At 40.6% G+C, this 115,111-nt stretch overlaps 6 protein-coding genes, 3 long non-coding RNA genes and 3 other non-coding genes across 27 annotated transcripts in view; 9 read left to right on the top strand and 3 right to left on the bottom strand.

Moving 5' to 3' along the window:
* LOC144215318 (uncharacterized) overlaps positions 1–435 on the bottom strand; it is an 18,709-nt gene extending 18,274 nt beyond the window's left edge. Inside the window, exon 1 of the long non-coding RNA XR_013330398.1 lies at positions 370–435. This is a non-coding gene — a long non-coding RNA (uncharacterized LOC144215318). The remainder of the gene's footprint in view (positions 1–369) is intronic.
* A 10,646-nt stretch (positions 436–11,081) lies between these two features.
* On the top strand, positions 11,082–12,633 carry LOC144215684 (snRNA-activating protein complex subunit 5-like). The gene is made up of 4 exons (XM_077744766.1): positions 11,082–11,229; positions 11,767–11,879; positions 11,954–12,034; positions 12,150–12,633. Exons 2-4 carry the CDS (start codon positions 11,790–11,792, stop codon positions 12,324–12,326), a joined length of 348 nt encoding a protein of 115 aa, XP_077600892.1. The 5' UTR covers positions 11,082–11,229; positions 11,767–11,789; the 3' UTR covers positions 12,327–12,633.
* A 211-nt stretch (positions 12,634–12,844) lies between these two features.
* LOC144215506 (lactase-like protein) lies at positions 12,845–18,154 on the top strand. Of its 7 annotated transcripts, none has more exons than XR_013330444.1 (16): positions 12,845–13,042; positions 13,765–13,939; positions 14,147–14,307; positions 14,383–14,470; positions 14,625–14,734; positions 14,814–14,942; positions 15,022–15,117; positions 15,638–15,692; positions 15,768–15,929; positions 16,035–16,312; positions 16,376–16,502; positions 16,567–16,766; positions 16,910–16,973; positions 17,340–17,417; positions 17,637–17,681; positions 17,856–17,941. XR_013330444.1 is itself a non-coding variant. In XM_077744483.1 (16 exons), exons 2-16 carry the CDS (start codon positions 13,813–13,815, stop codon positions 17,969–17,971), a joined length of 1,680 nt encoding a protein of 559 aa, XP_077600609.1. In that variant the 5' UTR covers positions 12,845–13,042; positions 13,765–13,812; the 3' UTR covers positions 17,972–18,154. The 7 variants fall into 7 exon arrangements, 6 of the variants coding, with proteins under 6 accessions (XP_077600609.1, XP_077600611.1, XP_077600612.1 ...); XM_077744483.1 differs by lacking the exon at positions 17,340–17,417 and adding an exon at positions 17,960–18,154 and having other exon boundaries at positions 17,856–17,881; XM_077744485.1 differs by lacking the exon at positions 17,637–17,681 and adding an exon at positions 17,960–18,154 and having other exon boundaries at positions 17,856–17,881.
* LOC144180894 (protein zwilch homolog) lies at positions 17,998–22,086 on the bottom strand. The gene is made up of 19 exons (XM_077709047.1): positions 22,072–22,086; positions 21,930–22,024; positions 21,794–21,836; positions 21,629–21,721; positions 21,400–21,533; positions 20,877–21,064; positions 20,711–20,790; positions 20,480–20,635; positions 20,326–20,397; positions 20,166–20,259; positions 20,042–20,094; positions 19,695–19,788; positions 19,544–19,623; positions 19,298–19,454; positions 19,115–19,143; positions 18,913–19,049; positions 18,739–18,834; positions 18,361–18,476; positions 17,998–18,291 (listed from the first exon to the last, which is right to left on the bottom strand). Exons 1-19 carry the CDS (start codon positions 22,084–22,086, stop codon positions 18,203–18,205), a joined length of 1,821 nt encoding a protein of 606 aa, XP_077565173.1. The 3' UTR covers positions 17,998–18,202.
* Positions 22,087–22,376: 290 nt separating this feature from the next.
* Positions 22,377–25,613, top strand: LOC144215818 (large ribosomal subunit protein uL4B-like). The gene is made up of 10 exons (XM_077744974.1): positions 22,377–22,544; positions 23,077–23,248; positions 23,312–23,418; positions 23,638–23,776; positions 24,212–24,336; positions 24,416–24,545; positions 24,798–24,954; positions 25,066–25,149; positions 25,294–25,414; positions 25,486–25,613. The coding sequence occupies exons 1-10, from the start codon at positions 22,542–22,544 to the stop codon at positions 25,561–25,563; spliced, it is 1,116 nt and encodes a 371-aa protein (XP_077601100.1). The 5' UTR covers positions 22,377–22,541; the 3' UTR covers positions 25,564–25,613.
* On the top strand, positions 23,470–23,568 carry LOC144180933 (small nucleolar RNA SNORD16). Its single transcript, XR_013324570.1, has one exon. It is a non-coding gene; the product is annotated as a small nucleolar RNA SNORD16 (small nucleolar RNA).
* On the top strand, positions 24,047–24,146 carry LOC144180931 (small nucleolar RNA SNORD16). The gene has a single exon (XR_013324568.1). It is a non-coding gene; the product is annotated as a small nucleolar RNA SNORD16 (small nucleolar RNA).
* Positions 25,614–25,760: 147 nt separating the features above from the next.
* On the top strand, positions 25,761–26,479 carry LOC144215969 (uncharacterized). Its single transcript, XR_013330535.1, has 3 exons — positions 25,761–25,889; positions 26,075–26,187; positions 26,373–26,479. It is a non-coding gene; the product is annotated as an uncharacterized LOC144215969 (long non-coding RNA).
* An 8,443-nt stretch (positions 26,480–34,922) lies between these two features.
* LOC144215775 (uncharacterized) lies at positions 34,923–35,933 on the top strand. 2 transcript variants are annotated; one of them, XR_013330499.1, is made up of 3 exons: positions 34,923–35,127; positions 35,469–35,575; positions 35,795–35,933. It is a non-coding gene; the product is annotated as an uncharacterized LOC144215775 (long non-coding RNA). The 2 variants fall into 2 exon arrangements; XR_013330500.1 differs by lacking the exon at positions 35,795–35,933 and adding an exon at positions 35,313–35,405 and having other exon boundaries at positions 35,453–35,575.
* On the top strand, positions 35,627–35,725 carry LOC144180932 (small nucleolar RNA SNORD16). Its single transcript, XR_013324569.1, has one exon. It is a non-coding gene; the product is annotated as a small nucleolar RNA SNORD16 (small nucleolar RNA).
* Positions 35,934–36,509: 576 nt separating the features above from the next.
* On the bottom strand, positions 36,510–41,418 carry LOC144215774 (dual specificity mitogen-activated protein kinase kinase 1-like). Of its 2 annotated transcripts, XM_077744910.1 has the most exons (11): positions 41,159–41,417; positions 38,717–38,927; positions 38,339–38,485; positions 38,184–38,261; positions 37,938–37,989; positions 37,692–37,816; positions 37,364–37,541; positions 37,200–37,264; positions 37,079–37,140; positions 36,953–36,998; positions 36,510–36,884 (listed from the first exon to the last, which is right to left on the bottom strand). In XM_077744910.1, exons 1-11 carry the CDS (start codon positions 41,239–41,241, stop codon positions 36,771–36,773), a joined length of 1,161 nt encoding a protein of 386 aa, XP_077601036.1. In that variant the 5' UTR covers positions 41,242–41,417; the 3' UTR covers positions 36,510–36,770. The 2 variants fall into 2 exon arrangements, with proteins under 2 accessions (XP_077601036.1, XP_077601035.1); XM_077744909.1 differs by having other exon boundaries at positions 37,200–37,541; positions 41,159–41,418.
* A 5,163-nt stretch (positions 41,419–46,581) lies between these two features.
* LOC144215517 (multiple epidermal growth factor-like domains protein 11) lies at positions 46,582–113,722 on the top strand. Of its 8 annotated transcripts, XM_077744506.1 has the most exons (27): positions 46,582–46,793; positions 60,746–60,865; positions 63,486–63,600; positions 64,320–64,421; positions 65,242–65,342; positions 71,605–71,697; positions 87,095–87,341; positions 87,423–87,543; positions 88,133–88,269; positions 89,910–90,122; positions 90,937–91,111; positions 94,859–94,979; positions 98,823–98,986; positions 99,094–99,196; positions 103,043–103,189; positions 104,894–105,028; positions 106,362–106,490; positions 107,359–107,487; positions 107,985–108,113; positions 108,243–108,371; positions 108,860–109,096; positions 109,378–109,550; positions 109,634–109,697; positions 110,600–110,647; positions 111,190–111,396; positions 111,807–111,996; positions 112,163–113,722. In XM_077744506.1, exons 3-26 carry the CDS (start codon positions 63,494–63,496, stop codon positions 111,992–111,994), a joined length of 3,399 nt encoding a protein of 1,132 aa, XP_077600632.1. In that variant the 5' UTR covers positions 46,582–46,793; positions 60,746–60,865; positions 63,486–63,493; the 3' UTR covers positions 111,995–111,996; positions 112,163–113,722. The 8 variants fall into 8 exon arrangements, with proteins under 8 accessions (XP_077600632.1, XP_077600633.1, XP_077600634.1 ...); XM_077744507.1 differs by having other exon boundaries at positions 110,603–110,647; positions 111,807–113,722; XM_077744508.1 differs by lacking the exon at positions 111,807–111,996.
* The last annotated feature ends 1,389 nt before the right edge of the window (positions 113,723–115,111 follow it).

Below are 115,111 nucleotides of genomic sequence, written 5' to 3'. Positions count from 1 at the left end.
GAATATCAAACTTGAAGTGCCCCATCATCAGACCAATAATGACAGTGTGTAGAAATGCCTAAACACTAAGGGCTGTGACCTACTCGCATGCTGTAAAAAAATACACACACACATAAATAAGGAGACCCACGAGTGTGTGCATTGCAGAGACGCTGAATAAAGTAACAAAATTACAAGCCCAAGGTTTTACCCCGAGTCAAAGTAACCCCTAAAAAATGAATTCATCTCCAAAGAAAATTATTCATGGCATCGTACTGTATATCCTATAATCATCCACACGCACACAGTGCATTCATATTAAACCTATATATGTATATCTTTTCTTTTGTATATTTGTACATAGTCGTTTGCTTTCTACATTGGCCTTACCTTCTCTTTCAACTTTCTTGAACTCAGAGATTTTCCATCAGTTGTCCAAGTTCTCCACCCTCCAGTGATCCGAACCTTCTCCCACAATGCACCTGGAACAAGGCCAGTGTTGCTGTTAATTTAGCTTCATTATTGGCTTAAATACAGCACAGGGCCCGGTGCTGGAGCTAATGAGCAGTGCACAAGCTGTCTGAGCTACTCCCAGCCTCGTTGCCCCAGCTATTACATAAATTACAGAATGGAAAATGACTCAAGGGTTGTGATGGCATTAATTGAAGACATGAATGAAGCTGTATCTGATCAGTGTAAACCCAAAGACTGTCCACTCTTCCTAACAGGATGGCCCAATTTAGGGATAAGACGTCCTTTCTGTTTAGCAACAACCACATGCCAAGGACAGAATGTTGTATTTAGGTACTTAACCACAGAAAACAAAATGTCTTGTTTGCATATGATGAGTAACTGTTGAAATGTATCCAAAGTATTGTACTTGAATTTGTGTTTATACAAAGTAGTGTGTTTTAAGAGATTTCATTCTGCCCTTGTTTATTCATGAATTGGTAGCCCACATCTTTGTGGGCGGTAGGATTTCTGTGCGGCCTTGTATAAAGAAGCATGAAAGCAACACTTTAGTACAATTACACATGCCTGAATGGGGGAAAAAACACTTTGGTACAATTTACTTCGTAGACTATTGCCCGAATAAAAATGTAAAGCTCTAATTAAAATGATTCAATTTTGAGCATGTGTGCTTACTTGTAACTTGATAATGGGGCAAACCATGGAGGGAGTTCTTTCAGAAGTTTGGCAAACAGTCAAAACTATTTAGAAATATAATTCTTCAAACCTGATACAACAGCAGCAGTTTTCAGAAAAGCCAAATATCTGCTCCAAGGTGCAGAAATGACATTGAAAGTTTAAAAAAAATACATTTTGATTTGTAATTAACATTTTTTCCTGTTGCCTATTTCCTGAGTTTTTGTTCATTTAATTAAACTGAAATTTTGACATCTTGATGCTATAAACCCTTGAATTTGTAAATGGAGTAACCTTGTACTTTGTTTCATTGCCAGAAAACATGTAGGAGGATTGCAGCAGAGCACTGGCACAAAATCAGCATGAGGAACTAACAACGCATTCTAAACAACAGGACAAATTAAATCATTTCAAACTGGAAAAATATTTATGGTAATGCCATAAGGTCTTCAAAGGTGTCTCCGACTGTGGACAGCTTCCCTCCGTAGTTACGACAGGGACTTTCTGACATCTTCCAACTCCCTCAAGATCGTGAGAGCCTAGAAGCTTTAAGAGTTCCTATGTTTAGATGACTTTGAGGGTTTTTCCTCTCTAGCCGTCTCTAAATTGTCCAAACATGACCACACTGGCATTCATTTACACTCTCTCCCAACACAGCTTATCCTGACCACACAGTGACAGTGTTTTTTTTCTTCTTGAAGATACTGAGGAGATAGCTGGCCAAACATCTTTGAAACAAAATCAGCAGCTTACGGAGCTCAACGACAAGCTCCATTTTGATATTAAAAGAGAGGAAAGCTCAGCTTGACGTTTAGTTTAGGACTGAACAGGGCTCTGAGAAGATATTGGCCTGAGGTTGGTAGAACTCGGGCAGCAGATGAAGACGAAGATGATAACGGGGGTAGTGATATGTTTCATAAAAACTCAAATGGACACTAATGGGCTTAGTTTTTTTACACTTTGTACGCAGCTGTAACTACTCCACACTTTGTTGCTGTGGTTTGAGTATCTATTTCCCTACAAAGACGCATTGATAAATTAGCATGTCAACAAAGAAATAGTGGTATGTTCAGTTGACAGAAATGTTGCAATGTCTGTTTCAAATCAGAGGCTGTATTTAAGTGAGCTTTGTTCCATTGCACCACTGAGACCAATCTACTCTAGCTGCGCAAGTTTAATTAAGCGTGTGTCTGGCGACAGTGTACAGCAAATTCCTGTCACAGTATTGTCCTCTTGCAGGCCCGCTTCTGCAGGAGAGCACTTAGCCATGTTTATAGCTACACAGGTTCAAAGAAAGGCCAGCAGCACAATAGAGCTGGCCAAGTTGGCTGCAGCACCACTGTGACGAAAACAGCGAGGACTCAAAACAAAAATATTGAAGGAAAACCTTTGCAAAGGATATTACTAAAGTTCAGGCCTTCACTCTACATAATTGAATTCAACTCTGACAAAAACATTTCCGACACAACAGGATTCTTTACACAAATGGTCCGGTTACATGTTTTACATGCACCGTAATTAGTGAAAAACACTCTGCGTCCAGTCAAAAATATTTTTCAGTGAATTTGCGATAGGATACAGGAGGATATACCTGTCAGTGTCAGCTATTGGCTCAATGAAGGGGTGGATGGGAGTCATAAGAGGAGCGTTGTGACAGTGGTTGCATGAATATGCACTGACGCTTTTAAAACAGGTCTCGTTTCATGTTGGCTTCCCGTTATTAGGAGAAAAAGCTAAGCGCATTTGGCGCCAATGTTGGTAAAGTGCAGACACGGAGGCCACATTAAAAGAGATGAAAGTGGAGTTTGGGTACCGAGTAAATATTAGGATAGCGCTGCTTCATCACCTGCTCAGCGTTTAACTAAATAGTGGGCTAACGCTGACCGTCAAATAAAAGTCAGAGCTGCCAGTCTTCTCCCGGTGGCCTTCTCACAGGCCCTGTGACCTGTCCTTCAGACCCCGGCCCAGCTCACACCAATGCTTTAATCCAGCTAACCTTGTCAAAACCACCAGACCTCATTCAGAACAGGCAGATGACTCTGTACACGCCAGCAACCTCTATAAATAGAAATTTCATTGAGAAGCAGTGGGCTGAATGGGAGGTATTGTAAACAGCAGGGCAGCCTAAAGCCTCTCAGGGGCTAACCTGGGAAAGTGATGGAAAGTGACGTGCTGCAGCCGTCAGGCATGCAGTACAATAACAAACTGACACCACGAGGCCACTGTGCTTCACTTCATATCTAAAGGTTTTCATTGACCTTCAAACGGTATAATAGCCATTGAACATTCCTTTATTGAAGCAACAAATCTATTTGACGGATCGTAACAGAAGAAGCTCAAGGCTATCTGTTTGGAATGATTGTTGCTGATGATAGTTGTTGATTCCCGGAACTTTTAGCAAGTTCACAGTACTACCATACTTTAAAGGAAATTATTTTTGAAACAGCTGAATGGCAAACGATTTTAGGAAAGATAAAGAAGCGCTTGAGGAAATAAAGTGGTTTTATTTCTTTTTTTTATGGACTGAAATTCTAGCAACAATAAGGTAGACCAACACAGTAAAGTGCCTTTTGGTCATGAGATGCACTCTTTTTACTGATCTCCTTGTAATTGTAAGTGTGTGCTCATTCCAGCAAAAACGAGAAAAAAAAGGATGTGCATGACAACAGAGTATTATTCTAAATGCAGATACCCGATGCATGAAAATATATGCAGTTATGGATCACTTGGTTGCTGGACTTCAGTGAGAGACCCAATAAACCACTTGGAGAGGGAGGGAAAGTGGGGACAAGAATGGTAGAGAAGATGAGCCACGTTTAAGCCACTCATTTGATTCACAATTCACACTTAGATCCCAGCCAGGGGCAGGGATTTTGAGGAGGAGAGATCAGTAGCTAGGCTTAACTTAAAATGTCAAACGCTTTACTTTGACTTCATGGAAAAAAAAAAAAAGAATGAAAAAAAATCTATCATGACACAGACTAACTCTTTCACAAAGATCCAGCCCTGAAGACAAGTGATACCCAACCATCGGTGTTGGACCAATAACTTTTCCAAAGTTACTGTAACAAAAAAAATAAACATTCCATCACTCAACTTAATAGCATAAAATCATCGTCCACAGAAAAGGAAAAAATGTGCAAAAATCTAATCATGGAGGCACTACCAATACACAGAAGTGGTGACGGACACCCTCCCCTTTATTAGCCTATGACCTAATGCAGGCAAAGGGGAAGGTGGTTAAATGTGGGACTGCTCTCCTCTTTTCAAGCTCCACACCCATGCCTCCCCTTGTACTGCATGAATTTGCTGAACCTCCTGCTCTAAAAAAACTGCTAGGTCATGAAAAGATTGGGTGTTGGGAAATCCACAAGTTTCCATGCACGGCAAGCAATGAAAGCCGCCCTCACTAAGCCAATACAGCCTACTTAAAATAAAAAAAATAAGTGAGAAAATTGCTCTATTGCTTACTTTTTGTATGTACGCATATAAAGGGTGCACATTATACACTTGTGATAAACGACACCATCTGCTGCTCAATCTATGAATCATCACACAATTAACAATCCAAAACATGCATTGGATAAAACAGAGCTATAAAATCACAGCAAGCGTTGAATGCATAGAAAATGAGGGGTCAACGGTTTGCCTGTAAAATACAGACTAAAATGCAAAATAAGCATTAATCTCAACAAATAATTTTATACAAAATGAATACTTTAGTCAAAGGAGGGCTTACAACATGTGCTGCTGTTTCATAAGTTTAAAAAAACTTGAATAATTGCAGGGAAGACATGGAAAACTGAAAGATGAAAATACATGTTTCCTTTTTTTTGTAAACCAGACCAGACACCCTCAAAGCTGGGGTGAAGAAAAATGCAAAAGCAAATACATTCTCTAATAACACGGATATTAGCTCTGCTCATATTTGTCACGGCATGATCCGACCACCGATCGGGTGTTTGTTTGAATTTGTCGAGACACATGATTAGACATAATTCCAGTGGCAGTGGTGAATCTGGGTTTAAGACATTTCATGGTGTTCGCTTGCTCTTTATTCCGCTCTCCAACAATAACACCTCCCCAATGAAAGGAAATTCCACCGCCTTCTCTGCCCTTGTCTGAAACACACTTAATCCTGCTCTGGTTAATGAGGTCACTTCGCAAGCTACATTTCACCCCGATGTTATGATTTGATGGAAATTCGAAAGAATCATTGAGTAGAAGCTACTTAAAATTCCCGTTTTTTTGTTCTTCATCCAAATAATATACAATACGAATAGTCTACTGTTGGTTGGACTGCTTCAAACTTTGCTCACCGAGTCCAAGCAGTCAGATCAATCAACGTCGCCTCGAGTGGAAGTGACAGTGTGTCTGCAAGACACGTTAGCAGTGAGAGGCAATTGGAGACAAACAGATACAAAAATCCAATCGCTGCTGGAAGCAGCGAGGCACAAGGGGCAGGAAATAAACCGGTATTTAAGATGATTACCCGAGCGGAGGCCGGGCCTCTTCGGCAGCCCGGCTGCACCACAACCAATGTTGTTAATTAGAGATTGTTCGGGGGAGAAAAGGCAGCCTTGTCAGACTCGCTGTAGTGTTCGTGATGGCTGGCTGGAGGGGGACATGCAGAGCTCTTAATTGGGGCTGTATGCTGTATCGGTGGCTAGCCAGAACGCTAGTGATGATTGCTGTGAGCAGGTGGCCATGGTGGCAGCTCCACGCAGGCCGTCTCGGGCCAGCCTGTCTGTTCTTGTCAGGGCCTGGAACACTGAGCAGACAGCTCCTGAGCCCTGCGCTCATTACGCCAAGTTGCCCACCCTGTTGCCAGGCAACGCCCCTACAGCCCCTGCATAACACTTCCTGCCTAGTCCAACAATGTACCCAGAGTCATGACAGACCACTTCAACTTTGTCTAGTAATGGGCAAAAGGTGAATGCAACACATTTGAGGAAATTGCACATATCCATTTTTGTTTTATACTTTGGGATAGTCAAGCACAAGATGAGAACACTTTCTCAGAGAAAATTGTATATATGTCATATTTTTGGGAGGGCAATTGTTTTTATTTTCTCAGAAAACTACAGAAAACATAAGTTAAAGTAACAATAGTAAAATAGAGAATGACAGGCTAAATGGGCATCTGTTAATATAACATCTGTCGGTGGTCAGAGGCAAAAAAAATGATGAATTCTAAGAAGTGTGAACAAATCTTTCATGTAAAGACTCACCTGTCACATGCAGTCAGGAAATATTGAACTGACATCAGAAACAGCCCAAAAGAAAATCCACTGAGATTCCTTGAAGATCTTCTAAAACATAGAGGAACACGATAGATTCAAAATATGAAATAAAAGGACACATATGATCCAACCACAAAAAAAAAAATACTTGCTGAAATACTATATACTTTTATCTGATATGCACTCATTAATCTGGCAGAAATAGATGGTATTTTTATGTGAAGACATTACAGCTTGGATAAACACTTTTATTATGACGCGTCCATGATCTCTAATTAAGTTAAATTTAATCCAATCAGCAATAAACTGATGACACAGCATCCCCAGAGTCATGCCGGCGTTCCGAGGGCAAAAAGTCAACATGAAATATATATCTTAGCCGCAACCCAGAGTGTCCCGAACATTAGGTAATCCAATCCAAAGCAGTCTAAAACCCAAACCATTCTGTGGTATTGACCTAGTTGCTCTTGTTGGACGACAAGAGGAAAACTTAATTTATCACGCCAAGAGGCCCAGAGGACTGGAAATGTTGAAAACGGGTTATCATTAGTCACGGGGAGCTCGCATGCCTGGAATGTCTCACTTGGTACACTCAGGATATCGGACGAGATGGGTGGTGTTCAAGCAGATCGGATCGGGGGCAAAACTCTGGCATCGGTGTAATCAAAGCGAGCGGCGTTAGCACTACTGCGTTCACACGCAGCTGTGCTTTCTCTACGTTTGCACCTCGGTTGCTGGTGCGAGACCTCACAGTGGAAGTGCTGGTAAATAAATGGTTTTGTCACCGTGTCCACACATTCCTCCAACCAGTGAGTTCTCTCAGCCTTGAACTGCCATTAGCACAGGTTGCCATCTTCACAGTTGTCTGCTGAAATCAACTCTTAACACTTTTACCAAATGGACCACAGGATGTCCCATTTACTGAGCACTAGTATGCCTAACGTACAAGTGTAAACCAAAAGTTTAATGATAAAAAAAAACTATAACAAAGAATTAGCATTTGTAATCCAATTCATTTTGTAAACAAACGAAAAAACTATCGATGAGGACATCACATGGCAATAAAATAAAATTGAATTTTACATTATTTTATTAGAATTCCCCAATGATCACTATGGCAGTGGACGTCAGTGGTAATGCGTTTCGAACCCGGGAAGCGTCTTAGAAAAAAAGAACTATTCAATAAAATTCTAATATAATGCCGTCAATGAATCAATGACATTTTCATGGTTTGAATCATCTTTTGCTATCTAACAAATACTTTCATGACACCTTAGCAGTATTAAAATATCACCCTGCAAGTCAACACCTTTAGTAGTACGTGATCTTTCACTGTAAAAAGGATTACTATATATAATTTAGCTCATTCCAAGATATCTTTCATCACATTATATAGCAAGGAATTGGTTGTTTCTAACTGAATAATAGACACAATGACTGATTCATTTTAGAAAGCCAACACCAGAAGGACTCATAATTTTCTCCTGGCTTGTCTGAAATGACACGTCTATTTAATTTGGGGTATCAAGGGATGAGAAGGGTCCGTTAAAGAATCAGCCTGATGAGGCCTACCAAATGAGGAACAGGACAGCGAGCAAGAGAGAGGAAAGGAACGTCATTAATCACGCTACAGTCGTGTTCTCGTGAAGGTATTCTCTCTCACTTCATGCAAAAAGGCCAGCGGAACAAGAACGCTCTGTACGGGTGGTCAATTAGTTGACAAATTTCAGTTGTGATTGAGAGCTTCATGGCAGCTCTGGTTCCAAACTACCGCCCACTCTGCCTGAGCAAAAAAACATCATATCAGCGCCAAATCCTTATGCCGTGACCCGTGGCATTCCCTTGCTTCCAGCGTGAAGCTGCACATTCCGTCGCAGCCCACCTTCAATCTTTTAACTGCGGTTACATTGGATCTACTTACGTCCTGGATCTGCCAACATGTTTGGCCTCGGTTCACTTTTCCAGGCATCTGTCTTTTTCTCAAAACATGCAGACAAACTTTCCGGCTTCCACTAGATCAAAACATTATGCGAACTTTTCCACTTTGCACAGTTCAGTCTGCCTTTGCAGAAAGACAGATTTAACCAATAAATGCAACAAGACAAAACTGAACAGAGGACACAACTCTATTCGACATGTGTATTCTATTTTTTTTTAGATGATCAAATAAGAATAAGAATAAGGTTTTCCAGTCAGCTCTAGAGTCATGCTCGGCTTCAACTACTAATGCGCTTGATAAACGAGCATAACATTTTTGCATAATGGGCACCTAGCTACACACAAGTGCTGAAAGACACAAACACACTGAAAAGTGCTTCAGTTCAGCATTGAATAACACTGTTATCAATCATCCTCCAATCTAGTGACAACGTGTCAAATGAGCTGCGGTGGACAGTCGCTGGAGAATATGCTCACATGTCTTAAAAGTACTTCTTACTCAATGAGTCATAACTGAACATTAAAATAGAAGGGCAATTGATAGAGCAAAGATTTCTCCTAGAGCCATATATTCATAATTAAATAAGCATCAAATTGTAATAATAATTCACATTTCGAGTAACTGACCATAGTTTGAGAAAACTATACATTGAGAAAATGCTATACCTATGTAAAACACTTCTGGTCGTAGATTCACAAACACACCAATCATGATAGAAAATGTTACAAATGTGCACATCTATATTGAATGTATGCGGCAGAATTATTCATCAGTTCACCAGTGTGAGCAACAATGTAGTTTTATGCATGGTATGCAGTGGTGAAATGCATTATTGTTCTAAATGGATCAATTACAGGCAATACAGGGAACAGGACTACCACCACACCTCACCGAGCTTTAAGAATCTTGCTCATGACTTGCAGCAGCAAAGTATACACAAAGGATACTCCCAGTAAAGAGTGCATCTATGTCAATGCTGTCTGGCCCAGGGACAAACAAGGGTGGTTGCGCCTGTCATCCAATTACAGGTCCAGCACCTTATGGGCTAAGCAGTAGCAGGTGCGGCTCATCACAGTCACGGAGGTAATTAAGCCACCCAGAGCTGGGCCAGTGCACTGGATTGTCTTTAACAGTTTATACTGTAAAGTACCCTCTCACGCTACGTCCTTGTTTTTGCCTTCGCTCTGTCGGAGTGAATTGCAACAAAGAGACATCACCACCAGAAAAGCTGTCTTTATGCCTGCTTTGGGGCCCTTTGCCTAAAACCATAACAAATGCCTCTTATATATGATGATGAAAGTGAACACAACCTTAATATAAACTGGTCACAAGCGTGTGCGTGCAGATCCGCACGACTATAGTGTATGTGTGTGGGAGTTCGGAAACGGATATGTATGGGCTGAGGTAGTTCCTTGGAAACAAAGGCTCCAGAATCACATGAGTCTTTCCTTTCACAGGCGCCCAAGGCTCCCCGTCCACATCACTGGAACGCTTAAGAGAGAACATCCTGGAGCTGCCACCCCCTCGTTTCCCTTCACCTGACCTAAAGCACATCACAGCTATCAATAACGCGCATGTTCGTGGAACAGCAGCAATTTTCACGACACAAAAAATGGTCTCAAAATTCTAAAAATGAAACTTAAACAAAAAAATGGAAGACCCTTCATTACTCTAGTATTCCAGCACACATTCTCAAGGTATCATCTTTTCCTCAGAATGATCTCCTTTCTCTTTTTATCCCTTCACTTTTACAATAATCTTACGGTTGGTTTTACTGGCCCGGCTGCACTGTTCAAAGGTCACCCCCACCCTGGTCTTTTATGTTCCCCCACCTCTTTTCCTATTCCTCTCCTTTTGGGAGGCCCCTCTTCCAACACGCCCAGCACGGCCGGCATTCCACAGACTGTGGGAGCACCTTCAAACATTCCACAAGCATAGCGGACAGCCGCTTCCAGCCACATGCAGGGCGACTGAGCCGTGCCCTCGGTGGCCGCTAAGCCTCGCTCGCGTCTTTGATCGTCGAAGGAACTGTAGGAGAGGCAGAGTAGCATGAGGGATGACAAGGAGAAAGCAACTATGTCAGGGTGATAACTACATCGTATTAGCCACTTCCAAGCTACCACACGGAAACCTAGGTGCCATGGCGGGGTCTGGCTGGCAGCTGCAGCGACCGTGCTCTGACCTCCCCTAATCCTTCAGGCCGCTACTACGCTGACACAGCTCCAGTTTCAGGCTCTCGAGTAAGGCCAAGAACAATCATGACACTTTTACTCACTGGTGCCACGTCAACCTTTATAAACCATTAATAAATTCATCATGCTGAACAATTGGAAGGTTTGGCAAAACCATTTCTTCCAGCACTTCTGGTGGAGGGACAAGTCCATTGTAATTCAGGGCTGGTCTTGTGCACACACACCCATACACAGACACAAGTACACACACACATACACGCACATGCACACATTCCCACTTACAAACATACACACTTGCACATATACACACGTATACAATAAGAGACGAGAAATGTATCAACGTGCGACTGCCTTTCAGAACCAGGTTAAAGTTGCCACAGTTGACCATGAGATGTCGCCAAACACTAAGCATTTTCATTTCATTCACTGCCTCAAACAATTTCACTCGCCGATATTTTTTTTAATGAATGCATTTTTGTTTCATAAAATGACATATTTATCATAGTGAATAGGAGGAAAGAGTGAGTAGAATTTAAAAACATGTTTTGCTTGGAAAGAATAAACCCGGAGGTGACGCCTGAACGGAGGAAATAAACAGGAAGTAGTAATGGTTTTTGCTCTCAAAGCTTTGTTAAAACTGGAATTTTCCAATTAAAATCTCTCGACTACAGAAATTATTCACACAAGCATATTTGTAAATATGCAGCTGTAAAGCCGACTGTCAGTAGAGGTAACGCGAACATTCGGATTTTGCAAATGCATGTTAAATCTGCCGTTACTTTGTGAGTTGCCTGCACTCGGTAGTAATAGGAACAGAATGTTTTTGTTCGATTCATAATTTGATTATCGTTAAAATTATTACACACGTCATACTTAATTGGTTGCACACTATTGAATCACGTTAAAATAAATACTATTACCTTAATCGTGTGAGAGTTGAAATGACCTCCTATATATTCGTATCCTATAAATATTGTAAATTGCAGTACTGTGTACGTATTTTGTGAAATCATCATAATAAATTACATTTTGCGCTTTCGAGTATGTACCAATTATTCTTGACACCTTAACATTAACTATTAACAATGTAAACATGCCAATTGAAATTCATCGACTTTGGACAACTATGAGTTTGGGTTGAAATTATGTTATTTAAAATACCGGTTGTTACACAGATACTGAAATGTCTGAAACATGAACCATCTTATAAAACTGGTATGTGCTTTGACAATAAGCTGAATCCAATCTCATTTAAATTCCATTTCAGTTTGTGGAATGCAGGTGTAGAAGATGCACAGTCGTCTACAAGAGTTGAAAAAGGAAGAGGAGACTCTCCTCAAAATCAAAGTTATGCTACAAGACCAGCTGAACAGGCTAAAGGTGAGTGAGAGGTGTAGACAACATTTTTTATCTGTACTTGTACTAATGTTTTGTGTGTTCAATTTGTGTCTCAGTTTGAAGAAGGTGCCTTGCAATCAATCATTAGAGCTCAGAATGAGGAAGGAGCCCTTGAATGTCCATCTCCAGAAATTGAGGTATCACAATAGAGACAAGTGTGTCCTATTTGCCAGTTGCCAAACAAAATCTTATGACATACAAAAGCTTTTGCCTCGACAATGATGGTAAAACCCTCCCTTCTTACTCATTCAGAATGTCAATCTCGACGATGAGAACAAGATCAACTGCACCAAGCTTCTGCTAAGTAATGCGGATGAATGTGATATGGAAGAGGAAGAAGATGAAGATGAGGAAGAGGAAGAAAATGAATATGTCAATCAGTACGGTTTTGCGCCTGATAGGGATGATGAAGATGACGATGAATACTGAGCTGCTTATTACTGATTGAATCCTCCGTATTTTAACATCAACAAAGTTCACTATGTATATTTTTTGTTGCGCACTATTGTAGCATTTTCATTTGAACAGTTTAATTTACTATGACTGAGTTTGTAGCTTGTTGGTTTGTGTCTTATGCTCATAACGTCCTCCAATACATGGTTATAGATATAAAATTTCAGTACATTGTGCGATTCTTGTTGTTAACTTAGTGAGAAATGTGTCTATTAGCATGAAAAAGTATGGCTGGGCCATATGCAAAATCCTACAAGCACAAAATAAAGATTTTTGTACATGGTTTTATGTTCTATTTCTTATCTGCATTATTCATTGATTACACTTATGATCCTATAAACCTCAGTTTTTGTTCTATGCATGAATCCAATACACACTCTGCTGTAGTCTAGCCCAATGGATTATGCAGTGTAAACACTTTGTGCCAACAAACCATTCAGCATTTTCTAACACCGTGCAACAATGCAGTGAGCCTCACAATAGGACCAGCTTTGACCATCATAGTCGGCACCAAGCTCTGCACACGCCTGCACTGTAACAGGAGGCAGGCCACAATAGAGGAGCTTTTCCCTATACATCTGTACACAGCTTTACATTTGGTGGGCTACTGTCCCCGAGGGGAAAAAACACTTGCATTAGGGCTGAACAGAGCACACATCTTCTACAAATGAACTCCTCATAAAGCGAAACAGGTACGGTAATTGAATTTGTCATATTCACAGAAGCTAAGAAGTGCATTTGATAATGTAAGCATAGATGTAAATTTACTTTGTATAACTTAAAATGTGATTTGTCCGAGTTATCCAGTTTTAGTTTTTAAGTACTGATGAAAGATGGAAAATATGTCAGAAAAAAATATTGTATTGACATGAAAACAGTACAGAAGTCATATTTTAAAATGTCAAAGTTTTTAATTGACTTTAAAAAAAATAGTTTCATTTGACTTATTTGTCTGAAGCCAGGGCGGGATTACAAAAGAGATTCTGTTCTATGTTCCCATACTTGATTAAATAGACAATGTATTTATCAAAATGTGGACTCAAATTTAATAAAATTTAATCGGCACTAAATGAGCATGTACACGAGCATCACTGTCTGCTGTGTGTGTACATTTAAACAAGTGTGTGACATTATATTACATTTGTACAGTATATAATGATATTTTTGCTTACAGACGTGAAATAATAGTTGTGTGAATTCTGTCAACCTCAGCAAGATGAGCTCACAGCCCATCGAGTTTCAAAAGGGGTCATGTAGTTGTGCATTTGTTATGAGGGACCCCTCACTGTCCGAAATGTGTTTGTGTGCCATTGGAAACCCATTTAATTTGATTCTGTTGTGCAATTGAGTATGAATTTTCTTTGAAATGCAGTCAGAATTACAATACATTCCAATATATGCACCATATATACAGAAGTGGTAGAGAACCAGATCCCAAGTGTACCGAAGGCTGGAGAAGACCATGTGGTCTGGCTGTACACTCTGTATGCACCATGTGCTTGTGTTGGTGCTGTGTGTGTCTGCATCTGAGGACTTCGACTGGACAAAGAACGACCACGGCTCCTTCTATTATGGCACTTTTCCAGCTGGTATGATGACCCTTACGTACCTATCATATTTCTATTCATCTACAATACTACCTATTAAGTGTGCCCTTTATTAGAAAGCAGGCCACCATTTCTGGAACAAGTACAATATGCATGACAGCTTCTTCAGTAGGACTGTAAAGCTGTTGTCATTATTATGACACTAGATGTCCTTTTAAAAAAAATGATAGCTACTCTTTTGTCTTTTAGGGTTTTCGTGGGGTGCCGGCAGTTCAGCTTATCAAACGGAAGGAGCTTGGAATAAAGATGGAAAAGGACTGAGCATCTGGGATGTGTTCAGTCACAAAAGAGGCAGAATTCTACAAAACGACACTGGGGACTCCTCTTGTGAGGGCTACTCCAAAATCAAGGTAGATGTATATAATAAGGCATGTTTCTCAAGAGATTTGAGTGTTTGATTATTTATTCATGATTATTTTTAACAGGATGACGTGTCACTGATGAAGGAGCTTAAACTCAACCACTATCGCTTCTCCATTTCTTGGCCTCGACTCATTCCCACAGGCATTAAAAGTGAGCAACTCAACTGAAACATATAATCTTTCTAATGTGTTGGTGACCTGATCAAACTACCAATGTTATAGTATTTCAAACAAGTTTCATTAAACACATACACCTCCAGTACAGCAAAAACATGAAGGGCATGTGATTAATGTATTTTCCACAGCTGATCATATCAATGAAAGAGGGATTCAGTACTATAATGATCTGATTGATCACCTGTTGGGGAGCAAGATCACCCCAATTGTGACTTTGTATCACTGGGATCTCCCTCAGGTCTGTACACACTGAATTCTAAGTTCACAGTTCTTTTCAGTCATTTCAGTCTTTGAGTTCCTTCATTGTTTTTTTATAGGTCTTGCAAGAGCGATATGGCGGATGGCAGAACGTTAGCATGGTCAATCATTTTAACGATTTTGCCAATTTGTGCTTTGAAAGATTTGGCAACCGGGTCAAATATTGGATTACATTCAGCAATCCGTGGGTATGCTTGATTTGCCTTCAGTTGGTTCATTATTTCCTTCTGTAAGGAGTCATATGGAAATAAAGTATATTCTGTATAGTCTGTAGCAGTGGAGGGCTACGAAACAGGTGAGCACGCTCCTGGACTGAGGACGAGAGGAACTGGAGCATACAGGGCTGCCCATCACATCATCAAGGTAGGATGATCAGGTGATATGCAGTGCATAAGGGGACATTATTTTATACGGACGAAATCTGAATTACTGTAAATGCTGACAATAATAAATGTCAATATTGTGGAGCAAATTGTAATTTATAGGTCATAAACGTCATACACTGGGCGGCCCAGCAGCCGAGTGGGGGACCTGGGTTCAAATCCAGGTCGGTCCACCTGTGTGGAGATGGCATGATCTCCCCGTGCTTGTGTGGGTTTTCTCTGGGTACTCTGGTTTCCTCCCACATTTCAAATACAAGCATGGTAGGGTGTTGGACCCTCTAAATTGCCCCCAGGTATGAGTGTGAGTGGTTGTTTGTCTCCACTTACCCTGTGATTGGCTGGCCACCAATTCAGTGTTCCCTGCCTCTGGCCCGAATTCCGGTGGGGTTAGGCTCCAGCACCCTTTGCGACCCTAGTGAGGATAAAGCGGTTCAGAAAATGAGATGAGAGGTCATACACTAGTGAAACCTAGGAAACATAAAAATCTGTTTTTCCTTCAGGCTCACGCTAAAGTTTGGCACACGTATGATACACAATGGAGGCCGAAACAAAACGGTAGACGATCACGCTACTCAACATACTGTGTATTTTTCCAAAACTTGTGCTTAGAGTTGCTATCTGCATCTGCAGGTCTTGTAGGTATCTCTCTGACAGCAGACTGGGGCGAGCCCGTCGACATTACCAATCAGAAGGACATTGAAGCAGCCGAGCGATACGTCCAGTTCTCTCTCGGGTGGTTTGCGACACCCGTCTTTCATGGGGACTACCCTCAAGTGATGAAAGACTTTATTGGCAAGTGACAAAACTGTTTTTCAAGCAGAAATCACGATTCCCATAGAGATAATCACTTATTGCAATTCTTCACAAGAGATCATCACTAATTCCAATTCCTCGCAGGTAGGAAAAGTGCCCAGCAGGGTCTTGGGGTGTCACGCCTGCCCACATTTTCTCCCCAGGAGAAGAGCTACATCAAGGGTACAAGTGACTTCCTGGGCATCAGTCACTTCACTACACGCTACATCACCCAGAAAAACAACCCACCCGGCCGAAGCACCAGCAGCTTCTTTATGGATCGCGACGTAGCCGAGCTGGTTGACCCCCGGTGGCCGGACCCAGGCTCCGAATGGCTCTACTCTGTGCCGTGGGGCTTCAGGCGCATGCTTAATTTCGTTAAGGTGCTGTAACTGTTGGCTTATGTGAAAACAAAAACGAAAGTTTGATATCATTCCCTTTTCCAGACTCAGTATGGAAACCCAATGATTTATGTGACTGAGAATGGAGTCTCAGAGAAGATGCAGTGCACAGAGCTTTGTGATGAATGGAGGATAAAGTATTATAAAGATTACATTAACGAGATGCTAAAAGGTGAACGCTATAAAGCTCCTCTGCATTTCCATTGAAGGGGTATGTTAATAAATTGCGTTTGCAGCTCTCAGAGATGGCGTGAATCTCAAAGGTTATACCGCATGGTCCCTGCTTGACAAGTTTGAATGGGACGAAGGCTTCACTGAGAGATTTGGCTTATATTACGTGGATTTCAGGAACAAGAACAAGCCTCGCTATCCCAAAGCTTCTGTTCAGTTTTATAAGCGCATCATCAGCTCCAATGGATTTCCCAATCAGAGAGAGGTAAGAGCTACTCGCTTTAATGACATATGTTTATACAATACAAACTCACTTTATGGTCATTTAGTTAAAAATTAAATGTTGCCTATCTACAACCAAATTTGTAAGACTTCTTATTATACAGCGTGTATTGAATAACTCTACAGGTTGAGAACTGGAGGAGAAAAGCTGTGGAGACATGCTCATCAAGTAACCAGCTCTTAGCTGCAGGTCAGTTTTGCATTTTGAAAAACACTCCCCATAACAACTAGCTGGGGTAAACAAATAAAGATTCTGGCCTAAAATCCAAAAGACAAGCAGTGAACCCAAAAACAAAAAAAAAAAAAAACATCCTAAAACCAATAAACCCAACAAAATTTGCAATGATACCTCTGACAAGGCCAAACAAAATAATTGGTACATGTGCCAAACTACACATTTAAAATGCACTTACATATTAGTGAATAAGTCAGGAAAATCCATTTTTGCCTGATTAGTGTGGTGCTTTATCAAACTATTAACCTTAGCAGAGGTCAAGCAAATTTGATCAAACCTAGCAAAGGAAATCTGAGACATCTTCTTTGTTTGCCCCTCCAGCTAGAAGAAAAGCAACGGAACATGCAGAAAAGCCAAGGGTTTGGCCTGTGCATGATGAAGTTTAGAATTTGATTGCGGGTACAAGTCTTCACTTCATATGTGTTGGTTTTTTTTTTTGTGGTCTTGCGCGATGCCATTGAACTAACCAAAACAGAAACTTGAAGCCTGAAGTTGATGGCTATACAAGTGTTGTCATTTTGAATTGTGTGTTTCAATACTAGTTTCTAGTGTGTGCAGTTCTCAAAGGGTTAACAATTATTATCAATCAACTCTGAGCTATTTCTCTTTCTTTAATAGAGGATCAGCGGAGTACTGCTGCCAATATTCTAAGACTTATACATGGTAAGATACCACCTGTGCTCAAAAGTAACCAAATAGGGATAATAAATATTCAACCTTTTTTCTTTTTTTTTTTTAAATTACAAACCCTTTGAGTGCTGCAACATGCTTTATTGGCAGTTTACAATAAAAAGGAAAGGTTTATTGATTTGTAAAATGTGTTTTTATTTTTTACAGACCCACTGACCAGCCACATGGAGATGGTAACTGAGATTGTTGTTCCTACTGTGTGCACTCTCTCCATTTTACTGAGTGCCGTCTTCCTCATGTTCCTGCTACAGAGGCGGAACTAAAAGCTGCAAAAATCACAACTACTAAGAAGAAGTGAATCAAATATTTATAGAATTGTGTGTTTACAAAAAATAGCTTATGTGGATTGGATTTCAATTTGAGGTGAAAACTGTTTGCTATAACAAAAAAATGCTTAACAATTACAATTTGTTATCCTCCCATTAAAATATTGCTGTGAAATTGCCCCCACTGTCTTGTTTTTGCTTCTTGTTTGAAAAGTTGATGTTTTGAATTCAGACAAGTTTGACAAAACTGCAGCTGAACAAGGTGGAAAACCAGGCAGGCTCTGAATTGTCAGCATCTACATTTTTATCTGGATGACCTAAAAAAAAAAGGGGGTTTAAATTTTTTTATACTAGCAGTACCTGTAGTTAGTTAAGACAAAACCCACCTGCTTCAAATGTGACATGATCAATGAGTGGTCTGTCGCTGACCTGCAAGGATGTTCTGACTCTGTGAGGCCCTTGGCCACTAGACACTTCTACTCCCCACAGAGCGGGGTATTCTCTGTAATAAAGAGTACAACACAGGGCACACAAATTAATTTACATTAAATACTAGTGTGGCTTTGTTTATTTGTGCCGGATATGAACTATATGTTGACAAACAAAACCATGACATGCTCTTCTATTAGAAAACACATGTGATTTAAAACGTTCTGATATAAGCGACACAATGCATTTCAAGCCAATGTCAATTCAAAGGCGTTCTATTTTATCATTTCTGGACAAAATATGGCAGCTTTTGTGCAAACTGAGCTGTTCCTTACTTCTGGTAAAAATGAGTGATCGACGACGGTTGGATTTGCAGTTTGAACTCAAGTTCCTCATCATATGTAGATGTTTTGTTGTGCTGTAAACACATCCTATGGGAAAAGAATTGAGTATAGAGTTCAATTTTAGCAACGCGTTTGAAGGGAAAAACTCACAACGAAGGAACTTACTGTGTAAGAAGTAAACATTTTTCGTAGGGTAAATTTAGGAATGTTTTACCAGTCATAACAACTTCCAGCAGATGGTGCAGTTTTTTTAGTCGGACAACCTGCTCCTGCAGATCCACCTCTGTGTTCTCATAATAACTCTACACAAAGCCAAATATACTCAATAGTTACTCTGCCGCTCGTGTTAAAATGTCCCCAAACTCACCAAGCTGTTTCGAGTTGTCAATTCTTCTCCTGAAAAGAAAAAAGACACACCATCGTATGTGAGTTCAAGCATGACAATCTTTCAAAACACATTGAACCAACTGGGACAGGAGTTTTGTTTACTAATTTCCACTCAAAGGGCTGACACAAAATACCCATTTGGGATGTTTTCGGACGTTTTTACCAAGGAGATGGTTGAAGTAATCTTTCCTCATCTTGTCAAGGCCCATTTCTAAAAACATTTGGACGGGAACGAGGCCTTCAAGCGACACGCGTTCGATCTTCTGGTCGTAGGACTGTCGGATGAGCTTGCTGAGAAAGCTGCTACTGTCGCTGTGAATCTGGCGGAAAGACACAATTCAAACCATGAACACGGCAATCATTGATGAAGAATGTCATTCTTCACCATTACATTTAGGAAAAGGCTTACCCAGGGCTTGATCTCGTCACAAGTCAAAGCTCTGATGACCAATTTCAGGCTATCTACAATGTCTTGATGGCATACCACACCTGAAAAATGTTGGTTTATTTCTGTTACAACCACATGAATTCTGGTTCCTCTAATGACAGAATTGACTCACTCTTTTTCATGCGAACCCAGAGCTCCTCCACAAAATCCAAATCGCCCCGTGGCAGTAAAGTGTTAAAGAGTGGAGTGGTGAATTCTTTGTCAGCCTTTTGAAACAACAACAACAAAAAATCAGTGAGTGGGAAAGGCATACTACTCTTAGCTGGAAATCAACTGCACACTTGGCTGTCAAGCTGACATGTTTACAACTACAACACCATGTTGTGTGTACAATGTGCATAATTACTGTTAGACTCTATGCAAATTACTTTACAAAGACAAGTACATTAATTATTTGCAAAGTGTAAAAAAATAGATATATTATATATATTTCCTGAACTTGGTATATTTTCACTGTACCACTGTTGGTTCGGAGATCTGTTCTTGTCCCAATGTTATCGGGTTCTGAAGCGCTTTAAAGAAATTGAAAACAGGATAGTTATTATATATATAACATATGAAATATTTTTTTTAAATTGATTACCTTCAAGGTATTCCTTGATCAGATCTACTGCAGACTTGCTTTCCAAAGAACGCATCCATTCAATGTCACCAGTTCTCAGACCATCAGCGAGAAACTAATAAAACCAAAGCAAGAACAACCAATAGACTAGACAACCCTTTTCAATAAATAAATCCATTACCTGAACAAATTGAAGCTCCCTGAACATTGCAAACATGGGGCTTTTCTTGTCTCCACTGGCAACCTTGATGTTCTACAATATTCGATGGTTGCAACAGTTGGTTAATGTGCCGACAGTTTGAGAACAATGTGACGATCAAGTTAATTCATCTTACCAATGTGGCGGTAGAAGACAGCGGAGGGGTTTCGAGGACCTTCTCGACACGGTTCCACTTGAAATCTATGGTCACGTTACTTTTTGACTCAATTGTAGTGTTTTCAACCAAAGTGGAGCCTAACATGATGAAGCGGGCACTTCCTTTAATTGCCATCTATGGGAAATCCCGTAAATAGTCATATGCTGTGACATAAAACTTAAAAAGGATAACGAGGCACGGTAAATTTACTGTGGAGGGCTGATGCCTTCTCTTATGCTCTTCTTTTAGCTCATCTAATGTTATCAACGAACTTTTGTTCACCACAGGGCCTAATATTCATGTTAGAATACTTTTGAAAAAGTCACACAGTAATTCATTTGTCTCAGGATTAAATAAGAAATTTAACTATACATACCTTTGCATGTGACAGAGTATAAATTGATGCCATTGACTTTACTGGAGACATAAACACCTTCTGCTCCTACCCAGACGGTACGAGCTGGATCTGACATGTCACATCGTACCCAAAGTGGTCGCAAGGATGGATCATCCACAGAATGAAAGTTGGGATTTTGTGACAATGTATACCAAGATATCAGATTCCTTTAAGAGTCAAACCACAACAAAATCTGTTTTGGTCGTTGTTGTTTTTTCAAATGAACACTTCAGGGGATCACTCGTAAAAATAAAGACTTTTATGTACACAATTATATAGCAATAAAGTCCTTTGTTATAGTTTGTATCTTGTTAGACCATTAATGATAAAAATTGTGAGAATTATTTAAGCGGGCTCAATGTCTTACAGTATGTCTTATTAGTATTATGATAAAGGGGAAATGTGAGCCACGTTCAGAATTGGGAAATGAAATAGGGACCTGGAGTTAATTATTTGGCAGGATGAGATGTGATCCCTTGTTTAACTTGAAAACATTAATCACCTTGCTTTTTTTAGGGTGAGAGGTTGAGGTCTTGTTTCAGTTTCAAGGACAGCCAACAAATCCCCTTCATCCCCTTCGGTGGAGGTTGATGTCTCAAGCGTCGACTCATCATTCGAGTCGTTTACTTTTGTGAGCTTGGATGGGAAAAGAAAGTACATCAGCCAAAAAAGATTGCAGTTGCACGTATTATTGGCAAAGCGGGCAATTGCAAAAAATGGCAATGACTCACAAGTTTTTCACAAATGAAGACTTCATGATCTTCGTAGTCAAAATTCAAGACATTAATTGTGTCTGCTTGCTTCTTCAATAGTTGAAACTCATCCTGAAAACAAGATAGACTCACGGCTTAAGTTTAATAAGGATGAACAATAATGCTGACAGAAAGTGTAATTACCGCATAAGTGATCGAATGGTTGTTCTTATCTTCTTGAAGAGCTCTATTCCATAAAAAGGAACAAAACTGCTCATTGGAGCTAACATCTACTAAAGTAAGACCGCTCTTACGGATGGGATCGAAACGTAAGACTCACCGGAGTGTGTGAAAAATGTCTTTCACACTTGATAAGAGATTTTTTGAAGCTATGGTTGATGGACGCTGTTTATTAGAACTGCAACTTTGCTTCTCCTGTTTTCATTTTGACTGTCGCGCGCTATCGAAAGTGACGTCATTACGTCAAAGTTTGCCATTCGTTAAAATTGGTTTAAATTAATTGGGTTGGAGTAAATTGAATCTAGATACATGCACTTGGTAAAGCCTAAAGGTTTGTATGTTTATTATTGAATAGAAGAAATTACAATAAATAAAGCTGTCTTATTCAGATAGTAACTTCCGTTCCTACGCCCACGTTTGACAAGATGGCGTAAAGAAATAGTTCCCCCTTAATAACTTAGTTTAAAGGAACACATTATAATGTATACTATTTGAAATTATATATCTATTTCAAAGAGAACATATATAAAAATAAAACATGATTTTTCCGGTTGGTAGTGTGCCCATGTCATTATAATGTTTTTCGACGGAAGTGATGTTTTTTTCGGCGGAGGCATAAAGCATTGAGAGTAACACTCTTTCCTCCTTTTTTCTGTGGCCGCCATAACGTGAGGAGCGTTGTTCCTGGCGAGCCGAAACTAAAATCGCTAATATGGTGAGGAAACAATTGCTGTTGTTAAATAACATATCGGTGTCGGTAAATATGTATACATGTACCCATTACAAAGTCGAAGTGTTATTTCTTAAGTATATGTAATGTATCAAATTGCATTGCTACCGCCGAGAGTCACTAGCACGAAGAAGCCATTTTGAGTTAATCGTGTGCGTGTCTGCGTGTGACACGTGTTTCGGCCTTCGTGACAAAACTACGACATTTAGATAAATCTTACATGTAATTTCGCCGCGTTATATTCTTGGTTGTCCTATTTTTTAGTTCTACGTCGGTCTATTTTTCGTCTAATATTTATCGTAAATGCCGTAAAGGTTTAAGGCCTACTTAGGCTAACGAATTTAAGCTAATAGCCACCTCGTTCGTCCCCTCCGAGGTAGATGCCTAATAAAATATTTCATTCACCCGTCAATTAAGTAAACACGGTTAAGATGCGTACGTGAAGTAGGTCAAATTGAATCAATTATGTACTCGTTTCATCCAATAGTCAAAAGTAAATTGCATTTTTCCCTTGCAGGCCTGTGCCCGACCCCTCGTCTCGGTTTACTCCGATAAGGGAGATTCCTCGGGCAAAAATGTTCTTTTGCCTGCAGTGTTCAAGGCTCCTATTCGCCCCGATGTTGTGAATTTTGTGCACACCAACATGCGCAAAAATAGTCGCCAGCCCTATGCTGTCAGCAAACTGGCAGGTGAGTGGAAGAAACAGAGTACTGATTTCAACTATTTTTTTAAACAGAGAATTTGAATTTCAGGTCACCAGACCAGTGCTGAATCCTGGGGTACTGGACGAGCCGTCGCCCGTATCCCTCGTGTGAGGGGTGGCGGTACTCACCGTTCTGGTCAGGGTGCCTTTGGAAATGTATCCTTTCTTTATTAGACATTGTGCTGCTTCGTGGTTATTGTCGTTATGTGCGATGATGGTGTAATTTGCGTCCGACACTGTGTTCAGTGACACAATGCCTGCTGTCAAATACTGGCTCAGTTGACTGATGAATATTTTTTCTGAGCACAAATGTGTAGTCTTTAAAAAAAATATATATTGACAGTTATTGTTAAACAATCTTAACTTTGTCTTAAGATGTGTCGTGGAGGGCGCATGTTTGCTCCCACCAAAACCTGGCGCCGTTGGCACCGCAAGATCAACATCACCCAGAAGCGTTATGCTATGTGCTCAGTTCTGGCCGCTACTGCCATTCCTTCACTTGTCATGTCCAAGGGTGAGATAGTTTCTAGGATCAGAATTTAAGAACTTGTTACTCTTTTAACTCATTGGCTTCCATAGGCTACGTTTAACATTGTTTCCATTTCGGGGGGCTCGGTTAAACTTTAAAAAGGGGGGGCTCAAAATTGGGTAAGTTGACAGGAATTTCGAAATTATTACTTCTGTGTTCTTGCCATTTGTTTACAGTACTTGACGACCTTACCTAGTGTTTTGTAGCACTGGGGATTAAATTATGTTTTAGCCAATGAGTTATATTCTGACCGCTTGCCATGATGGTGTAATTTGCGTCTGACTCTGTCTACAGTGACGGTTGCCTGCCGTCTCAAAACTGTTACAGGGTGGTGATGTGTGTAGAATTCTGAGCAGCTTCCACCAAAGCCGCCATAAACTGGGTTTTGTGTGCCTATTTTTGACCCGATGTCTTTTACAGGACACCGCATTGAGGAAATCCCAGAGGTTCCTTTGGTGGTTGAAGATAAAGTTGAGGGCTACAAGAAGACCAAGGAGGCAGTGCTTCTGTTGAAGAAACTTAAAGCCTGGAATGACATCAAGAAGGTAATAGTTGTTTACGAGCAAATGAATGGACGGATGCTTTGCTTCCCCCGCTAAATAACATTTCGCACACAATTACCAGGTCTACGCCTCTCAGCGAATGCGTGCCGGTAAGGGTAAAATGAGGAATCGTCGACGTATTCAGCGCAAGGGCCCTTGTATTATATACAACCGTGATTGTGGGGTCACCAAGGCATTCAGAAATATTCCTGGTAAGTTTTTCCTTTGGAAATTAGTTTGATTTGATCAAAGCCTAATGAAAAAAGTACCGTGTAACTTTTTTTTACGATACAAATGAGGCATTGAATTTTTTGTTTTGATCACTTTTACAAGACCAAGCCCCAAAAATGTGCTAGGTGTAGTTACTCATGATCTTTTGGCAATACATTTAGAAAAAAATGTTTCCAATTTCTCAATTGTTATTTTAATTTAATGTCTCATGCAAGTTGTACTTACTTTTGTAGGCATCACTCTGCAAAACGTGAACCGCCTGAATCTTCTGAAACTGGCCCCAGGTGGTCATGTTGGTCGCTTCTGCATTTGGACCGAAAGCGCTTTCCGCAAGCTGGATGAATTGTACGGTACCTGGCGTAAAGTTTCCACCCGCAAGACTGACTACAAGTGAGTATTGGTAGCAATATGGTCTAGGCAGTTGCAATATGACTGAAGTACTGTATTGAAGAAGTAAAAAGACATTGATTTTGAACACTAACTGTAGTCCTTCTATTTCAGCTTGCCAATGCACAAGATGACCAATACAGACCTGGGTAGACTTCTGAAGAGCGAAGAGATCATGAAAGCACTTCGTGCACCCAGGCAAGTCAATGTTGAAAATCAATTTATGCTCCCACTTTGGCCTGCATTTCTGAATGCTGACAAGATAGATGTCTTGGGGACATCACTGGCCCAAACAAATTTAAGGGCAAGGACATGCGTTTTTAAGTGGTTGTCTTCTCACAGGAGGAAGATCGTACGCAGAGTCCTGAAGAAGAATCCTCTGAAGAACCTACAAATAATGTTCAAGCTGAACCCATATGCCAAGACGGTCAAACGTCACGCCATTCTCCAGCATGACCCTAAGGTCAGAAATGAAATAACTAGTTGGCCATTGTTCATACTTTGTAACCAAATTAAATTCTTTGCTTTCAACAGATTAAGGCTAAGATGCTGAAACCCAAGAAAAAGCCTTTAAGGAAGACAATGTCCAAGAAGCAATTTGATGCTTATTAAACATTATTCCATCGGAGTTCAGTGGACAATAAATGTTTTGGTAAAATCAATACCTTGCTCCTGTCAACTTTATTTTTCTGCATTTTCATTTTTACATCTAGCAAATCCATCTTTTTTGGTTAAAACAACTTCTTTCACTGTATGATATGGGGTGGGGGGGGGGGGTTACAATTTGGAGACAAAGGTAAGAATGGAGACTGGCAAATGAATGCATTTGGAAGAGTATTGCTCGTACTAATTCTCAATTTTTCTCAGGAAAATGCAGAACCATGGAACCTTGGAGGCCACCAGGAGGAGCTGTCCAACATCTGCATCAAGGATGACAAGTGAGTTTCTACATTAGCTGATGGATGGATAACTGATCCAATTTGCCGTGACGAGAATTCCTGCTTCGGTCCGTGTTTATGACTACTGTGAAAACAAAAGAAGTTCTGAGCCTATAGGATGCGACACATTTTGATGACCCGTGGTGACATGAGCTGCACTAAACTATCTATCCCTCCCATTTCAGACCTTGGAAGAACACCTGCCCGATGCTCACCTGGCCTATGGCTGCATACAGGTGGTCTGAGGGCTTCTCTATCATCAGGGGGAGCTGTCCAACATCTGCATCAAGGATGACAAGTGAGTTTCTACATTAGCTGATGGATGGATAACTGATCCAATTTGCCGTGACGAGAATTCCTGCTTCGGTCCGTGTTTATGACTACTGTGAAAACAAAAGAAGTTCTGAGCCTATAGGATGCGACACATTTTGATGACCCGTGGTGACATGAGCTGCACTAAACTATCTATCCCTTCCATTTCAGACCTTGGAAGAACACCTGCCCAATGCTCACCTGGCCTATGGCTGCATACAGGTGGTCTGAGGGCTTCTCTATCATCAGGGGGAGCTGTCCAACATCTGCATCAAGGATGACAAGTGAGTTTCTACATTAGCTGATGGATGGATAACTGATCCAATTTGCCGTGACGAGAATTCCTGCTTCGGTCCGTGTTTATGACTACTGTGAAAACAAAAGAAGTTCTGAGCCTATAGGATGCGACACATTTTGATGACCCGTGGTGACATGAGCTGCACTAAACTATCTATCCCTTCCATTTCAGACCTTGGAAGAACACCTGCCCGATGCTCACCTGGCCTATGGCTGCATACAGGTGGTCTGAGGGCTTCTCTATCATCAGGGGGAGCTGTCCAACATCTGCATCAAGGATGACAAGTGAGTTTCTACATTAGCTGATGGATGGATAACTGATCCAATTTGCCGTGACGAGAATTCCTGCTTCGGTCCGTGTTTATGACTACTGTGAAAACAAAAGAAGTTCTGAGCCTATAGGATGCGACACATTTTGATGACCCGTGGTGACATGAGCTGCACTAAACTATCTATCCCTTCCATTTCAGACCTTGGAAGAACACCTGCCCGATGCTCACCTGGCCTATGGCTGCATACAGGTGGTCTGAGGGCTTCTCTATCATCAGGGGGAGCTGTCCAACATCTGCATCAAGGATGACAAGTGAGTTTCTACATTAGCTGATGGATGGATAACTGATCCAATTTGCCGTGACGAGAATTCCTGCTTCGGTCCGTGTTTATGACTACTGTGAAAACAAAAGAAGTTCTGAGCCTATAGGATGCGACACATTTTGATGACCCGTGGTGACATGAGCTGCACTAAACTATCTATCCCTCCCATTTCAGACCTTGGAAGAACACCTGCCCGATGCTCACCTGGCCTATGGCTGCATACAGGTGGTCTGAGGGCTTCTCTATCATCAGGGGGAGCTGTCCAACATCTGCATCAAGGATGACAAGTGAGTTTCTACATTAGCTGATGGATGGATAACTGATCCAATTTGCCGTGACGAGAATTCCTGCTTCGGTCCGTGTTTATGACTACTGTGAAAACAAAAGAAGTTCTGAGCCTATAGGATGCGACACATTTTGATGACCCGTGGTGACATGAGCTGCACTAAACTATCTATCCCTCCCATTTCAGACCTTGGAAGAACACCTGCCCGATGCTCACCTGGCCTATGGCTGCATACAGGTGGTCTGAGGGCTTCTCTATCATCAGGGGGAGCTGTCCAACATCTGCATCAAGGATGACAAGTGAGTTTCTACATTAGCTGATGGATGGATAACTGATCCAATTTGCCGTGACGAGAATTCCTGCTTCGGTCCGTGTTTATGACTACTGTGAAAACAAAAGAAGTTCTGAGCCTATAGGATGCGACACATTTTGATGACCCGTGGTGACATGAGCTGCACTAAACTATCTATCCCTCCCATTTCAGACCTTGGAAGAACACCTGCCCGATGCTCACCTGGCCTATGGCTGCATACAGGTGGTCTGAGGGCTTCTCTATCATCAGGGGGAGCTGTCCAACATCTGCATCAAGGATGACAAGTGAGTTTCTACATTAGCTGATGGATGGATAACTGATCCAATTTGCCGTGACGAGAATTCCTGCTTCGGTCCGTGTTTATGACTACTGTGAAAACAAAAGAAGTTCTGAGCCTATAGGATGCGACACATTTTGATGACCCGTGGTGACATGAGCTGCACTAAACTATCTATCCCTTCCATTTCAGACCTTGGAAGAACACCTGCCCAATGCTCACCTGGCCTATGGCTGCATACAGGTGGTCTGAGGGCTTCTCTATCATCAGGGGGAGCTGTCCAACATCTGCATCAAGGATGACAAGTGAGTTTCTACATTAGCTGATGGATGGATAACTGATCCAATTTGCCGTGACGAGAATTCCTGCTTCGGTCCGTGTTTATGACTACTGTGAAAACAAAAGAAGTTCTGAGCCTATAGGATGCGACACATTTTGATGACCCGTGGTGACATGAGCTGCACTAAACTATCTATCCCTCCCATTTCAGACCTTGGAAGAACACCTGCCCGATGCTCACCTGGCCTATGGCTGCATACAGGTGGTCTGAGGGCTTCTCTATCATCAGGGGGAGCTGTCCAACATCTGCATCAAGGATGACAAGTGAGTTTCTACATTAGCTGATGGATGGATAACTGATCCAATTTGCCGTGACGAGAATTCCTGCTTCGGTCCGTGTTTATGACTACTGTGAAAACAAAAGAAGTTCTGAGCCTATAGGATGCGACACATTTTGATGACCCGTGGTGACATGAGCTGCACTAAACTATCTATCCCTCCCATTTCAGACCTTGGAAGAACACCTGCCCGATGCTCACCTGGCCTATGGCTGCATACAGGTGGTCTGAGGGCTTCTCTATCATCAGGGGGAGCTGTCCAACATCTGCATCAAGGATGACAAGTGAGTTTCTACATTAGCTGATGGATGGATAACTGATCCAATTTGCCGTGACGAGAATTCCTGCTTCGGTCCGTGTTTATGACTACTGTGAAAACAAAAGAAGTTCTGAGCCTATAGGATGCGACACATTTTGATGACCCGTGGTGACATGAGCTGCACTAAACTATCTATCCCTTCCATTTCAGACCTTGGAAGAACACCTGCCCGATGCTCACCTGGCCTATGGCTGCATACAGGTGGTCTGAGGGCTTCTCTATCATCAGGGGGAGCTGTCCAACATCTGCATCAAGGATGACAAGTGAGTTTCTACATTAGCTGATGGATGGATAACTGATCCAATTTGCCGTGACGAGAATTCCTGCTTCGGTCCGTGTTTATGACTACTGTGAAAACAAAAGAAGTTCTGAGCCTATAGGATGCGACACATTTTGATGACCCGTGGTGACATGAGCTGCACTAAACTATCTATCCCTCCCATTTCAGACCTTGGAAGAACACCTGCCCGATGCTCACCTGGCCTATGGCTGCATACAGGTGGTCTGAGGGCTTCTCTATCATCAGGGGGAGCTGTCCAACATCTGCATCAAGGATGACAAGTGAGTTTCTACATTAGCTGATGGATGGATAACTGATCCAATTTGCCGTGACGAGAATTCCTGCTTCGGTCCGTGTTTATGACTACTGTGAAAACAAAAGAAGTTCTGAGCCTATAGGATGCGACACATTTTGATGACCCGTGGTGACATGAGCTGCACTAAACTATCTATCCCTCCCATTTCAGACCTTGGAAGAACACCTGCCCGATGCTCACCTGGCCTATGGCTGCATACAGGTGGTCTGAGGGCTTCTCTATCATCAGGGGGAGCTGTCCAACATCTGCATCAAGGATGACAAGTGAGTTTCTACATTAGCTGATGGATGGATAACTGATCCAATTTGCCGTGACGAGAATTCCTGCTTCGGTCCGTGTTTATGACTACTGTGAAAACAAAAGAAGTTCTGAGCCTATAGGATGCGACACATTTTGATGACCCGTGGTGACATGAGCTGCACTAAACTATCTATCCCTTCCATTTCAGACCTTGGAAGAACACCTGCCCGATGCTCACCTGGCCTATGGCTGCATACAGGTGGTCTGAGGGCTTCTCTATCATCAGGGGGAGCTGTCCAACATCTGCATCAAGGATGACAAGTGAGTTTCTACATTAGCTGATGGATGGATAACTGATCCAATTTGCCGTGACGAGAATTCCTGCTTCGGTCCGTGTTTATGACTACTGTGAAAACAAAAGAAGTTCTGAGCCTATAGGATGCGACACATTTTGATGACCCGTGGTGACATGAGCTGCACTAAACTATCTATCCCTCCCATTTCAGACCTTGGAAGAACACCTGCCCGATGCTCACCTGGCCTATGGCTGCATACAGGTGGTCTGAGGGCTTCTCTATCATCAGGGGGAGCTGTCCAACATCTGCATCAAGGATGACAAGTGAGTTTCTACATTAGCTGATGGATGGATAACTGATCCAATTTGCCGTGACGAGAATTCCTGCTTCGGTCCGTGTTTATGACTACTGTGAAAACAAAAGAAGTTCTGAGCCTATAGGATGCGACACATTTTGATGACCCGTGGTGACATGAGCTGCACTAAACTATCTATCCCTTCCATTTCAGACCTTGGAAGAACACCTGCCCAATGCTCACCTGGCCTATGGCTGCATACAGGTGGTCTGAGGGCTTCTCTATCATCAGGGGGAGCTGTCCAACATCTGCATCAAGGATGACAAGTGAGTTTCTACATTAGCTGATGGATGGATAACTGATCCAATTTGCCGTGACGAGAATTCCTGCTTCGGTCCGTGTTTATGACTACTGTGAAAACAAAAGAAGTTCTGAGCCTATAGGATGCGACACATTTTGATGACCCGTGGTGACATGAGCTGCACTAAACTATCTATCCCTTCCATTTCAGACCTTGGAAGAACACCTGCCCGATGCTCACCTGGCCTATGGCTGCATACAGGTGGTCTGAGGGCTTCTCTATCATCAGGGGGAGCTGTCCAACATCTGCATCAAGGATGACAAGTGAGTTTCTACATTAGCTGATGGATGGATAACTGATCCAATTTGCCGTGACGAGAATTCCTGCTTCGGTCCGTGTTTATGACTACTGTGAAAACAAAAGAAGTTCTGAGCCTATAGGATGCGACACATTTTGATGACCCGTGGTGACATGAGCTGCACTAAACTATCTATCCCTTCCATTTCAGACCTTGGAAGAACACCTGCCCGATGCTCACCTGGCCTATGGCTGCATACAGGTGGTCTGAGGGCTTCTCTATCATCAGGGGGAGCTGTCCAACATCTGCATCAAGGATGACAAGTGAGTTTCTACATTAGCTGATGGATGGATAACTGATCCAATTTGCCGTGACGAGAATTCCTGCTTCGGTCCGTGTTTATGACTACTGTGAAAACAAAAGAAGTTCTGAGCCTATAGGATGCGACACATTTTGATGACCCGTGGTGACATGAGCTGCACTAAACTATCTATCCCTCCCATTTCAGACCTTGGAAGAACACCTGCCCGATGCTCACCTGGCCTATGGCTGCATACAGGTGGTCTGAGGGCTTCTCTATCATCAGGGGGAGCTGTCCAACATCTGCATCAAGGATGACAAGTGAGTTTCTACATTAGCTGATGGATGGATAACTGATCCAATTTGCCGTGACGAGAATTCCTGCTTCGGTCCGTGTTTATGACTACTGTGAAAACAAAAGAAGTTCTGAGCCTATAGGATGCGACACATTTTGATGACCCGTGGTGACATGAGCTGCACTAAACTATCTATCCCTTCCATTTCAGACCTTGGAAGAACACCTGCCCGATGCTCACCTGGCCTATGGCTGCATACAGGTGGTCTGAGGGCTTCTCTATCATCAGGGGGAGCTGTCCAACATCTGCATCAAGGATGACAAGTGAGTTTCTACATTAGCTGATGGATGGATAACTGATCCAATTTGCCGTGACGAGAATTCCTGCTTCGGTCCGTGTTTATGACTACTGTGAAAACAAAAGAAGTTCTGAGCCTATAGGATGCGACACATTTTGATGACCCGTGGTGACATGAGCTGCACTAAACTATCTATCCCTCCCATTTCAGACCTTGGAAGAACACCTGCCCGATGCTCACCTGGCCTATGGCTGCATACAGGTGGTCTGAGGGCTTCTCTATCATCAGGGGGAGCTGTCCAACATCTGCATCAAGGATGACAAGTGAGTTTCTACATTAGCTGATGGATGGATAACTGATCCAATTTGCCGTGACGAGAATTCCTGCTTCGGTCCGTGTTTATGACTACTGTGAAAACAAAAGAAGTTCTGAGCCTATAGGATGCGACACATTTTGATGACCCGTGGTGACATGAGCTGCACTAAACTATCTATCCCTTCCATTTCAGACCTTGGAAGAACACCTGCCCGATGCTCACCTGGCCTATGGCTGCATACAGGTGGTCTGAGGGCTTCTCTATCATCAGGGGGAGCTGTCCAACATCTGCATCAAGGATGACAAGTGAGTTTCTACATTAGCTGATGGATGGATAACTGATCCAATTTGCCGTGACGAGAATTCCTGCTTCGGTCCGTGTTTATGACTACTGTGAAAACAAAAGAAGTTCTGAGCCTATAGGATGCGACACATTTTGATGACCCGTGGTGACATGAGCTGCACTAAACTATCTATCCCTCCCATTTCAGACCTTGGAAGAACACCTGCCCGATGCTCACCTGGCCTATGGCTGCATACAGGTGGTCTGAGGGCTTCTCTATCATCAGGGGGAGCTGTCCAACATCTGCATCAAGGATGACAAGTGAGTTTCTACATTAGCTGATGGATGGATAACTGATCCAATTTGCCGTGACGAGAATTCCTGCTTCGGTCCGTGTTTATGACTACTGTGAAAACAAAAGAAGTTCTGAGCCTATAGGATGCGACACATTTTGATGACCCGTGGTGACATGAGCTGCACTAAACTATCTATCCCTCCCATTTCAGACCTTGGAAGAACACCTGCCCGATGCTCACCTGGCCTATGGCTGCATACAGGTGGTCTGAGGGCTTCTCTATCATCAGGGGGAGCTGTCCAACATCTGCATCAAGGATGACAAGTGAGTTTCTACATTAGCTGATGGATGGATAACTGATCCAATTTGCCGTGACGAGAATTCCTGCTTCGGTCCGTGTTTATGACTACTGTGAAAACAAAAGAAGTTCTGAGCCTATAGGATGCGACACATTTTGATGACCCGTGGTGACATGAGCTGCACTAAACTATCTATCCCTCCCATTTCAGACCTTGGAAGAACACCTGCCCGATGCTCACCTGGCCTATGGCTGCATACAGGTGGTCTGAGGGCTTCTCTATCATCAGGGGGAGCTGTCCAACATCTGCATCAAGGATGACAAGTGAGTTTCTACATTAGCTGATGGATGGATAACTGATCCAATTTGCCGTGACGAGAATTCCTGCTTCGGTCCGTGTTTATGACTACTGTGAAAACAAAAGAAGTTCTGAGCCTATAGGATGCGACACATTTTGATGACCCGTGGTGACATGAGCTGCACTAAACTATCTATCCCTTCCATTTCAGACCTTGGAAGAACACCTGCCCGATGCTCACCTGGCCTATGGCTGCATACAGGTGGTCTGAGGGCTTCTCTATCATCAGGGGGAGCTGTCCAACATCTGCATCAAGGATGACAAGTGAGTTTCTACATTAGCTGATGGATGGATAACTGATCCAATTTGCCGTGACGAGAATTCCTGCTTCGGTCCGTGTTTATGACTACTGTGAAAACAAAAGAAGTTCTGAGCCTATAGGATGCGACACATTTTGATGACCCGTGGTGACATGAGCTGCACTAAACTATCTATCCCTTCCATTTCAGACCTTGGAAGAACACCTGCCCGATGCTCACCTGGCCTATGGCTGCATACAGGTGGTCTGAGGGCTTCTCTATCATCAGGGGGAGCTGTCCAACATCTGCATCAAGGATGACAAGTGAGTTTCTACATTAGCTGATGGATGGATAACTGATCCAATTTGCCGTGACGAGAATTCCTGCTTCGGTCCGTGTTTATGACTACTGTGAAAACAAAAGAAGTTCTGAGCCTATAGGATGCGACACATTTTGATGACCCGTGGTGACATGAGCTGCACTAAACTATCTATCCCTTCCATTTCAGACCTTGGAAGAACACCTGCCCGATGCTCACCTGGCCTATGGCTGCATACAGGTGGTCTGAGGGCTTCTCTATCATCAGGGGGAGCTGTCCAACATCTGCATCAAGGATGACAAGTGAGTTTCTACATTAGCTGATGGATGGATAACTGATCCAATTTGCCGTGACGAGAATTCCTGCTTCGGTCCGTGTTTATGACTACTGTGAAAACAAAAGAAGTTCTGAGCCTATAGGATGCGACACATTTTGATGACCCGTGGTGACATGAGCTGCACTAAACTATCTATCCCTTCCATTTCAGACCTTGGAAGAACACCTGCCCGATGCTCACCTGGCCTATGGCTGCATACAGGTGGTCTGAGGGCTTCTCTATCATCAGGGGGAGCTGTCCAACATCTGCATCAAGGATGACAAGTGAGTTTCTACATTAGCTGATGGATGGATAACTGATCCAATTTGCCGTGACGAGAATTCCTGCTTCGGTCCGTGTTTATGACTACTGTGAAAACAAAAGAAGTTCTGAGCCTATAGGATGCGACACATTTTGATGACCCGTGGTGACATGAGCTGCACTAAACTATCTATCCCTTCCATTTCAGACCTTGGAAGAACACCTGCCCGATGCTCACCTGGCCTATGGCTGCATACAGGTGGTCTGAGGGCTTCTCTATCATCAGGGGGAGCTGTCCAACATCTGCATCAAGGATGACAAGTGAGTTTCTACATTAGCTGATGGATGGATAACTGATCCAATTTGCCGTGACGAGAATTCCTGCTTCGGTCCGTGTTTATGACTACTGTGAAAACAAAAGAAGTTCTGAGCCTATAGGATGCGACACATTTTGATGACCCGTGGTGACATGAGCTGCACTAAACTATCTATCCCTTCCATTTCAGACCTTGGAAGAACACCTGCCCGATGCTCACCTGGCCTATGGCTGCATACAGGTGGTCTGAGGGCTTCTCTATCATCAGGGGGAGCTGTCCAACATCTGCATCAAGGATGACAAGTGAGTTTCTACATTAGCTGATGGATGGATAACTGATCCAATTTGCCGTGACGAGAATTCCTGCTTCGGTCCGTGTTTATGACTACTGTGAAAACAAAAGAAGTTCTGAGCCTATAGGATGCGACACATTTTGATGACCCGTGGTGACATGAGCTGCACTAAACTATCTATCCCTTCCATTTCAGACCTTGGAAGAACACCTGCCCGATGCTCACCTGGCCTATGGCTGCATACAGGTGGTCTGAGGGCTTCTCTATCATCAGTCAGCAAACTGGCAGGTGAGTGGAAGAAACAGAGTACTGATTTCAACTATTTTTTTAAACAGAGAATTTGAATTTCAGGTCACCAGACCAGTGCTGAATCCTGGGGTACTGGACGCGCCGTCGCCCGTATCCCTCGTGTGAGGGGTGGCGGTACTCACCGTTCTGGTCGGGGTGCCTTTGGAAATGTATCCTTTCTTTATTAGATATTGTGCTGCTTCGTGGTTATTGTCGTTATGTGCAATGATGGTGTAATTTGCGTCCGACACTGTGTACAGTGACACAATGCCTGCTGTCAAATACTGGCTCAGTTGACTGATGAATATTTTTTCTGAGCACAAATGTGTAGTCTTTAAAAAATATATATATTGACAGTTATTGTTAAACAATCTTAACTTTGTCTTAAGATGTGTCGTGGAGGGCGCATGTTTGCTCCCACCAAAACCTGGCGCCGTTGGCACCGCAAGATCAACATCACCCAGAAGCGTTATGCTATGTGCTCAGTTCTGGCCGCTACTGCCATTCCTTCACTTGTCATGTCCAAGGGTGAGATGGTTTCTAGGATCAGAACTTAAGAACTTGTTACTCTTAACTCATTGGCTACCATGTTATGTTAAACATTGTTTCCATTTCGGGTGGCTCGGTTAAACTTTAAAAAAGGGGGGCTCTAAATTGGGTCAGTTGACAGGAATTTTGAAAATATTACTTCTGTGTACATGCCATTTGTTTACAGTACTTGACGACCTCACCTACTGTTTTGTAGCACTTCTCCCACCTGGAGGAGCTGTGCTACATCTGCAAAAAAATCCCTTTTTTGCAATTCAGGAGAGAGAATGCCTTTAATTGAAAACAAGAACTAGGCCCTAAAATGACACATTTCAGAGTTTCTCAATAAGGCCTTTGCAAAATGATTAAATTCCCACTTCATGTCGGTGTATCTGAACCCTGATTTTATGGAAGTCTTGACCAATTTAAAACTGCTGTGCTTGCTATTAAGTTGGATTAATACATTGTTGCTAATTGTTATTTATTTATTCTTACAGAAAAACCTGAAGACCATTTGGAGACTGGGAACATGTGCCAGTTAAAACCAAGGGAGCCAGCCTTCAGAAAGCAAACAAGCCATGTTCACATTTTAATTTAATAAACGTTTCACCACAACAACTTTGGGCTTCAAGCATACTTATTATGGTATTAGAAAAAGATGGCTTTTTAGTCAGACTTGCGTCACAGCCCAAATTACATTTCACTTGTGTAATTCTCTGCATTTGGGTTTACAATGAAAATATAACATTTGATTGCACTTTTTGGCATAATACCACATACAAATTGTAGAAACTACCCCTGTTAGAGGATTTAAAGGGTGTATTTTATTGGCGGAGGTTACATTGCTGAGCCGTGAGTGGGTGTCCCGGGCTGGTTGAGTCCAATTGTGGTGCACAGCCAGCCAGCGAAATCAACGTGCTCTGCCTCTGACTTCCTGATAAAAGGATGTACCTGTTGAAGCATGAAATTTTGCATTGGCTTAAATGAACAAGATGGGGACAATGTTGAATAGGACTAACCATCAACTGTTTCAGGTCAGCTCTTTCAGCAGGGTTCTTTATCAAGCTAAAATGGAACACAAACAAGTAGCAAATAGTATGAAGTAAATATGTATAGGAAACAAAACTCGAGACATTTCACCTTACCATTTATTGACAAACTGGTGGAATTCTATGCTGAATAACATCTCTGGCAGTTTTGGTGGAGGCTATTCATTAGATAGTATTAGTGATGCTGTCATTTGAAACACATTGTGGAAATACTCACCTCATTGACGATATAATCAAGTAATTCAAAGATGGCCATTGGAGGTCTACAGTCTGACCCATGTGCTGGGGGAAAAGTTAAAACCATTGCGCACGTCAGTGTGAATGCTTGATTGCTAGATGGGAACTTTAGATTCTTAATCTTATAGCTGTCAGGAAGCTTACCCTTTGGTGAGTACTCTGCAGAGTTCCCATCCCCTGCTTGACTTCCAAAAATGTCTTCCAGCTCTTTTGGGTCAGGTGGGGGGATAGGAAAGCGTCCGATGGCCATTTCAACCAGGGAGAGCCCCATACTCCAAATGTCAGACTGGACGGAGTAATGGGTGCCTTGTAAACGCTCGGGCTGTGTGAAAGATTAAACATGGTGATGAAATGACGAATTTTTTGAACTGCTAAAGAAATTTGCTGCAGAAGTATAAAAATAGCCACAGGATTTGACATCTGTCCTCATCAATGGCATGTAAAGATGAAGTAGATTTCAAAATCAACTTACAGACATGTAGGAGCGTGTGCCCACAAAGGAGTTGGCCATGGAGTCTATAAGCTGCCCACTAACTCCAAAGTCGCAGAGCTTGATCTCACCACGGGAATTCACCAGGATGTTAGAAGGCTTGACATCTGAGAAAAACAATGTTTGATATGAGGGAGAAATTACATGATTGGAAACATGTTCTCGAAGAATAATTTTGTGTGCTTAATTATTGGGTATATGTTGGATTAGTCGAGTAGAGTGATTGACCTCTGTGCATGATCTTGTGTTTCTCCCTCAGGTAGGAGAGCCCTTTGATGACCTGTGAAAATATATAATGGTATTTAATGATTTTTTTTCAGCTATATATTGCTATAAAAAGTTGGCATGCAGCATAGTTGCATTTGTGTTTTGGGGTGCTTGTTTTACGGTGATTATTCATTTCTCATTTCAAGCTTGTGTGAGCAAATAATGCCATACATTTGTGAAATGAAATGACCAAAATGTTCTACATACAGCAATACTGATTTTTCCCAGAATTTGCTCTGGGATCTTTCCAGCTTTCTTGAGTGACTGATCCAGGGATCCACCATCCTAAAGCAGCAAATGAGGAAATAAGGTGGGAGACCTTTTGTAGAGCCAAAATAAAAATAGCCTGTTAAATAGTCTACCATATTTTCCATGCAGATGCTGATTTCACCATCACTGTAGAAGGCTCCATAGAAGCCCACGATGTACGGGGAGTTGCATTCATGGAGTACTTGAAGTTCCCTTATGATCTGGTTCCGGATGGCGGGTTTGATTTCCAGGTGAATAAGCTGCAATACATAAAGCTCCTCCTCACAATCACCAGAAGTTTAGACATTTTTGTTTATGACAATGGCCATTATTTTCAGGGGTGGACAAAATATTGAATTTGAATTCATGAAGGATAGCCCCTCATAGTTTATATGAGATTTCCCCTTAAATTTCTCTCCTAAGACCGATATGCCTGATGAACTAAAGTCATGATTTGATCTGTCACGGGGATTCCCAATGGATAGCTTTACCTTCCTGGCCATGATCAACCCAGAAGGTCTATGGGAAACCTTGAAGACAACTCCTCCATTGCCTGCTCCAAGTTCACATATCTTTTCAAAGTCGTCATCCTTTAGCTCTCCCACTTTCTGTTTCTGCGTCAGGAAGGCTTCCAAACGTTTGCGTTGCTGCTCGTCCAATTCCAGCTCTTCGAGTTTCTTCTGCAGGGCTTCCAAGTTTGTCCTTTGGGGGACAGAAAAGAAAAAAAAACACGTTCTTCCTATGTTCTACACATTTTCTAAAGTCCACTTTGACAGAACTTTGGCAGGTGCTGCTTCTTTTGTAGCATCTGCTACCCCAGAGACTCAAGAAGCAGTTCAGTAGTGCGTTCAACCGAGTAGGCCAAATAGAAGAGACGGCTTTTAGGGACAATGATGTCAAGCGAGTGGACAGAAATAGTGAGAGCTACTGCTTTTGCCTCACGCTCTCTTGTAGAGCTTATCAATTTTATTCAGGGGCCTCTAGTTCCTTTTGTGCTGCCATGGCAACCAATTACCTTGAGAACCTAACGGGATGAAGTGACAAAGAGCTCTTTCGACAGGCTCCATCTTTGATTTATTGTCAGTGAGGATTTATGGAATTATATTGTGTGGTATTTCAATCATTGAGTCTTTTGATCGATGGCATTGCACGGAAGATTTCTTTTTATTTCGGATGTCGGGCCTTGTATAACCATGGCGACGACGTGCCTACATGCCGAGGTTGAGTTAGTCCTGGGTGGTGTGGGTGTTATGTCAACAAGAGCACACTCCACGCGCCAATACGGCATGTGGGAAGGACTAAGAGTGGAAGGGAAGTGTGCACGATGCAGGCCTCTTGAACTTTATGCGCATAACAACCAAGGACATCTGCCAGAGTGGAAATAAAGAGAGGCTTGCTTGTGTAATCTACTTTCAAAAGCAACTTTTTGCAAGGCCTCTTGTCAGAATAATGGATTTTAGCAATCATTTTCATGATATGCCTACCTATGAAGGGACGTTTAAATCTGTAATTAGGTATTCCTGAGTGAGCTTTGGATGAATCCATATCTGTTTGTGTGGGTTCAAGTCTTGGTACTTCATCCCACCTTCTTTGACACACATGTTAGCTTTGAGTATGTGATCATGACTGAACTCTTAAATGGAAGAGGTATAATTTGAAGAGTATTCAAATTCTTGAATGCCTTTTTAGACAGGGTGTGGTATTAATGGACGAGTCACCACTTGCCTTACACAAGCAGGAATGCGTTAACGGATGTCGTCATGACTAAAAAAGCCAAGATGACTTTAGGCACACAGTAATTATCAACTGACGTGTATAAGCCATGTTGAAAACGTATATGTTTTATTCATTTAACTCATTGGCTGCCACTGAATCATCACGTTTCGGTTTCATTGACGGTTCTAGGAGTCCAATCCATTTGGACTGGGAGTTAAAAATTTCCACTCAAAACGGATTGGACACCTAAAGCGCCATCAATTGAACTGAAAGATGAGCATTCACAGCCAGTCCTCCTGGTTTAAATGAGTTGGACATCTATCACTATCAGTGGAATGCAATGGGTTAAATACATTCAAAAATGTATCGCTGAACATATTATTCGTTTTTAACTTTAACCACTTTGTTTTGATTAACAATGCACACCAAAATACAATAATGATGTTTTTTTTTTCATTCATTCATATTCTGAACCGCGTTATCCTCCTTAGGTTCGCGGGAGGTGCTGGAGCCTATCCTGACTTTGGGCCAGAGGCAAGGTACGGATAATGAATATTTAAAAATATATAATAATTTCCAATATTACGTCATTTTAATGATCCAGTATGGTCATTTCAAATTTTCAATAGCTGTCCACTGTAGTGACAACTACTATATGCAACAGTTACATTAAAAAATGTTATAGTCACTTCCACGGTCCCTTTTATGAACTGTATATACTAATCAGAAAGCAAAAAAGGGAAAGCTTTAAATATAAATTCATAACTTTGCACCATTTGCTTGTCCTTGGGAAAGCGTGAAGGCAATTTCTCAAGCCAAGGTAGCCATAGTTACTGCACATTCCCGCATTATGCAAAAAAAAAAACATCTTCACGCGTAGGATGCTGCATTATCAATAGAGGCAACACAATAAAATAACTCCTCGTTTGAGGACTGATAAATGATGTAATTCCCATTCTTTTTTATTTACCTGGAATGGCTGGGAACTAATAACTCCAGCACAATGCTACTTCTCACTATCACAGTTAGTGGTGATAAACTTGCAAGGTCAATTCATAAATATTCATATCCCAATGATGTGGTTATATAAGGTAAACCCTCATGAAATGGAACTTAAAATCATCATGACTGGTTCATCTGCTCAGACGTTAAATCACGCAGCTCGAAAATCAAAGGGTACGCTAGGTGTTGGATTCGAACCCGCGACCGAGACTCACTCTGTGGCTCCATTGCCGTTGATGACGTTCCCATCGGGAATCGGTTTGAGTTGGATGGGCTCAGGCTTCCTTCGCTTCTGCATCTTCTCCCCAAATGACTCGCAAACCTGCCGTCGTGTGGGTGACGATGATGGGTTTTTTTCTCTTCTGATGAGGCCGACTAAAGGAGAAAGTGTTTAAAAAAAGAGCGGCTGTGGAGCTGTGGCGAGCAGCACAGAGTTAGTTATTAATGGCTGAATGGGAATAATCCGGAAGATGTGACGTCATGAAAATATTTACACTGCTCTTCCGCACGACCGTGTGTGTGTGTGTGGTTTAGCGCTCCCCCTAGTGGCCACAAATCACTTTCCCCCAACTTTTCCATAGAAGGGGACCTCTTTGACTTGAGAAAATTCTGCAAATCTTCAATATGTCTACTTAAAATATTGACTACTAGTGCTATGGTCTCGGCTTATCTTCTCGTTTACCCATTTTCTATACCACACATTCAGAAATTCTCACAAGGGTCGCGGGGGTGCTGGAGCCTATCTCAGCCAACCGCAGGGCACAATTAGCCGCACAATCATTCAACCTCATACTTATGGGTAATTTAGAGTGTACAACCAGCCTACTTCCAAGTTTGTGGGATGTGGCAGGAAGCCGTAGCACCCGGAGAAAACCCACGCAAGCGTAGGGAGAACATGCAAACTCCGATGTGTAAATATGTGTACATATTGTGGTTCTACTTTTGTCTATGTACCTTCAATCTGGTTTCTTGAGCACTTGAGCAGACCTCCACTTCTTTAAATTCTCTACATTCCTTCCTCTTTGGCTGCTCTGTATAAATTTGCTTTCCTATGTAACGTTTCAGTGCCTTAATCTTAAACCAGGCACAAATCCGGCGCAACCATTTGAACAGCCTGGCCATGTAGCATGAAGATGGCACGTCAAGCGAAACTTGAAAAAGCACCAAAATGTGCTGTGACGTCCCGATGGCAGACACATGAGGGCTGCCTGACCAAGAGACATCATAAATCCAGGAGCCCCCCCCCCCCCAGAATTGATAAACAGTGTGGAAAAAAAAATTCCGGCATGTCTCAGGACAGAAGTTGTATAAATTCAAAGTTGCTTTTGACAAATTGGCATATGTCCACCCAAGCAAAACTGGCCTCTAATAGCATCCTCTCTCACACGGACCGTAAAACATCCACACTCGCCGAGAAATCTATTCTCATTGCATTTAACCTCTGAGAGCCAAATGTGTTTTTTAGAGCCTTGTGATAAAACATATATTATCATTCCGTGGGGTTGTTTATCAAGTTTTTCAGACACCGTGCTTTAGATTTATGCCTTGGATGAAATCTAATTTGTGATGTTCAGCTCAAAAATAGTTTGAAAAAAAAACAGTGTCTTTCCCATTGATGCTTCCTTGAATTTTTTTAACCTTAACTGTGGAGGAGGATTTATGTGGCCAGACTCTTGAGGATTAATCTACTAAGGGACTTAAGTTCTGTACTTTATATATTTTTTAATGATCATAAAATAGTTTTATTTGAGTGGAGGGGGGGGGGGGTGTTCTTTTACCAGGAGAATTCTTTTTTACATTGTCATCATGGCCACGCCTAACATTCTTTAGTGCCCAATAATCTTAGTAAACCAGCTTGGTCACCTTGTTTCAAACTTAAATCACAGTAAAGTCAATTAGTTGTATATTGACACTCCATTGAAACCCCCTTTTTTACCGTAAAAATAAAACTGGCTAGTATTTTGAAATTGGACTTTTTGTAAACATAAATGCTTCATGGCAACATTACACAAGCAAATATTTTTGTACCGCATTAATTAAGTTGGTGGGCTAGTGGTTTTCGTGTTGGCTTGGCAGTTTTGGGGCCGAGGTTCGATTCCAGGTGTGTCCTCACAGTGTTGAAAGTGAGTGGGTTTTCTCACATCCCAAGCACATGCAGGATGGGTTGGTTGAACACTCTAAACAGCCTTCCCAGTCCTAATTAATCAGGCGCCTATTGCTGTCAATGGCAGCAGATGATTTCAAATAAAAGACACCTCCTAAAACTTCTCCTATTGTGCTTTTGAAAGTAATCATCCCATGTAATTTTTAAGTCTAGAGCACGTGTGTCAAAGTGGCGGCCCGGGGGCCAAATCTGGCCCACCGCATCATTTTGTGTGGCCCGAGAAAGTAAATCATGAGTGCCGAATTTCAGTTTTAGGATCAAATTAAAATAGCGTGTATAGAAGTTTATTAGATTTCCTTATTTTTCCCCCTTTTAAATCAACAATTGTCATTTTTAATAGATTTTTTTCTGTGTTTTTAGTTCAAAAATGATTTAGTAAAATCTGAATCCAGTTCTTTTAATCCATTTATAAAAAAAAAAAATCTAAATATTCTATCTAAAATGGTCCGGCCCACATGAAATCAAGTTGACGTTAAAGTGCCCCGCGAACCAACCCGAATTTGACACCCTCGTTTTTAGAGCAAAGAAAGAAACACATGCGAGCGGCTCTGAGTGGGCAATGGGAATTGCCACTATCGTCCATTTCCAAACTTCAGACCAGCACACGACAAAAAAACAATTTTGGGTCTGGCAGTGACAGCAGGCGAGACATAAAAGAGGTGTGGGCTGAAGAAGATGAACACACTATGTTGTTTGATGCTGAGGATTTGTTGCCTCATCTGCCACTACTCTGCGAGGGGACTTGGGGATTTGCGGTCAGGGATTACAGCCGTCCACAACGGCCACTTCTGAAGCCGACGATAACAGCGGTCGCCCTCTTACAGCCTCAAACGTAGCGATGCAAGAACTGAGGCTGGCGCAGGATGGGGCAACTTTAAGTGCATGCCCCTCCAAGATGACTGCCATCTCGGTGGTGCCTTTGTTTCTTCTTTCTGCATATTTAAAGTGCCTTCTGGCCTGCGCGTGACTGTGACTGCTATTTGTGTCTATCCTGTAGAAGACGTGATTTTGGGATGGCAGGGAATGATCATCTTTCAGTGCCTTTTGAAAAGGGAGACTGCAGTCAAAATGGAGGAGAAGCCCAAGAGCAGATTTACAATGACACTACTAGAGCATAACCATATGGTAAAAGAAAACATTTTAAATCATAGCCATCAAATGTATAAATCCTTGCAAACACGTAACCAAAGGCCCGCCAGCGCTTCATCAAGCGTTAACCGAGGAGAGCCCGCACTGCTCAAATCTGTTATGATGATAAACTACGCTCTGGTTAAGATGTCAGCCTGGCTGAAAAATGCTTAGCTGAGTTCACAATGTGAAGCTTAGATGTTAGTGCCTAATAAAGGTGGTACTCTGACAAGAAAAAAAAGTAGACATGGGCCTTTAAATGGGTCCCTTGTCAGTTTTTTTGTTTTATGGCTCGGCCGATTGTCAGAGTAAAAAAGCTGTAAACTGTTGTATTACATCTCAAACAAGCATACATTTTTTTTTTTTATAGTTTATGTGCCATTCTTATGGCGTTTTGAGCCAAAGTGGATTTTTTTAGAGCAGCATTTTGTGATGATAAACCCATTCTGATCTCCAAAACACATTGACCAATCTAATTGGAGACTTTCTTATGAAAATGTGGCCCAGCCGTTGCGTTAAATACAATAAAGACATCCTGCTAAGTGAAATCAGACGTGAAATCGGCTATCGACCTATTCTGGACACGCTTGTCAGTTAACGTTGTGCCAGATATTGACATGATGGAAATGTTCAGTCACTTCACTTAGCAGAGAAACACTTTTAAAGATACACTTTGATGTGTCAGAAACTAGCTGTGTGTGAAACATTCTCTAAAAAAGTGCCCACTTGAGGAGCTCAAAGGCTCTAATAAGACAGCAAAAATGCGAGGAAAAAATAGGCATCATTTTTTCTTTAGATAAAATATGAGAATTTGATTTCAAGCACAATCAATAAGCGCCTTGGAGGGTTTGTTTTGGAGGAAGCTTCATAAGAATGCAACAAGCACAGAGCTTCTTTGTATTATGATGTCAAATGTCACTGTTCTGGGTTCAAATATTTGTCAGAAAAATCTGAAGAGCCCTTTAAACGATAATGTGCGTGGTGAAAGAAAGACTCATTCCACCTGATTCGCTTCTTTTCCTGCTTCAGCAGGAATCTAAAGGATTCATTCTTGCAGAAAAAACACTTGCTCTGATTGTGATAATTAAATCTTTCCAGACAATTTAGTCTGTCATATTGACTGTTGCCACCATGTGGTCAGTAGGCAAAGAAATGGAGAATAAAAAAATGATAATGAAAGATAATGTGTCTTGTGAATTGATGATTTATCATAGCAGAGCAGTCAATCATCACAAATGTACCATAATATTTCATTTGATGTGATTTCTTTTATCAGTGAAGGTAAAATGGCCTCCTACACAGCTGTAGACCTTTAAAAAAAACCTTTTAACTTGCAGTTGTCTTTTATAAACCTCAATTCAAATGAAGTAGAGACATGGAGTTAAACATAAATAACAATGCAAATGGTTTTATGGTTTTAAGGGAATACACTAGAAAGACAAGCTATTTATTGTTCAAACTCGTAAACTTTGTTTTTCACGAATCATTAACATAACATTTTATGGCTTCCACCCATTTCATGAGAGCTGAGATAGGTTCCCATTTACCAGCGTTTTACATGACTTTTTCCTTTTAACTCCATTCAATGAATGTTTGGTACAACTGAATATGTTAATTTTTAATACTTTGTACTCTTATTTCTGCATATACACCTTCATCTATCCAACAATTCTGATTGGAAAATTATAAAGTTCCAAGTTAATCATTATTCACACACAAAAATAGCTAGTTCTCTATTATCTGTCAGTGAGTTACTAGAGTGGAATTTAGTCAATGTATTCTCTACATGTTTACGTATCGATTGAAAATAATCCTCATGGATTTATTTTTTTGCAGATTTATTGTTACCTATAGGTTTTGATTTTGCCACTAGAGGGCACTTAAAATGGGATTATCATGTCTCATTGCTGATGAGAAGTTGCTTGCTTGTAGTTTCAGAAATTGTTGGCTTTAGTACTCATGCAGTGTGTTTTTAATTGTTCTTGGCTGATGAGACATCTAGAGTGCAAGCCAGGCTGTCGTAGTTCATTTGAATTTACTAGGGCCACTGTCAATGGCAACCGATGTACTTTGTATGCATTAAAATGATTGCATCACTGATGTTAATTCCGATTGATGTTGCAATACGACACACATGACTGAGCACTGAAAACTACTCAAACACATCAACAACATTTCTACTGTTGTCATTTATTATCGAATTTGTAAACTTGCCAGCTGCCATTGATGGTAATTAATGACCGATCCATTTTGACTCTCAAAATGCTTCGGACAACCATGAGAGAGAAAGGTAAGAAAGAAGTGCTTGGACTACTGTGGCTTGGTGGGCGTGGCTAGTGGCTCGGCGCATGGACGTCACCATAGTTTAAAGTGGGCCGCGCTTCAGCCTCAGATAAGCATCCGCGGAGGAGAGAAGAGGAGAATCCAGCGGCTGCATCCTTTGCCTCAGGTCCGAGCCTTTTGCATCCTTCCGGCCACGCAATTCATTATGGGAGATCGTGTCACCCGGAAATATCTGTTTCCTTCAGGGCGTTAACTTTGCATTCCAGGCGCCAGGGGTGAGTTTTCATTTATTTCCCCTTATATTGAAAAACAAATATGTCTGTTTAATTGGTGTGGTTGTGAAAAAGCTGAGATGCGTTGCTTTTGTTCCTTGTATTTGCTCAATTGTTGTTGTTGTTATTTTTGCAAGTTTTTGAAGCTCGTTTGGGGCTTTTGGAGAAGATGTCGATGTGGTTGGTGGCTGTGATACATTGAGCTTTCTATTTAATTGGGCTGTTGGCGAATCTATCCTCTGGAAAGAGGCGTTTGGTGCCAAAAGAAAAATGGCTGGATCAGCCAGGAGAGCTTTTCAATTTATTGCCAGCCCATTGTGTCTGTCCTACAGCTGCCGTAGTCCGGCCACATTGTCAGTTTAAGGAGAAATTCAGGCAAATGACAAATCGGAGTGGCGAATTTGGATTCCTAATCCAAAGCCTATGAACGCCTCAATTGAAGACTTGAAATTGAATTGTTATTTCTTGCTGCACATTCGATTTAAAGGTTGACTTTTCATATCATTCTTACGAGTGCTCGACATGAAAGTTGCAAAGAGGGTGACTGATGAAGATCCTGCTTCAGATCAAAAGAGCGCACGCGCGCATGTTGTTGCTAAATTAAACCGATAGATGGCAGTAGATCGCAGGAGAAGCAAGCTGATTAAACTGCCATTAGTCTCTTTATCAACGTCTGCATTGTTTAATAATGGAGCTGTTCCCGCAATGGTGGGAGAATGAACAAGAACACACACACACACACACACACACACACACACACACACACACACACACACACACACACACACACACACACACACACACACACACACACACACACACACACACACACACACACACACACACACACACACACACACAAAGGCCAAGTGTTGTGCAGTGCGCCGGTTTTTCACTATTAGAGCTGCATATTAATTATATTGTAGTCACAGCTTTGCATGGATTCCCATAGACAATTGAAATAACCAAATCATCGTTACATGACTGCATATTTAGATTTGTTTATATGCATCAGTGCTTGGGAAAATGAAGAGAAATCACATTGTTGATGAATTCTCTGAAGTTGACGCCTATCAAACAAATGACGATGAAACCCATTTGCTCGATTAAAAAAATGACGCATGCCAAAATTATTATTCACCTTTTTAAAATTAAAAAACGGTTACTTGCTTTTTTTTTTTGCTGTAGTGTTTTGGTTCCTCTACTGAGCCTCCAATTGCTCGACAAACTACTATTAAATAAAATCCTTCAAGGGTGCAAAGTTTGTTGTGTTTGTCACAAGCCACTAAAATTGCATCCAATGAAAATGGTGCCTTCATCAATATGTGACGGTATGGAAGCTTGACATTTTATTAAGGCTGAAGTGCAGCTTCTCGTCATCATTTCATCTCATCTCAGGCGTGATTCTAAATAATAAAAAGTATTTGTGTTAATGTGACATTTGAGCAGCTGTTGGATTTGGAAGAAGAAGAAAAAAACAACATCAACACACGGCCACTGCACTTTTAATGGATTTGGATTCATGCACACTCACTATCTATTAATTAAAAACAACACCAGAGTTGCCTTTTATTAGTGTATAATGAGGATGTCTGTGTCTGCTGTGCTATGCGCTAACGATCGATAGAGTGAAGTTCACCAGGTCAACTCATTATACCGAGCTCAGCACTGTGAAGCGTACGTTTGAAATGACATGTGAGTGAGTATATACCTCAACATATATTGTTGTAATTCAAGACAGATTTGAACCTGGGTATTTTTCACTCAGTTTTGTTCTCTTCTGTCAAAACAGCTCAAAAGCAACAGCTCCAATGACCTTTATTCCGCCACTGAAGCTGTTTTTCCTCAGTGCTGACGGATAGCTCTTATTATTTCAGCAAAAAAAGCACAACATTGAACACTGTGCAAACACCCTGAAGCCATAACAAGTACATTAAGAAAAGTTAATGAAATACATGTCATCCGCTTGCCTTTTGAAAGCTCTGGCATTTACATGTTGCTACAGAAGGGTTGAAAACAATCAAACATGGGCCATAGCTTCTCTTTTGTTTTTAATATAGTAAAAAAAAAACAGCCTTATATTCAGAGTATTTTCATATCTTTATGCACCTAAAGGCACATACGTTTATTTCATTGGGAAATATTCAAAGTAAACCAATTAAATATATACTATATAAATGAGTCGGAATAATGCCTAGCATTTAACATCCACATTAATTTTAGTAAGGCCTAAATAGTAGAATACCATCTTCATTTGAGCATTCTTACTATGAATAGGTAATCATCTGCTTTGTGCATTTGTCTAATTTCTGAAACACATGTTTAGATAATTAAAACAATAATGGATACACTTATTTGATTTGTAAGGATTGTTGTTAAAAGTGGCAATACAATAGGCTCCCAACAGTGTGTTAGTATACTGCAGTTCAATCACAAAAATGACAATGTCTGACTAAACCAATCTTTGCACCTTTTGTCATGGCAGAATCCTGGGAGTTATCATATTGTGCAAGTGTTCACAATACCGTGGCTTACCTGTGTGTTGATACTACAGCTTAAAAAAAAAAGATCAGATTTTAAATAGCACTCAAAGTGCAAAATGATGATAGATTGTCCAAATGCCACACCATTGAACTCGGGCATCAGCAATTTAAATTCGGCTTCGTTAGTCGTCTCTCAGGTCTGACCGTGTCTGCATCTGATTAGGTTTACGTGAATTTAATTAGTAATTGGACAATTGCCGACGGTCATGTTGGTCAGCCGGCACACTGCGGAGAAACAGATTGCCCGTTTTGATTTGCGCCTGGGAAGAAAAATGGTGGACAGGGACCGATTTTGGAGATACGGGTGCTCCGGTGTGGCGCCGTGTTATCTAATTTTCATCAGGTGCAGCACCTCCTGGAGGGGATTGCGTCCACATTGATGCTTCAATCTACACTGGTAGATGAACTCATTAGATTCGGCTCTAGTTTAAAACGGTATGTATGGAAGGATTCACCTTATAAGTAGAGCTTTTCCTCTGTCACTTTCAGTCAAAAGATGCACACTACATCTAATTTACAGCTAGATGTGTAGAAATTATTAGCATAAAGAGCCCTCTTGTGCGGGTTTGTGATATGATACACTTTGTCAACAGGGTTAACATTCATTAAAGGTCTTTAGATGACAGAAATCATCAGCATTTCCATGCCCATTGACCTTCTGCTGAACATCTGCAAATGAGATACACAGCCTTTTTATCACTAATAATTAGAGTTTGAAAACAGAATCTGCTTGAGTAATTTAATCATTTTGAACGGGGTGTGTCAAGTCTGGATCATTTGGTAGCCAGCTGAGTCATACTGTTTTGACATCTCCTTTTATTAGGTTAAATTGTTGTCTGTTTCAAATGTTGAGGTTCATGTTTCTATACATTTTGAAAAAAAATGCACGCTAGTAAGTATTCTTAAGATAATGACTGTGTCCAAACTGAACTATTATCTTTGCTTAGTCAATTTTTCTTCTCTGTACGGACTCTAGTTAAATGTAGTCATGATGCTCTATAGTGTAAGCAAGACATACTGACTGCTTAATGCTATTTGACAACATAAATAGTTTAGCGAGAGGCTTAACAATGAACTCAGAAGTAAAAGAGAGGAGGACAAAAAACACTTCCTAAACAAAATCTCCTCCCATCATCCGACAACGAGGGAAATTCGTCGAAGTCATAAATTAGCGTTAACGTCTTGCCCCTGTTCCCTTTTCATCAAACATTATTTAATGAATATTGAATAATTTATCAGGCACGCTGACAAAAGAAAGAGGCATGAAAGGTGAAGATGAACTATAGGAACAGACTTGATTAAGTTTTAAGGCTTATCTAATCAAACATTTTTTAAGATGCAAAAGCTGGCTTAACCACTCCAGCCAGGTAATTTTGACATCTGCTATTGTGCATGATGTTCTAATTATATTTCCGTTTTTCCTAGCCAAAACAATCAGTAACGTGGCAAGAATAAGATTAGTCCCGTTGCTAAGGCCACATTTGGATTTCAATTACTCTGCAGAGGGTTATTAGCCCATTTTTTTTGTCTGTACAGCTTGTTTATCGACCTTCAGGAAAAAAAAGTGTTATGAGCAGCATGAATAATCACATGGCTGTCGTATGGCTCTTTTTATATATAACGTTATAGAACTGTACACCCTTCCATCTAAACTTTTAGGATAAATACCTCTGAAAGTTTTTCCTCATAATCGACTCGACAAGCCGAGTCTTAAAACTCAATAAACTTGTCTATAAACTTGAATTTCACACATTTCTGTTGAGAAAGCTTTTCTTCAGGTCCTCAAATATGTCTGTATACGTATCTATACTGACCAAAAACATGTACGGTAGGCAGTTTGAACACTTTAAATTTTCCCTAGATGGGAATGTGAGCGTGTTTAAAAAAATAGAAAATACAGTTTGTCATTACCACTTAAAAAAAATTCTTCACACAAGAAATTTTGACCATGCGCTTCTTTCATCTTCCCGTAAGAGTGTCCAATCTCAGTCTACTGACAAGATTTCCATGGGTTTGACTAAAAGATAAATTTCCTACTTCCTCACATGCAGGCAGCATACCGCATCATAATTAGCTTGTGGTATCATATCAGACCAATTCAGCCACACGCCTCGCCTCTTCAATCAGTGCCTGCAAGTGAACTCTGGCGTATGTCCAACATCTATTGATGGATCTCCATGCTGTCATCCAGGCAATTTTAGCCAAATAACACTAAGCTCCCGCACATGCTTATTCAGCACCCGCCTACCTTGCACGGGATCAATGGGCAGCTGTCAGGACGGGGAAAGGAGCATGCGTTAAACCACGTCTGGGATTTGGATGTTGGATAACTGCCCACCCGACAGGGGTGCGTCTTGAATAATACAGCAGCACAACCCCGCCATGCATCACTTTTTGGCCCTACACTGCCAACGATTGGGTCAGGGCACTCGGCACATGGCTGAGGTAGCCCTGGTTAATATCTGAGCCACCTAATACAGTTATGGATGAAACTGTGATGGAATATGTCTTGGGTGGTCAGAAATACACCGTCGTGTCCAATTTTTGGGATTCTATTGAATCTGGGTCTTAGATTCGATTAGGTTAGATATAGAATATAGGTTATTCATCCCGTATTCGGGAAATTTCAGTGTCACAGTAGCAAGAGGGTGAGAATATAGACACAGTAAAATACATTTTAGACAAATAAATAGTTAATTAATAAATAAATGAATAAGCATATATACATGTACATGTATGCACATGTATGCATACAGTTGGTTTAAAAAAATCTCTTCAGATCCTGCTGTATCTTTCTATTATTGACATATACCATATTAATATATTAATATATTAAGTCTATCCACCTCAGTTCAAATGTCACTTTTTTGTAGAGAAGGTAAAGTTAGTGCAAACATCCGGAAAGAGGAAGTAAAAATAATTGATATGATGCGTTTGCACAAGTGTGCACAATCTTTGTCACTGGGAATATGGCTAAGAAAAGAATGAATCTGTCACACTAGGCACATGACAAATTGGAATATGCTCAATCCTGCTACCCTTTCAAGTGCTTATCATCACCCAAATAAATGTCACATTTTCCAGTAGGTTTTTTTTATCAATATGATCCACTGTTTTTATGGTTTTCATTTTATGACAAGCAGTGTTGTTCCAAATTGGCACAAGTGCATCTTTTCATTTTAACTGATTGAGTATACATTCTTTTTTTTTTTTTTTGTACCAATCAGCTATTTTAAATGTGTAATCACTTGATCACAGTCAGGTGCCGCTTGTGACTGAGGAAAACTCATTGGTGAAACTGTCCATGCTGAATCAGTTTGAACAAAACCTTGCTTTTAGTGTGCCATTTTGTGGAGTAGTTTGCAGAGAGAGCACCTCAGTAAGTCTGGCATTATTTTACCTCCTGTAAAAGATTGACTATTTCTAACATTATACCTCTCTAAAGTAGTGAAGCTGAAAAAAAACTAAACACTTTTTGTATTTCTTGCATTTTTTTTCCATGAGCTGAGCTGTACTTACAAAAAAAATGGCTGGTGTTTTGAAATCAGTGTATGGAGTGTGTTTTGTGTACTGAGGTAATCCATCTACTTCATGGTTGTGGCATCATACTGATTACATACCATGATTTACAAAAGTGTGCCTAACCTGAGCTTTCCCCACAATAAAAGATACATCTATTTCTTAAGGTAGCATTTTTGGGGGTTTGACCATGGATTTGGCATAAAATCTTATCCTATTGGGGTCACATACTTGCTAGTTGTAAGAGATGTATGTACATTTTTACATAGATTTGTGTCCATGGCAAAATTGTTTAGGTTTACCATTTCTTCAGTATGAGTAAGTAAGAGTAAGAAAAAAAGCTCTCAGCATGATTAGTGATTGCTGCAAATATGCTCCAATGATATGTAGGCATATATCTGAATGAATACAGTCAATCAAAATGGTGTAAAGCTATATTTGTCAAGTCAAAGGTTTTGGACATAATGATATTTTTAATTCGGTGAAGTTTTGTTGAAAGACTGCAAGTGATGCTTTAATGTTGGTTTTATTCGGCCAATAACTGGCCATGCGTGCAGTCTGAAAGGAGCTCAATTGAGCTCTTATCTGGCTCATGTTTTAAAAATATTCTGAATAAGTAGGCGAATTTTGTTCAAGTGAACTGAAGGACACTGAAGTCACAGCGTCCAAATTGGATCCACAACTTTCATTCTAAAACGTTTAATTCAACTTTCATGTCAGCACACGGGCGATGTGATATGTTCTAAAGGAGAATGCCAAGCCATTCTTCGTTCACTTATTGATCTCTCCTCTAAAAAAGGTCAACGTGCTACTACATGAGCTTTGAAATCGAGTGTGATGTTTTGGAAGCTAGTCCAGCACACACCTGACGACAAAGTATATATTTTTTAGATGATTTGCAGTCACACTCACCTGAAAAAGGGGGCTTTTGAGCCTGGATTTGTTGACTTCTTATGCCTTTTTGACAGTTTTGTCTGGAAAATTAATAATTTGGTAGGGTTGCCTGAAAAACCTTTTCTTCTACATGCAGATATTTTCACTAGTCAAAACAAACGTGGTTTTTCCCTTTTGAGAACTGAAAGCTTTTCATGCGCAGCTAAAGCAGTGACGCGTGCCCCCGCCGAGTTTTTTTCTCTCTGTTCCGCTCACTGTCTTCTTCACACACCGCTTACCCGGCGACATTTGGCTGGGGTTTTCTCGCTGCGCCGCGTCTCACATCTTGGACACTGACACAAAATAAATGAAGATGCTCAGAAGACGACTCAGGGTTGAGAGTTTGAAGGCTGCGTGGCTGAGGTGTGAAAGCATTGGTGTGTAAAATTGCACTGACAGCCTGCACTGTTGTTTGAGCATCTCATTGTGAGACGGCGTCACTATATTCTGCTGTCTTTTTCGTCCTCCACCTTTTTTCTATTTCATATAGCAGATGAAAGCAGTTCAAGTGTTATGTAGAAGTCACATGTTTGTAGCTTTTTGTCTGTGGCAGCTGTTTGACCCAGTCAGAAGTAGATATTGTGGTATTTTGTCTGCTTCAAAAGTTTTTGGATATATATATATATTTTTTTTTTGCACATGTGGGGAAGAAGAAGAAGAAAGGTACGCTGTTGTTTTGGCAAGCACAGCAAAACACAATTTGTTGTGACTTGCAAGTCAACTTTGTCTACAAACTTGAAATTCATGTAAGAGAAGCTTTCGACATTGCAAGTGAAAAGAAATGGTTTGGTTTAAAGGTAGAAGATGACAGACAGCTGTGCTTCACTGAGCATAAAAAAGGGAGCAGTTGATATAAAAGGGAAGAAATACAAACAATTAAAATATATTCAGAAATGTTCAACATGAAGTGTGTAAATTTATTTTAGATGAGATGTAGGTGACAAAATGGAGGCACAACTGCCACTTTGATGTACTTACTCTTATTTCGGAATGCAGTACCCCCCATTAAATTCAGAAAATAAGAAACCTTTAAAGAGTTGTAGCTATCCATTACAAATGATGAATTTGGCAGGATTTGTTAAATTATCAAGTATAAATAAATGATAATCCAAAATATTTTTTTGATTAATAATGAGATTTATATGAATTTGTACTGCATTTTAGCAATAAAATGATAAAGACCGTGACTTTGTTTATTAGCACAACTGTGAGAATTCAAAGTCACGCAGCATGAATTCAGTTCTCTCTTCACAATAAAAGTTCAATAATATGAGGTTCAGACCTCAACCTAATCAAATGTTCTAAAACCAAATCTCTTTCAATTTTAGTTGAATAAAATTAATTGCTGTAAAATGTAATAGTGGTGCCAGTCAAGTAAAACACAACTATAATTTTCCAGTGAATTTGACATGATTCTGAATGCATGACATAGGAAAATTCAAGTTAAGAGTGGAATGTTTTAGCAGGCAATGTAATCGTTGGCTTTTAATTACCGATGGCTTGTTAATTAGTGGGGGAAGTCGAGTTTGTGGTGCCTGACATTGGAGGAACTATTCATTTTCTCTCCATTCGATTTTAATTCTGCTCTCCATTGATGGTGATCCTTCCCATCAGCTAATGATAGTAAAAAAAATGGACTGATATATTGAACCACTACTGATCAAATATCTTGACGATCATGCGGCCACACCAGCAAGGAATTTCACAACACGGTGGAGAGTTGAAGCACTCCTGGCTGCTGGAGAGTGAACAGACTGGTGTTTGCCTCCTCAAGAAGCCTTTGCGGAGAAAGAAATACAATGAATGAGGAGCGACTGCCTCCAAAGGGTTGTATCTAGTGTTGGCCTGCCCTGCAGTGAGGCAAGGTTATTCACATGAAAGATGGTGTTGAGATTAGCGAGCCCTGCCTCGGCTCGCACGGATGTCCAGCAATGCCTCGCTGCGTGATTTATGAGAGTCGTGATATCAGCGCTCACCGCATGAATAAACCATGTGGCCGGAATTTAGCTCCCGTTAAACGACGCCCAGCACTTTCCCGAGAGTCTCGGCCTCCGAGCGGGACTTCCCGTCAGGAAAGTTGTGCTGTTGTCTTATGGCACCGTCATTAGTCCGCTTATTGATGGCGGGCGGTGGAATCTTCTCTCAGCGCCCTCCAAATTGCACATAATGAATGACTTTGAAGTTGAAGTTGGATTATATTAAGTCTGGTAATGATTAGAAGGCAGTCTGAGCAAAAGAGTTGAACAAGTATTGGGGAGGGGGGGGTGTAATGTTCCCTAGTTAAATGCAATGTCAAAATCCGTCTTGGCTCCAAATCCACCCTTGACTGAAACGACTAATGATGGGCTTCGATTATTGGATCCTTAATTGGGAGTTGTACGACGGATTGTTTTTAATCTATTGAGTTGCATTTATAATGGGTTGCATTGCTTAATCGTGACCAGCGGAGACACTATTGAGTCCACCACAACTTGTTTCAACTATAAGAAGAAAAGAAGCTATCGATAAAAAGTTGGGCCCAATCCAGTCAGGCAAAGGTTTATAATGTGGCACCACTCTTCCATGCAGCATTGTTCTGCTCAATGACACTGGCATGGGTACAAGACTCTAGAAACTTGACGAGCAATTATCCTAAACCAATAAAAATAAATTAATGTTCTCTCTGGTGAATCAAGGACATTAAGTCAAATAAGCGTCCTTCGCGAGTTATCATTCATCAAGTGTCACCTCTTTTACCTTGTATACTAATTCTAATCACTTTCTCTACCTAAAGTACATTTAAATGAGGAGAAATGCATTTATTATTTTAATCACAGTTCAAAGGCATTTGATGTACTGTGGCACTCAAACCTAATCACTCACTACCGGCCCACTCCCAGTTAAAAGGGAGTGGATAACTACTCACACTCAATGGGAGCCAATGAGCTAAAATACTTTTCAGCTCCAGGGATAACTTTTTTTTTTTTATTTTTTTTAAATTGCAATCTTTTCTTAGCAAAGTGACTGTACAGATCAAAAACAGATTAGTTTCAATATCACTCAGAACGCAAATAGAGATGTGGATTATAGTAGTGCATCCATTAAATGACCATTTTGATAAACAGCGTTTTTCGCAGCTTGGAGCAGGAACTATACTTCAGTTTGTGGCTTTAGTTGTAACGTAGCTGCGAGGGCACATCCCATACACGTACAGGTACGCCGCTGATGCAAGGGGAAGCTCCACATCTCAGTTAATGAGACCTGCATCTTAATAAAATCCTTACTTCATCAATATATGCACAACAGTGCTTGCTTTATCATAGTGATGCACGCTGCTGCCTGCTTACACCTGAAACCTTTGGATCAGGCCAAATTTGGCTGGAGGGGAATCCTTCAGTAATCATTAACTCTTCCATGGACAGTGGTTACTACAGTGGCGACTATTCAAGAGCAAGTGACTATTTAACATGAACATTAGCATTTATGATTCATTTTCCATTTCACTTTTCCTCACATGGATGCAGGGGTTGCTTAAGCCAATCCCAGCCAACATTGGGCAGTAGGGGGGTTACCTTGAATTGATACCCAGCCAATCGCAAGGTCACAATCAGATGAACAATCATACATGCTAACTCAGTCTTAGTTTTCAAGCAGTCTAACGTGGATGTTTTTGGGATGTAAGAGGAAAGGCTGGGCCCTCCACATTTATAAATTACTAATATGTACAATGTTAATTTACAACTTCATGAATAGAAACAGAAATTCACTGATAACATTGTAAAGTTTTTTTTTTATAGTGTGAAACTTCTTGCATACCAAAGATGGTGACAGGCATTCAATTAATTTAAAATGGAAAAAGGCTGTGAACACTCATCGATCAATGCCATTGGTGGCACTAGACATCCTATCCTCCTTTCTTCGCCCATCCAAGTCTAGCAAATAGATTGGACATCTAGCCCTGTCAATGGCAACAGATTGAGCAGTGAAAATGTATGTTTGGGCTCAGCTCGCATTTAAACGATTAGACAGAGGATGAGGGAGAATTGCACCTCGCTGATCAGGCATTCTCTCTGTCGCTCACTACCCGATTGTAATGCCAGATGATTTCCCAACCTCAAGTCACGTCTGGATAATCACGTTTGCAATAAACGAGCAGCATTGAGATGAACCTTGGACATGTAACGGGATCTTGTGATAGGATGTGTGGACCTCTTACAACAATGTGCTGAGTAGAATTCATGCAGGATTGCAGGAGCTGGTCAGCCAGGGGACACACTGCTTAATTGCATTGCACTTCAATAAGTCACAGGCTCAAGACACCCAGCTTTAATCACGCTGATGTCACTACCGATAGGCCCTGCAAGGGGGACCAGGGGGTGCGGTCTTTTCATTTTAAGCGTCCGGCTACACTTTGCATGTGACAAAACACCATTGAAGTTCAGCAATCTGTTTTTTTTAGTAGTTCAAACTAGTTTTGCTGTAAATTCTAAATGCAAACTTGGAGTTATATGGTGCGAGACCCCCTAAATGATCCTCCAAGATTCTATGTATCACCCAGTGGGAATGCAAATTTAACAAGAACCACCAAAGTCCAGCACTTCAGCATTTCAGTACATTTTGCTTAACTTGCTGTTCCCTAACAGGAAGCTCAAAGCCAGAAAAAAAAGAAAATCATGACATTTTTTGATCCATGCATTTTTGTAGTGCTTCAAAATGGGGGGAAAAAATGCCAGGGGTCGTCATTTTTTTTTTTTTTTTGCTGCACCGAGCGGGTATGAAAGAGTCGGACTGCGCTTTTAATTTGTTTGTTTTATTGTTGTTCTTTTTAGCCGCATCGCATGGCTTGTGGCGTGCTTTTCAATAGTCTAAAAAGTGTTTCTATTTAACCGTTTTGTTGATCAAATGCAGAAACATTTCGAAGGTTTCATTCCCTGAAATAAAAGCAGTGAGGAATACCATCTTTATCAGGATAATAAACTCTCTGGAGCAGATTTACTTTGATGTGAATGTGAATGTTTGAAGTGTAAACACAAGCAAAATGTCTTTATAAATGTTGACAGGGGGAAACGGATTTATCCTTACAATGATGAAAAGCAGCATTTAATAAATAAACACAATATTTAGGGTCAATTGGAATAGTTTACCATGCTTCCTTCACTGGTTTGGGTCATTTCTTCACTACATTGCCTGGTGACTGGTCTGCTATGTACAAAATACATCGATGAATAGATGCATTTAAACTTTCAGCACTTGACTACTAAAATACCTCATGCTTTTCTGCTTTCCATTTAATTGCTCACATACTACAGTAGTGTTTTTTCTTCTTCTTTTTTTTTTTTTTATTCAGGAAAAAGACATTTATGTTCATGGTCACCAGGCTGTTCAAGTGCAAACATACTATATAGCTTGTTATTTCATGTCATCATAGCAACTGCTTTCACAGATGCTTGGCGCCATCTGTATCCAAGCCCTTCTTATTTTCTCTCTCTCTCTCATTAAGGCACCTAGCGAACTACAATAGACTAAACTCTCGATAAACTCATTTAAATTGATCACTGTCAGCGTCTCTGATTTGAAATGAATTGGACGTCTATCGCCTTCAATGGAACTGATTGAGTTCATGAATTAGGCTAACTTTGGACCTTTTGTATTTTGGCTCTATCTAATGGACTCCATCCACTAGCAATTGAGCACGTTTTAACACATGATAACGACATGGCAAATTCAAAACGGGGTTGACTGAAGGAGTCATTTCATCGTCTTTGAAAAGTACAACTTTTATTACAATTCCGACCTCAGAAAGTACCATTTGGTGAACGATTGATCGTACCTGTTACACAAGCCCACAATATTACACATTTAATCACGGTCTTATGCTCAGTCTGAGATGCTTTGTTTCTTGCTGACAATTGGACATCAGTTGTTTGGCTGAAGGATTTACTCTAATGCCAGTAATTTCACATACCCTTCCATCACCCTGAGCCATAGTTTTCTCATTTTTGCTTTTTTTGTGGCCCTTCTGTTTACTTTTTTTTTTAAAAACTAGATTTGGTAGTTTTTTTCTGTATTGTTACTTTTTGACAAAAAAAATGGATCTACTTAACACAAAGTCTTTCAAAATAAAACAATCAATCTAATTTCTGCCTGTATTTATGTTCTGTTTTGACTAAAAAGAAAAGCATCTTTCATTTTGTAGCAAAAGTGCATTTTCACATTCACTCTTTCACATTCACTGCAATATGTTCATTTTTTTATCCTCTAAACTCCAACTCTTTATTTTCCTCCAGGAATAAAAATGTGAATTGATGATTCAAATATACTGCATAGCGTATTCAAAGGGAGTAGTTTCCTTTGGAGGCAGGTCGTCAGTGAGACAAAGATATGTTAAATGAGCTTATTAGCGAGGGCAATGGAGTGTCCCGTCCTGGCAAAAGAAAGAAGCTGAATTATTCATTGGAGCAAAAGACAAAGCAGGCATATTGTGTGTGTTTTTGATCCCCCATCCCATCAATGCCCTCTGACCTCACGGAGGAATCATTAGGAGTGCATTTAAGGTTGATGACAAACATATACGGATGCCGGGTGTGCATTCTGCGCTGTGCTTCTAGTGTGGGCTTTGTTAATGAGAGCAGATCATTTGGTCGCACGGCGGACGAGCTCCTTGCAAGCGTTTGAAGTGTGAGCTGAGTTCATTGTGACTGCCCCTCTTGATTTAATACGGCCTTTTATTCCTTTAGCAAAGCAGCGAAAATCAGGTAGGAGGCACGCACGTAGTATAATGAAATGAAAACTGTGCAATTGGATGTGGAGGCCGCAGCGAATAAATTGGCCTTTCAAGAGCAGCTTACGTGAATGCTACCCCCGCCGAGAGCATCACTTCCGTAACAAATGTATGAGTCTTTGTTTGCAAGTGTGGCGCAAATGTGTGTCTTGTGTGTGTGTGTGTCATCATAAGCTCATTAGTTTTCTTCTTGCCAACAGATTTGTGACCTGTCATCATTCCTCCCAGAGAGGGTGTGTCTGAACACACAGAAGCTTTTTCACAAGCCCACCAAAACCCCTGTCTGTGCTCTTCGGCATCCATATAGGCATTACTATTAGGTGAGTGTTAGTTCACGTGTCCCGTAATATTAGCTGAAGTCTTACTAAATCTGTCTTTTAAGAGCTGCACTCACTTTTTTTTATGTCGCTACCACTACTAACAAGCTTACTCAAAGAGCATGGCTCTCCGTCATGGTCTAAAAATGTTTTAACTGCCGGATCCACTAAGATCCTAATAGCTGAGGGAGGGGACTTTTATTCATGTCTTTCCAAGTGAACCAAACATGATTAGAGGATCTGCAATGCTAAATTGGAATCTATTGTTTTAACACAATGTACTTGATAGTACGCTGCAGTTTCATTCAAACCTGATTTAAAGATGACAGCTTTTTATTTATTTATTTTTACCTATAGTGCTTTTTTCCCCCTGTAAGGATTTGTGGGTGATCTGGTGTCTTTCCCTAATAACTTTTTACAAACTATTGGGGAACATTTTGGACTGGTCGCTATTGCTTGGTACATTTAATTGGTGGCCATATATTTGAACGTGAAAAGTACATGGTAGGATAGTTTAAGAATGAATAAAAGCTGCTCTTAACAGTGGAAAATACAATGTCTGAGACACAATAAGATTATGTATGCACTGGCTCAGTGTTCGTGTTATCTCCACACAGAGAACCTTTGTTTGTGTCATTGTGAGACTTGTGTTCCTGTCACTTTTCTGAACTTTCATGTTGTCCTTGCGTGTAAGACAATCCCTAGTGTTATTTCCTTGCTGATTTTTTCCCCCCGACTAGTGTCCCACTGTCAAATAACATTTTAACAAGCTTACAAAGCATGTTTTGCTTTTAAACTTTTAACACGTAACCTCAAATGACAGTTTCAAATACATTTACTTTATAAAATGACATTTTTCCAAATAGCTTTGACTTTGACTTGCGAGCTGTAAAACCATAGAATCGTCGCCATTTGTCAACATTGTCACTAGCAGAGACGCAAAAGAACATTTAAACCTAATATGATTTCTGAAGAAGTGTTATTATAAAATAGTGGAATAGTGTTTAGCGAGACTGCCTCACAGTTCCGAGATCGAGGGGTTCATTCCCAGGTTGTCTTTTGTAGACTTTGCATGTTCTCCTAGTGCCTGTGTGGGTTTTCTTTGGTTACTCCGCGACACCCCACAACCCCAACACGTCTAAGCGTGAACGATTGTTGACTCATTGTTGCAATTGTTCGCAAAGTTGGCTGGGATATATTCCAGCTCCCCCTAAAGCTCTGTGAGGATAAGCGGAATAGAAAATGAATAAATGTAATCATTTACTTTAACCAGAAAGCCCCTAGCAAAGAAAACATTCCATAATCCTGTGCAAAACACCATCATTTTTTTTTTTTAGCCCGAACACTTTGTCACCAAATGTGAAAATGAGAGGTAATGTGCCACTCCAATCAGCCAAAACAGATGACGGTGAGTGGTGTCATCACAAGAGCAGTCAAATCCTTTTTGTCAATTACATAACGCCCCTCCGCTGTTTAAGCACATTCTCCTGAGGATGGCCCAGAAAATCATAGCGGTCATCTCCTGTAACAAGCGTACACCTTGATTAATCATCCTGTTAAGAAAATGAACATGACAGTAACCTCTGCCTGCTCGGATGGACTCCTACTTAGAGCGAGTGAAGCTTTGATTGATTTTCCCTCACTTGGAAGTGAACTACAGGCAGCAATCAATGCGGAAGATTAGCAGAACATGTGAACGCTGCTGTTAAAGGATACAGTCACTCTGATGTTGAGCTCAATTCATAGGAGGCGCATGTGGGATGCATTAAAAGTCTGCAAAAACTCAAGCCAGCAGATTTGATCTTCTTTTCTATCCCTAGCTTGTTGTTTTCGATCAATGTAGTCTTTCATTCTGAGGCTGATGTCACTTTTTAGTGCCACTACCGTTAATAGCATGCTGCTATTAACCTATGCCATGCAGTGCATGCTCATTCTTTATGTTTGTGTCCTCATTTGCTTGAAGAAGGCCTGCAGATGAGGGAAATTTGTCATTGTCACCCCCTTACCGCCCGCCATCGTGTGTTATCTCCCTGTGTGTTTATGTCTAATGAAATAAGCTGCAGGTCTCAACAAATCATCGTCTCCGTCAGTGTCGATGTTGAAGGTTGAACGTCTCCCAAAAGGAGATGAAACGTAGTAACTTTGGAGTGAGAGATTGTTTTGGGAATTCAAACTACTTTAATGTTTTTTCTGTCTTTTCTGATTCTATATTGTTGCAACATTACAAGCTTATATTGTTCCCTCAGTACTTCCTCTTAGGTTAAATGATCCCAGATTGTACACATTCATCACCCATATCTCTGAAGAAAATAATTTCAAGCTTTGGAAAAGGTCTATTGTATCTGGGATTTATGTCAACACACACCTTTGAGTTGTATTCCAGGGTATTATTGGATCATTTTTCTTTGTTAGTCAAGGAAAAGCAGTAGTTTACTACTTTCTTGTTAATAACCCGCTTTTTTGAATGGTGTGCATTTACATTTCTGAGAGCTATTTTGTAAAAATATTTCATTTTGTTCACGAATTGTTCAAATTTTAAACAGTAAGATTCTATGTTTTCTCAAATATTGACATACCAATGAAAAAATAAAATTCAATAAAGATGTGTCTTTTATTGTTTCAGGTTGAGTGATGAGGTCACTTGGCCGTCTATCCACCCTGCTCCTCATTTTGGGCTTTACCGCCCACGTGCGGACCCTTAACCCCGATGACCCCAACGTCTGCAGCCACTGGGAAAGGTCAGCACGTTTGCTCTTTTTTTTCTGCTCCTTCCAGAATAAATGAATACAAACCAGCACGAGGGTCCAGGAGAACGAGGCCATCTTTAGGCAGGCAGGCGGCATCTTTAGTGAAACAGGCTCTCTCTCTCTCTCTCTCTCTCTCTCTCTCTCTCTAGCCAAGTCTTAGATCCATTCTCAACCATTACAGCCGTATCGATTTGGCACAGCCTGAGTCGAGGCACTGTGAGGGATGGGGAGGAGTTGCTGCTTCAAATGAAATACACAGGAAAATTGATCAGGCTACTCTCATTCCCAATCAATCACAACAGCCAGAGAGCCGGAATAATTATTAGCCGGGCCGGGTTGTGTCACTTATGAGAAATAAGACGGAATAATTTCTGGCCTGGCGAAGGGGGGTGGAAAGAAAACCCAGGTGATATATTACAGAGATTATTGCCTGACCAAGGTGAGGCTACTTAGGAATGCGCTTCCGCTTTGTTGGCATTGATAGCTTTCCCATAAGTGGGCTTTGCTGGTGGCTTTTGCTCACCAATATCCAGCTGCTTCCTACGCTGCGCACATCAATAAAATGAATCACCAATAAGGTCCTTTAATGCCTTTTATTACAATGCTTTTGTTGAATCTGTACACTCATGGGATCTTTTCATTCTATGTTGGGGCTATGGCGCTACATGAGATAGTAATTACAATTTGAAATTTTTTTTCTCTCTTTTTAGTTACGCCGTCACTGTTCAGGAATCTTATGCTCATCCCTTTGACCAGATTTATTACACAAGATGTACTGATATTCTTAACTGGTTCAAGTGCACAAGACACCGGTAAGCTTGAATAACAACAGTTTGGTTGCTTTTAGGTATTTTTTTTCAAGATTTGTGAATGTCTTGGACTTTCCTGATCAATAGAGTTGGATAACTGAGCTTTTGTCTTATAACCATGTTATGTTAGATATGTCTATCAGCTGATTGGCTGCCGATGATGCTGACCGTCTAATCCATTTGAACTAGGTGGAGTGGCAGTGATAATTCAAATAGATTGGGAAACCTTTGCAGTCAATATTTGATTAAATATTGTCTTTTATTTGGGATGTAAATTCCCATTTATGGCTAAATTTGATAGGTGGGTAACGACACTATACTAGACATAAATTCTCATTTTTTTCCTTGGAAATGTTTTGACATGTAAGATGGAAATTTGAAATGGGGTTTTCCTTTGGGATGTATAGTTGCTATAAAACATCTATTGGCAAAACTGAGGTTTTAAAAACTCTTGTAGGCTATTTCATGAAAATGTGCATCTTAACATTTTGAATTGCACTGTCCATATAAAAAAAGTCATCAGTACAATGTAAATAAATTGCTGAGGTTGACATGAAATACACCATACTTATAGTTGGTGTATTTTTGTGTTGTTTTTTAAAATTTTTATCCCACGTTGCTTTGCTACTTTGCTTGTGAGAAGAATGTGCAATCGATAGCTATAGGGAGGCTTTATACCTCAATGACTTTGACTACTTACCACTCCTTTCTACTTCAACAATAAATCAAAGCAAAACATCTCTTTGTTTGTCTTTCTTCCCCTCTGCAGTGGTCCCACATATTGGACATCTCATATCTATCTCGCTGTGTCTTGTTTCCTCAGGATCAGCTATAAGACAGCTTATCGGCGGGGAGTTAGGACCATGTATAGGCGCCGCTCACAATGTTGTCCTGGATACTTTGAGAGTGGAGACTTATGTGTCCGTGAGTATCACTTTTCAACCCTAATCCTAATTTCCATAAAAGTTTCCAGTGGTGTATTCTAAACCAGTGAGTTCCAACTGTTCTCTCGTGTCTCCTGTCCTGCGATCAGCAATTTTTAATCAATAAAACAGTCACCCTATATCATATAGTTTTAATAGGCACAAGCATAAAACTCATGAGGAATGAGGACCATGTCAAAAAATGGAAATCACTGCAGCAATGTCATTTTACATGGAGAAAACAAATTTGGCACTCCAATCTCGCCATCTTTTTAATCTCTCATTGCTATTCCATCCAAAACGATGCATTAGGGGATTCCCCGGCCTTATTTTTTTCCCCACATTTAGGATCTACTTATGCTCTGAAGCAAATATTTTCACTTTTTATCGTTTTGTGTTAAAGGAAAAAAAAGGCTGCTATGAATTCCAAGTGACTGATTATAGAATTTCATAGCACCATGTTTAAAGCACATAGTGAAAAAATCTGGGTAATTTTGTCATCCTTTGCTTGTTCTGAATGAACCAATTGGACTATTTTGCCATTTTTCTCAACTTGATAATCCATTATGTTTCATGATTTATTAAATTATTTGTATCTTTCTACTGAGTGACATCTTTGAATTGTAACAATCATGCATTGCTTTGGGTTAGTCAAAGAAAGGCACAACAAATGCCATCAACCAGGACAACCAAAAGAGGCACAACTATTGTTGTAAATATTGAGCGAGTCCGCCACACAGTTTTGAAATGTTAGTTTTGCATGTTTTCCGCATCCGTATTGGGTCTTTCCCGGGTACTCTGGCAATTGATCACTTCACATTTTGTGCATGAATGTGTGTTTCTCTCATTGAGGCCTACGATTGGCTGGCAAGCAAGTCAGGGCTTACCCTGACTACTGATATTAGATAGCTTGGATAGACTCCAGCACCCCCGCAACCTAAATTGAGGATAAACGGCTTGGCAGATGGATGAATCTTGAACACACAAGCCAATTTGGAGACCTGACTCACAGTTGCGAAATGCTGTTCCAAGCATTGTAAGTAAAGAATCAAATAGAGGATGACTTGCAGACAATCAGCCTCCTAGGCAAGCACGTCCGTCCGCCCACATTTTTCTTTTACTATACACAACCAATAACACTTAATCAGCACCTCCTCTGTTAGCGAGCCACCATCCATGTGGCTTTGATCGGATTTAGATGAGTGCGCCTGATTTAAAACGCAGGCATGCCGTTTTCCACCACAGACCGCTCTCTGTAAGCTCTTCCGGCTAAATTAATTTAATCGAAGCTGTATAACAATGAGAAAAGTTAACGAGCCAACTAGGTCCTGGTGGCACAGAGAGGAGGGGCCATTAAAAAGCAATCAGTTTTTAAAAAAGCAGAAGCTGTGGAAATTAGCCTGAAGCAAGATGCTGAAAATAATCCTTAACTGATTATTTTTCGATTAAACAGATATATATGTAACCTAAACTCTATTTTTTCCCCCTCAACCATAAATTGACTCTTAAGTCTGTTTCGACAATGTTATTTTCATTTTAAATAATCACTACTGCATTGGTTCTCAAACTGGAGTCTAACTACTTTAGCAACATCGGAATGGACACAGGCTTATTAAAATAAGAGAATTAATATCAGATATTTTAGATGATACTTTGTTGTAAAAGAAACACATAGAAGTTTATTTAAGGTTTGAATAGTGAAAATAAATGATACGGAAAAGTTTGTAATGTAACCTGCTGCTGTTCTTACTTTGATACTTTCAATATCACTAAAACACTAAACATTTTTTTATTAAAAAAACTTTTTGGGTTAAAACCTCACAACCAAAATACAATTGTAGCCTTTCCCCATTAAATCAATGCGACCCTCTCCCTACCCCATTCATCTAAATTTCCATTCACCAATGTTGTGAATAAAGCCGCCTGATGTTGTAGTGGTTTACTTGCCTGACTTCAGCGCAGGCTCAATTCCTGCTGGTGGCGATATGATTGTGATCGCGAATAGTCGTCTGTCTCTCTGTGTGCCCAACGGTTTACGGGCGACCGGTTTGGGGCGTAGACTGCCTTGTGGCCGGAGTCAGCTGGGATAGGCTCCAGAACCCCCCGTAAACCTTGCGAGGAAGTGCGGTATGAAAGCTGAATGAATGAATATTGTGTATTTTCCTACCAGACAATGTTTTTATTCTCTTGGAAAGAAATTGAAATGACACTGTAATATTTACTTGACCTTTTGCACTCGGTGCAAGACATTTTTGTTTGTCCTTGTCTTAGCTTTACGGTTCCCAGGGTGTCTCAGCTCTGGGAAGCAAGCCAGCAAAAGGTTGTATGATCATCTGGGGGGTCTTAAGAAGTGAGTTGCGCTTTGATCAATAATGTATTCATTAAACATTTGACCGACGATAAAGTTATGTATTCATCGGCGACTTTTTCAGGGTGTTAACTGCAGGTTTCACATGTAGTTAGGTTTTATTTTGATTTCATGTCAAGCGTAGGAGAAAGAAAAATGTGCCCCTGACTTCCACTGTGGGACTTGAGGCACTGAGGGGCCGATAGGGCAGTTTTGCTTTCTGCTGTCTTTGCAAACTGTTTCAGCCCTTTTAATCCTAACACTTTCACTTCCAGGATTAAGAGATTTGTCCTCCCCAAGCTGTTTTGCATGCAGCGACAAAAGCGGGCATTATAGCATAGATCGACCCAAAATGAACTCGGTGTGTTTGTTTCAGTACATTTTGTCAGGTGTATGTTAAAGTAGCTCTTTTTAAAAATAATATCATCACAATTTAATGTTCCCTCTCTTTGCCTCTATTTAAAAAAGGAATCTTTGTGTAAATAGTACTAAATGTTTGCTTCAGTAGGACTTTATCAATTAGTGATATGAGTTTGTATATCTCAGAATTCCTTCAGTACATCTTAGTAAGTCATTTCCTTTGGAGGCTGATGTGAGGAAGTCACTAGCTAATAAGCTCTTTATTACACGGCTTCCGCATGTTCACTGAAGCATGATCATCTTTCGGTTCCAAGATTTACTCGATTTCATTTGAAGGTTTTAGGCAGTAACACGTGTTTCACATCTTCTGAGTTTTTTCTTCTTCTTGTTTTTCACAAGAAAGGCTTTCTGTGCCTTTCATATCTATATCATCCTGACGTTGTTACTGTTTTTCATGCCCCAAAGATTTAAAAAAAAAAAATCACCTTCCCAGATAGAAAGTTTGGATGGAGTGTTCAACAAATGCTCCCTACGAAATTGATTCCAGCATAGGTGACCTCATAGTACCTCATATTTGCCGGCACAAAGAAGAAAGCTTGAAGATTGGCCAGGAGATTATTATTATTATATTGCATATTTTTCAGGAGCGGGTGGAAAGGCAAATAGGCAACAGTAAAGAGAGAATAAGAGTAGGGGTTCTCCTATAGGAAGAATTAGGTAGGATTAGGAATGTGCCCTGTTTTCGTTCAAACCGATCAAGCACAAATTCTTTAACCAATCAGTTTTTTGGTAAAACAAGTAGCGTCTGACTGCAATCAACTGGTTACCTTCCTAAGGCAACTGCTTGGTGAAAAGGTGCCATTTTGTTCAGAGAAAGAAGGACAGAGTCCTCCGTGCTGATGATTTTGATGGATTAATTTGATCTGATCTTGAAGCGAGAGCTGGTGGCCACTGACAGCCTCAGTTTCACGTCTAGAACACTGTTCAGTCTGTCTTCTGGATGGATGGAGTGGAAAGTGTTAACTAACAAAAGATGACATGAATACATGAAGATGCAATTTGTAGCTAAAAGTTATACAGCAGGGATATGACTAATGGGAAAGAGCCATTTGGATCAAAAAAAAAAAGAACACAACACAGAAATTGTAATATCTTTTTTGTCATTAATTTGGAGACAGATTGCAGTTAGGACATGGAATACTATAACTCCTATTAACGGCGCCGCACATTTACCAATTAGCTCCATTGTTAAGCGCTCTGATAACACCTCCTGCATAATGAGCTAGATTAGCCTTTTATCGAGATGAAAGACTCCGTTTTCAGATTCCTCAGAAATGAGTTTGCCCGTGTGATTCATGAATTTCAATTAAAATGAAAAGACCTACTCCTGTTTGATTAGGATTTGCCTTTTTAGGGGGGAGTTCTATTCAGATCTCTGGTTGAAGTGCACACTTCATCTTTTTCTCCTTGGCCAAAACTTCATTTCCATGTTTCTTGTGTGGACACGTTTGCATTCCCCCTCCTTTTGGGCTCTGATCAGAATTTGCTGATTAACACAAAAATCAAATCAGCTCGTGGTGGTGACATTGAATTGGTCTCCTCCTTTCCAACACTCTGCATATTGCGGCCACATTGATTACAGGTAGTCGATCTGGTGCCTTCGTCAGCACAAATGTTAGACAGACTCCCTTCTTTTCTTTCTTTTCCCATCCCTGCTTGCTTTTAATTAGACACCTACCTGGCCAGAATACTGATGTGCTGAAATCTGCCTCGTATTATCTCTCAATCTCTGGTTTACCCATTTTTGCCTTAGGAGCATTTCCGTGATTCGCAAAGGCTCGCGGCTGTTTGGGATTCCCCCCATTCCTCCTCTTTCCGGCCTCACCCCCCACCCCCCTGCTGGCAGTGGACCCTAATCGAAGGCTGATTGAGTGATAATCCATAGTTGTACAGTTCAGGCATGCTGCCAGCTCTCGCTGACCTCTCTGCCTCCAAAATGAGATGCATGGTATCGCACATAAAACTAGGGAGGAAAAAAACAACTCCAAGCTAATCTTGCTTTCCCAATGTACTATTCCAAACCGTAATATGAGGACAATAAACAAAAAGGCAGAATTTGGCTGCGATCCCAACCGGATCAGGCATCTGTTTGTTTTGCTGCCCTTGGTTGTGTGATTTCACCACAGGCTAAGTGCGTGAACTGCTGATTCCCATCATGCTTGCTTCCTTTCCTCAGGATAAGGGAATGCCTGTCTTAACCTAGTGAGCCTGATGACCTTGTCTTCCAACTCAACTTTTTTTTTAATGCCAATCCCTCATCTTTATGATGGATTTGATATAGTTTCATAAAACAACAAGAAATGGCAAACCCCCTACCCAGCGGATTGTTTTTAAACTCCCCCAGCACGCTCACAGGAATACAAATAAGATCCCAACGGTCTGGTGCCGTGTTGCTCAATAAGAATGATCGGGACAACACACACACACATACTTGGTAAATACCGCAATGCGCGGTCCTCGCTATATTCAAGAATGAGTACATGACAAAGCACTGGCTGATCAAATTAGTAGGGATTTACGACTCACTTTGTCATGGCTCTGCCTGCTGATAACAGCTCGATTTGGAACGTAAAACCATGTGATAAACTGAGATGTTGATTAAGTCCCCACTTTCTGGAGAATTTTTTTTTAGTCTGCTGTCAAATCATGTAGATGGATGCTGAATAGAAGTGTTTAACGACACAGCATTTTCTCGCCGTCCTACCTAGTGTGTGTCTTTTTAGAATTCTCAACATTTTAAATCTAACTTAATATTAATCCCCAATACGGACAATACACATTGCTGCTTGATATGTTACCCTTCATAGGGCACTCGTTTAACTTATTGTCTGCCCTCGATAGGGGTTTAACGTCTAGTGGTATGAAAACAAACAGGCCTACAAGTTTATATGAATTTGACATCTATCCTTGTCAATGATGGGCTAAAAGTTAATTTTTTTGAATGTGTACATATTACATTTGGAGTATTTTATATTGGGTACTGTCACTCTAAATATAAATATGTGAGTTAAGGTGTCCCACACTATTGTAAAGCATAATTAAGGAAGCACTGCTTTAAAAATGTTCTTTACACCTTAGTAAAAAGGAAAATAAAGAAATGAATACATAAATTTATATAATCTGTTGCTTGTGTGTTCTAGCTTTTTATCTAGCTTTAGTCCACATTCCAAAACATGACTTTTCCAATCATTCTTTGCAACCGCTATTCTCATAAGAGTTGCGGGTGCAATGGATAATTAATGATATGCAAAGTTGTTTCGTTCAGAAATTCTTACCAGATGACTTGCTTTGGAAAATGAATGAATATATCTCAGCAGACTGAGACAAACAACGTAACCTTTCTGTTGTGCTGAAAGTAGATGTCTATATGAGAATTGTGCAAGGTGATATCGCAATATATCACAGATTTTCTTTTTAAAAACACATGTAGTCATTAAGTATTAATAGTCTTTTGTATTGCTTGTGTTTTTAACACATTTGCATATGTGTGTTGCAGCTCTATGCACAGAAGAATGTGTCCACGGCCGCTGTGTGTCCCCGGATACCTGCCAGTGTGAGCCAGGATGGGGTGGGCTGGACTGCTCTAGTGGTGAGTGCACCATCCTTCCTTACTCCCTCAGTCCCTATTAGTTACTAAGTTACTCATTTAAGCCAAAATGGCTTTACACCCTGCTAGTTTAGTACAATTTACGCCAGTGTACACCTATTGCAAAGCTACTTAGCTTTGTATCCTTTCTTCTTTGCAAACACAGCCAATGGAAAAGGTAAGTTCCTATGAATTCATATTCCTTTGCTGAAAGTGGAAGTGATCTGCTTGGTGAATCTAACATGGATGGATGAATGGCTTTGTTGATACATTGTTTAGAAATAATAGAGCTTTTGGAAAATGAATAATAATTAAATGTAGTCCTTTAAATCTAAAATCAGCTAGGATGGGCTTCAGCATGCCCTTCTACTTTTTGATTTTATAGCAGTTTATTTTGAAGGTAACACGAGTAGATCTTAAATGAAATTTGCTGTACAATCAGCTGAGTATAGAATGATTTACAGGATTGGCTTGATAACAGAGTTCAGTGCTGTATATCAGACATCCACCTATACTACATCAATGGAACAAACCATAACTTCTCAACCTAGCCTATGAAAACGTCCAATCCACCTCTCCCCAAACGTGGCTTCACGTGAACATTCAGTGATATGTTTTGTTTTATTAAAAAAACAAACCTAAATAAATAATCAGCAGGCTACAGTGCCAACTAGTGTACCGATGGCGTTTCTGCAAAAAAACTCTACCATCGTAGAGCTAAAGTATAAACCCACACAACACGTTCTCAATATACACAACAATAAATCAAGTTGTCAGAGTAAAGAATGGGAAATTGTATCACTACTGTTAGTGTATGGATCTATGAATTTTCATTAGCAAGAAAGCCATTCCCTGATTAGCAGATGTGTGTAAATCACCTGCTCCTGCGTCATTGCAGCAGACACACAGTTCACCACCAGCACACACACACACACACGGGTGAGGCTGCAACAAGGTAGTGCATGAGGCTTTAGTCGCCTCTCGCCGCCCCCTCCGGAGACTATTGGTCCACTCTTGGTTGGTTAGATGTGCAGTGCAGTGTGGCGGCGCTGGGCTAATACAACTTATTAAAAGACTTGAGCATTGAGACAGGCATTATTCATAACTGTGAATTTCCATCGCAGGCGCCATTCCAGACTTTTCATTTAGAAGCTTTCATCTGTCGAAAATACCGAATGTCTGCCAAATTTCAAATTAAATTTGCCCTCTTTTTTGTAGTGTAAATGGCCTCTCTTGCTTTTTCTGCATACTTTTCCCTTTTCTATATAAAGCATATGAACATTAACAGCCTTCAAGTACAAGTGAACGGCTCTAAGAGGCAACAAAGAACACATTGACATCTGTATGTGCCGGCTATACACCTCCGTTGTGTTTATTTTGTTGTTGCATTATATGTCAAGAGAGGCATTTGACCTGGTATAAAAGCCTGCGCCGTGATTTGATTCCTGGAAATAGGGCACAATGTGTGGTGGTCACATAATGTGTGAATGTGATTATAACGCATGTCACCCAAGCTTGGAGAGAAAGGGAGATGCTTAGCGGCTCAAAGCCAAAGTGAGAGCCTTCCAGCCGGTAACTTGGCTGCCACTTAAAGGCTTGGGACTGGTTTGTGGAGCAGCACCTGGCAGGAAGCTGTTGCGTGTGTTTTTCAGGTAGAGAGAGGAACGTCTCTGACTGTTTTCAGGGCGAGCAAAGGGAAGGCGATAAACTTTGAGAGATTCGCAAAGTCGTCTTGTGGCTGTTTTTTTTCTTTCCCGCCTACTGGGATCCTCCTGCCGATGCCGGAAAATATTTATCCTCTCCCTGGTCTTGAAGCAAAAGTCCCACTGGGACCAGAGATGCACTGTGACCTGTATGGAGTCATAGGAGGGCTCATGTTCAAGGACACTGTGGCTAAGATAAAAGCTGTGTGGATGGGGAAAACAGAGTTTTCTTGTCGCCTGTCAAAATTTTTTAGTGAGTTTAGTTTGGAATTCTCTTGAGGAATGAATGAATGTTTAATTGTTGTTGCTGCTTTGCGTGTTGTGTTTGTGCTCTTGTACATCTTTTTTTTTAATGCGTTCCACCTCTCCGTTTCCCAGTGCAGAACATTAATATTCATTTTTGTGTTTTGATATATAAATTGATAAGTTTTATACTTTTCATGGCTTTGCTCTCTTCTATTTTTATGCTAAAATGTTGTTTTATCTTGTGTTGCTCATCGACAGTGTTCCATTTAAAATTTTAACTGTTGAGGTGGAAAAATGCTTCCAAACAACATTGGAATGAATACTAGACATGACAACAGTTCAGAAATGCTAATTGATTTTTATTTTTACAGCTATAGTTATCTGAAAAACTTATTCTAACAGATGCAAATTTAGCCTGTTGTCCATTTTTCCATGTTTAGTTTGAGGTATGGTCGTTATTGGTTTCTATAAAAATAATGCCCTCCCAAAAGTGTGACTTATATTCCACTTTTTTTCTTCGTTGTATGCCGTTTGGCTGGTGCGACTTATACTGCGGTGCGACCTATGGTCTGAAAAATACACTAGATGTGAATAGCAGAAAGGTTGTGCCTCATTGTGTAGTACATTACAAATAATAGCATCAACTTGTTGACCTATTACTACAAAGACAGACTGAATCCATCCAGCGAGTATGTATTTCAAAAAGACTCCTGCGAGGATTCCCTCCGGCCGCCGTCAACAATATTTACACATTATTCTCAGAAGTGCATGTAAGCCAGATGGTTCTCCTCCTCTCCCACAGCAGCAGGACATTGACATGCATCAGCGTCAAAGACCTCCGCAATGCAAATAGCTTCATCCATGCGTGACATGCGTGCACCCAAAGACACTTGTCAAATCGCTTTCTTTTAGCACACATACACACTCTATCTAAAAAGGCTTGTACCAAGGAAAAGGTACATAAGTTCTGCAATATATTTTAATACAAAAATCTGGATTTCCGGAGGTGATAATATACCCCTCGTTGTTAAATAATATGTTAGAAAAACCACTTTTCTCCATACCCATTACTGCTATATTAAACCATTGTTGAATCCACATTTCTCAAACCATATGTTTAAGTCGTTTATCTACCCTGTAATTCATTGACGACCAAACCAGGTTGTATTCACATGTATCTAATGTTGTTTTATTAATACCTATTGATCAGTTATATATCCAGGCGTCTCCAGCATATTTTAAAAGCCCTATATGTGATGGGTTTAATTAGAAATAACACTGACAAATCATTTATAATTAAACTAACCATTTCATCAAATTTCTGATATTCTCTGTGATTTAGCCATCTTTTTAATTTGTTATTAGTGTCTGAATTTCATACTTGGGTCTTTTTATGTTTTAAAAGTAATGGCCAGTGAAAGTGTATTTAATGATGATTGCCACAAATAAAAATCTATTACATTTCTCATCAGACAAGCATGTAGAAGAGCCTTTTAATGACAACTATAACTATTTTATTTTCTGCCAGCTTGTTTGCCTTCTTCCTTTTCACATTAATTCCGTGGGAATAGTCATGAATCCACAGCACTTTGTTGTATAAATTATGATTGTGTTTAACTATAGCTAGTTATATAACTTGCGGGGGTGATGTATCTGTGTGATGCATGTCCTTGTATCAATGCAACATACTAGTATATTCAAACATTAACCTTTTAAAGTGATCAGTGAGATTTTGCATGCATTTTCCTGGTGAGTTAAAGCTGTTGTTACCGTAAATAGTTTTTTTTGGCCCGGCACGCACATTGACTTGCTTCTCTGCTCCGGAGAGTCTTGTGCCGTCCCATTAAACAGGATTTACAGCACCCACGAGCTCACTACTCCATTACCTTTGGGAGAAAGTCTAAACCGTGCGCATTTTCATACATGGGAGGGCGAGCGTAGCATTTACGCTGTGGCCATGGTCATTGGGATCAAATAATTTAGAGGCAACCCATTGTGATTGCTGTTATCTCACTGATGTTTGTCATTATCCAGTAAGAGTGCGTCTGAGAGTCCGTCCGCATAGATGGTCTGATTTAAGGACATTAAAAAGCCTTATCTGTTGTCCTTAAGAGAAGGTCAGTGCGGTTAAAATAGCAGAAATGCCATGATAACAGTTTAGAGAGACAGAATGTCTCCGGAATACTAATGCAGAACAAAGCTCATTTTGCAGGCTCCATGTCATGCTGGGTTTCAGTCTCTTGCCATTTTTCGGTCTCAACAGACACTATGTATTGTTTTGGATGAGCCGTTTACACTAAGTTATTTGTGTGTGTGTGTGTGTGTGTGCACGTGCGGTAACTTGCAATGTTGTTTATATGCTTGTCAGTCTTGTCTTGCTCCTGCATCAACTCCTCTTCTGAGTCCTCAATGTCCTCGTGTCTTTACCTTCAGACTCTTTACATTAGAATGTCGTCTTCTCTTAATTCGGCAGTGTATAACCTTTCCCACAGATGGGCAGAGTGTAACGAATGAGGTTTCTTTCTGAGGGTTTAAGTACTGTGACAAACATACACAAGGATGATGGCAGAAATGTTTAAAATGAGGTCCATAATTGCTAAAGGAGGAAATGTAATTTTCTTTCACTGTTTGGATTTGTCAAAGTGCTCTCAGGCACTCAATTTTAAATTGTGACCAATGTGGTCCATATTCCCGTGTAAACAATGAACCGGAAAAGTTGCGTGCCCTCTCGGTTCCCATTTCTATTATTCTTCTGTTTTTTGCTTCATAGTAAAACAGGAAAATCTCATAATACTGTCAATTTTCATGGTGATGATTTAGGTTTTACAATGGATATCTCATTCAATGCCACTGGCAGTGATAGTCCACAAATCAAAATGAACTGTGATACTTAGGATTGAATGGTCATGCTTTAGCACTACTAACGGCAATAGACGTCAAATTAGATTGGACTTTTAATTTAGGAAATAATGTTAAAGCCCAATAGAACACTAGAGAAATTGTTGAGCTGTTTTATTTTGTTATTTCCAAGTGGTAATATGTCAGTCACAGTTTTTTTTATTAACTTTATTCACTACATAGGGGTGAGCAAAAATCTAAAAATGTATAAGTGTGTTCTTTTATCATTTTCAACTAGACTGCGCAAAGCAATGTAGATTTTTTTATTTATATTTTGCAATAGCATAGGATACAATTAAGGCCATTCAAAATATAGTTGAACTCTGTGGCAGTATTTTCAGTAAAAATATGCACAATGCACAAAAGCCTTCAGAAGAGTTTGGCTTGTTGATTCAATTCTGTTCTACACAGAGCAAAGCACACATATACGAATAGGTCAAACCCAGGGAAAGCAGAAAGAAAGTATTTGGTTTTGTACATTTGTTTGCCTTTATGTGCCCAAGATGACTCAAGAACGAAAGATTTTTTTTTAATCAAATTTGCAGCATATGTTTGAAAAACGGAATAAAAGTGCTGATTAAATTTTGGGGTCTGTAGGCCAAAGGTCACAGGTCTGAAAAGTCATTTTGCAATAACTTGATAACGGATTAGCCTATTTAACTCAAATATGCAGGTTAAACGATATAATGACAGCGAGGATCAAGGGTCTTAGAGGTCATGAATAGGTTTGCATTGCTTTGAATTTGGTTGCCGAGTCAGAAGTCTGCTCTCTTAGTGCTCCTATATAGTGAGTTTTGGTTGTTTTGTGTGTGTGTGTGTGTTCTGCAATTGGCTGGCGTTCAGCTCAGGGTGTGACCTGTTTTCAACTCTAAAGGCTCCAATTCACTTGTGACGCCATTGAGAGTGACTGGATTAGAATTTGAATGGATGGTCCTCTTTCCTAAGGTCTTGTATTTAAAAAAAAATCAGATAGCAGTATCTCCATTGATGTCACTGAAAGAGTTTCCTTGAAATATAGTAAGAAACAGGATGATTTTTGATTTTTCCAGATTTTGCGTTTCTCAACATGGAATTTCTGAGACAACATTTTTCCCTTTGAGGGCTTTAGTAACTTGAATATTTTCTATATTAAGACATTTGTAAGTAGAGGTACCACAGATTTCCCATCTAACGACAAAAACATTCACAAAGGACATCCTATGTATTCAATCTATTGATGAATTTTGAATGCAGCTTGAGGTGTAATGTCAAAATGAATGCTATCTGGATGAGAACAAATACCTTGCAACGTCTGGTGCAATGTATTATTTATGTAAAATCTCTGTCAGGTTATGAGAGGCTTAGAAACCCCTCACCACCCCCATTTTTTTTTTTTAGCTTTTTGGCATCTTCTCCTCTTGTGTGCACATCAGGGTGACCTTGCTTTATTCTAGGTTTGGGGGAGTATTAGCAGTCCCTCTGGAATCCTGTGGTGCCCCTGCAATCTCCTGATGTTTAACCCTGCACTTCATCGCAGTGGTGCAGTGATTACAGGCCATCCTGAGGAACATCGATTGTCCCACTCCTCCTAGGCAAGCCCCACACAATGCTGACGAATGAACTCGTGGCCCTGCCAAGTCCAATTAACTGTCAGTGCTGCATCGACGGGCCCCTCCGTTTGTTGAGAGTGAAGAAAAACAAACTTTTAATCAAATTTTCCTCCAGCCCCCCCAGGGTATTTGGGCTGGTATTTTGCATTCTGCGGCGCTCTCACGCCGCCTGCATCCCTGCCGCCCTCTCCAGAGGTTTCCTTGCATGTTGTGGGCCCGAGATAGCGCACCACGCTGCACTTTTTCCTCCCTCGGTTGTCCCCGACTGGTAAATCAGCCGCCGTTTAAATGGTATACTGCCTTGGAGTAGGCTAACAAAAGACTGAATGTATTAATTTGCATTTGCATTACTTAACATATGATACAGTGCTTGGCTCTGCAACACAAATTGCTTTGCGCATTGTTTAACTTGGGTGGGAGTTTACAGCATTTCCCATTGAGCACAGAGTGCGTGTCATTGTTTTGAATAGCAATAAGACAGTTGACTGATCAATGAAAGCCAGGCTACAACCCTGCAAAAAATGTTCCAAAGTATCAACCTAACTGCAAATCTCCTCTGTTAATTCTTCCAAGGTCGAGATAAACAACTGTGCTCTGCTGGCCCTTGATTAGAGTAATGCGGACATTACAAGTCCCCCAATTCAATTAAATTGTTTGTTTTTGCTACACGGGGACAATTACAAAGACAATCTACAATCTACTTCGGCCATTCCCATTCTAGTTAGCAAATATTGACAAAGGATAGACTTAGTAAAGAGGTTTAAATAGACAAAAGTATTGGACCAACATCCCATTACTCTCAAAATAATTTAGTATGGTCCTCAACTTCAGCAGGTTCCATCCTATGAGAAGATTTTGAATTCTATGAGAATTTTATGAACGTTTGTAATGATTTGAGGCAGTCTGGCTCTTACTCCAAAAACATTGAGATCATTATTTTCTTGCTGCCATTGACTCCAATAGATGTCCCTTCCATTTTCCCTTCCCTGTCGTCACTCATACTGAAAATGATCGTTTCCCCCTGCCATCCTTCACGGTAATTCAGGTGGTTGTACATGGATGGTGGCCAAAGTTAGAAAACAGCAAGGCGACTGTGCTGATTTGCCATGTGCTTTGTGAGCAAATGCAATCAAGGGAAACTTTTCATGGTGTGACATTGTCCATGTGCTGACATTGCAGTTCAGCTCAAAAGAACAATTCCCCGTCTGAGGTGTTTAAATTGAAATGGCCGTACCTTGTAATTCGCTTGCTTTTGTCCCGAGCAAATTGTTTAAAAGATCGAATGACAAAATTACACCCCAGCCAGACACGGCACAAATAGAGGTTTTAGGTCTATGGAGCAATATCAACAGCACTCGCAACAGGACTCCCCAACAAGATTTCACGTGCATTGGGCTTCTTACATCGCCTCCTTGTTGAGTTTAATCAAAAGTGAGCAGTGATTACACGTATTGGTGGTTTTTTTTTAGTATTTTATACACTCTTCCTTCAATGCTAGTAATCAATCACAGTTGAAAGCTCACGCTGACAGAAGCTAGAGGAACCTTACGCCTTTTTCCCAGACGACTCCATTCATTTGTTTGAGGCCTCTTTAATGTAACTACAGCATGTTTTCAATCTCTCTCTCTCCTGCGTACACACACTCACACACACACACGTAGCTCTCCATGGGTTTACTTGGCTTTGCCTGTGAGCCTGGAAGAAGAATTATTCATGTGCCGCATGAGTTTCAGAAATGAGGAAGAACAGCGAGACTTTCAGAGGCAGCAGTTCATTCGACACAAACGCCAGAATTTCCTTAGCGTGTTCTTTTTTTTTTTTTTGGTGAAGCGTATTCTCAAAAGAATCAATTTTTATCATCGAGAGAAGATTGTTTAAAAAAAGGGGCAACAATCTGATATTTTCCCCTTTCTGTTCTTTTTGTACCTGCTACTATCTATCCATATTTTTGTCACATTAACTATTCTTTGTATTTTATGGGTGCTTGTTAGAACAAATTGGACGATCACAGGTTGTTATTATTATTATTACCATTATTTATTTATTTTTACGGACAGCGTGTGCCTTAAAATGTTCTAGAACAATTTATACTTTTTTGTACAGCCGACAATATCAGTTTATGGATGCCAGCTAATCATACTTATGGTATCACTTTTCTCACACAATGTACTGATATACTATAATTTGGCACTGGAGGTGCCTGGGCATGAAGAACTCTAGCCCAAAATGGATGGCTTTATAATGATCATTTGCACAATGTGATATCATTAAAAAGCAATTATGCAGTAATTTCTGTGAACCCGTGTTTCTGTGTTGCTTAGTTCATTTAGTCGCTATCGGGGCACTCCAGCAAATAAGAGGGCACATTGCATATATACGTTTATTGGTTTGGGTGCAAACAACATAAAACATACAGCTTGCTTACATAATGCCACTGACCTGAATGTGCCTTACAACAATAATTGCAATAGCATTTTCTATTAAAGAGAAATTGATGTTTAGGGTGCTGCAGCTATTATATCATTAATTTCTTTTAATTGTGTGTCTTGAACAGAAAACAGAGATTTTTTCTTTTTGCTATGGAGTAATTAATATCATATTTGAACCAAAGTTATTATAGGAATCCTTCATTTGTAATCTGGACATATGCAAATACTCCAAAAATGTGAGGCAAAAACTATTGAGGATAATTTTAACGCTTTATAGGTCAAGTGATTATTTCTTTAGTATATTTTGAATGTATAAATACAATTTATATAACAATAAAATGTTGAAAAAATTCAAAATAGATACAAATTATGGCTTTCGGTGATTAGAAAACAACAGATGTGCAATTTGTCTGAAGAGAGAGAACTAGCTTTCAATGCCATTGACGGGGCTAGACGTCAAATCCATTTTGAGTGGCAAAGGTTGGCAGTAAATGAACATTGCCAGCCCTCCCAGTCAAAACAGCACCATCAATGTGTGGCTGTACAAATGAAAAAAATTGAAGAAAAGGATGATGAATGACATATGTTTAGGAATGAAGTAGGCCACATGGATTCATAAAACTCAAATTAGACCATCTGTGGTGGACAATTAGACTTTTTTTTCTTTTTATCATCTAAATTGTTAATAACGATTCTTTGTTTCAAATTTATGTCGACGATGCGTTTTCAATTTCACTCAACAAACACTTAAATGAAAGATATGAAGAGCAGTTTGGATCATTTTAAGTGCTTTCTAGGGAAATTGGCCAAAAACAGGACTGAAATAAAAGTGGTTTAACCATTACATACCCACATTTTCAGCAGATAATTTGTAATAGCTGTTTTACTACTATTATCCATGTGGGTATAAAATAATAGCACAAAAAAACACTATAATTTGCTGCACATTCTTTGACTTTCTCTGATGGAGACCGTCTATTTGTGAGGTTTGACCGAGCCCCTTCTCATTGACCGCCTATGCCCCGTGGTACAATTGGTTCCGTGCTAATTAGAATTGATAATTGAAAAAAGGAAATCAATATTTGTAAATTGGGAGTGCTACGAGTTGGTTTTATCAGGTTGACATTGTTTTTTTTCTTTTTGAATGGTGTGCTGTCTAGCAAAAATGTGACATTGTATTTGAGTAGAACTGAAGATAAAAGAGAAGATCCAAAATGTTGTCTCAAATATTCCACAAAGGGCCACACTGGGTGAAGGTTTTTGTTCCAACTGATCCAGCACTGATTAAACAAGGTTAGAGAGACTAGACTTGGATTGTTTGGCCATTTTGAACTGGCTGGAACTGGCAGGGAACAGGGCCAGAAGTTGACCTAGGGGAAGATACATGGATGGCGTGGGGGAAAGAGAACATGAAAGTGGCTGGTGTAAGGAAGGATGATGCAACGGAAAACCTGATTGGCTTTGGTGACCACCCACGAACAAGCCAAAAGTCTAGTAGAAGTAGTACAAGATGTATTGCAGGAACTGGAAAGTTTTTAATAAGGCACTAATAGAAAGTGTGATGGTCATTTTAACAATATGATGACCCACCAGCTTTTATGGGTTATGTGAGGTTGTTTAGAATATGGGCTTACTTTAATATAGGGGAGTGTCTTTTTTACACTCTGCTTGTGGTGCAACAAAAACAACATGAATGTTTTTATTTGAAATACCATAAAGTTGTTTGGAATTAAGTCTGCAAAGATGCTGTCTGCTCATAATCAGCAGTCCTATTGACCTGGCTTCGGATGTAGCGCGGAGACGCCAGTAAGCCTTGCATCGATTCGCACCTCGCATACTGAATAGAACTCGGTACAATTGATCAGTTCCACTTTGCGAGACTGGCAAGCTCAAATGTTTCTTTTTTTTTCCCCCTAGACTTTTTAAATAAGTTGAGTTATTTGGTCATCACTTTTAACAATCCAGGTAACAAAATGTCACGTCTCGCTTCAACACGACCACCTGCAAGTAGCTATCAAGGCGGTAAAACGCGCGCTCGGACTAAACCGTGGCCGCAATTTGTGTTCGGCACGTCTCCTCCTTCTGTTGTTAACTGGGCCCTGTGCTCATTTGTCCTCAGGAGGGACAAAAATGCAGAAGGCCTAAGCGAAGATGAATTAAGGTGGCACAGATAACACGCCCAAGCTGTAGAAAGCTGCTTTTTCAATCTAGCAGAACCACCCCGATGACTATTGGCAGCTTTTTCTGCATGCTTTCAAAATACATTTGTCAGGCTAACAGTGTCCACGCTGTGTTCTTCTTTTGTTTACCCGTGGTGCCGCCGGTCCAAACCTTGAATGACTGATTTGTAATCCTCGCTCACATTTCAATTCCTCATGCTCGACAGAAGCTGCATACGATCCAACATTTGTGTTGACGAATACATGCTTTTTCAGTTTGGAAAATTAAAATGGCACCTTTTTTGTCCGTTTTTTTTTAATTTTTTTTACCAAATCCCCAAAGCAACCTTTACGCCAAGTCAGGTGTTTCAACTGATATTAAGCTCTCATGAACACAAAGTTTAATTGTTGTTATTGTGGTGGTAATTGTAGTATATATGCTAGTGTCCACTTGGGAAAGATCTATATAAAATAAAAGTCTCAGAACTCAATAAAAATCATTAGAGAAATTTCAAGTTTATTGAACCAAAAAAATACCCTCCTATACTTTGAATTTTGCAGTTTAATGATGTTAATTTTAAATTCCTGGCTCCTTTATTTTATCTTCTGGGCCACTCACCTGAATCAAATGCTGTACGCATTTTCATAATTTCAAATGTTTTCTGTAGTAGTTTATTTTATGTTCCATTCAATTTACTAATACCAAATACATGCAAAGTGATTCTATACAAATAGAAGTGAAACAAAAACCAGTGACCTTTGCATAGATGAAAATGCATTTCCTCACTGCTTGATTCATATCGAGAAACGCATATCCTTGCTAAATTTACTTCCCCGTAGCTACTGATAATGGCCAATAAATGGTCACCGTAAAATAAAGCTGGTGCTCCGGTTTGATTTTCCATAGATGAATAAATAACTAAAACTAATCAAACATGCAACCGATACAATTTCAGCTACAGTATTATAGCTAGATTTCATGTAACAACAATAATCATCATTTTGCCCTGTCGTATCGGCTCTCCCGACAATTCACATTATTAGTCTACACCATTCATTTCTGTCGAAGAAATGTACTGAATGTCCCTGCATGGTTACAAATATCGCATTTTCGTGCATAAGCTGAATTGCAAGATTTGTGTCAGTGTTCCTGGAAAAAGATTATTTTACATTTTGGAAGCGACCAATAATTAGCTTTACTTGTCAAAGAGAAGTGTTGAACAAGGCCAAAACTAGTGGCCCATTTAACAGCAGTTATTTGTTCATGTAATAAAGTCAACCACATTAATTCCATTACTGTAGGACATTTTCTTGTAATTGCAATTTTTTTCCCCTGTAGCTTGTCTTGTTATTTTTTTGAAACGCGTTGTTACATACCAAAATATCTAATTTTCTAATGCTTTTCTAAAATAGTTTTCTTTTTTCAATAACCATTGCAAAGAAAAAAAATGCTAACAGCAAATCAACTATTACTCAGGATTTCAAAGTTCTTTGAGTACCTTAAAGGTAGAAAACTACTTCACTTTTAATATTGATGAGGGATCTCACTTTTTGGAAACAAATAATGGTCGAAACCTCGCAGGTGCAGACTTTTCCAGATGTCCTCTTTTTAATGCGTTTGGCTCCTCCATTTTGTCTTCTTCTGACGACTTTAGTCACCTTATCCTAAAACGGCAATCAGTCGGCACTCAGGAGAACTTGTGAGCAGAGTCAGCTGCTGGAAGTTGTTTGTTCTTAATCCTCTTGGGTCCGGCCAGTCATCACGCCGACTCTTGAGCGCACTTCAAAGCTCGGCACCACGGCTGCCGTGGCTTTCTTAGCCCCTTCTTTGGACGTCACCTTGAAAAGTTTGCCACTGGCTGCTTCCTCACAATGCAATCTGTTTTGTTCCGGCCGGGGAGATTATACCCTGCACCTTGGGATTGTTCTTCTCCCCTGTATGTGAGGTTAGCCACATTCTCACTCTTAGACAGTATGTGCTCTGAGAGTCTAAGTCGTTTTGTGTAAGCGTCCGCTCGTTATGTAGCCTGACCTGGGTCGGGGAAGTAATGGGTTAGGTGGCGAGCCTCGCTGCTTCAGATCTGCCGGGAGACGTGTTTTCTCCACTAAACAACCCTCTGTGGATGAATTGTCAAGTCACTCAATTTAGTACGTGCTCTTCAGAAAAGTACACAGCAAGTACGCTTTCTCAAAGAAAATGAGGTTTTCCTAGTGCCACCATCAGGGCCTACTTCATTGGTTGTCATTAATGGCGCTAAATGATTGCTGCCAGGCCCTCCAAGTCAAAATTTAGATTCATCGATTAAATGTATAGCGTTGTCAACTGGATTGAGACATGAGCATTGTTATGTTTCTATGGTGGCTTGCCATATTTGGGTAATATATTTAAAAAACACATGTAGTAACCCAAAAAAATACCCCAAAATGTCATTGGGACAGGTGGTAGTGACACTATCAAACACTAATTCTATCAAAAATGATAAGGTAGACACAGACAAAGACAAGATGAAGGAGAGAGAGAGACATTGAAAGCAGCTGTTCCTTGATCGTAACCATCTGGAGTTACCACTGAAGATGATAGTAAAGCTTACCACATATATTATTCTTGTTTTTTATCCACTTTTTTTTGGCACACACGCTTCAACCAATACTCATTATTCATACTTTGAAAGGTTTTCTCTTGCAATGTCACCTGTCAATGTTGATGGGAGATTTTTTTGCCCAAAAGCTAAAAGCAAATAGCAAAATAGTACTATTTCATGTAAAGTTTCCTATATTTTTTTTCCTGATTGACATAAGTTACACATTTCAAAAACTAAATCAGGAAACAAGTTGCACAATTTTAGCCATAAGTGGAAAAGACTAGAAAGTGATACGTAAGAGAACATTGCATTCCCTGCAATTAAAATCATTTGCTTCATTGATAATGTGCGAAAGAGCTCAATACTGACAGATAAAAATAGTTGGATGGATAAGTGCTTATTATAATTAAATAAATTAAACAGAAAACACATACCTCATGCATACTTTATGGAGTGAAGCAGCTTTAGTAGCCAAGCGACAAGCACCCTCTGGGCAGACCTGGATAGATCTGTAACGGCAGTGATCATCTTCGTGCTGAGTTCCTGGAAAAAAAACAAGCTTGGCTACAAACCATGAAATAGGCTTCATTGAGCTCCCACATTGGCGCATCACACCTCCGACAAAGCAAACATACAATGACGTTGGCCCCTGAGCCTGCAAGGAATCAATATGGAATATTCACCTAAAAGGCTGCAGAGAAGAGGACTCAAATTGTGGTTTTATGGGGAGCAATAGAGCTCCTGTTGATGGAGATATATCAAGCCGTAGCAATCACTTAAATTGGCACTCCACTCTCTCAAGAACAATTAGGATTGCAAGGCAGCCGACAACCTGCGCTCTGGGCCAATTGCGCTTCCCATAAAAAATGGCTGTTTATTTAACATTGAAGGATTAGCTCTTTGCTTGCAGTTTGTGGGATTATTGAGTGGCTCCCAACACACCTGTCACTTGTGCCTGCGCAAACGTGCTTGTTTTTACACCACTCCCTCAGGCCCCACTTGGTCATGTCATCACGCTATTTACTCCAGCACACGAGAAGCAGCAATTTTTTTTTTAATAGTGTCAATATAACAATGCAGCTGGGGCAGCCAAGAGAACGATTTGGGAAGATGAATGCTGTCTCTTTCACGTTAAGTCTGTGCACTTACTCCAAAGAAATGCAATCAGTTTAGCAAAGTTGGGATAAGTAGCACTTGACCATTATTATATGCATTTTCATTAATAGTGACTTTTATCATTGGGTTAGTATTCACATTCAGTGGTGGCTTGGAATGACTTCAGATTCTAGGGCCATTTTCTGTTGAAGTTTTAATCAATGGATACAATATTGGTTTTCTATCTATAGTGTGATAAATACTACACTGATAAGTCTTTCCACAATATGCTCAATAAATCTTCACAAAGTCCACTGATATTGGAATAGAAAGCCGTCCTGGCTCAGGCTTTGTTCTGGCCTCAACTGGGACAAAAAAAGAAAAAAAATGGCCCTGGCACTTTTGGCTTGTAACTAGTGGAGCACAACTGAATAGTAATTAATGTGTTTCCCAAAGGAATGTATTTCACCATTGTCCAAAAGACAATGTGGTCTAAATTGTATGTAATAATTTAAATATATATAATATATTTGCAGTAGCTACTCTCTAAACAACTGAGAATAAGACTGACAGAAGGTGGGATGTATAATGAATACTTGTCAGCAGATGTTGCAGAGTCTGTGAACCTCACTCAATTAAAAGTCGCCGCAATATCATTTCTTTACGAGTAAGTCCAACACCGCTAATGTGTGTCTTCAGGTTGCGAGAGCGATTTCTGGGGACCTCATTGCAGCAATCGGTGCCAGTGTCAAAATGAGGCCAAGTGCAACCCCATCACGGGGGCATGCGTCTGCACCGATGGCTACCAAGGATGGCGCTGCGAGGAGCTCTGTGAACCCGGTTACTATGGTAAAGCTTGCCAAATGCCGTGCCAATGTCTCAATGGAGCCACCTGTGACCACGAAACTGGAGAGTGCATCTGCGTGGCGGGCTACACTGGTGCCTTGTGAGTAGCCATTTTTCAAAGTGTCTGCTTTTATTTTCTGCCACCTGAGATGAAATCTGTCATCCATTTGTGCAATGGCAGCTGTGGAGAACGCTGTCCCTATGGAAGTCATGGACCCCAGTGTGAGCAAGGGTGTCCCTGTCAGAATGGAGGCATGTGCCACCACATCAACGGGGATTGTTCCTGCCAGGCAGGATGGACGGTAGGCTCTCCTTTAATGGAAAACTCTTATTTGATGCTGTAATCATGTGATTTCTTGTGTGATATTTTTGTTTTTCAGTGTGCTTTTAGTACTTTTTCATGTAAATGATGCATAAGTCATATTATGAGGACTAATCCTGCAGATGTAGGTTTTTAAATCACACTGCTCCTTGAAAAAGGTCAACCCATTCTATTAGTGTTTGAGGCACTATGTGATCCAAAAATGTACTTGCAAGTGGAGGGGAAGTCCTCACCTCTTCTAAAACTAAGTTTGTTTATTCTTTGTTTCATAATGCCTCATATCGTGTGTGTGTGTCAGCCTTGGAACCTTGAAATGTGGCTTCTTTGCCAATTAATTCTGGCAAGGTATATAGAAAACCTATTACAGTTCATATAGAGTCAGACAAAATCCATCAAAAAGTTTTGCATATACACAGCATTCCATTTCTACAAAGTGGTAAGTAGAGGTAACTTAATGATGGTGTAGAAATATACATTCGCCTGACATTTTCAGCAACAGGATATCAAGTAGAAAATGAATGAGTATCTTTGAGGGATTGATCATTTTCTGTCTTTTTTTCCCCTCCTAGGGTTCTGTTTGTGGCCAGCCGTGCCCCCTCGGCAAGTACGGCATCAACTGTAGTAAAGACTGCTCCTGCCGCAACGGCGGCATGTGTGATCATATCACGGGCCAATGCCAGTGTGCGGCCGGCTTCAGCGGGCGCAGGTACCACCACCGTGTCATTTCTGAGCAGTTTTCCATTGAATTGAATTGAATTCTATTGTCATTATACAAGTATAATGAGATTTAAAGCTTTGGCCACATAGTGCACAAATAACAACAGACCCGATTTCCGTACGGGTCAGATAAAAGGATGGTGTATTGATATTCCGTTGCAAGAGGAGACAGTTTCATGCTGACAATTACACAACTTGTAAAGTCCCTTGCTGAACTCTTCTCTTTGATTTTCTAATGAGGCACCAACCTGTTATTTTAGGAGAGAAAGGGAACGCATGAATAAGTCCATTCTCAAGTGAAATAAGTTGTTATATAAAAAGTCCATTATTCCATTTCAAGGTGAGTGGGGAGACTCCAATAGTATTGTAAATGTTTAATGAATCTCGTACTTCATACTGACCAGCCAGGTTTTCATGTCTGCAGCCTTCATCTTGCTCCACTCCCAGCTTGTCCATTGATCTCACGGTGGGCTACATGCTGTTTGGGCTCTGGTCATTAATTATAAGTAATGGGTTTTTATTAAACTCTCATTGAAATCCACATATCTCTTTAGTTCTCCTCGCCTGCTGGAGCGCCCAGAGAAACTCTGCTTTATTACTTCAGTTCACGCAATCGTCTCGCCAATGGAAACTTTGACAAGCGCTTTGCTTGACCTTATTAGTAGTAACAAATATATTTTTTTTGCCATTATTTCTATTCATTTTGTCAACCGGGAGCAAATTAACCTACGTGAAATATTCTGACCCAGCCTACCATGAAAAGACATACTGCGACGATGCAAGACATTTAGTCTTAAATGCATATCATAAGTAGTTTGGAAGTCTTAATCGTCTAGTTGTAAGCACATTCCAAGTCAACTCCTCTTAGCAAGTATCAAATCAAGTTAACAATCCTTGATCAGTTAGAGTTTTATTGTTGTTACTTTGTCCTCTCAACTAGAGCTGAATCAAGGGCAAAAGTGGATGCAAAAAACAAAACAAAAGAGTTCTGGATTTTTTTTGTTTGGCATTTAAATCCACTTCTACTTGGCTACTACATTTACTTCTCATGTTAAAATCTGTCCATGTTTGGCAGTCATTGTTAAAAAATCCAGCCCCTGTTGAAACATTAAAGTGTTGCTCACTTACTGCAGGGAGTTGCTTTGGACCATTTATTCCCTAAAATATGAACGTTTCTGTGTTTTAAATGTGCAAATACAAAACAACTGATTTTAACTACAAACTAAACTTTATAAAAAAAAAAAAAAACAACCGCATCAGGTGAGAGGTTTAATTCCCCATTTGTTTGTTTTAAAGCACTCTACCAAATGTGATTACTGGAGTCATAAAGCAGACATTTTCTTGAAATTAGGATCCATAAAAATGAGTTCATATTTTGGGTTTTCAGAATATATGCACATGAGATATTATGGTAATGTATTATATTTTTTTTGGAACTTTGGGACCGAGGGGAAAAAGCAATTTCCTGCTTTGTGTATTAAGCTAAAAATATTTTTTGCCAACACCTGGGATTTCAGTTTGTAGGCTTATCGCCATTGCTCCTCTGAAAGCATCATAATTTCACAAAGCATCTTCAAAACATCAATAGTTAGTTAGTGCCTTTTAAAGCAGGATTCTGGTTTTGCACAGGTGCCAGGACGACTGTCCTGTGGGCACATACGGCCCACAGTGTAACCACAAGTGCGAGTGCCACAACGGAGCCAAATGCCACCACATTAATGGCGCCTGTTTGTGTGAAACTGGCTTTAAAGGGCCAAACTGCCAGGAGAGATTTTGTCCCATGGGCCTGTATGGTCTTATCTGTGACAAGTACTGCCCCTGTAATGCCACCAACACTGTGAGGTAAGTGAATGGCCTTCCAAAAATTTGAATTCAACCATATAATTAGCTTTGAAGCCCTGCTTATTCAGAAGTCTTAACACTTCTTGCCCGTGTCATTTAGTTTGCATTTCAGTGTGACCTTCACTTCATTCATAATTTCTCAGCATTCATAGTTAATATGCCCCGCTTCTGGCTGCGTAAAAGTCACCACAGAGTCCACAGAGTGAAGGAGAAAGGAGACAGCTCTTTTAAAATCAGCGCACATGTACACACGCTGCTGATGGTCAATCTGATATTGTTTGCCAGTACAAGGAATTGTAAAGATGTTTTTGATTTTACGATTTGGCATGCCGCTTTTCCTGCCTGTCACAGACATTACTATTATGTGGTGAGCAGCTTGGCAGATACATGATAACAGTTTTTTTTACACTTGCTTCAAGCATTTTGGTGACGTTTGCAATAAAAGTAAGAGGAAAGAGAATTCGTCATTGTCTTGAAAAGCCTAAAGTTGGAAGGATGTGGGCCCTGCTTTTGTTAGTATAGTTCATATATTTTCTATGGGATTCAGGTGAAGGGATTTTGCTCAGGTTGTCTCATAGGTAGGCGATATTTTTTTGGGTTGCGTGCCCATTATTCATCTGTGTGTGGTAGCTCAGTTCATTTTGTACCACTTTTTCCACCACTCTGTACTTGACCACATCTTTTTTAAATGGTTTAATGAAATGTTTTGTATAAACCGGTGTGCAAACAACAGTTCCACTTTTAGAAATGACTGACAAAATGTGACTGAATGTTTATGCATTCGTCTTCTCTTTTCTTGTCATTTTACTTCAAGCTGCCACCCACTTTCTGGAGAGTGTACTTGCACTCCAGGATGGACAGGAATTTACTGTAACGAGACATGCCCGCCTGGCTACTACGGCGAGGGATGTATGCTGCCTTGCAGTTGCACCAATGGAGCCGACTGCCACCCCATCATTGGTACCTGCATGTGTGCACCTGGCTTTATGGTGAGTCTTTTTGTTTTCAAGATAAAAATCATACAAAAGGCTTAGCTCTCTATCGCATTTATGATTGAGCAGCATGTGTACGCTTGAACAGGTGTGCTATTCTGAAAATGAAAATGCTTTTACTCTCAGTATTGTAAGTGGTGGAGTGATCAATCCGCAGGTCAGGTCCAAATTTCAACCGCTTTTTATTATTCAGTATTTAATTTTAATCGTTATTTTATTCTTCATGTGGTGCCAATGTACGACCCACTCACATCAGCATAGGATTCAAACACCAATGATGCTTTCTTAATTAATCCAAAACTTAGTATTTTGGTAAGCAAAATGCATTTCAAAAAACAAAAGTCAATTTAAAATAGATGAGCCCATATTGTTGACTTTATATTAGTCACTGGTGTTTTCCTAGGTAACTTTTGTAATTAAAAGAGTTGACCTCCAATTATGCATTGTTACAATTCATTTTTTTGTTCAAGGGATTGAATGACCCTTTTGATGGCTTTGTCCTCGTTCGTTGTAGTCTTGACTGAAGAAAGTAAGAACAGCGAGATTCATATTTTCATAGTCATAACTTTTCGAAATTAATTCCCCAGTTGAATCAGCATGCCTTTATTTATTCCTTTGGTTGAATGTTGAATTGTGCGCTACATTTGCCTTCAATTAGTCTGAGGGAACTGAAAACAGCAAGCGACTGAGTGCCCTTTTGCTGCAATGCATTGTACACTTGCTCCTTGCAGCCACATATTACCACTCTAATTATTTGTACAACTCCAGTGGCGTGTTTTTCGTCTTGCAATCTGAAGTTTCTGAGAAAGCCAGACCAGGAGAGTGTGTTACGGGCGGTGTAACATTTCAGCGAAAATTGACTTTGTCTTGAAGCGGCGCCCCGGTGTAGCGAATTGAGCCACCAAGCGAGGCGTGCAGACTGTGTCTTAATTTGCTCCACCTGTTCTTCCGCGCCAGGGAGGTCCGCCAGATCCATTATAAAGACCTCGAGGGCAAGAGTCGGCAAGGAACAGACGCACTGCATATGGTGGATTTGTGTCTCTACACTCGTGTGTGTGTATAGCTAAAGAAACCTTTAAAAAAAAGAGCACACAAGATGTCCCTTGTTAGTATGTAACTTTCGTCATTTGGCGCCTGGTCATTAAATTGCACTTTTGCACGTAATGATGGCGTCGCAGCTCCGGATGTTGGTGTAATAGCTACAGCCAATAGGCCTGACCCTCCTTGCTGTATCTCCGTTCTGGAACCAAATCAGGGGGACACGCTAGTAAAAGCATGGGGGTGTCATAGCTCCCGCATGCTTGAGTTACCTCTGGTAATTGGACATGTGTCTGGAACAAAATGATTACATGTTACCTATTCGAGCAGACCCGCCCACCTTCATTATTACATGTGTAGTCAAATATCATCTGAACTGTTTCGAAGATATGCGTCCTGTTGGCAATGCCGAACGTGAATGCTCGACACATTAGCTAGTCTGAGATAGATTCCACCTCGCCTTTGTTGGTAACACAAAGAAATGATTTCCTCGTCTCTTAGGAATTTCGAACCTCATCAAAAGGTTCACAGGTTCATTTTCTGTCTTGCTACATGAATTTTAAGACGGCACGCTCTTCAAGTTGTTAGATGAACTGCTAGGACGGGACCTGATAGGTAATTATCAGTGTCATTTGCATCCAATCTCGTGGGGTGGCAAGTAGATCAATGTTGTGTCAGCGAGAGACATTATGGATAAAAATGATCTCCAATTAGGATGCCGAGGATTCGGGTCAAGGACATGACTGGGTGGAGGTCCACTATTACGCAAGAATCTGCCATTCCCGTACAAGGCAGACTGACAGTTCAGTCGTTTAATAATGACTTCCCACTACCATGCTTTATTCCTTCTACGGCTCAAACGGAATAGGAATCAAGCGACTAATGAGGGAGCCATCGTTTGTCTCTTGAGAGGAGCCTTACCAGAGTTCTGTGCTTCGTGAGGTGAGGAGCCAATCGGATGACGGCCAAATCAACGTGGTCATTGGTGGCACTTAAAGCTCGAGTCAAGTCCAGCGAGCAATGGCGGCGAGCCTCAGTTGTTGACCTCCTTCCCATCTACTTAGCACAAAAAAGACAACATAGCTGCCATTCTTAACGGTCTCAAAAACGCTGCCATTTGCAGTAGAACAAAGGTTCCGTTCAGCCGATTGATCAAAATTTCATTGGCAGACAGGGGCTTTTATGTGTCGCGCTTGGGGGAGGCGAGCCGTTTTAAGATGCGCCTTCCGCCCTTGGTATCTGCGAGCAAATCTCCTTCCTTCTGTTTAAACAGAGTTCAAAATGATAACGAGAGCAGTGAGCGGACAGCATTCCCCTGGCGGCCCAGTTAGAAGGGGGGCCCAACCATGCCACACTCCTGTGAGCCCCTAATTGGAAATCCAAATCATTGTGTCACCTGTCACTCAGGCCTCCTTATGCAATGGGAGAATGCACACGTCTATGTGTGGGTGTGTGTGTGTGTGTATGTTATCCTTAGACTGGCTGTGATTTCCAGCTTGGAGGGAAGAAAGAGACGGGTACAGTTAGCGTTCAGCCTTTAAAGCAGACATTCAAATGACAGCAGGTTATGGAGGACATGCCGTGCACTTTAACAGATGTAATGATTAGGAGCTTAAAGGCTACACCACTGTGACCACCAAACTCCCAGTGGCAATGTTATTAATGCGGGATTTAGAGTCGGAGGTTGACCGTGTCGCCTATCTCACACATCTCGATGCTCACCCCGTGGTTATATTAAGCTTCCCTTTCTCCCTCGTTTCAGGCAAGTCCAAAACATGATCACCCATGAGGGGATATAGAAAATCCTCCAATGTAGTGTATGCACGGTGTGCTGATAAATTCCTTAAATCCTACCCCAGTCCTCACGCATGACCCCACCTGACTATAGGACTCATAATTGGGGGACAAGGACATGACCCTTGAAGCCATTACTGCTTTTCAGTAGGATGGTGAAGCGAGCTAGAAGAAGAAAAAAAAGAGCCCTTGTCTCTATGGCAACTGATTCCTAGTGTGTGAGAGTTTATTACTTTTAGATGTAAAATAATGAATTAGAAAAATGAATATAGAAAAGACATGGTAAATAGTGTGTGTAGTTTTGGGGGGAATTTGTCATTTTAACTATGAAAGAACAAATGATAATTTTGATAACGTTAGTTGTGACATAAGATATAAAACCGAAATATAACGTGTTACATCTATAAAAAATAATTGATAGTATGTTAAAAATGTGAAAATTCCAACTTTTGGCCGAGAGTCTGTTCATGTGAATCGTTTAACTTGAAACAAACATTGAAAAAGAACATGACTTTAGAAGTTTGATTTCAAAAGATGACATCACTTAAAAAACATCTTCCATTGCATCATTTAATAATAAGGGTGATGAAAATAACTTTATTTTATCATGTTCATTTTTCATGTATCTTAGTGATCTGCTACAACCCTCCAATGTTCAAATTTGATCCATTTCTTAATTACCTCTTCATCACCCGAGTGGCTTTAGTCTCTTTATGTTCAGAAACCCAAGTACGCCCTCTTAATTCTCTTCCTCAATAAATATTTTAAATAACAGGGCAACTTCACAAATCCCAAAGAAAAGCAACCCAAATGAGTCATTTCAGTTCCTCAAACGTACAGCTATTTTTGTTCTCCAGAAGACCACACTTGCTATTATACTGATTACTTCCCCCCTGACGATTTCCATCACAGGGTGAAGACTGTGCAACTGAGTGCCCTCCTGGTTTGTTTGGACCTAGCTGCATATCCACATGCTCCTGCCATAACCACGCTTCCTGCTCGCCTGTCGACGGTTCCTGCACATGCAGGGAAGGTAAGAAACAGCCAACGTTTTGTTCAGGTCTTTGTAATTGCCACTCAAAATCACTTGAGTGCTAATAATCCTCTGAGGAAGCAAGGCACTGATACAGCATCACACTTTATTCCACCAATGTAGCAATGGTGAACTCTATGTCAAGAGTGACACGCTGCTCTCAAAGGAGATGTACTTTTCTTCAGGCGTTCTTTAAGGAGGTGAAGCCTCTGCAGTTCTTTGCTGTGTGGCTTGCATGACAGGTTAGCTCTAATGAGGTCTCTAAGGAATGGGAATGTATCACCATTCTCATCAGTGATGAGGGTTTGAGATGATTGAGATCATTCATTGTAGTGCTTGGTAAAGAGAGCTTGAAAATCCAGTCAAACTATAGTATGCATACATTGCCAGGCTTGAGTAAGTTGGGTAACGTTGAGGCAAGATTTCCTGTGAGATGAACACCACGGAGGCATCTCATTTCAAGAGGGATTTCAAGATTTCTAAGTTCGGCAAAAACTTTTCAAACGTACCGAAGCTCTGAAAAGATCGAGAAAACAAGTATATTTAAAGGCTCGACCGACATCCACATTGAATAAGGTTTCGGTGAGGCAATTCGGACCTGGAGTCGGACCTCCTGAATCATGTGGACTTGGAAAATCTGGAAATGTGGAATACACCAGTGTAATTTTGGTCTAGTTGGTGAAAGAAAGCTGCAGGAAGCAAAGATATGAGACCACCATTCTCAGTTTTTTACCAATCTCTACACGTTGCTGACATTATCTCACGTGCCGGCTCCAAAAGCCCCCCATTATGTCTTTTGCGTTATCTGGCTGAAATAAAAAGGCTATGCAAATTGCTATGTCCATGGGTGAATGGTTCTGAATGATGAGAATGCTTATTTTTAACAGGTTTAAAACTTAGTTGTCTGTAATATTTTAACAGTAGGAGTTAATTTTCTTGTCCCACTAGGTCAGCACATCTTAAAAAGGGAGAGGATGGGAACCTTTTTTTTTTCTTCTTTTTTTATTGTCAAAGTGAAAAAGCACATCCACTGCAGCAGTTATGAGTTGCACTCATTTTCAGTGTGTGCTTAAAGAGCTCTGTGTAGCTATTTTTTTTATGTACAGGATTTTTTTTATTGACTAAGCATGTGCCCTCCTCACAGCACACAGCGACAGACGTAAAGCGCAGCGACTGAAAAATATTTAAAAGGGATCCAAAAAAAATGTGGAACGAGATAGAGAGGAAGCTAAGATCAGAAAATAGATGGGAGACAAGAATAGAGCAGCGTGTTTACGATTTGTAAAAACGTTGGCAGACTGCATGAAGCAAAATTAATTTTGGTGTCACTTATAGACATTAGTCAGGATTCACTAGTTTTGGAGTTGTTTTTTTACCCACCAAAAATGTTAATGTTATTACAAATACGGCATATGCCACACAAAAAAAGTCCGGGGTGCAAAATATCTCTCTTCTATAAGGTAATGAATTCCATGGATCCAATATCTGTGTTGCAATGCAGCCATGTGTAAAGTGTAGCTTTTGTATAGGGAAGGACGCCATGTCCTTTATGGAGTAATTTCAACTTTGCCTCATATTTAAGAAGTATATTGGTGCCTTCAGATACTGCTGGACTGCCTGGAAGTTTTTTTCCCCTTCTACCACATCCAGTCCCACATCGAATGACAAATGTATTAGTCATTTGGCTGATGCAAAGTCAACTTGCGATGGCAGCAATTCACCATTTTAGATTGGAATCGGGTTACTTTGACTCTGTGTATATACATTCGATTTCTGGGGGAAATAGTTACATTTAGCATTTTCTGTGTTCTATTGCTGGTTAGTAAAAAAAATAAAAATAAATAGTGGGAAATTTAACCTTTCCTGGTGAATTAACAGAATATTTTCAATCATTTGGGAGATTCAGTGTAGTGTATATATAATTATACAACACAATATTTTATAGATCGTGATCCTCTAAAATGGCTTTTAATGGCATCAATGACTTAGTAAAGAACACTGATGACATGAAGTGCTCTAAAACTATGTAAAGCAAATAAAAATATAGAAAATCAGGTGATAACCAGTTATGCTGTCTGTTGGAACTCAATTCTTCTCTAAAATATGAGCAAAAGTGATAAACTACAAAGTACAATTAGGAATTGGAGTTCAGCGGCAGAGAGCACTTTCTCGTGCGGGACAATAAATAATGTCTGTCACTTTGCCTAGTGGGTAACTTTGACCTAATGTCGATCTGTATGTGCTCGAGTCTGCTTATGCTAAATGTTCATGTAAACTATGCATCAGTTATTGTATGAGAAATAATCTTCTAGATGCATGTTTTTCAAATCACATTGCTCCATGAAAGAGGTTAACCTACCCGGATGCACGATGCCTTTCATGAAATAAAAAGGTGCTGATAGCTCTTCATGTAGTGACACCTCGCCTGTCACTTTTTTTTGCCTTGTGTACTCAGATGTTGCCACCATCCATCACTGCACTTGCAAGAGGAAGAAATCAATGGCTGTTGTTAGACTTTGACACAGTCAGTGAGAAGAATGATTGAGTCAACCTAGAGGGGACTGTCCTCATTGTTTAACAGGCTCAATTGGACTGTACGATCAATACACATTTCGATGTCTTGGTTCACATATCTACGCCAGTCGATAATGTACAATATTATGCAGAAGAGAGGAAGGCGGACGCATCCTCTTGGGGGAATCTGGCAGGTGTTTCAGACAGCGTTCCAAATTGCTCATTTCGTCTCACAGACGTCGAGAAACTGAGACTTTGCGCAGTACTCTTTTGAAGATTTGGATGGAACACAACTCTTTTTAACTTTGTGTTTTGAGCACTTTGTTGTCCTTGTTATCCAGGCGGTGGCTTTGTGGCTTCATCCACCCCAAAAGAAAAAAAAAAAAACGTTAGAAAAATGTTGATGGGATTTTGTTGTTGTTGTAATTTAACGTGTGGGTCGATATGGCAGAGGGGTGGAAATGATTGCATTTATTTTAAGTTGATAGAACAACTGAATGCACGATGTGGATGAATAATTTTTCACTTCTAACTGTGGAGCCTCTAGCCGCAGGCTGAAATCTTGCATTTTACATCTTCTGAATCCACAATACCACCCTCTCTTTATTTTGACACACGCTAGTGTTACCTTGACTTAGAACTGCCCCAAATCGAGAATTTCAAGTTATGAACCATAGACGAACCAGGAGCAGCCATAGGCTACGAATAGCCTACCATTTTAATATTTTTTTAATTATCATTCTGGCCTATTCTGCCAAAAGCAGATTTTTCATCCTAAACTCATTTAGCCTTGTTTATATGGTCTGTTTGATGAGAAGCTTTAACTGTCCGAGCATACATCACGTCTTACACATACTAATACTCTGGTAAATGATAATGTAAAGGATGGTGGTGTCAATTATTAAATTAATGGTCCAAGTGGTAAATTGTGTTTACTTGTTTTATAGGTGTTTGAGAAGAACCCTTAAAGATAACATGTGCCCTTCAAGGCCTCTTCTTCTTACCTGTAGTAATAACTGTTCATTTCTATCCTCGGGTAGCTTCTTGCAATGCATCTTCTCAATTTCAAGGGCTGCATTTAACGCATACAAATGATCCCAGTATACAGCATAGGGTGACTTTACAGCCTAAAATAGAGATAGAAAGAAAATACATGGATAGATTTCTAGGTGGAATTGAAATTTGTAGCATCTTGTCCAATTTAATGATACTCAAGGCAATCAAGAAAAATAATCATTGAAAACTGCCTGAACTAGACTAAATTAATCAGTGATTGTCAGTATTATTATGCTAAAAACGGTCATGTTTCTCTTCTCAATCTTTCTTCAGGCTGGCAAGGAGTGGACTGCACCATCCTGTGCTCCAGCGGTCTTTGGGGTCTGGCCTGTAATCAATCTTGCTTGTGCGTAAACGGTGCCGCTTGTGACCCTGTGGACGGCACCTGTACATGTTCTCCAGGGTGGCGTGGCGAGCACTGCGAAGAACCCTGTCCTGTAAGTTGGATAGCAAACTAAGAGGATATTGTAAATCTTCTGACCTTGCACCCAGCGTGCTTCCTCCTTGTCGAACAAAATTACACGCAGAGCCTTCTTTCTGTCAGGATGGCACTTTTGGTCTGGAATGCAGGGAACGCTGTGACTGCGGTCACGCCGACAGCTGCGACGCAGTGAGCGGTTATTGCCGCTGCCACCCAGGATGGACAGGTTGGTATTATTCTTGTATAATTTGGGGGAGGAAATCCCCTCAGACGCAATGAATATTCATTTTCTGCTGTCATAAACGGAAAGGCGCCAGAGCAAAACTGTAGCCACGCGTTGTAAGTGTTTACACACTATGTCCAAGTTGTCTTGCGTTAATTAAATGTACAATCCACTTTTGCTACTTAGTCTGCAGCTCAGATATACACATAACCCTACATTTGCGTTCCAACTGGCAAAGTAGTTGGCACATATTGAGGCTTGTATTGTGCATCCTTACAACCTGGTGACCCTCCCCGGGGATAATTATGTTGAGAGAGATCTATGCATCCCAAAATAAGCCATTAGATGTAGAATCCATCTCGTAACCTACTTGTTTTTGCCCACTTATTACATTTCACAGCCATTTTTGTACATATACATACTCACTTACTTAATATGCAGTCTGACCAAGAGTTGTTTACTCAAATTAGAAAAGTTCTTCAATGGCAACAAAATGAGTCCTGTTGAAGAGCTTTAAAGCATTTTGTAAAAATATTCAATTCTGCTTGTTGTGAAATTAATTTATGAAAGTTGAATGTTCTAACTCGTGTGTCACATTTGCTCACTACTCAAAACCATAAATCGGAACAATGATTAACATCATAAAACATCCTAAGTCTCCCCTCTCGGAATTAATGAGTATCTTTTATATTGCTCCGACGTTTGATCTGGCTCTGATTAAATTGTGCAGGAGTGTGTACTGTAATGATGTGGCTGCTAGAAAGTTATTTCCAATGTCATTTGGAATATTTTCTGAGCTGTGACTAGGAAAAAAAAAGTGTTTCCGAAAAAAAGCCTGCATCATTATGCTGAAAAGTGAAACTTTTGTATTAGAATGTTCAATTCCGGATGCTGTCGTGGGTTGTTTGTAGTTCTCACGCACGGCTTGAGAGGCGCGCTCACCCAGGGAATAGATTCCCCGAGTAGGGTTAAGTTTGTACGTTGAGCTCGGGGCATTTATTCCAGGAAAGTGTGGCTTCTATTATCTGCAAGAACGGACCTCTCTCTGCTCCAAATCCTACACCGGTCTGGACCATCTGTCTGCCTTAATTGAGTCGCGGGGGGTGAAGGCCAGGGAGCAACATGCTGCCCAGTGGCTTGGACAAACACACAATCATGCACACTTGAAGTTAGAGAACCTCTTTAATGGGCTCTATGAAAGAAGGTGCATCGGGGGGGTGGTTATGGTCACGGGAGTCAATCTGGGATGAAATGAGATAGACTCAAATAGTACAAAATATGGGACTTAATCTTAGTTGCACAAATATTTGCACGCTTGAGAATGTTAGCATTCCACCATTCAGTATTTAGATACAGTACTACTTCTATGTGGTAAGTGAATAGTATACCATTTCCCATCGCACCTAGATGGATGAAGAACAACTCTTCATTTCAGTGTCCCTTCATGATTATAGTCCCTGAGTCTCACTGAGTAAAAGTGTTCGTTAAAACAATGAATGGATGTGCCAGAATGTTCTCCAGCTTAATGTGGAAAAGACACGGGTGATCATTTTTGAGCCAAAAAGGGAAAGGTCAAAGATCATTGTACTCACCTTGCCATAAAGACATTTAAGCTACAAATCCAGCCGGAAATCTTGGCATAATTGTTGACTCAGACGTACCGTCATCAAATGTGCCTGGTCTACCCTAAAGAATATAGTCAGACTTAAGGAGTTTTGGTCCAAAGAAGACATGGACACATTTATCCATCCATTTATTTTTTAATAGATTGGACTATTGTAATGGTGTATTTACAAGTCTTCATAAAGAAAATTATACAACAAGCTGCAGCTAAATCCAGAATCCTTCTGGCAGAGCCCTTAAAAATACAACCAGGAAACTGGACCATATGACACCGCTTATGAAATTGTTACACTGGCTTCTTGTGAGTCAAAGGATTGACTATAAAATCTTACTGCTGCTCTACAAACACTTAACGGTCTTGGACCAAATTAGATTCTTGATTTGTTTGCCCCCTCCAAAGAATCTAAATCCTTAAGGTTGTCTGGGAGCGTTCTGTTGTCTGTTCCAGGAATATAAGAAGGCAGGATGAGGCAGCATTTCCTTACTATGATATTATAATCAGAGGTCTGCTGAAATGGTTTGCTCCTTCAGATCATGACTAAAAAAGGCTATTGATTACCATAGTGTATTCATTATGGCCAAAATGGCTCAAATTTCAAGTGGTATGACTTTTTGGTCGGCTATTAATATGTAGAATAAATAGGCCATACCCCAAGCATCAGTCTCAAATTAAAGGCATGGCTATTTTGGTTCCCCCGAATACAACAAATGAGAAAGCTTTCTCCTAATCCGATACCTTCTCAACCCTTGAATTTGGAGCTTCATTTCTGATTCCACACTTCATTACCACACCAAATTTGAATGTTGACATGGATGTTAAAGAGCTCTGGGGTCCTGGGTTCACATCCTGGTAGGTCTACCTGTGTGGGGTTTGCATGTTTTGCGTGGATTTTCTCCGGGTACTCTGGTTTCCTCCCACATTAAAAAAACATACACGTTAGGCTGATTGGACACTCTAAATTGCCCCTAGATATGGATATGAGTGTGCACTGTTGTCCGTCTCCTTGTGCCCTCCGATTGGCCGGCCACTGATTCGGGGTGTCCCTCGCCTCTGGCTCGCAGTCGGCTGGGATAGGCTCCAGCACCCTCAGCAAAGCAATTCAGAAAATGAGAGATGAGAGTTGAGCATCCTTTGCCGCTTCTTTGAAAAGACTGGTCTCAGCTGGGTCTTTTCTTCCTGTAGCTCACCAGGTATCCAAAGCGCCGCCGATTGTCACCATTATAGCGAGAAGTGCGATGCGATGACCGTTTTCATTTCCCTCCCCGGAAAGGAGCGTGTGTTGCTTTCTCATCACGAGCACAATCTCGAAGTCGACGGAGTGTTGCTCTTCTTTTGAAGTCGACAGATGGACTCCTGACTTAATCATGGGTACTGTGCCCTCTGTTCATCAGAACCGATCTCCCACCCTCTCTGCTCCTCCACGTTCAAGCCGTAAGGTGCCGGTGTTATCGTATAAAATGAGTCCCCAGAGTTTGGCGCCGGTCTAATTCAAAGGTAATGCTGTTTTAATGGCCGTGCTATTCTCAGATATCCTCACTCAAAGGAAATTTCAAATGAGGCGTAAAGATAAAGGCAGGTGCTTGAAAGGATGTGGAGTGCGCCGTGTATAACTTAACATATGTGCAAGCAACGGTATGCTATGTGACTTGAAAATCTGCCTGCGTATACACTACATGTGACTTTGGCCCTGACTTTTCAAAGATGCCGGCACGCTTGAGAGAAAAGGCGCCGCTCCGATGGATGTGCTAATAGATCTGCATGCACGGCAATAGCCCCCCGCATGGTTGCAACGTTTTCTCTCCTCTGCCGCCTGGAGCCCATCCCAACACGCGGTGACACTTTCTACGCCGTTCCCAAGTATTTCCTTTTTCTGTACCGTACGCTCCACGCGCTCGGCTAAAAGAGAATGGCAGACAAGCTGGTGCTCTCGGGAGAGGTAACCCTGTTAATCATTGCGGCGCACTGGCACGGCGCCCTCGTCAGATCAAAAATAAAGTACATTCAGGAAGAACAGAGGGGGCTTGCAGAAACGGCTCAACTTTAAAAAGAAAAAAAACATCCTCCTCTTTCTGGGTGGAAATCAATGGAGGAGCCATGCTGGGAAAACAACCCCTCGGCTGATATGTTGTTATGGACGGGGGGGCTCTTGTGCGATTTTACTGGAGCGTTCTTGGCCTTCTTACCGCTGGTGAACTTGCATTGGGGTCATTGTCATGTGCCCGCAGGAATCCACTGTGATAACGTCTGCCCGCAAGGCTACTGGGGCAGCAACTGTACGCTCAGCTGCCCGTGTCAGAATGGCGGCTCCTGCTCTCCCGAGGATGGGACGTGCGTGTGCGCCCCTGGATTCAGAGGAACTTCCTGCAAAAGAAGTGAGTTCCACGAACCGCCTCCAAATGTAGTCTTAAAAATGCTATGCTTAGACTCAGGTTGGGAGTTGGTTTTTCTTCTTCAAATATCAAGCCCCAAAGATAATTGTTAAGCTTTCTATTATTCAGTTCCCATCTGTGCTCACGTATTCGCTCAATATTTTACCTTCAAAATATTTTTTGCACGATTTTTTTCTTTTTTATGACAACTACTAATACATTTTTTTCAACTACAAGTTATGTTCTGAACAACTACACGTCACCATAATCTATAGCGACAGCTACGGCATTTATTTTATACAAAAAGTTAATTTGCACTAAATTTACCTCGACAAAAATTCGACAACTACAGAGAAAGCTACTTGTACTATAATATATTTTGACTGCAAATTTCATTGCCACCACTAAAAATTTATCTTGAAGATAAATTCTTATCTTTTATCCCAAATTAAAAAACTTTCTTTTTTTTTCAGAACATCCGCATAAAATGGGCAAAACTCCTTTTATATATCAAGTAAGAAAAGATTTACAGGCTATTCTCAAATGAGGACAGTGGGTTAAAATCGGCTAATATAAAACAACTTGTTCCTTATATTCAATGCATTTTGGACAATGACCATTTATTCCTGTAAAAAAATAGTTTTCTGTAACTACAAATGTTTTTATAATACTTCAATCTACATTCCCCCCACCCCCAAACTTACTGCCACATTTCTAGACCAGAGTTTTCATAGTCCTTCTATGTGGTAAATCAGTAGTATTAAAGAAAGAGAAACACCATTCTTGGTAACCTTTGTACAAAGTTGGAAAAGCAGTTGAGAGGCAACACATCACACGTCAATCATTCAATCAGCGTGCCCACCGAGACCAACAGAAACCCCACTGACCCTTTCACCTGCCTTTCTCGACCAGCTCGCGGTGGGGGGGGCGCCGGGGCCAGCACGACGCTCATCACGCTGCGAGTGTCACCTCTTGTTTGTGAACATGTCTTGGTCTCTCCGAAGCCGTTCTCAAGTGATGAGCTCCCTGATTACAAGTGAATTGGCACTCAGCGGTCCGTAAACATCAATTGGAGCAGATTGTTGAAGACGGGTCAAAACAAGTTGTGTCTAAAATGTTTTTGTGAACAGGTGAAGCATTATGTTTTTGCTTCTAAACTCAAATGAAAACAAGAAGTAATCAATATTGCTTCTAAAAGTCGTTTTGGAAAGTCATTATTGCCTCTTTTGGACACTGGAGAGTAAGAACTAAGTTGAAATTATTGGCTTTCAATATAAAGATGTAACCGAGTTGTTCTGGAAATTCTTTCCCTTTTTTTTTTTTTGATCACCTCTCCCTTTTACTGCACCTTTTGCATACCTTAAGGTTCCTAATCTTTCACTACAGTCTCGCCTACTTTTACATCTGCGAGACATAGCGAACATTAAACAGACGTTCTCGACGCTCATAAGTATTACAGTGCACTCTGTGCAGCACAAGTCATGGGAATTATTGCATTGAAGACTTTTTTGTCTGATGTTTTCCTCCCTGCCTCTCTGTGCTCTCTTATGCTTTTATACTTGGAGTTGAGCTTTTTCTCTTCTTCCTGCACTGCTTTGATCACTCTCAATGTGACATTTTGCATTATTGCCAATGAAATATTTTTATATTTCCTGCAAGACTGAAATTTATTTTGTACTATTCTTTCTTTTTGCTTTGTCTTGGCAGCTTGCTCTCCCGGCTTTTACGGGCATCGCTGCAGCCAGTCATGCCCGCGATGTGTACACAGCACAGGGCCGTGCCATCACGTAACTGGTCGCTGCGAATGTCTATCCGGATACTCGGGCCCCTTGTGTAACCAAGGCAAGTACTATTCCCAAGCAAGTCCTTGACATTTCTACTCAGTCAAATGTTTTTCAATTCCACACTTTTGACTACAAACTCTGCATTTTCTATGGATGGAGAATGCAGAATTAGATTTAGCAGGATTCCAGAATCAATATTTATCGAATAATATGACGAAAAACATATGTCACTCACCTTGCAAGCTTTTTTTTATTAGATGTCTTGATCTTGACAGTTTTGTTTTGCAAGTTAAAATACATTTTCAAAAGTAAAAGATAAAAACAGAAATGGCTGGTCAATGGCTCTTAATAACTATAAAAATAAAAAATATTCTGGTTACTGACAACCAATTAATTTCAAGATAAATAATATCTTTACTTCATATCACATCTTTGCTATTTTTGTATTCCTGCAAACACAATATACACATTCAGACACTTTTCCTACTGTAGATATGACTTCTAATAATTTAGAAACTTTTGATAAAGTACAGAGACGTGAGCATTTTTTTTTTGTTGCTAATTCCCTTTCATGACTTTGAGAAATGTATAATCTTATAAAAGTTTAATGCTAGCAGAAAAACGGTGGGGAAGTCATCATTTTTCTGGCCACATAATGAAATGGCGAACTTGGTTGAATTGGGCAGAGCAAACCTTGTCGAACCACTTGTTCTCCAGCCTCCCTCACTCGTCTTCCGTCCTGCCGGGCGGAGCCTAATGAAGCTCTCCTGGTGTGATGAGACTCCAATCCCCACAAGCATCCGTACAGAGCAGCTAACCTTGCGCCATTAATGACAGCCTGCTTGAAGGAGCATGAAAGAGGTCTCGACAAGAGTGGAAAAGACTGTTGAAACCAAATCATTAAAATCAGCCTAGTTAAAAAAAAGAGATAATCATAATAAATCAGCGTAGCAGCCACCTTATGTGATCTCGTTGAGTTATTCTCTTTATGACAGACTTTAGAAGTGCTGCATGACTCCCTCATCCTGACAATGAGGAGCATCTAGGCCTAATTTGCCCTACTGCCCAACAATAAAGTACAATAGAGGTTTCATAGCAAGCCATATCTTTTATTGAAGAGTGCCAGGGAATGTTAAAATATTAATTTCATGAAAAATGTATCTACTGGTCTGTGTACATGGTCTATTTTAATACTGTGACACATCAGTCATTTCACTCGAATGGTGGGAAAGTGGGGCAATTGTGCCACAGGAGGCACTGATTGACCTTTTTTTATTTTCTTGTTGTTGTTTCAACATATCACTTTATGTTCACTTAAATAAACACTGCTGTCTATCTCAAATTCACACACATGTTTTGTCTTGTTTTTTTTTTTTTTTTTTTTTCCACAGTTTGTCCCAGCGGCAGGTACGGGAGAGCTTGTGCTGAAATTTGCCGCTGTACCAACAATGGCACCTGTAATCCAATTGATGGCTCCTGCCAATGTTTCCCTGGTTGGATTGGCCATGACTGCTCTCAAGGTACATCCTCTTTATTTTATCCTTTTGGAGTCATTTTCTATTCAACCTTTTATTTGCACTTTTCTCTCTCTTTTTTTTCCTTTTGCTTTCCTCACACCACATTTTGTCCAGTCTTTATTCTGTACTACAATGTTATTGCAGAAATCATTTAAAATGGACATTTATTTGCCCAGTGGCTGCCACTGACAGTGACAAATATCCAATCCATTTGAACTGGACTTTTATTGTCGCCAATGAGTTAAATGATTGCCATGGTTTTAACTCTTTGCTGTAAATCTACTGCCACCAGCCTTTTTTTTTAATGACCAGGAGAAACTTTTTCATTGTCGCACTTACAGCACCGTATCACTTTATCTTCCTCCCTACTTTGTTACTGTTGTTGACCTTTGCTCCCAAAACAATAGTATTTTTTTCAGTACGTTCTCTCCATCAAATCCCCATTAAAATCCATAAAATATCATTTGCACCTTAACATTTGGAATCAAGTTGATGGGTTTACACTTCCACGACACTAAAAGAATTCTGATCAATGGTCTCAAATTAAAGCAAACATTCCATAAAAAGGATTTTAAGAATATACCCCAAAATATATAAATAATCCAATTTTTTCAAACTTTATTCATACTTGAAATCATTAATGATTCTTCCCAACATGACCCAATCTCCTTTCTCATCTCTGTTATTTTACTTATTCAGCATTGTATTTGCTTACAAGACATAGTGGGGTGTTACTAAACTTGAATGTCAAGTAGGGGTTTCAACTTGTGGCCGGGGGGCTTGAATTGAGCCCCCTGCTTTAAATGATTGAGGCTGATAATCGTATGAAAAATGATTTAAAAAAAAACGATGTTTGTCTGTATGAGTGCAGCCTGTCCCTCTGACCGCTGGGGCCCAGATTGCCTGAACTCATGCAACTGTCACAACGGAGCTCAGTGCAGCGCCTACGACGGCGAATGTCGATGCGGTCCCGGTTGGACGGGTCTCTACTGCACGCAACGTAAGCTCTTGAGCAAACACACACTGTCACCTACAGGTTATGGGGCTGAATTGCAAGCGGTGGCTCGAAGCCTCGCTCGTCTCAACAGCTGGCCATTTGCCGGAAGCTACTTTATCACTCCGATCCGAATAGAAGGCAGCATGAAAATTAATGTTTGGCTTAGTGCAAAGAAGCACTTTTGTAGCTCATCCATTATTGTGGCTCATTGAAATTCTAGGCTTGCATTCATTCTACTATGTCATGAAATGTCATCATTTCCCTTCCGCTGTCAACTTATGCAAGCCCAAGTGGTCTTTTGTATTCACATCTTTGCAACATTTGCCGCCGTAGGGAATGTTTTAGTTCAGCCGTGTTGTCCCCTTGATTGTGCATGCTGCACGGACAGCGAATGCTATTGATTTTGCCGTTGCCGTTTCAAGATGACCTTGGCTCTCTCAAACAGTGTCTTCCTGTCTTTTCTGCCGCTCTAACCATGCCAACCTTTCACGCGCGTCCAGGCTGTCCCTCAGGCTTCTACGGCAGAGACTGTTCCGAAGTCTGCCGCTGCCAGAACGGCGCCGAGTGCGACCACATCACGGGCCTGTGCGCGTGTCGAACGGGCTTCATTGGGACGAGTTGCGAACAGAGTTTAGTAGGCCCGCCGGATTTAGCTCTGTTGGAAAAATCACACGCCGAAAGAGACGCGTTATGAATAATTTTTACACCGCCACTCTTCTTAAGTGCTTTAATTTGGCACTAATGCACTTCTCATGCAGAGTGTCCTGCCGGGACATTTGGATACGGCTGCCAGCAGTTGTGCGAGTGCCTGAACAATGCCACCTGTGACTATGTAACCGGGACGTGCTACTGCAGCTTGGGATACAAAGGCATCCGTTGTGATCAAGGTGAGGAAATGACTGACAGCGCTCTCGCTGGATTGTTATCAAAACGCTGGTCTGTCTAAATCAAGGTTGTCAGATCTGTTTACATACATACTGTAGGTCAAAAGTCACATTCCTTTTTTAATCTATTGCCTTGGGATGGAAAGACATAATATTCAGTATAATGATCCTTGTACTGTTTATAATGTCATTCTTCTTCTTGTTTTTAAAGATTAAATTGTTTTTTTAACTGATGGGGACAAATTAAAAGCTGTCAAATAAGATATGAGAAATGAATTACAGCATTAAGCTCCATTTTTAAAAGGTGGAATAAAAGACACCTTCATATTCATATAAATAAATATATATACAATCAGCAAAGTTTATCTGGGTGCTTTTGTTTTTCAAATGTTGAAAATAAATCCAATTTAGAGGCACTTACTTTTGATTTAGTTTTCATCATTTCTGTTCTCATTGTATTTGTATAGTTACTTTTTAAATCTTCTTTCTAGCATCCCTAATGATGGAGGAGCTGAATCCCTACACCAAGATTAGCCCGGCCAAAGGCTCGGAACGCCAGTCGGCGGGGGCCGTCATGGGGATCATCTTCCTCCTCCTCATCATCATGGCCATGCTCAGTCTGTTTGTGTGGTACAGACAGAAGCAAAGGGAGAAAGGGCATGAGATCCAGCCAAGTGTGTCGTACTCGCAAGCCATGCAGATGACCAACACCGACTATTCTCTCTCTGGTAAGAACTGCCCTTTATACAATAGTACCTTAAAAGGTTAAAATGGGAAACATTATATATTCTTTACATTCTATACATTACATATTTTTGAGCTTTTGTCTCAACACTTAGTTTGATGCACTCAAAGCACCCTTGAACATAAATTTCAGATGCAAACATTCAAGAGAGAATTTATTCATAAATATTTTTTTTGTAATTGTTATAATTCACACAATGCAACTTGAGTGTGTCAGCCATTATTACAAAGAAATGTGTCCAATGAGTGATTTGTTATCTGGCAGAATGTGGCAGCACCGTAGCCATGAAGAGCAGTACAACTGAGGTCAACCCAAATTCAAGCAGTAGCACCAGTAGTTCTGGGCAGTGCTTTTCCAACCCCAGCTACCACACAGTGGCCCAGTGCAACGTCGTCTCAACCATCTCCAGCAACCTGGATGCCACGCTGACCCTCAAAGTATGCTCACACAAGCCCCGCCACTCGAGCAGTTCCACTCAGACGCTCTCAAATAAATTCTTGTTTCTTTCACACCTTGGCAGTCCAGCACTCTGAAAAGCCGAAACGGTTCCGACTGGAGAGCCTACTGCAACCTCAATGATCTCGGTCAGTTTTCCTCTCTCATTCCCCGCGAATAACCTCATCTATCGTGACTTTGCGACGCCGCCCCAAGGGCGGAGACGTACGTGTGTGTCTTTAGCGAGCTTGCACTCTCGGCCTGGCCTCCCTGCTGTGAATGAAGATGAACCACAGGCTCCTTGTTAGAAGAAAAAAAAAACCTTTGCTCTCATTTTCAATTGATATGCGTCTTAGAAGGACAGCCGTGTGGTTCCGGTGAGAACACAGGTCAGCCAGAGCTCGTTAGTATGCTTTCTAAACCTAAGTTGGAATTCGGTTAACGCCAGGTCGGCCACTGCACTCTGGAGGAATGTGGATAAGAGAAAGAGCTATCATTTCTGGAATTGCTTAATGTCCACAAGTGCATTTATATATTCTATACAAGAGATATGGAATCTAAAAAATCTGACATTTTTTACATACCCTCATTTTGATGAAGTTGAATTGTATTGCAGGCTGACAGTAGAATATACATTTTCCTTCCAAATAACAATGCATTTTGGCAAGAGTATTTTAGGCAAACCAAGCAAATCACTGCTGCTAGCCCCCCTATTCAAATAGTTTGACCCTCTAGTGTCGTCAAAGAAAGCCAATGAGTTCATGTTGTTTGTGATTGCGGTACTCAACAAGCAAGCAAGGTAACTGGGAGTTGAAAGCGATGTAAAAAGCTTACAATCAATCCTTTTATGAGGTTTGCTTTGAATCACTTCATGCTTTTAAAAGTTTCCCAGTATGACCTCTGTTGATGAAATGAGGTTATGGTTATGTGTGACAATTTGCAACTTAGAAATCTTTTCAAGAAGCACTTCATTGTGTCAACAAGAAAAAAGTTTTCTTGCAGATTGTGTAAATTATGCAACAACTGACTTTCATGTTTTGACATTTTGTAGCAGATGTTCAACAGGGGGAGACACAGGCTCCAAGAGGCTCCAGAAAAGGTAAATAATCCATTCTGGGCACACGTTGAGTTTTCCTCGATGTAATTACTAGTATTTAAATTTGTCCTTCAATCAATTTCACCAAATGGTTTCTGTGGCCATTTGAGTGTAACGCGCATCTCCTCGTATATACAAAGATTTGTATGTGGAAACTTCTTAAAACTAAACCATGATGGGCTTTTATTTTATTCTACATATAATTGCTATCAATGCCCAAAGTGTTATTTGCTCTCCCACACTGTGCAATCGCCGATGGATGAACACGAGAGCCCTGAGAGTGTCACGATTGTTCAAGCTACCTTTGCAGCGGTCCATAATAAGGCGTCATAGAGTAACTGATTAGACCGTTACGGATGACATGAGCCATCCACTTTCTCCCCTTCCCTTTCAGCTTTTAGTACTCCATACTGCCATTTTAAAAGCAAGGCAAAAGAGGTATAAAAAGTAGTGTTTTTTTTCCTTTCCACTCGTATAACTCCACACAGCAGCGACCCTCACATTTACCGAGCTACAACTGAATGCGTGTGTTTTTGTTGTGGCAGATTACATCAAGGGCTCCATGTGCAACAACAGCCCTTGTTCCCTCAATGCTGAAAATCCCTATGCCACCATCAGGGACCCGCCTGGGTTGGCATGCAAACACACGGAGAGCAGCTACGTTGAGATGAAGTCCCCTTCTCACCGCGAAGTGCCGTTTGGGGGCACCGCCACGCTTCTGGGTGGCACAAGAGGGAATATCTATGATGTCGGTGAGTGGCCTATCAGCCTTTGGCGGCAGAATGTAGAGGTCAAGTAGGTAATTCAATAGAGATTGTTAACCTTCAACTAAATATTGAACTTCAAAGTGAAAACATGACATGTCGGACAACACAGCGCATGCAAATAGAACTCTGATGTTGTACTGTCCTCCACTCTTACGTTCTTTAGTTCCTGCTTTTTAACCCAGTCACCCTTTGGTGACGAAATGACGCATAGATGTGGCTAATATATTAAGTTGTTAAGTCTGTTGTGGGGCTGTTTTGCTTCTCCTGGCACTGGATAGAAGTATATAATCAAGGCATTGGAGAGCGATACGTGCTACTCAGTTGTAATCACAGATGGCACTTTTTGAAGAACAATGCTTTTTCTGACCCGATGATTTCTCTGCCTCCCCCCTAAGCCATCGCAGAGCCTACAGTGAGTGTTTTGCAAGGACCCAACGGCATGGCCACAGGCTTCTCGCAGAACCCGTACGAGCGGCCCCGCGGCAGCCACATCCCGACCCACTATGACATTCTGCCCATGCGCCACAGCCCCACGCACACTTCGCCATCAATACACTCGGAAAGTCCCAGTTCCCTCCTTTAGAGGTGCTCCACTTGGCTACAGTCAGTCCATTTTCATACAGCCCCTTTGTCTTCATGTGGTCAGCAATGACATGACAGCCCCAGCTTTTGAGGGCCATGGAAGAAAGATGAAAAACGGAAAGCCCACGCACCAGCAGTCATTCACTTGTTTTATTCTCCCAATTCTCAGACTGCTTCCTGGATGTTTATGGACCCACTGGCGCGGGACCTATAGACGGCTGTCAGACTCGGATTGGACAAGTTATTCACAGGGACACAGCTGTCCTTCACTTTATTTAATAGATGCGATTGACGTAAGTAACTGTTGTGCTCCATTCAACAGTGGATGGCTGTTTTATTTATGATGTACAGAAGAGCTGGCTTGGATTTTTAAAATGGCCAGGGATTTCAAATAAAGTTTTAAAGGGAGAGTTGCAACTAAATAACCCCTCCACACACACACACACACACACACACACACACACACACACACACACACACACACACACACACACACACACACACACACACACACACACACACACACACACACACACACACACACACACACACACACACACACACACCTAAACACACACTCTCCCTTCCTTGCAAAAGCACCTTATTTGTAAAATTCTATTACCACAACGATACCTAGTGGTTGACTTTATATGAAATGTGAGGCACAAAATATGGCCAAAGACAGTTGAGTACTTTTTTTTCTGTCAATTCACAGTGGCTATTTAAACAAATGAAACAAAAAGTTGCAAACTCCCTCTTTAAAGTAATGTACATTATGTGAAATACTAGTACCCTTGGCACTAATAAGGAGAAGCAGAATATAGATGAAAATAGATTGATGGTTATATTGTAATGGAAAAAATAATACCTACTTCTTTTATTTTTAACTCTTTATTATAATTTACCAGCCATCCAAGCAAATGGTGAAAAGAAATGGTATTTTTTTGTATATTTAATAATATATTATTTACAACAAATCACATATTTATTCCATTTTTAAAAAGTTTAATTAAATTATTTAATATTTATGAGAAGTTCAAGGCACATTTGGCACACGAAAGTTATAACTTAACCACCTCAGATGTACAGGTGTCGCGTGTATGGCATCGACAAAATGACACAATCAGCTGCAGTGTGAAAGCTGAAAAACATGATCCAATTATTATTATTTTTTTATAAAATGGAGACAAAAATAATGTCAGCCACATTCAGTCCTTTTATTCGTTGTGCGCCAGTAATGAGCACACAGCTAAAAGATAGCAGGGTCAAAATGAAGAGCTTCATTTGTGTTGCAATTTAAATGAGGTTGTGATATTCAGGTCGGCAGAGTTGACGCGCTGACTGCGTCAAAAAAAGGGAAAAAAAACACGTCTCCACTTTTGGGTTTGCGCCTCATTAATGAACTGACTGGATCTTGTGTTGTCTTTCCATGTGCCAGAATTTTAAAAAAAAATGTATGTACAGGGTGTTGAGGAGAAATGGTTTTGACCTTTTGTTTGGTATTTACACAGCTAATTTATTTATTAATTTATCTTATAAGTGATGGTGAAATTAATTGCTGTGACAGTAGAAATACTTTTGGAAACTACAAAAAAAGATGAGCATGAACACATTATGGGTACCCACTGATGTACATAGCACCAACACATTCAATTTCTCTTCTCGTGAGATGTCATTTTGTGAAGCATTTTAAAATGAAATTATCTGTAAATTCAAGTGCTAATTTTTACACACCAAAATAAAAAAATGTACCCAACAAATTTAACACAAAAATCCTGTGGCGTGATATGTGGGGGCAAAAAAACAACAACATCTATTTGCATTAAACATTGTCATTTACTATGAATTCAATTCATTCCCTGATTGACTGCATCATTTGCATTTTGGGCGTCTGAAGGAGCAATAACATATTGACAATCGTTAGCCAGCCTGTATTTCATCTGTGTTGGTCATAACTCACTTTACCTTATCTTATTTTACATAACTGTTTTCTCTCTCTTGGGAGTTATTACGTTTTGGACATATCGGCTATGCTTGTTCTACTAGTACATTTCAGATTAAAAAGCCTTTTGTGTCATGGCTGCCGTCTTTTGAGTCAGTTTCATGTCCAACAAACGGTCTTATTTACAATGTTCACATTTCATTTTATTGTTGCTCCTCCAAATTTGCCAATCAGTAAAGATTCTATTGAATTAGTTCTTGAAAAGTCCAGCTCAAATTGTCAAATTAAAAATTAATCAATTGGTTATAAAATAAAGATGAATACACACACTAATTTCAAAGTGGGATAATAAAATCACACTTTTTAAAATAATTTGAAACTTATGTTTCTATTCTTCGGTGCATTATTTTTAGAACTCTGTAGTTGTAAACAAAACAGAAGTAGAATCTGAATGTCAACTTGTACTACTATGTACATACCATGTATATATATTTAAAAAGTGGGGATGAATGAATCCACTGGCTTCAGTTCCCATTTGTGTTGTAAACACGCATATTCAAAGAGCAATTCTAATTTTTCAGCCCAACAACTGCCTGAAGTCAGCTCTTTTCATACTGTTTAATGTTCACGCTCTTGCTGAAAACAATGTTAATTTTTAATGGCTTCATTACTGCTTACAAGCCATACTAAATGCTATAAAAGAAACCCAAGCTTGATAATAATGCTCATAAAGAACTGAACGTGAACTCACTTGTAAACATAGATATACCACTTTGCATTCAGACTAAAACAAATCGAGGCATTTCCACTTGAAGGAATGCAATACATACAATTTTAAGATACTTACTATCTTGGCTCCTTGAGCTCAAAAGAGACCAAATTTACACATTTATTTACACATTACTTGGGGCTGAATCCAGTATGTATTTTGTTCATTTCATTAATTGTTTTTATTAAAATTGCAGCATTCTTTAAATGTATTTATATTTCTAAGATAATATAAAAATACAATTACAGTTATTATTTCAAGTATAACACCACTGTTGCTGAGAAGGTTGAGTTCCTGATATTCTGCTTCATTAACTTTCAATTCTTTGTTTCAGGCATGGATAGCGAAAATCCCCTCATTAGAATAATGTTCATTAAACAAATCCCAGCAGATACAATTCTAAGACA

The sequence above is a fragment of the Stigmatopora nigra genome, chromosome 22 (genome assembly GCF_051989575.1).
Source record: "Stigmatopora nigra isolate UIUO_SnigA chromosome 22, RoL_Snig_1.1, whole genome shotgun sequence".
In the NCBI taxonomy this organism is placed as follows: domain Eukaryota; kingdom Metazoa; phylum Chordata; class Actinopteri; order Syngnathiformes; family Syngnathidae; genus Stigmatopora; species Stigmatopora nigra.
This window is presented reverse-complemented; position numbering and strand designations above follow the sequence as displayed.

Coding starts and splice junctions, on each gene's coding strand:
- LOC144215684 (XM_077744766.1), top strand. CDS start 11,790: ATGCACAGTCGTCTACAAGAGTTGAAAAAGGAAGAGGAGACTCTCCTC. Junction 11,880..11,953: donor ACCAGCTGAACAGGCTAAAG/GTGAGTGAGAGG, acceptor TTTGTGTCTCAG/TTTGAAGAAGGTGCCTTGCA. Junction 12,035..12,149: donor GTCCATCTCCAGAAATTGAG/GTATCACAATAG, acceptor TTACTCATTCAG/AATGTCAATCTCGACGATGA.
- LOC144215506 (XM_077744481.1), top strand. CDS start 13,813: ATGTGGTCTGGCTGTACACTCTGTATGCACCATGTGCTTGTGTTGGTG. Junction 13,940..14,146: donor TTATGGCACTTTTCCAGCTG/GTATGATGACCC, acceptor TTTGTCTTTTAG/GGTTTTCGTGGGGTGCCGGC. Junction 15,118..15,637: donor CTGCCCATCACATCATCAAG/GTAGGATGATCA, acceptor TTTTTCCTTCAG/GCTCACGCTAAAGTTTGGCA.
- LOC144180894 (XM_077709047.1), bottom strand. Junction 19,789..20,041: donor AGATCTCCGAACCAACAGTG/GTACAGTGAAAA, acceptor TTGTTTCAAAAG/GCTGACAAAGAATTCACCAC. Junction 18,477..18,738: donor ATCACTCATTTTTACCAGAA/GTAAGGAACAGC, acceptor TCTTTATTACAG/AGAATACCCCGCTCTGTGGG.
- LOC144215818 (XM_077744974.1), top strand. Junction 24,546..24,797: donor GGCATTCAGAAATATTCCTG/GTAAGTTTTTCC, acceptor TTACTTTTGTAG/GCATCACTCTGCAAAACGTG. Junction 25,150..25,293: donor AAAGCACTTCGTGCACCCAG/GCAAGTCAATGT, acceptor GTCTTCTCACAG/GAGGAAGATCGTACGCAGAG.
- LOC144215774 (XM_077744909.1), bottom strand. CDS start 41,241: ATGCAGAAGCGAAGGAAGCCTGAGCCCATCCAACTCAAACCGATTCCC. Junction 38,262..38,338: donor GCATCTGCATGGAAAATATG/GTAGACTATTTA, acceptor TTGCTGCTTTAG/GATGGTGGATCCCTGGATCA. Junction 36,885..36,952: donor CTGACCTGAAACAGTTGATG/GTTAGTCCTATT, acceptor ATGCTTCAACAG/GTACATCCTTTTATCAGGAA.
- LOC144215517 (XM_077744506.1), top strand. CDS start 63,494: ATGAGGTCACTTGGCCGTCTATCCACCCTGCTCCTCATTTTGGGCTTT. Junction 109,097..109,377: donor CACCGACTATTCTCTCTCTG/GTAAGAACTGCC, acceptor GTTATCTGGCAG/AATGTGGCAGCACCGTAGCC. Junction 111,397..111,806: donor AGGGAATATCTATGATGTCG/GTGAGTGGCCTA, acceptor CTCCCCCCTAAG/CCATCGCAGAGCCTACAGTG.